This window comes from Hyla sarda, chromosome 5 (genome assembly GCF_029499605.1).
Source record: "Hyla sarda isolate aHylSar1 chromosome 5, aHylSar1.hap1, whole genome shotgun sequence".
Classification (NCBI taxonomy): domain Eukaryota; kingdom Metazoa; phylum Chordata; class Amphibia; order Anura; family Hylidae; genus Hyla; species Hyla sarda.
In genome coordinates, this window is record NC_079193.1 from 305,708,906 (window position 1) to 305,853,084 (window position 144,179).

Consider the following 144,179-nt stretch of genomic DNA (forward strand, 5'->3'; position numbering starts at 1 on the left):
ATAACCTGACCATGTAATTAAAAAAGGGCAGAGCACATAGGCTAATAAAGTATTTAAAAATTAAAAAATATACAACCTGAGTGAGTTGTGGGGCAGTCACAACTCCGTGCAGAGCCAATCAATCCCACTTTGGGGAGACCATGTAATCCATAAGGAATACCGTTGCACCGAGTCACAATCAACATACCCCACACTGTCCTTGTGAGGGGTTTAAAGACAAATAAATTGATAAAATGTTCACCAAGTTGTGTCTCAAGGCGCTCAATGAATCTTATATTCAAGTAGATGCAGTAAACTTGCTTTGTTTAGTCCAAAGTACAAATACGTTTTCGGAGTGAACCTCCTTCCTCAAGTCCTGAATTTGGCAGGTTAGGTGTTTTCACTTACTTTCTCAGAGCTGCCGGGACATTTTTACTTGCATTTTAGACACTACAATCAAATTTGATTGCGCTGTCTAAGGGGTTAAAGCCAGGCATCACTGTGATCAGTGATGTCTGGCATTAGAGATGGGTCCTGGTGGCAGATAGCCGCCAGGACCACCCAGCTATGACCCGCACTCAGCTCCTGAGCACGTGTCATAGAAGGGGAGTGGGACGTTGTCGTCCACAAGAGGTTAAATTGTGGAAGGTAGAAGTGATTTTCATGCCTACAGGTAGGTGGTGTAGCTTTGCACCTAAAAAAGTACCTTTTTTTTTTCTTTTTCTTCTCCTGCCTCTTTCCTTTTCTCGGTGCCAGTAGGTGGGGTGGGGGTGGGGAAAAAAAGTACCTTTGCGCACAAAAAGGGAACCTTTTGACAAAAGTCTCAAATGATAAATACGTTACCACTGCATGGTCAAAAAGAAAAAGTTCTACGGGTAGGCAAAAAGAGTGAAACTGTCTATATCAAAAGACGCATTAAAAGGCGCTAAAATTGCTGTTTGCGCCTGAACTGCACCAACACATAGACAAAAAATGCTCTAAAAACAATGATAAATCTCCCCCATAATGTTTTCATTCATCTCTACTTTCATTTCTACATGGTTACCTATGGATTTATTTAAAAGAGGTTTATTTAAAACAGGCACATAAAATGTTCTATATATTTGGCTGAGATTGTTGTAAAAATAATAAATCATACTCACCTCCCTAAGTCCCCAGCAGCTCCCGGTCTGTTGTCTTCCAGACTCTCAGCTTGTCGTAGCTACTTCCTGTTTCCAAGACGAGTCTTCTTACATCAACTGTCCATTCAGCCCATCACTGACTGAGGTGGGACACGGATGCAGACAGTTATTGGCTGAGTGGACAGTTTCCTTTTAGATGATTTGTCTTGGAAGCAGGAGGTAGCAGTGAAAAGAGGGACATCGAAAGACATCAGATCTGGAGCTGTAGGGGATTAGGGTAGGTGAGTATGACTATATTTTTACAATAACCCCAGCCATATAAAAAAATGTTATAGGCCCAGACAATTTGGATGTACACTTTTGCAACCAAGCAAAATCTATAAGCTTTTGTGAGCAGGATCCTCACTCCTCCATTTAAAATAAATGGCAAAGTATTTTCAATAGTCTTCCTTTAAAGCAATTTACGGTTTTGTGTACACAGCTCCTATGCAGACCATTGTATCTCCATTGTGATAGCGTAGAATCAAAATCAGGGGAATTAAGATGACGTGTTGATTCCATCCTTGTAATATAACCCATCCTTCTTGGTAACAGAGAAACAATAGAATTGGTGAAGGAAGTAAGAAATGCCTATATGAGACTAAAAGTCGACACTACTTTGGTCTGGCCTTTTCTTGTTCTGAACAAATGCCACAAAAAAAAAAAAAAAAAAAACTGCCCCCTCTTTTTTCCTCCTCCATAATGCAGTTTTTGTGTCCCCCCCCCAAAAAAAAAAAAAATAGTGTGTATTAGTATAAGAAGTTTGTATTTTATCCCTTGTGTTTTTCTCATTATATATCGTTATATAACTTTTGAAAAACTTCTACTGAGGCTAAAAATTCCACTAAAGGGTAAAAATATGTAAAAAAAAAACAAAACTGACATGTCAGTATGGCATTTCATAGTACACTATTGACTTACATACGGCAATACCATTTTTGACCCAAAAAACTCCACATATAGTATTTTTTTTTTTTAGAAAGACGTTGTATCTGTTCTTAGCCTAACTATACAAAGTATTTGTGGTTTGTAACCTTGGACACCGATCAGTCTACACCAGGGGTCAAGTCGTGGAAAAAAAGTGAAGGAACTCACCCATGACTTCCACTCAAGGGCTGGTCCTGCAGGACTCCTGCTAATGTGAATGGTGTTCCTGCTGTGGAAAAAGTGCAGGGACTCAGTTCCCACGCATTCCTGCAGGATTTGACCCTTGGTCTACACATGAGATGTTTACACCATCATTTGTTTTTTTTCTCTATTTAAGACTATGCTCACAGTTTCATTAGTTATTGACTTTATTGTTTATTTTCAATACACTGGGGGGAAAAAACATGGTTTTAATAGTGCAGAAAGCATGTAAATACCTATTCTGGTTTTATGTCATTACGGCTTCCTTTTACAGCTGATACCTGATCTGTTTGGAAAGACTTGAAGATCTGAAGAAAATATTCAGGGGTAATTGTGAATATTATGGCTGTTACTTGTTTTGATTGCGGTATAGAGGGAATTTGTATGCAGCCTTTCTGACCTTGTCATTGGGTCAGTTACTATCACTTTGCATTTTCACTAGACCATTGTGTGTTGGTGGGGAATCTTTCAAGCTAATAATGTCCAGAAAACTGCAACTAATAGGGTTGTTCTATCTACTTGGAGTTTTCTTGTTCATTGCCAGCAGAATTGTTACAGATTCTATGAAGGTTGAGGAATGCAAGCCAAAAATAAATTCAGAATCAACATGTGAATATGGACTTGCAAAGTATCCAACTTTAATTTTTAATGAACACTACAAGTAAATGACAAGGGAAAAACTTAGCACCCCATATAAAGATTGTTTTTAGCCCCTTTTCTTGGAGGGTTATCAGACTGCATGGGAGCTGAATACACAATTGTAGGAATTTTCCAAGAATATTTGTAATCACACATGCCAGTGTTTTTTTTTTTTTTTTTTAAAGGAGAATAATACATTCTTCCATTATATTTCCCATATGTTTTAAACACGTTTGTGGTTTTGGCTCAAAAACATCAGTGGCAAATAAATAAATAAATAAATAAAAAACACTTACTAAACTTATTTGAAGCTACAGGAAATGCTTGTTGTAGGTCAATGTTATTGAAGATAGACCACTTACATTTTTTCTCTGCCCCTTTGATGTTTACTGAATGGGCTCAGTAATGGACATTAACAATACTACTGCTTGTGTGTTATTAGTTCAGTTCGATTTTGTTAATCTTTAATTGGGAAATTGATAATTTGCATTATATTTTATTAGTAATTAATGCAGAAATCCAGGTAATTCCATAGGATTCACTTATTTTTTTCTTGCAACTGATGACATGTTTCCAATGACTACAAGTCAAAATCTCTCTGATTTGAAATGGTATACAAAATATTTTCGAAAGTTGTTAAACATTTCATGATGCAGTGATTAAGCCACATGCACCCCTGCTTCTATACATCTCATAATGCCTACAAAGCAATAAAAAACTCCATTATTCTATTGTCCAATGTCATTACTGCAGCCGTTTCTGTATTTGGTGGCGAAGTGAAACTTCTTCATGTGGTTAGAAAAATGAGAAGTGTTGAAAGTGGAAGGTAAACCAGATAAAACTGTGTTAAAGAAAACAGGGATTACACTAGGAAAAACAAGTAACTAGGTGCGGACAGCATTCTTTACAATTGTCAGTTTACAACAAATATAGAACTGCTGCTTATTGAAACAAAGAAATAAGGCTGATTATGCAACACCACAATGTTTCAATCCCCTTTTTCAATCGTTGATAGAGAGGGGATTAAAATATTGCAGTGTTCCTAATGTGTGGCATATGATGTAATAAACCACATAACTGGAGTGGAGTGCTGTAGTTCTTTTCTATATATATATATATATATATATATATATATATATATATATATATATATTACTGGCACTTGAATCTGGACATGGAGCTCTCTGCGCTCAATGGCATTATTTGAATTGCTGTAATGCTGATTTATATCAATTCTACCTCTCTATTTATTTATTTTGTTATTTATGTATTATCATCTCTCATTCAATGTACAAATAAACAAGGTGCAAGTACATTATTTGTTACCCAAATGAAATAATTGTTAAAAGTGTCACGGCAATGAAATTGCTGAAAGAGTTTGCATTGATTCAGCCGTGTCATTGTACTTTGCATGAAAGTGACAAGCAGCATCATGGTTTGTATATTTCAACTATTGCACAGATTAAGCTTTTTTAAAATCTTTAAAAACTAAAACAAACTGCACAAGGTAAATTATAGTTTGAGGTTCTTATTCTAAAATGTACATATTGTTATTATCCCACAGAGAAAGTGACTATTTTAGAAAAGTAAAAGAGTTGTTACTTTGTGTGTTTTACCTTGCACTTTTAAAGGGAACTAAGCATTAGATTAGATATATAATGCTTGGCAGAGTGTTATATATGGCAAAAATATTCATCCTTACTATTCTTGGGGGACATTTTTGCTCCTAGGGATGGTGAGCATATAAAGTTTGTAAGTCTCCTCAGCTGGTCCCGTAAGTTTTCCCATGGGCGGGGAGCTATACTTACCTAGTTATCCCGCTCTGACCGCAGTGACACCCCCTTGGCATGATTTACGGCCCGCGTCATCACATTGCTGCCTAAGCAGATGGAGCAGAGTGGTGGCGCGAGCTGCCAATTGCACATAGGGGGCGTCACTATAGTAGGAGCAACAGGAATAGATAAGTATAGCTCCCTGCCCAGGGAACTACTTATGGAGAAGCAGGGAAGACTTGCAAACTTCATATCCTCATCATCCCTGCAGGCAGAAACATCCCCTGGGTATGCTGAGGATGAACATTTTACTATATATTATGCGATATTCATCCCCTGCCCTGGTTAAAAGAGGAGAGCTCTATAGGGATCACCCCTCTTACGTTAGCGTCATTTATATAAACTTTTGACATTTCATCCAGATTGCACTGGGTTTCAGTCCTGAGACTAATTGCGACTGCAAGTTATAACCCATGAGGTGCAAGGCAGTGCTCATTAGTCCCTGGCTGTCAGTCAAAACTGACTCATTCACCATAGACCATAATAGAGTGAGTGAGTCAGACAGGCAGCAAAGCTACACACTTCACCGGGTTATAACTTGTAGTCTCTGAACTGAGACAGGTGCGATCTTAACGTTTGACATGCCTGGATGATGTCAAAAGTTAATATACATAATACTAATGATTTAAAGGAGACATATCATGAGGAAAAACTCATCTCCTTTCCGAAGGATAGGGGATAAGATTTAGATGAGGGGGGGCCGACCGCTGGATCCTCCACGATCTACCTTAGCTGGTGCCGGCTCTCCACAGGAGTGGCACATTACAACAAACACACGAAGTGGCAGCCGCCACACCCCCTCCATATATCTTTATGGGAGAGCCGAAAATAGCCAAACTGCTCTCCCATAGAGAAATAAGGAGGAGGCGTGTTGGCCAATGCTTTGAACAGGGGATACGCTTTTCACCATGATATATCTCCTTTAAAGGAGCATTCCAGGACTGGAAAACTTATCCCCTATCCTAAGGATAAAGGACAAGTTTTAGATCGCCAGGGGTCTGACCGATGGGACCCCCCGGGATCTCTTGTACAGGGCCCCGGCAGTCAGCGGGAAGGGGCATGTCGACCACCGCATGAAGCAGCAGCTGACACGCCCCCTCAATACAACTGTATGGGAGAGCCGAAGCGCTGCCTTCATCAATCTCCAGCTCTGCTATAGCGCTGTATTGAGGGGGCGTGTCGGCTTTGCACGGTGGTTGACACGCGCTATCTGGCCGGAGAGCTGGGGCCCCGGTTGGACCCCCCCCCCCCCCGCAATCTGAAATTTATCCCCCTTAGGATAGGGGATAAGTTTTCCAGTACTGGAATACTCCTTTAAGTTTTATCCTGATAAGAAGATATTGTCTTAAGTAGATGACCCCTTTAATGGACATGGGTTAATCCAAACTGTTTGCTCGTTTATAATCTACACTGAGACAAATGTTTTGCTTTGAAATATATGTAAATATTTATTTGCTTTTCTGGCCAGTTCAACCATAGGAAAATGTTAAGCAAATCGACAATACCACTAGGACTCTTGCTTTGAGGACTCATGGCTGATGTCTGGGATTGAAGTTCTAGCTATGTTTTTATTTTGACTTCTTTTGTATAAAAATACTGAAGGAAAATAAAATCGATTCAATGAGAAGTATCATTTCTAATACATAATCTGTAACATGTTGTCCGAAGCATATCATGCTATTTATAGAACTGCTAACCTCAAATATCAGGTCTTCGATGCGGCTACATTCTCCATAACTAGATTCACAAATTTCCATGACAACAGTCAAGAAAGATTTACATCGGCAATTAAAATGATACCGTGTGTGGCTTTTCTGGATTTTTTGTGTTCCAGCCCCCTCAAAATATTACTATTTTCATAGGCTATGTTTGGTAAAGCAGCTTAGCCTCTGAAACAATGTTCCCTATTTCTGCATTTTCAAGCTCTGTTATTGTTACTATCATATTGTAAAGTTTGATGTTGGCAATACCATTTTTAATAAATTTTCTCAAGAGGAATATGTAAATATATTGTAATCTTCATTGTTTCAACCTAATCACTGCATAAGACTGGCCATAGAAATGGTGAAAAATAGAGATGCGCAAACTTTTGAAGAATTTGATTTGGCCGGTCCGAATTTATTTGCGGCGAATCTGTGTTAAAAACGGCTATTTCTGGTCTACAAAGAGCCTTAAAGGGGTACTCTGGTGTTTAGACATCTTATCCCCTATGCAAAGAATAGGGGATAAGATGCCTGATCGCGGGAGTCCTGCCGCTGGGGACCCCTATGATCTTGATAGCTGTCACGCCCCCTCCCATAGGCTTGCATTGAGGGGCGGAGCGTGATGTCACACGCTGTCGGCCCTGTGGTTGCCGGTAATCAGACCCGGGGTGAACACGCTCCGGGGACTGATTATAAACAGGGTGCCGCGTGCAAGATCACGGGGGTCCACAGCGGAGGGACTCCCGTGATCAGGCATCTTATCCCCTATCATTTGGATAGGGGATAAGATGTCTAAGCACCGGAGTACCCCTTTAATAGGGGTGTAGAACAGTTTGCTTTGTTCTAACACGCATAGGGAGAGTGCTGTGTTAGTGAAATAATACTGTCATTCAGTAGGACATGCAGATTACAAGCATCGCTATTAGAATCAGAGCGTCTGAATGTGGCAGCAGGGAGACCATATGGCGTCAAAAGAGAGTAAATAGATTTTTAATGTCAACTTTATTTAACTTATTTTTAATGTATTTACATTTTTTGAGCACCCATTCTGGTGAGCATCGAGCTGGCGGTTCGAGCGTCAAGAGCTACCACCTGTTCCAGCCCGTGCCTCTCACCGCCCCTGGCCCCCCTCCCTCCAACTGTCTTACTTTTTTGTGGAACTGCAAATGTTTTATTTAATCAATAATGGATCATTGAGATTGCTCCAACCTGTTTCATTGGATTCTTGTGGTAATTCCACAGCTAGTATATATGACCTCAATGACCATAGGGCCTCAGTCTTGAAAAGATGACATTGATTTTTTGAAACTGAAATTTGAGATTTTGTAATTGAAATTTAGGATTTTGAAATTAAAATTTAAGATTTTATAACTGAAATTTAAGATTTTGAAATTGAAATTTAAGATTACACCAAGTTTTAATGTCCCCGGCCCCGGCGAGTCACATGTCACATGGTGGCGCAATGACAGAGCCTGGAGGTGGCATCAGTATGAGGAGTATGGCACAGCCTGGAGTTTGTGGCAGCATGAGGAGACCATATAGTATCTGAATGGCACAACCTGGAGGTGGCTGAAGTATGAGGAGACCATATAGTGGCTGAATGACTGCCTGGGGTTTGTGGCAGCATGAGGAGACCATATAGTGGCTGAATGGCATAGCCTGGAGGCAGCTGAAGCAAGAGGAGACAATATAATGGCTGAATTGCACAGCCTGGAGTTGGCTGAAGCATGGAGAGACCATATAGTGGCTGAATGGCACAGCCTGGAGTTGGCTGAAGCATGAGGTGACCATATAGTGGCTGTATGGCACAGCCTGGAGTTGGCGGCTGCATGCGTAGAACATACTATATCGTGGAGGAATGGCACAGCCTGGAGTTTGTGGCAGCATGAGGAGACCATATAGTGGCTGAATGGCACAGCCTGGAGATGGCAGAAGCACGAGGAGACCATATAGTGGCTGAATGGCCAAGCCTGAAGTTGATAGATGCATATGGAGAACATATAGTGGCTGAATGACACAGCCTGGAGGTGGTGGCAACATGATGAGACCATATAGTGGCTGAATGACACAGCTTGCAGCCATAGGGCCTCACAATCCCTAAGATTTAGAGATTAAATAGAATTTAAATTGAAGATTTATGGTAGCTGGTTCTAACATGAAACTTTGTAGGTAATGTCCCAGGCCCAGCAGCATCAGTACACCACATTGTGGATGAATGGCACATCCTGGAGTTGGTAGAAGGATGAGGAGTATATATAGGGGCTTAATGGAACAGCCTGGAGTTGGCAGAAGCATGAGGAGACCATATAGTGGCTGAATGGCACAGCCCGGAGGTGGCTGAAGCATGAGGAGATGCTATAGTGGCTGAATGAGACAGCCTGGAGGTGGCAGCAGCATCAGGAGTCCTGAAAGTGACCCGGTGACAGAGTGGTGCGGTGGGTGGTAATACCAGTACCTGGTGACGAAGGTGGGTGAAACAAGGTCTGATGGAGAGGAATGTTTGTAAATGGGGAGCAGCACCTTAAATCTGTTTGGCACTATCCATATTTGTGAAGTGTTGGTGTGGCACTGTGGTCAATCTGCATCAGGCATTGGTGGGTGGAAATCCTGGCTGATCCATGCCTGATTCATCTTCACAAAGTTCAGTCTCTCCACATTATTTTTTGTGCAGACGAGTTCTCCTTGGGGTGACTATGGCCCCCGCTGCTCTAAACACCCGCTTTGATGGCACACTACTTGTTGGGCAGGACAGCTTTTCCAGGGCAAACTCTGCTAGTTGTGGCCACAAATCAAGTTTGGCTGCCCAGAAGTCCAGCGGATCTTAAAGGTGTGTTGGCATGGGCATGTCAAGGTATGCCACGACCTGCTGGTTCAGGTCCTGCTCTAGGTGTACCTGCTGCTGATGAGTTGGTTCACTAAGTGGGTGAAGAAAGGTACTCATCAGCGACTGTAGACTCAGGCTGCTGCTGATGGAGCTGGTACTGCTCCTGCCCCCCCACCCCTCACCAGCAGCCATGGCAGTGGAAGGTGAGCGCAGAGGGCCCCCCGAGTCAGACCTGCGAGAGGATGGACAATGGTGCCGATAGGCATCGGCCAACTTACTACATGGTATGTCTCTGTAGTAGCTCAGTTTGTCCTCCCTCTCAGTGGGTGTAAAAAAGGCCCCCATTTTGTGGTTGTTAGGGTCCTAAAAGGTGGAGAGCCAGAAGACATCCCGCTGCCACGTAAGCAAGTGAGCATGCATCATGCCATTTGTGCAAGTTACTCGGAGGGACTCCCTGACTTCATCTCCACTGCATACTACCACGGTGTGTCTGGGTCCTCTGTCTCCCCTTCCTCATAACCCTCTAGCTCCACTGGCTGCTCCTGCTCCTCCACTTCTGTAAGATAACTAGAAAAACTGCCCATTTCACGAAACCTAAACTGCCCTCCACTGTGCTCCTCCCCCCGCTCCTCCTCCTCCAGTTCAGCCCTCACAGGGCTCATGTAGCCTTTAGATGTAGGTGCCACGTCTCCATTGCCCTGACCAGCCATTGTTTAAAACGCGTGTTGTAGGAAATGAAGCAGTGGAATGATCCCCTAATCCTGGCGACTGACTAATAATGTGGCTTCCTCAAAGAGCCTGAGCAAACGGCAGGTGTCACGTATGAGCTGCCACTGGTTGACTTTGAAATTACACAGGGGAGTCCCCCTATCCTCTTGGATCATCAAGAAATCGATAATGGCTATTCTCTTTTAGTATAGTCAGTCCAACATATGGAGGGTGGAATTCCAATGTGTGGCAAAGTCGCAAATCAGACTATGTTGAGGGATACCGTTCTGACACTGCAGCTCAAGGAGAATGTGCTTTGCCGTGTACTAGTGGCTGAAGTGCATACAAAGTTTCCTTCCCATTGTCAGTATGTCTTGCAAATGGGGGGAACACTTCAGGAACCGCTTGACAACTAGATTGAACACGTGTCCCATACGCAGAGGGCGTTTTGCTCAGCCTTCCTTGTCGCAGCACAGACAAGATGTTTTCCCTTTGCCAGTAACCATGGTTCCCATTTTCTTAGAGTAAGCCATGCCCCGATTTCTTGAGGAATTACTTTTAGCAGTTCCTCCCCTGTCTGACTCCGTTCGCCAAGGCAAACCATGTGAAGAACAGCGTGACACCACCGTGCCCTGCACACATGGTATGCTGAAGCAGCACCGAGACTTGTCTGTGCAGTGAAGGCTGAAGACACGGTGGAGGATGAGAAGGCGGAGTCGCACACTGTCACAGGACCATTGACCTGAGAGCGTGGAGGAGGAAGCTGCGTAACTTGTCCAAGTTGGTGTTGTGGCTGTGCAGGAACCACATTCACCCAGTGGGCTGTAAAGGACATGTATTATCCCTGACCATAGTTACAGCTCCAGACATCGGTGCTGCCGTTCACTTTGGCACTAGTGTTGAGCGACATAGGCCATATTCGAATTCGCGAATATTCGCGAATATATGGACGAATATTCGTCATATATTCGCGAATATTCGCATATTCGTTATATTCTCGTTTTATTTTCACATTTGCGAAAATTCGCGTATGCGAAAATTAACATATGTGAAAATTAGCATATACAAAATTAGCATACGCGAAAATTCGCATATGCGAAAATTCACATATGCGAATTTTCGTATATGCGAATTTTCGCACGCCAGTCTCACACAGTAGCATTACAGCCTTCTTTACACCACACAAGCTGGAAGCAGAGAGGGGTGATCACTGTGATGTGTACTGTGAAGAAAAAAAAAAAGAATATTCGTAATTACGAATATATAGCGCTATATTCGCGAAATTCGCGAATTCGCGAATATGCGATATTCGCGAATAATATTCGAATTGCGAATATTCGCGAGCAACACTATTTGGCACACACCGACAGACTCAAGGACTGGTCCACCTTCTCTTCCACAAAATTGTGCAGGGCTGGTACTGACTTCATCGCAAAGAAATGACGGCTTGGCACTCTCCACCTCGGCTCGGCACCAGCCATCAGTTTGATGAAAGGTGCAGAGTCCACCACTTGAAAAGGGAGGTAATGCAGCACCAGCAACTTGGACAGGAGCACATTCAGCTTCTGTGCCATTGGATGAGTGGGCGCATACTGTTGTCTCTTGGACATGGCTTTCGGATGGATTGTTAGTGGAATGACTGACTAAAAATAGGAGGAGCAGGAGCATCTGGAGAGACAGAAGGAGGGTATGACACACAGCTTCCTTCGCTGAGGTGGTGGAGCCTTGGCTGGCTGAAAGAGGGAGTGGCGGACCACTGGGTGATGCAGCAGGCTGGAGCACTACATCGGAGCCATGGTTCTCTCAGGCCGCTTTATGGTGGCACAGCATATGTTGACGCAGGGCCGTGGTGCCAACATTGGGACCCTGGCCACCCTTCACCTGCTGTTGACACATCTTGCATGTGGCTGTGTTAACCTTCTCTGGATGCTTGATGAAAAACTGCACACCATTGAGGAGCTGATTTTCCCAACAGTCCGCACTAATTGACTGCTATTGCCGCCGTCTCCAGGAACCCCTGTTCCACTACCTCCTGGGAAGGTAGTCTGGCGCAAAGCGGGTGGTCTTCCCAGGGCACTTCTGCCACCATGCTGACTACCAACCGTGCTACCACCTTGCTGGCTCAGCTGCTGCCTCACGGGCAACCTGCAACTCTCTTCTCCTCATGATTGTTACGCTGAGTGCTCTGGGCTCCCTGCAGGCCTCGGAGCACTCACAGCGTGTGTCCCCAGGCAGTGCTCCGGCGCCTTGGCATGTGCGTCCCCGCTCTCTAGGGCGCGCACGCCAGGACTCTTAGATTTAAAGGGCCAGTGCACCAGTGATTGGTGCCTGGCCCAAAGTGGTTATTAAGGGTTAAGGTTTGTGAGAGGCAGTGCTGTTTTGACTTAATTAGTCATTCACCTGTGAACTGCCTATAAATACCTTCTCCTCCCACTGCCTCATGCCGGATCTTTGTGCCTTGCGCCTAGTGAAAGCGTATCCCATTGTTCCAGTGTTTCCCTGCCTGTTGCCGACCCATTGCCTGTGACTACCGCCTTAGAACCTGTGCTGCCTGCCCTGACCATTGCTACATCTGACTACGCTTCTGCCTCTCCCTCCTGTACCGCGTATATCTCAGCAACCAGAGGAGTTGAGTCGCTACCGGGTGGAACGACCTGGGGATTACCGCCTCAGCAAGACCATCCCACTTTGCGGTGGGCTCTGGTGAAAACCAGTAATCCCTTAGACTCCGTTCCCCTGGTACTGCCCACGCCATCTCTCCTCTGGTCCAGTGGATCCACCTCCTGACTTCTGACCGGACCGTGACAATGATGATGAAGCCCCTTCTGCACCCCACTCCCAATTGCAATCGGCTTCATCATCGTCAACAAGTGTCTGCACGTCACTGATGTCCTCCTCAGGTTCCTCAACAGTGTCTTCTTCAGGACCCTGAACGCTGGCAACACCACCTCCCATGTCATTCTCTTCATTACTACTTGCCCGCCTAGCGGAGGAAGCGGCGGATGTTGCCTTCACTTAGCTGGGCAGTAGCTGCTGACTGTCCTCTTGTAAATCGTCCTCACTGAATAGTGGAGCTGAACCCACAGCATAAGATACTTCTTTAGGGGAGAGAACAGCATAGAACAGAGGCAATGGGAGGACAAGGACTGCTCCCAGGCTATGCCAACTAAGGGTTGTGTCTGAGGAACCCACCGACTGTTGGCTGGGGGTATCAGATGTCACTTGTGATTAAGTGGATGACCGTGTTAACCAATTGATGAAGGCATATGGGTTGCCGGTCGAGACACGACCGCTAGCTGATGCCGGGAGCTCAGGCCTCTCACTGCGACTCCTGCTGCCACTTGCCCCTAGTCTGCTGTGATGTCTGCCTGCACCTGATAAATTTAGGCCTCTGCCACACCTCTGTGCCCATCTTGGCACTTCTCGGCCTGATATACTTAGTGAGTATATGAGGGGAGTACAATACTCTTCACTATGCTTAAAACATTATTTGTCTAGAACAGCAGAAGGTGTGTACTTTGGCAGTCCTTTCACAGTATCTAGGCCCTTGACAGATTAATAGATACAAAATAGTACACCACTTAGATGTAGGTATGTGGTATGCACTTCTGAAGGCAGAAAAATGCGCTACAGTATGCTTAAAAAAGTATTTGAGTAAAACGCCAGACGGTGATTATTTTCCCTGGCCTTTTACAGTATTTAGGCCCTTGAGAGTTTAACAAGTACAAAATGGTACACTATTTAGATGTAAGTATGTGGTATGCACTTATGAGGGCAGAAAAATGCTCTACAGTACGCTTAAAAGTACTTATTTTGGCACAACACCAGCAGTACACAACAGTGCTGCAGCACACAGTCGCTGTATACTAACCCAATATTGCACTCTTTAGCAGACTATTAGGAATGGACTGCTAGGTATGTATTATACCGTCTACAGACTAGTATAAACAGCAGACCATTTGTTGTGGAACAAAGACGGCAGAAAAATGCGCTACAGTACGCTTAAAAAAACGTATTGAAGTAAAACACTAGCCATGGATTACTTTTGCCTGGATTTTCACAGTCTCTTGACCCTTGACAGATGAAGAGGTACAAAATAGTGCACTACTTAGATGTAGGTATGTGGTATGCACCTATGAGGGCAGAAAAATGCGCTACAGTACGCTTAAAAAAAGAATTTTAGTTAAACACCTGCCAGTGATTATTTTTCCCTGGCCTTTCACAGTATCTAGGCCCTTGAGGATTTAACAGGTACAAAATGTGGTATGTGGTATGCACTTATGAGGGCAGAAAAATGCTCTACAGTACTCTTAAAAAAAACGTATTTTTGCACAAAACCAGCAGTACACAACAGTGCTGCAGCACACAAAAGCTGTGTACTAAACCCAAAATAGCACTCTGTCAAGGGCCAGTATGCCCATAATTAAGTTTTACACCTGTGCCTCACTTATAAACTCCTGTTCCTCCCACACATCCCTGATGGAACTTTGTTGCCTTGTGCCATTGAGAAATCGTTACTGAGTCTTGCCTTGCCATGTTCCTGACCCCTTGTTCTGTGACCTGACTCTGCTCCTGTGCCGCCTGCCTACTGACCTCCTGTTTCGTTCCTGACTATACACCTATGCTGCCGGCCCTGACCTTCTGCTATCCTGACTACGAGTTGCCATATCCCTCCTGTGCCTCGAATCTTCTCAGCCGCCTGTGTGGTCGAGTCGTGCCAGGGGTAACGACCTGGGTGCCGCCTGCCGCAGCAAGACCATTCCGCTTTGTGGCGGGCTCTGGTGAAAGCCAGTGGCACCTTAGACTCCGCTCCTTGGTACGGCCCGCGTCATCTGCCACAGTGGTCCAGCGGATCCACTACCTCCAATGTTCCTGTCTTTCAATTGTGAGTGTTACAGTAAGATCCGGCATGGATCCCGCTGAGGTACCTCTGTCAGAAGTCGTGGATCTTCCCTCCGTTGTGGTACGTCAGTCACAGCAGTTGGCCTGACAGGCGCAGAAACTTACTCAATTGTCTGCTATGATGCAACAGTTACTAGCCATGCAGCAACAACTGCAACCTGCTCCACTTCCTCCACCTGTTCCTGCAGCGCCTTCTGAGTCCAAGCTACGGTTACCTCTACCCTCTAAGTTTGATGGTGATTCCAAGTTGTGTAGAGGTTTCGCTACACAGTGCTCCATGCATTTGGAGCTTATGTCTGACCAGTTCCCGACAGAACGAGCTGGCCTTCGTCATCAGTCTCTTGTCCGGAAAAGCCCTGGCCTGGGCTACACCTCTTTGAGACCACGGTGACCTGGTATCATCTAACTTGATGGCTTTTCTGGTTGAATTTTGCAGTGTCTTGGAGGAACCCGCTCGAGCTTCTTCTGCTGAGACGGCTCTACTGAATCTCTGCCAAGGGAATTCCTCCGTTGGTGACTACGCGGTTCTATTCCGCACTCTTGCCTCAGAACTGGCATGGAATGATGAGGCCTTGTGTGCAACTGTGTGGTGGCGGAATTGGGATAAAGCCTTGTGGGGGTGTAGGGTAGTTAGGGTGTTGCTGTTCAGGATATTTAAGGGCGCTGTTAACCCTTGTAACTCGTGACGCCAGGGTGAGGGTTAAATGCTGTATCCTTGATAGGCCTATTGCCACCCTTCCCAAGAGCAATAGGTGATGCAGAAATAAAGGATTGTCCACAACCACTGTTAACCGAAAACTTGCAGGAACTTTTACTGAAGAAATTATGTACATGCAGCAATAGTAACAGTCCAGTTAACAGAGTCTCTATGCATATAGCTTGAGCAGCGATTGACAGTTGGTTGGGATCAGATAAGCTCAATTTAGCTTCTTAAGGATTGTACAGCAGAGATCCACTGGATTTAGGGGTGAGTTTAGGTCCAGTGATCTTGCGATGAGTAGCGGGGAATTGCTTAGTCTATCCGCTATGTTAGAGGCCTAGACCGCGAGGCTTTGGCCTAGTAAATCGTCTTGTAAGCTGCGGGGTCCTACCGCTTCCAGAGTCGACAACCTAAGAGAGGGATCAAGATGGTGCAGGTCCCTTATATGGGCAGGGGCTGGCCATTTTGGATTGGTCCGTAACAACTGTCCCTCACCATTACAGTGCATTGTGGGTGAACACATCACGGGAACCTCCAAAGGTCCTGTAGCAAAACCATAGAGTTCTAACCTAATCACGTGACCCGCAGGTCCTGCTACGCTTGAATAGGTAGTCAATTAAATATATACTTTTTTATATACTTATATGAACTTCTATACAGTCACTGACTAACTGAGGGGTGACAAGGGGAAAACTACAACCTCTGCAAAGGTAACATATACAATACGGTACCGGACACCCCAACTGTCTAGCAGGATAAAAGACGCTCTCGCTGCCCGAGATCCGCTGTCTTCCTTGACTTCGCTTGGAGAGAGAACCTGCCCGAACATGCGATATCCTCGCCTGGCACCCTTGTTCCAACGTCCACCACAACAGTCTCCTGTGCCTCTTGCCGAAAAGATTGCATTCTATTAGCTACCTCACTGTTCTTCAGAGCTTCTTCTTGGTCTTCCTTGGCTCTGACGTCATTCCCCGCAACTTGATTGAAGAACTGGAGAAATTACTCGCTGGGGACTGTTCTTTCAAAATCTTTGTCAGTCCAGCCCTAAGTTTCTCATCTTCCTCCTTTGCCTGGTCTGCCTCTACCCTACCAACTCCTCTTCTCCTGCCGGAGCTGGTTTCTTCTTTGTGGTGTCAGGTTCTTAAGCGTCTTCGGAAGAATCATCTCTACGCCAAATTGGAGAAATGCCTATTTGAGATGTCTAGTCTCCCGTTTCTCGGTAACATTGTCTCTCATCACGGCCTGCAGATGAATCCAGATAAATTGTCTGCGGTATTGGATTGGCTTCGTCCTTCTAGCCTTCGGGTTATTCAATGCTTTCTGGGATTCGCTAACTATTATCGTCAATTCGTCTCACGTTTCTCTTCCTTGGTTTCTCCAATTGTGGCTCTCACTTAAAAAAGGCTTTAATCCCAAGACTTGGTCTCCTGAGGCCTAACAGGCCTTCTCTCGTTTAAAGTCTGCGTTTGCCTCTGCTCCCGTGCTTTCTGGACCTGATCCGGAGAAGCCTTTTGCCTTGGAGGTTGATGCCTCATCAGTTGGAGCCGGTGCCATTCTTACTCAGGAAAAACGCCAAGGGCCAGACTGTAACTTTCTTTTCCAAGACTTTCTCACCTACTGAGAGGAACTACTCCATTGGAGATTGAGAACTCCTCGCTATCAAGCTTGCCTTGGAGGAACGGCGACATTTATTGGAAGGGTCTTCTCATCCGTTCAGCATCTACTCAGACCATAAGAATCTTTTGTGTCTTCAGTCTGCTCAGCGATTGAATTCCCGCCAGGCAAGGTCGTCTTTGTTCTTTTCTAGATTAAATTTCTTCATTCACTTCCATCCAGCTAGAAAGAACATCAGAGCTGATGCTCTCTCCAGGTCCTCAGTAGTGTTGAGCGGCATAGGCCATATTCGAATTTGCGATATTTTGCGAATATATGGCCGAATATTCGTCATAGATTCACTAAATTTGCATATTCAGAATATTTGCGTTTTATTTTCGCATATGCAAAAATTAGCATATACGGAAATTTGCATATGCGAAAATTCGCCAGGTGGTCTCACACAGTAGTATTAGAGCCTTCTTTACACCACACAAGCTGGAAGCAGAGAAGGATGATCACCGTGATGTGTACTGTGGAAAAAAAAAAAAAAAATACCTGAATATTCGTAATTGCGAATATATAGTGCTATATTTGCGAATATTAGCGAATTCGCGAATATGTGATATTCGCCAATAAAATTTGCATTGCGAATATTCGTGAGCAACACTATTCTTCAGACATCATAGATTTTGACTCCATGCCAAGGCATATGATTTCTCGAGATTGCTTGATTTCTACCGCTGCTGCCAATATTCAGCAAGTTCCTCCTGGAAAATCCTTTGTGCCCACCAGATAGAGACGCCAGGTTCTGAAATTGGGTCATTCTTCTTTGTTGGCAGGTCATCCTGGAGTACGGATGACTTTACTTCTAATCTCTCGGCACTACTGATGGCCGCATCTAGAACGTGATGTTTCTGACTTTGTTCGTTCCTGTGACACTTGTGCCAGAGGTAAGACTGCTGGACTCTTACAGCCTTTACCCATTCCAGAGACTCCCTGGTCCCACATTGCTATGGATTTTATCAACGATCTGCCACCATCCCATAATAACTAATTTGCATCGTGGTTGATCAGTTTTCCAAAATGGCTCATTTCATCCCTCTACCTGGTCTCCCATCTGCTCCACAGCTGGCGAAGTACTTTTTGCTACATATCTTCCATCCACATGGTCTCCCACAGCATATTGTTTCGGACCGCGGAGTTCAGTTTGTTTCTAAGTTCTGGAGCACTCTTTGTACTCGTCTAGACATCAATCTGGACTTCTCCTCAGCCTACCACCCTCAGTCCAACGGTCAAGTGGAGAGGGTTAATCAAATTCTGGAGACTTATCTTCATCATTTTGTTTATGCTCACCAAGACGATTGGGTCGACCTTCTCCCTTGGGCAGAATTCTCATACAATCATAAGGATTTCGAGTCCACGAGGTCTTTTTTGTTGTTTACGGACTCCATCTCCGTCCTCCTCTTGCACTTCCAGTTTCTTCTGATGTTCCAGCTGTTGATGAGCTTGTACGTGACTTTTCTTCTATTTGGCAACAAACTGGACAGTCTTTATCTCAAGCTTCCTCACGCATTAAGGCACAGGCTGATAAGAGTAGAAGACCTCCTCCGTCCTTCTCTCCTGGTGACAAGGTTTATCTTTCCTCCAAATACATTCGGTTCAGTATTCCCTACTACAAGCTTGGTTCTCGCTTTCTAGATCCCTTCCAGGTGTTGCAAAAGATTAATCCAGTCTCCTACAAACTCCATTTATCTGCTACTTTACACCTCACTTCCCTTATCCCTGGGCACTTAGCCCAGTGTTGGGACCATCACCCTGTGGGGGTGCAGTTTAGCGCTGATCATTAAAGCAGGTGAAGACAGAAATGAGATTCAGCTCAGGGCTGCACTGTTCCCTACCTGAAGTAACAACACATTTTAATTCAGAGTAGGGCAATTTAATAAAATACATTTTTGTGTTCTTAAAGCCAGGTTATGAACATAGGACGTCTCTCTTTATTAAGTCATAGATCTCCGCGTCAAACCCTTATATAAATAAAGTTTATTACAATCAGATATAATATTCTAAAAAAGAGAAATGTGCGATTATTCCTCATTAATCAAAAAATGGGGATAAGACTTGGACTCTCTATACACATTTAGAGTAATATAGAAGTATCTAATGTAAGTGTACTTATACCTCCTCTGTGTCACTAGTGATTGAATGACTACAAGAGAACATTTATTTTACTTATGAAAACAGTTTAGGATCCCAGGGTCAGAGTTTTAAAATCACAGACTGTGGCTGTTGAGTAAATATGTCAAGACGAAAGTCCCTGAATTCTGACATTAAGACAACACTTCAAGTATTTGTCACTTAGGAACAAGGTGTACATGAAGTCAGGCCTGCCAATCACAACACCATCCATGGTTTCCTGGTGCTCCGAGGTAAAAATAACAAGCGCATGTAACACGGTTCTCATTACTCCACAGCAGCATTGGAGCTATCTGCTATAACAGGCCATTCCCATCTTTAATAGACTTCTCCAACAGCTTCCACAATTTAATCTAAAGTATTTTTATGGTCCACCCATATGATCCACAGGAATACTTTTACTTTTGGAAAGCCCCTTTATAGAAGCTTCAGATTGCTCCTTCTCTTTATCTCATTCCTTTCACATTGCAGAAGAACAGGTGCCGCTGTTTTTTCTGATGACATTTGGGACAGGGCTAAAGGGGTATTATGATTTCAGCAAACAGAGGTTATTTATTGTGAAATAAAAATTTATATGGATTTCCAATGTACTTTCTGGCTCATCTTCACATGGAAATCACTTGTAAGATCTCTGCTTGCTGTTATTCAATAGAACCTTCATCCTTTACTTTCATTCATTCAACATCAGTGCTGATCGTGTGATGATTATATAAGTGCATAAAGTTATAGTAAAGCATCTAAACCATGACCAGGACAGACTTTTATCCCTTGTGAGGAAGTAAATAAGGAAAATAATAGATGATATAAAGCTGATGATTTTAAAAATGATCTTGAAAAGTGAGAAGGCTCAACAAATATATTGGAACTGTCTAACATTTCATTATACATAGAAAAAGTTTTATAGACTGAAACAATAATGCAGTATTGAAACCTATTGTATCTATACAATGTCATCTATCTATCTATCTATCTATCTATCTATCTCATATCTATTTATCTATCCATCTACAGTCATTGCCGTAAATGTTGGTACCCCTGAAATTTTCCAAGAAAATTTAGTATTTCTCACAGAAGGATTGCAGTAACATGTTTTATTATACACATATTTATTTCCTTTGTGTGTATTGGAACTAAACCAAAATAAGGAGGAAAAAAGCAAATTGGAGATTATGTCCCACCAAACTCAAAAAATGGGCTGGACAAATTTATTGGCACCCTTTCAAAATTGCATAAAAATAAGATTGTTTCAAGCATGTGATGGTCCTTTAAACTCACCTGGGGCAAGTAACAGGTGTGAGCAATATAAAAATCTCACCTGAATGTAGATAAAAAGGAGAGAAGTTCACTTTGTCTTTGCATTGTTTGTCTGTGTTTGCCACACTAAGCATGGACAACAGAAAGAGAAGAGAACTGTCTGAGGACTTGAGAACCAAAATTGTGGAAAAATATCAACAATCTCAAGGTTACAAGTCCATCTCCGAAGATCTAGATTTGCCTTTGTCCACAGTGCGCAACATTATCAAGAAGTTTGAAACCCATGACACTGTAGCTAATCTCCCTGGGTGTGGACAGAAGAGAAAAATTGATGAAAGGTGTAAACACAGCATAGTCTGGATGGTGTACTGCAGGTTCAGGGAGCATCAGTGTCAGCGCAAACTTTCCATCGACATTTAAATGAAAGGAAACGCTATGGCAGGAGACCCAGGAAAGCTCCACTGCTGACACAGAGACATAAAAAAGCAAGACTACATTTTGCCAAAATGAACTTGTGTAAGCCAAAATCCTTCTGGGAAAATGTCTTGTGGACAGAAGAGACCAAGATAGAGCTTTTTGGTAAAGCACATCATTCTACTATTTACTGAAAACGGAATGAGGCCTACAAAGAAAAGAACACAGTACCTACAGTGAAATATGGTGGAGGTTCAATGATGTTTTGAGGTTGTTCTGCTGCCTCTGGCACTGGATGCCTTGAATGTGTGGATGACATCATGAAATCTGAGGATTACCAATGGATTTTGGGTCGCACTGTACAGCCCAGTGTCCGAAAACTGAGTTTGCATCTGAGTTCTTGGGTCTTCCAGCAGGACACTGATCCCAAACATATGTCAAATAGCACCCAGAAATGGATGGCAACAAAGCGCTGGAGAGTTCTTAAGTAGTGTTGCTCGCGAATATTCGCAATACAAATGTTATTCGCGAATATCGCATATTCGCGAATTCGCGAATATAGCGCTATATATTCATAATTACGAATATTCTTTTTTTTTTTTTTTCACAGTACACATCACAGTGATCACCCCTCTCTGCTTCCAGCTTGTGTGGTGTAAAGAAGGCTCTAATACTACTGTGTGAGACTGGTGTGCGAATTTTTGCATATGCGAAAATTAGCATATGTTAATTTTTCGCATATGCTAATTTTTGCTTATGCTAATTTTTGTATATGCAAATTTTTGCATGCGCGAATTTTCGCATATGCGAAAATAAAATGAGAATATTACAAATATGCGAATATTCGCGAATATATGACGAATATTCGCGAATTCGAATATGGCCTATGCCGCTAAACACTATTCTTAAGTGGCCAGAAATGAGTCCAGATCTAAATCCCATTGAACATCTGCGGAGAGATCTTAAAATTGCTGTTAGGAAAAGGCGCCCTTCCAATAAGAGGGACCTATAGCAGTTTGCAAAGGAAGAGTGGTCCAACATTCCGGCTGAGAGGTGTAAGAAGCTTATTGATGTTATAGGAAGCGACTGATTTCACAGATTTTTTCCAAAGGGTGTGCAACAAAATATTAAGTTATATTAAGTTATATTAAGTTATAAATTTTGTCCAGCCCATTTTTGGAGTTTGGTGTGACATTACATCCAATTAGCTTTTTTTCCTCTCTTTTTTAGTTCCAATGCACACAAAGGGAATAAACATGTGTAAAGCAAAACTTGTGTTACTGCAATCCTTTTCTGTGAGAAATACTTCATTTTCAGAGGTGCCAACATTTACGGCCAAGACTGTATCTCATATCTATCCAGGGACGTGCACACATAGGGGTAAAAGGGGGCTGGAGCCCCTGCCCTTTTCCTCACCTGCCCCTCTAGTGCCCTCACAAAAGGAGCTACAGACTCAGGGTGACAGGTGAAGTAAAAAGGATCCATTGCTGGGGAGATTTGTATGTGGTTTAATGGAGGGTGCTGTGCCCTCCCTGCAGGAAGGGGGGCACCACTCACCCTGTCATTATCTGCCATTTCTCTGCTTCTTTCCACACAGAGGAGACAGGAGCAGAGGAGACAGTGAGAAGCCCCGCCCACAGTCTGCCCGGCCACAAACTCCAACCTGTGCCGAGGGGGATGGAGCCCTTACTTACTGTAAGTAACTGAAAATATAAGTGAGTGACTGTATGTGTGTGTGTGTGTATCTTTATGTATGTGCCTGTGCAGAGAGGGATGGCTGGGGCCTTAGTGTAAGTGACTGTGTATATATGAGTGATTGTATGTCAGTGTGTCTGTATGATGTGTGCATATATATACACATCATACAGACACACTGACATACACATCATACAGACACACACACATAGATTCACTTGCTCACACACACACACACACACACACACACAAATATATATATATATATATATATATATATAATGTGAGCAAGTGAATGTATGTATGTATATATCTGTGAGTGATTGTATGTGTGTACCTGTATGTATGATGTGCCTGTTGGCTATATCTTTTAGTATATATTCCATGTTGTAAATATGTGTTAAAGTGTCTCTATGTATGTGTGTATATTTCTTATGTACTGTATATGTCTTTATGTTATGTGCTTGTATGTATTGTATGAAGCACATTATTAGGGAATTAATAGAGGAATGTAAGCACAGTATATAGGGAATTTATGGAAGCACAGACTATATTTTATTTATATTGGAACATTATATTTTTATGTATGCTTGCACTGTGTATAGATCCTTAACCTGTTAAGGACCCAGGGCGTAAACTTCCGCCCTGAGTCCCAGTCCTGAGATATAACGCAGGGTCACACGGTGACCCCGCATCATATCGCGGCGGGCCCAGCGTCATAGTGAAGCTGCACGGCTAAAAACGAAAGTAAAAGTGCCCGGCTAGCTCAGGGAGCTGTTCGGGATCGCCGCGGTATAATCGTGGCATCCCGAATAGCTGCAGCACAGGAGGAAGGTCTTCTAACCTTCTCCTGCGCTGTCCGATCGCCGAATGAATGCTTCAAGCCTGAGTTCCAGGCTTGAGCATTCAATCGCTGAAAACACTGAATGATGCATTCCTATGGAAATGAATCAATCAGTGTAAAAGATCAGTTATTGCAATGTTATAGCCCCCCTATAGGAGCTATAATATTGCATAAGAGAAGTGTAAAAAAAATCATTAACCCTTTCAATTATCCCTTCCCCTAATAAAAGTTGGAATCACCCGGCATTTCCAAGAATAAAAAAAACACATCGTAAATAAAAATAAACATATGTGGTATTGCCGCGTGCGGAAATGTCAGAATTATAAAAATATACCGCTTTTTAAACCGCACATTAAATGGCGTCCGGGCAAAAAAATTCCAAAGTCCAAAATAGCGCATTTTTGATCACTTTTTATACCACAAAAAAGTGAATAAAAAGTGATCAAAAAGTCTGATCAAAACAAAAATGGTATCGCTAAAAACTTCAGATCATGGTGCAAAAAATGAGCCCTCATAGCGCCCTGAACACAGAAAAATAAAAGTTATAGGGCTCAGAAAATGACAATTTTAAACGTCTAAATTTTCCTGCATGTATTCATGATTTTTTTCTGAAGTGATACAAAATCAAACCTATATAAGTAGGGTATCATTTTAATTGTATGGACCTACAGAATAAAGATAAGGTGTAATTTTTGCCGAAAAATGTACTGCGTAGAAACGGAAGCCCCCAAAACTAATAAAATAGGGTTTTTTCATAAATTTTGTCGCACATTGATTTTTTTTCCCGTTTCACCGTAGATTTTTGGGTAAAATGACTAATGTCATTGCAAATTAGAATTAGTGACGCAAAAAGTAAGCCATTAGATAGAATTTTAGGTGAAAATTTTAGAGTTATGATTTTTTCAAGTTGAGGAAAAATTTAAAATGAAAAAAAAAAAACGGAAAAAGCCCGGGTCCTTAAAGGGTTAATGGTGGCACAGTATAGTTAAATAATTGTGGCACAGTATATAGTTCATTAATGGTGGCACAGTATATAGGGAATTAATAGATGAATGGTGGCACAGTATATAGATCATTAAGGGGGGTACGGTATATAATTAAAGGGAAACTGACAGGCTGTTTACTCGCACTAAACCCAATACACTAGGTTATAGTGCAGGAGAACAGGAGAAAGATAATGTTATACTTACTAAATGTGGACCAGCTGTTTTATAGGTATTGCCCCACATTGCTAGTATGCAAAGTCAGTCTTGTGCGCAATGGAAGCGGAACTTCCCTGCCTCCCTCCTGTGTGCTGTGCTATGCCTGGCCGTCTTTGTATATTTATAATTCTTTTTTTGCCAACTTGTATATTGCAGCATGTAAGCATAAATTAGTGTGGTGTCCATCTCTTCAGTGTAAGAACCAGAGCTGTGTGGAGATTCCTGCATAAGGTGGGTGCTGGGTGATTGGGGATAGGTGCTGGGTGATTGGTGCTGGGTGATTGGAGATGGATGCTGGGTGATGGGTGCTGAGTGATTGGGGATGGATGCTGGGTGATTGGGGTGGGTGATTGGGGATGGGTGCTGGGTGATTGGGGATGGGTGCTGGGTGATTGGTGCTGGGTGAGGCCAGATACAGTGCACATTCTGTCATATAGAGGTCAGGCCAGGGCATATAGGGGGAGATTTATTAAAACCTTTGCAGAGGAAAAGCCTTCTGCAAAATGAAAGCAGCGATCTGATTGGTTGCTATGGGCAACTGCACCGCTCTTTCTCTGCACAGGTTTTGATGAATCTCCTCTATAATACAGTATATTATAGGGCAGCATTCACATGTTTCTGTAAATAAGACTGACAGCACACCCAAAGTGTATATGCACATGGCAGACCTTCATAGAAACTGTTCTTGACTTTATTTTACAAAAGCGCCAACTTTTATGGGAATGTCAAGGGGGCCTGGCCGAAGGTCCACTGTGTCCCTGGGCCGCAGCACATTAAGTCTGGCAGATGTTTTTTTAAATGATGAGAAGTGCCCTCTTTTTTTACTTGAGCCCCTGCCCTCTAAAATGTCTGTGCACGTCCCTGTATCTATCTATCTACAATCTATTTATTAACTAGCTGAGTACCCCACGTTCCTAATCCTTGTTGGGGAGGAAAATCAACAAAGGAGGAAGCTTTTGATTTAATATCCCATCTTCATATATTGTTGTCCTATCCCAACCCCATATCCCGTTCTCATATGTCAACCTCATATCCCGTCCTCATATCATGACCTCATATCCCGTCCTCATATCTTGACCTCCTATCCCAACCCTATATCCCGTCCTCATATGTCAACCTCCTATCTTGTCCTCCTTTCACGTCCTCATATACCGATCTCCTACCCCGACCTCCTATCCCGACCTCATATCCAGTCCTCATATCCCAACCTCATATCTCAACCTCCTATCCAGTCCTCATATCCTGACCTTATATCCCAACCTCATATCCCATCCTTATATCTCGTCCTAATATCCCGTCCTAATATCCTGACCTCATATACCGTCCTCACATCCTGTCCTCCTATCCCATCCTCCTATGCCATCCTTCTATTCCGACCTCATATCCAGTCCTCATATCCTGACCTCATATCCTGTCCTCATATGTTGTCCTCATATGTTGTCCTTATGTCCCATCCTCATATCCTGTCCTCAGGTGGGACTGATTAGTAATGAAGAAATTGTAAGCTGAAAATAGAAGGGGACGTGGCTTTGTGGGACTGGGTGTGATTTGCAAGCCAGACTGATGCACAAAATGGGTAGAGAAAAAATGGGATTGGGCTTAAACAGTGGGCGTGTGTTTGTGAGATGGGGTGTGGCTTGCAAGCAGGACTGACACATTCAAAAGGAGATGCAGAGCGGAGCTTGTGGAGTAAGGCACTGGAAGTCCCATATACTTGCATGGGACTTGAAACAAAAACAGATATTTTATATAAGGGTGTAGGTAAGAGTTAATGAATTTAGTTAATTAAGAGTTAATTATTTTGACATATAAGTAATATGTGCACCAGGTATTACTGAAATATCTCCAGCCGTTTGGAAGTTATGCAGGAACATATATTTCCCCTAGACTTGTATGGAACTTTAAACAAAAACACCGACCCTGGTAGATGGGGGTACGTAAGGGTTAGATTACCTATACTATGTTTGTTGTTAACATGTAACTAACATGTGTGCCAAATTTCATGTTAATATCTTTAGCCGTTTGGACATGATGCTGGAACATACACACATACACACACATACACACACACATTGAGTTTATATATATATATATATATATATATATATATATATATACACATATACACACACAGTGGGGATCAAAAGTTTGGGCACCCCAGGTAATTGAAGACTTGTAATTTGTAATTGAACACTTGATAAAATGTAACACTATTGAGCACTAGTTTATGCTTGAGAAAGACGGCGTGAGGCCATTGAAACATCGCATTCACTGCTGACCATGGGTCAATAAACACTGCATTTAATTTGATACTTGGAGTGCTGTTGGAATCTTTTTGTCTTAGATAAATAAATGGATAGATTGTAGATAGATAGATAAATCTATATACAGTGGGGATCAAAAGTTTGGGCACCCCAGGTAAAAATTTGTATTAATGTGCATAAAGAAGCCAAGGAAAGATGGAAAAATCTCAAAAAGGCATCAAATTACAGATTAGACATTCTTATAATATGTCAACAAAAGTTAGATTTTATTTCCATCATTTACACTTTCATAATAACAGAAAACAAAAAATGGCGTCTGCAAAAGTTTGGGCACCCTGCAGAATTTATAGCGTGCACTGCCCCCTTTGCAAAGCTGAGACCTGCCAGTGTCATGGATTGTTCTCAATCATCATCTGGGAAGACCAGGTGATGTCAATCTCAAAGGTTTTAAATGCCCAGACTCATCTGACCTTATTTCAACAATCTGCACCATGGGTTCTTTGAAGCAGTTGTCTAGAAATCTGAAACTGAAAATAGATGACGCTCACAAAGCTGGAGAAAGCTGTAAGAAGATAGCAAAACGTTTTCAGATGTCAATTTCCTCTGTTCAGAATGTAATTAAGAAATGGCAGTCATCAGGAACTGTGGAAGTTAAAGCAAGATCTGGAAGACAAAGAAAAATATCAGACAGAACAGCTTGCAGGATTGTGAGAAAAACAATTCAAAACCCACATTTGACTGCACAATCCCTCCAGAAAGATCTGGCAGACACTGGAGTTGTGGTACACTATTCCACTATAAAGAGATACTTGTACAAATATGGTCTTCATGGAAGTGTCATCAGAAGAAAACCTCTTCTACGTCCTCACCAAAAAAATCAGCGTTTGAACTTTGCAAATTAACATATAGACAAGCCGGATGCATTTTGGAAACAAGTTCTGAGGACCGATGAGGTTAAAAAATGTCAGCAAATTTTGGATGCCAACTTGATGCCATCTGTGAAAAAGCTGAAGTTAAAGAGAGGATGGCTTCTACAAATGGATAATGATCCTAAACACCCCTTGAAGTCCACGGGGATTACATCAAGAGGCGTAAACTCAAGGTTTTGCCATGGCCTTAACAATCTCCTGACCGCAACATAATTGAAAATCTTTGGATAGACCTTAAAAGAGCAGTACGTGACAGACAGCCCAGAAATCTCAAACAACTGGAAAACTTTTGTAAGGTAGAATGGGCAAAGATACCTCAAACAAGAATTGAAAGACTCTTGGCTGGCTACAAAAAGCATTTACAAGCTGTGATACTTGCCAAAGGGGCAGTACAAGATATTAACTCTGCAGGGTGCCCAAACTTTTGCAGACGCAATTTTTTTGTTTTCTGTTATTTTGAAAGTGTAAATGATGGAAATAAAATCTAACTTTTGTTGACATATTATAAGAACTTCTGATCTGTAATTTGATGCCTTTTGGAGATTTTTCCATCTTTCCTTGGCTTCTTTATGCACATTAATACAAATTTTTACCTGGGGTGCCCAAACTTTTGATCCCCACTGTATATAGATTTATCTATCTATCTACAATCTATCTATTTATTTATCTAAGACAAAAAGATTCCAACAGCACTCCAAGTATCAAATTAAATGCAGTGTTTATTGACCCATGGTCAGCAGTGAATGCGATGTTTCAATGGCCTCACGCCGTCTTTCTCAAGCATAAACTAGTGCTCAATAGTGTTACATTTTATCAAGTGTTCAATTACAAATTCCAATAAAACAATTACATAAAAATATCTGTATAAACACATAAATACATCATAAAAAAGTGAAAATACAGTAGCCATTAGTGTATCAATATACTGTGCTAGGCAATCAAGTGCCATATATTCTAATCCAATATTAATATTGTGCATATATTAAGTGCATTAATAAAGTGCTCCAGGTGTGCACATTCAAAACTATTTAGGAGCTGTAATGAGGAGGAGTGGAAAGACATACCTTCCCAGCCTGTTTGCACATGTAGTGGCGTTGTCAGACGCCATTACGTCCTCTATAGTTATCTGTATATCGGCATTAGATCACATGATCGACCACATGCCTAGACTCCGTCACATGATCGATCACATGCCTAGACTCAGTAAAGTGTGTACACACAACTGCGCATGCGCGGTCGCGGTCGCATCGGTGTTATCCGATGCCAACACGCATAGACACGCCCATGCGCAAGTCAACGCTACCTACGTCCGCAAAGTTCATGTGAATATAAGAAAGTATATCAATGAATTTATATATCCTTTATCGTAGTCTAAGCCGCGTTGTTGTAAGTTTTTTTTTTTTTTAAATTCGTTTTATTGAACAGGAAATAAAGATAACAAAACAGTAAAACCAAAACATATGGCTCCGCACAAGCCATGCTTACACACGACAAAATTCCCACGCAGGGGAGACATTGATATATCGGGATAAAAGCATAGTACAGCGGTCAGGTGCAGTGTAAATAAGACGTAGGAGTGCTCCGTGACATAGTAAAACCAATGTATCGTATATATCAGAAGGAAATCACTATGGGCACTATCCGCAAGCCACTGCCACTGTCAAAACAAAAAGAAATGGGGGGGGGGTGGACGGGAGGAGTAAGGAAAACGAAAGAATCAGTTAGCGCAGGATTAAACAAAACAAAAAAAAAAAAAAAAAGGGGAAAGGGGGAAACAGGGAGGGCCAAAGGGAGGAAGGGGAAAGCACTAAAAAGGAAAAATAGAACGAAGAGGGGAAGGAATAGAGGGGGGAATCAAAGGAAGGGTCCCCAGGTAAACAACAATCAACAATTGTCTCAGGGTGGAGTGCGAGGCAGCAATGCGTCCCTAGATGTATAGTAGTCGTGGGCTGTAAACAAAGTATCAGTTGAAGCGCACCACACACCCCACACCTTATCAAACTTTGCTTCGCATTTCCTATGTTTATATACCAAGCGTTCAAATGGTAATACATTGTTTATCAATCTCTTCCACATAGACACATTAGGAGGTCTAGGATCCATCCACCTTAAAGCTATGGCCTTACGGGCCATGAACAGTGATTCTCTTAGCAATACTCTAGTGAAATAAGGCCAACTGTCTTCATCAATAATACAAAACAGACAAAACAGAGGTATACGAGGGACAGTTCTACCTAATAATGAGGAGAGAAAGGATGTGACCTCCTTCCAAAAATAGTACACATATGGGCAAGACCAAATAAGGTGCCAAAAATCTGCCCTGGGAGAGCTTCACCTGTGGCACTGGTCACTCTGTGTCCTATCCATTCGATGCAGTCTAATCGGTGTGAGATAGCAACTATGAATAATGTAGAGTTGGGTAATCTTATTATTCGCAGCTGGGGACACCAGTGTGTGAGACGATTGAACCTCCCTCCACTGTTCCTCAGTCAAACCAGGGATATGGGATCTCCAGTATGCTTCCGCAGGGAGAGGTGCCCGAGCATGCTTAATTTCAATAATATGAGCGTAAAGAACAGAAACTAACCCCCCAGGACCTTGAGACCTGATAACTCCTATCAGTGGGTAATCAGAGATTTTAGTGGTGGACGGGGGGAATTGAGTCAATAAGGCATGGCGCAACTGCAGGTATTTATAAAAAGCCGTTCTAGGTAGGTCGAATTTCCCTTGTAGCTGGGTGAAGGAAGAAAGTATATTATCCGAGTACAGGTGAGACAATTCTCTAATGCCATGGGATTTCCAAAAGGTCGGGTCTAAGTCAGCTGTCAAGTGCGTCAGATATGGGGCATCCCAAAGCGGAAGGTCAGTCGCTACGTCCGTAAAGTCATGAAGCCTCTTGACCGTCGTCCACACCTGGGAGGCCAGGCGATGTAAAGGTAAGAGTCTACCGCTCCCAGAGGAAGGCCTGTCCAACCAGGCCCTTAAATGGGTCTGATGAGCATAATGGGCAAGGTGGTGTTCCGAGTTGGGAAGTGGCTCCGCCCTGACCCATGAGCGAAGTAGCCTCAATTGTCCAGCCAAGTAGTACGCCTGGAAGTCCGGGAGGGCATAACCCGCCCGGGCCTTCATGCGCTGCAAAGTTACCAACTTCAATTTAGACCTGGAATTGCCCCAGATAAAAGAAGGTAAAAGCGAGTGGAGGGACTTAAAGAAGGACATGGGTACGGGAGTAGCAGCATGCTCTAGAATGTAGAGACATTTAGGCAAAATGATCATTTTGATCAAGTTTATCCGGCCCGGGACGGACAGAGGCAAAGTACCCCAGATCTTAAATTTGTCTTTAATCAAGGAGAGGAGTGGGAGGGCGTTTAATGCAAAGTCATTAGACATATCTCTATGGACCAGAATACCCAGATACTTAAACTGTTCGACCACCTGGAGGCCCGCAAAAACAGTGGGCCACCCAGAAGGCCGAAGAGGAAGTAAAAAGGACTTGGACCAGTTAATAACAAGACCAGAGTACATACCAAATCTATCTATCGTGGATATGACTAGAGGGAGTGAGGACCGCGGGTTGCTCAAGAACAAGACCATGTCATCAGCATATAAACCAATTCGGTCCTCCCTACCACCATACACTATACCGGAAACATCCCGGTCCTGTCTAATTTGGATAGCCAAGGGCTCTGCCGCAATAGCATACAACAGAGGCGAGAGCGGGCACCCTTGTCTGGTACCCCTCCCAAGACTAAAAAGGGTAGAGCAAATCCCATTAACACATACTTGCGCCCTGGGATTCGTATAAAGAATACGTATCCAGCGAATGAACTTAGCTCCAAAGCCAAACTTCTGTAGTACTGCCAGGAGATAAGGCCATTCAACTGAATCAAAGGCCTTGGCCTCGTCAAGCGAGGCCAAAGCCCAGTCCTGTTCCAATGCGGACCCCAATTGCACCGCCTTCTGGACCCTCCTTATATTATCAGTAGTGGATCTGCCCGGTATAAAGCCGGACTGGTCTTCATGAATAATGGTCCGAATACATTTATTCAGGCGCAATGCTAATATCTTTGTGAGTATTTTGTAGTCAATATTCAGCAACGATATTGGTCTGTACGATCCACAATCCAAGGGGTCCTTATCGGGCTTAAGGAGAACCACTATGGTAGCCTCACATAGAGAAGCCGGCAAGGATCCAGACACAAATGCGTTGCTATACATAGACTGCAAACTGCTGGCCACCTGAGGAAGATACTTAATATAGACCTCCAAAGGAAGCCCATCAGGACCAGCGGCTTTGCCCCCAGTCATCCCAGTCACAGCCTCCTCGATGTCGTCAGTTGTAATGTCCCTGCCCAAGTCCTCCATATCCACGACCGAAAGTCTGGGAAATGTAATCCTCGCCAGGTAGTCCAACAGGTCAGAAGTCGAGTACGTCACTCTAGATCTGTATAGGTCAATGTAAAAGTCAGCAAATCTATCAGCAATACTGGTAGAGTCCAGTAGAACCGTCCCAGTAGAGGATGAAATGCGGAGAATAGGGGGAGCGGCCTTATCCTGTCTCACCAGTTGGGCTAAGAGCTTGCTGGACTGGTTGCCATGCTCGAAGAAGAATTGTTTAGAGAAAAACAACTTACGGTTCATTTTCTCATTTAGATGTTGGAAATATGTCCTACCCATGGCAAGCCAAGCTTCCCTATGAGCGTCTGTAGGATCCTCCGTGTACCTGGCCTCCAATCCAGCACATCGCTCCGCCAGTTCCTCCTCTCTGACTGAGGTTTCCCTCTTCAGATAAGAGATGGATGATCTAAGACAACCTCTCAAGTATGCTTTCAGAGTTTCCCACAGTATACCAGGGTCCGTCTCACAGTCCTGTGTCCCTAGAAATACCTGCAGTTGGTCAGGGATCCTGTCCACCGGATCTAAAAGCTGCAGCCAAAAGGGATGCACCTTCCATCTTCTATGAACAGAAACAGAAGGGACATTAATTGAAAGTAACAGGGGTGAATGGTCAGAAATAGCTCTGGTATAGTAATAAATCTCGGACACCACCCCCGCCAAAGCGGAGGATCCATAAGCGTGATCTATACGGGATAGAGAGTTATGCCCTAAGTTATAACAGGAATATACTCTTGCACTTGGGTGTCTGACCCTAAATAAATCAATCCAACCCACCTCGAGCATGAGAGCCGCGAAGGGACTGGGGCCCCCGGAAGGGTTACCCAGTCCCCCCACTTGTCGGTCTATAGACATATTTGGAATCATATTGAAGTCCCCCATACACAGACATTTAACACCCGGGTACGCTGCTGCAAAGGATATTGCTATGTGGAACACCTCTAACGTAGCTGGCGGGGGATTATAAATACCAATCAGGATTAAGGGGTCATTATTCACATAGGCGTGAACCAATATAAAACGACCTAAGGGGTCGACCTTGACAGTAACGGGCTCCCATCTAAGGGATCTATGTATCAACAAGGAGACACCCCGTGAGAAGGACGTGTGGCAGGAGTGAGCTCGCCACTGCACCCACGGCCTCCCCAGGAGGTGACACCTGGATGGGACGAGATGCGTCTCTTGTAGACACACTATCTGTGGTTGAAATTTCCGTATATGAGAAAAGACTAGTACCCTCTTTTTAGGGGACCCCAATCCCCTAACATTCCAGGACATCACTCTATAAGCAGCCATCATTAAAGAAAACAAAAAAGAGCATTAAACAGAAAGTCAAAAACCCCCCCACCTCCCCTCCCTCCCGGAGGCCACCCCCCACCCCCCCCCCCCCCCCCGAAGCAACACATACCATACAGTCCCCAGCAAAGAATCATAAGTGCGGGCCAAAACCATTAACCAATTGAAAACCCAAAAATTGAGATACCGTAGCATCCCACAAAAACACAAAGTCAAAAATCGAAGTCCAGTACTCAACCAGCTATAACAAGCTCACCATAGTCCGTAGATGTAATATAGGTGACTTCTATATACGGGGGTGAACCCGGGATGTTATTAATAAAGCGGAGTCCCCCTCCCACCACCGGGAATGGCTTCAACTACCACCCAACAGGGCCAGGGTACTGTGCGACGGGGAGCAAACATGAAAAAAGGGATCAGGACTAGCAGGATCACTCATGCCACCATGCGGGGGGAAGCTCCTCTCCTTCTGCGCAGCCATTCCAACACCTCCGCTGGATCAGTGAAGAAAACTGCTCGATCTCCATCTTGTACCCGCAGGCGGGCAGGATATGCCATTGAGTAAGAAATTTGCAATTCTCGAAGACGCGCTTTCACAGTAGCAAAGGTCGCCCTCTTTTTCTGTAAATCAGCAGAAAAGTCTGGGAAAAAGGATACTTTCACATTATCATAGGTGATGTCCCCTAATTGTCGAGCCTGACGCAGTAATAAATCACGGTCGTTACAGTTCAGGATACGGGCCAAGAACGGCCTAGGAGGGGCCCCAGGTGGTGGAGCCCGGGCCGGGACCCTATGGGCCCCCTCAACTGTAAACGCCACGGAGAATGGGGCATTGGGGAACAACTCACGGAACCACCGCTCAGCAAACATGGCCGGCGCCTGACCTTCAGCCCGCTCAGGTAGTCCAATGATGCGAACATTATTCCTTCGCAATCTGTTCTCCAGATCATCCTGCTTCTGTTTACACATGGACAGCTGCGATTCCAACGAGGAGATAGTATTCGGCATCGGAGATACCGTATCCTCCAGAGTAGAGACACGGTCCTCGACCTGCACCAACCGGCCTCGTACATTCTGCAGGTCCTGACGCAGCAGGCCCACGTCCACCTTCACCTCCTCCAGCTTCCCTGTGAGCGTCGTCTGGCAGGACGAGATCGCTTGGAGTAGCTGTTCTGTCACCTGCTTCAAGGTGAGATCCGAGCCGGAGTCTTCGGGGCTTCCGGACTCAGGAGAATCGTCCTCCATATCCTCCGGCTCCGGGGCCGTGCAGGCCGCGCTGCCGGCGCCATCTTGGACAGGGCCCCGTGCAAACTCCTGCAGCTTTTCCACTGCAGATTTATCTTTGTTCCGGTTCTGGTCGGCCTTATTAGTGCGCCCCATGGTTCCGGTGCGTCCCGGTGGTGTCTCGGGAGTCAGGATACTAAACAGGAGAAAGATATCCCAGGTTCGGTGCGGGAGCTACCGCTACATGCGACCGCTCAGACCGCTGCGCAAGCCACGCCCCCCCGTTGTTGTAAGTTTATATGAATGTTTAAGCACTAGTGTATGTCTGTATAGTAGATAGCAGTATATCAACTAGAATCGCACATTAGTGTATATGTGAATGTGAATAAGTACCTAATGTGATATGTGTGACTTATGTGTGTGAATAGAGCCCTAAATAGAGAAAAAGAAAAAAAGAGGGAGAGAGAGGGGAAATGAGGGGGAGGCACAAAGAAGGCGAGAAAATAAGAAAAAGAAAAATGGTAGAAGAAGGAAAACCGGGGAAGGAAGAAGGAAAAAAAAGGAAGGAAAAAAGGGAAAAAAAGAAAGTGAAAGTGAGTTATGAACGAAGTAGTGTGAAAAAAATGTGTAATGTGTAAATGTGAGGTGTGACAAAAATATAAAGTGTAATAATGTGTAAAGAATAAATAAAGATACATGCATAAAAAATTACACATATCACATTAGGTACTTATTCCCATTCACATATACACTAATGTGCGATTCTAGTTGATATACTGCTATCTACTATACAGACATACACTGGTGCTTAAACATTCATATAGACATACAACAACGTGGCTTAGACTACGATTAAGGATAAACATAAACTCATTGATATACTTTTCTTTTATTCACATGAACTTTGCGGACATAGGTAGCTTTGACTTGCGCATGCGTGTATCTATGCGTGTTGGCATCGGAAAACACTGATGCGACTGTGACCGCTCATGCGCAGTTGCGTGTACACACGTCACGGAGTCTAGGCATGTGATCGATCATGTGACGGAGTCTAGGCATGTGGTCAATCATGTGATCTAATGCCGATATACAGATAACTATAGAGGACGTAATGGCGTCTGACAATGCCACTACATGTGCGAACAGGCTGGGAAGGTATGTTTTTCCACTCCCCCTCATTACAGCTCTTAAATTGTTTTTAATGTGCACACCTGGAGCACAATATTAATATTGGATTAGAATATACGGCACTTGATTGCCTAGCACAGTATATTGATACACTAATGGCTACTGTATTTTCACTTTCTTATTATGTTTTTATGTGTTTATACTGATATTCTTATATAATTGTTTTATTGGAATTGGTAATTGAACACTTGATAAAATGTAACACTGTTGAGCACTAGTTTATGCTTGAGAAAGACGACGTGAGGCCGTTGAAACGTCAAATTCACTGCTGACCATGGGTCAATAAATACTGCATTTAATTTGATACTTGGAGTGCTGTTGGAATCTTTTTTGTTTTCGATATCTATACATGGTCTGCGACTGGGACCAGGTTACCTCCACGGGCACCCGCCACTTGCATTTGATTGAAAAGGTGTGCTGCTTCTACCAACAGTTCCTATTTATTTATCTATCTATCTATCTCATATATTTCTCATATCTCTCTATTTATCTATCTATCTCATATCTATCCATCTATCTACTATCTATCTGTAATAATATGTTATTCAGTACCTAATCCTGACCATGTACATGTAATGTTTATGCCTCTATCACCTAAATTTATTATAAAAATACCTCTTTTCATTAGCTCAAAGTGTTAGAAATCCTCTCAGGGAAAGGGGATGTGTCCTCCCTTGTGGTGTTGGGAGGTGATTGCTGTGTCTGCTCATGCAGCCTTGAGTCATCTTTTGTCCATAACTCGTGGACAAGCCTGATGCTGCAGGACTGGTTAGTGTCCCAGTAGTTATGGAGACCCCTAGTGGTGGGATTTTCAGGAGCCGTTTTCTTTATTAAATATTCAAAAAAATTTAAACAACCATATTACAAAAGGTCTTTAATTTTCATCAGTAACAACATATAAAAAAATGTTGGATCTGACAGTGTCCGTTTAAGACAATGGTAAACCAAGAAAGAGAAAAGCTAGCCACTATATCAAGAGGCACACCTCAATTGTACTGTAAAAAGTATATAAATATTTAGTGATTCACACAACAAAAGCACAGACATTTAAAACCACTTAAAAACATCAAAAACATGGTGGAGGATTGTAACCCAAATAACCCCCTACCCTCCCCTGGTATACACAATAAGTAAATGGTAAGGGTCCCTGGAATGAGAACCAGAGTGAGAGGACCCACCTGCATCAAACAAGCTGGAAGCAAATAACAAGTATTGCCATGACCCAAGCAAAGATCACAAAATGGCTGTCCCAACCAGCTAGTGCTAAGCTATAACTGACTATTGAATAATGTGCATATGTGCCAGGGGCTACCTCGCCACCCAAGGGGGGGAACACAGCAGCCCCATTTAAGACAATTGGGCATTAAATGTTTTGGCATGAATTTCTCTGAATTGGTTAAAGTCTGTAATCACACCATTGTTTTACCATTCTTTTGGGGTTCCTTTTTGCGTTAAAGATAACATGGCACTAAGAAAAATGGAAACCTTGAAATTAGTGGGAACACAGCCCATCTCACTAAAGCCTAGCATGTTGCAGAAATCTTACATAATAAATTGTTGTTTCCAATCTGTAACTTTTTGTTTGCTTTGCATGGCTTAACCAGATGTACTCTGTATGGCTAAAATTTTCACATGTAATTTATTAATGGGGGTAAGCATGAAGGTGGAACTGAAAGAGAATTGGAAATGTACTGTCAAGTTGCCTTGCAGATTATAGCTGATCATAGGTGTCCCAGCATCAGGATATCTTACGATTAGTTTATCATTGCAGAACACTTGTCGTAAAAGGGGTTTCTCCATGTCCATTTATGCAAAGGATAGGGGATCAGACATCTTATCCCCTATCATTTGGATAAGGGATAAGATTTCTAGGTGCGGAGTTCCCCCTTAACCCTTTAAAGCCCCATAGGTGCTATGCTTCTTTTTCCTCTGACGCCAGCCCTGTTTTCTAAGACAAAACCCTCACACAATAGATCATTTTTCTCCTGGTGCAGCTTCTATTTTAGTTGTAAGGTTTATTGTCATTTTTCACTTTCTCTCCATAAACACATGCAGTACATTGATGAAATGCCTGAATACAAAGAGAGTTCTAATCCCGGTATTTAAATCAACCTTCTATGTAGGAGAAATCCTTCCTTTAATCATAGGATTTGCCACCCTGTAGTTGAAACACATGAAGCATAATAAACCATGAATTTTCAGCCCATGCTCTTTCACATTACAAATTGCCTGGTTCACTTAATTATGGCTATGACCTCAGCGCCCTGCTATTTACCACAAAAGAAAATGCTTTTTTACATAAATCTCCACTGAATTGGGAAATTTGGGAATGCTGTTCTTATTCATTATACAGAAATGCTGATTTGCTCTCATTGGATTATATGTGGATATTTATTTTTCAGTCTGTCCAGAGATTTTACACAAAATAGACTTATGATTATTCCTATTCATAGATATAACCTTAGGCTAAGTTCACATTACACAAAATTTCTTGATGTATTTTATTTTATGCACATCTTTTCGTTTATAATCAACATAAAAACAATCTTTTTTTTTTTTTTTACACAGTGTGAACTTAGACTTACAACGGATGCTAAATAAATATCTAATAAATAGCTTACAGCTAAGAGACAGCAATTGAGTGGGTCTCTCTGGATTATGTCTGAGGCCAGTAGGGCCATGCCAAGCAAAAGAGTCGGTAGTAATGAGGCAAAGTTCACTTCTTGTCATTATATTTTATTCGTTCAGCTTTGTGTTAGTAAGATGTTTTTATGGACACCAGTCTTTTCGAAAGATTTTCACAAACCTGAATGATATTGTTAGATGAACCATTGGAGAGTAGCAAAAAATAAGATTTTAGTGCTCTTACTGCTGTTACTGAGCCCCTTCATGGTGCACATCTATTTCTCGATACCAGGGCAAGGACCAGAGTTGGGTTGTTTTCCAGCAGTACTCACACAGCCCTTTTCTCATACTTCCATACTCAGAGCATATAGTGTGGTTAGTACAGATGGTGACTGAGGATTCTAATATACAGTAGACTGTATATACAGTGTGAGTGTAGGCTGTATATACCCTGTGTGTAAGTGTAGGCTGTGTGTTCCCTAAATGTGAGTTTGGTCTGTATATATCCTGAGTGTGAGTATAAACTATAAACCCTGTTTGTGAGAGTAGGCTGTACAGTATGGGATCTATGTGTGAGTGTATAATGTATGCGCCCTGAGTGCACGTACAGACTATGTGGGAGATTTATCAAAACCTGTCCAGAGGAAAAATTGCTGAGTTGCCCATAGCAACCAATCAGATCGCTTCATCCATTTTTATCAAGGCCTCTGAAAAATGAAAGAAGTGATCTGATTGGTTGCTATGGACAACTAGGCAACTTTTCCTCTGGACAGGTTTTGATAAATCTCCCCCTATATGTGCCCTAAGTGTGACTGTTTATGGGGGTAGGGTGGCGGTATTGTTCAGGGGAGTTGATACAGCACTTTGCCAGGGGCACAATGTACGTCTGTGTCTGGAAAACAAACTTGTTTCTGATTCACTCATCCCCTCTCTAGCAGCTTCCATCATTGTGGTCTCTTACGGCTCAGGGAGGCCTAATACGCACGTGCAGCATTTGCTGCAAGCACTTTAGGCACATGCTATAAGAAAGTATTGTATAATGCTTTCCCATGGGCTTTGTTAGATACTGGGTGTCCTGGAGCTTATAGCACAAAATAAATAATATTTTACACTTTATGTACGAATGTGTTGAAAACTGCCTCTGGATATATCGGGGGAGATTTATCAATACCTGTCCAGAGGAAAAGTTGCCCAGTTGCCCATAGCAACCAATCAGATCGCTTCTTTAATTTTGCAGAGGCTTTGTTAAAAATGAAAGAAATTAGCTGATTGGTTGCTATGGGCAACTGGGCAGCTTTTCCTCTGGATTTTGATAACTCTTTCCCATTGTCAGCAGAAGATTTGTTCAGTAAGAGTTTCATGGTTGGGCAGCCATACACAAACCTTATATACCATTTGCAATTCTTAATGTAAGCTGCTTTGTGCAGTGCAAACGTATTAATAAATCAAACTTTGCCTTATGGAACTATACAGAACCACATGGAAATATGATGCACACATTTTAGTTTTGATCTAGGCATCTTAAATCCTCTGTAGATAAAACTTACAATAGCATACGTCAACATAATAAAGCATTGTATGCTTTCTCCTTTATGGCCACATTTGTGGGAAAACCTTTCCTTGTTTTGGCATTACAGTAATGCAGGATTATTATTCCCATGTAATACTCTAATTTTTCTCAGTGGCTCATGCTGTAGGATAGTTTAGGTGCATACTTTGCAATATTGCACACAAAAATGTTATTACATTTCTGGTGAACAATTTCATACTTCAGCCATGTTACCTTTGCTGCTAAGTGTCACGATTCGGCTGGCTGGAGGTGGATCCTCTGTGCCAGAGAGGGATTGGCGTGGACCGTGTGGGTGGACCGGTTCTCAGTTGCTACTGGTATTCACCAGAGCCCGCCGCAAAGCGGGATGGTCTTGCAGCGGCGATAGCAACCAGGTCGTATCCACCGACAACGGCTCAACCTCTCTGACTGCTGAGATAAGCGCGGTACAAGGGAGTAGACAAGAGCAAGGTCGGACGTAGCAGAAGGTCAGGGCAGGCAGCAAGGATCGTAGTCAGGGGCAACGGCAGGAGGTCTGGAACACAGGCTAGGAACACACAAGGAAACGCTTTCACTGGCACAATGGCAACAAGATCCGGCAAGGGAGTGCAGGGGAAGTGAGGTATAAGTAGGGAAGTGCACAGGTGAAGGTACTGATTAAAACCTCATGCGCCAATCAGTGGCGCACCGGCCCTTTAAATCGCAAAGACCCGGCGTGCGCGCGCCCTAAGGAGCGGGGCCACGTGCGCCGGGACAGCACAGACGGGGAACGGGTCTGGTAAGCGAGTCGGGATGCGCATCGCGAGCGGGCGCGTCCCGCATCGCGAATCGCGTCTCGGCTGGGAACATTATCGCAGCGCATCCGGTCGGCAGGTCTGACTGGGGCGCTGCGAATAGGAGAACGCTGTGAGCGCTCCGGGGAGGAGCGGGGACCCGGAGCACTCGGCGTAACACTAAGCCATGCCTTTTGTAGATGTAGGAAACAGGAAAAGGCAAGCTACTGTAGACGCAAGGGTTATTCTGTTTGATGCATTTTCTTCTTATAGATTTCTAAAATGTAATGCAACAATTTGCATCATTAATGGGCCAAACTTTGAAATATTTTATGATAATGTCCAAGACAAACACACTAGTAAACTGTATATGTACAAATGTAGCAGAGCTAACAGTCAGACTTGGTGGGTTAGCACATCTAGTTACATACTAAATCTACACATAGATAGGTCCATAAATGTTTTTTGAAAGTGGTGTGGAAAATATGACTGGCCTTGACCTCAAGCCCATCAAATTATTTTGGGATGAATTTGTTGACTGCAAGCCAAGGCTCTTAGTCCAACATCAGATCAGGACCGTATGAATGCTCTTGTGATTGAATAGAATTTAGACATTTTCCAAAAACTAGCAGAAAGCCTTCCCAGAAGAGTAGAGGGAACAGCTCTATATTTTAAGAGAGAAAGAAAGGCATGAAACAGCGAGATGGTACATCACAAATTAGCTCAATGGAAGAACACTTTATTTGGGGTTAAACTTACATTGTGTATCTCCTTTTTATGGCATATTATGCACAATATATTATTCCAGAACAATTTATACTGTAGTGTTTTATATCATTATAGAGGAAGACACATATTATATAATTTATAAGTATGTGCTTCTTACAGATTGTGTTAGAGATAAGGAAGTACCATAGGTTATGTGCCGGAACATGTTGTTGTAGTGTTATTATACATATGGCTTGAGGCTCCATGTGCGTGGGCTGAATAAAATGTTATGAATAATCTAACATGTACATGCAGTATCCCAGTACAGATACTGCTACATGGAACAAGTTGGTTGCTGGATAGCTGCAGTGTCGTGGCTAGGTTTTACTGCTATTGCATTGTGTTGTGTCCTCCTATGTGTTAGGGTGGGTTCACACCACGTTTTTGCAATAAAGTTCGTTTTTTTTTAATCAAAAACCTGATAACAGATTCCTCCAAACCTGACTAAACTGTATCAAAATGTGTGTACAAAGTTTTATCTGTATACGGTTGAAAACCATATACGGTTTGAAAAATGATGTCCGGTTGCATCCATTTTTTAAGAAAAAAAATGTATAAGTTTTGAAGTTTTCACTCCATTATGAATAAAGTTTCATTTGTTTGATTGAAATTCCAAGAAAAAAAAAACTGTGCTAAGTCAAAAGCCGTATGGTGAAAACAGGATGGAACTATACGCACATCCGGTTCTGTACGGTTCCCATTGATTCCCATACGTATACGGGTCAATAAGGTTTTTCACCCGGACCGGACAGTGGTAGGCCACGTTTTTCTGTCCAGAAAAAAAAAAAGTTAAAACCGTGTGGTTTGAAAAACGGAGACAACCGTATACAATATGGTGCATACAGTTTTGAATGGGAAGTCTATGGCCACGGTTTTCTGTACAGTTGCATACGATTTTTTTTTTTAAACGTATCCAAAAACTGTATACAAAAATTGTGGTGTGAACCCACCCTTACTCCTATGCACTTTTAATTTGATGTCTGGATGGAGCCTCCCTAACCTAGATCACTTCCCTTACAGGGAGAAAGTGATCCAGTTCAGAACAGTTTCATGTGGAAGGAGGAGGTGAGAGGAGTGTCAGGTCTCTCCTCCTTCCATTATCTTGGCCTTAGGACCTGGGACTGCTTGAGTAGTTACTAAGACTCCTGCAAAGGCCTAACAAATAAGATCCATAACCAGTCCTATTTGAGGAAAGACAGGAGGAGTTAAAAACATCCTTTTTATCAGGGGACATTTATGTAAATCTCTTACAACATGTCTAGAACCTGAAATGTTTCGGGCCAGGCATACCAACATCTCAAGACTATCACATCATTTCAAGACCTGCATTCCATAGTGGATTTTCCCAATTATTGTGAGTACTTTAGTAATACGTGTATACCCACTTGGAACCAATCAGTGAAGATTACCTCAGTAAAGATATTCAGGACTAGCACCTATACGGACCTACACAACGCCCCACGTACCTATACGGACCAACCACAGACAGCAGCTGTAAGAATGAAGAGCAGGGCAGCCTGGGAACTAGTGTTGAGGCTATGTATTTTATATTAGCCTATTGTATTATCCCTCACTCTAGGGAACACTTTATCTTAACCCTGGAATATACAGTGAGTAGGCATCATGTTTTACAAGCACATGAATGTACTACATGATGGGGTAAGATTATATATTTATGAGTTCTCTCAGAATTCTTCAGTGAAAATATTGCTTGGTAAGCCCAGGGTATGTACCCATAGCTTCCTGCTGCATACTGGTCACCGTGGCTTCCTGATAACATCTCTCCCAGGATTGTTGAGCTGGTCATTTGTATATATGAAACCAATACACAGTGGGTGTTTATTATGAGTTGTAGCTCTATTAGATTGTGTTAGATTGCGTTCAATGTTTTCACTCCTATGTCCCCTGAGGATGTCCCTGTGCATGGAATATTAGCACTAGGACAGAAACGCGTAGGAATTATGTGTGTTAGTATTTTGATCTCTATATGGTCTAAGGTTTTCTAAATCTACTTTTAACTTGCAATAGTTATCTTCTTTGTATGTTATACATTGGTTTTGAGTATTGGTGGTTATCATCATCTGCTCAATAGAGCAGGAAATGGCTAATTAATTTTCTTGTTCAAATGATTTCCACTTTTGGGGAATACAAACTTTTCTTCTGGTGGCTTTTATTGCATATGTATAATAAACATTAAATGTGGCTGATGACTCGGACCGTTTCGGGGAGTGGAGTCTAAGGTGCCGCTGGTCTTCACCAGTGCCCACCACAAAGCAGGATGGATTTGCTGTGGCAGGCGACACCCAGGTTGCTACTCCCAACACGGCTCGGCAACACAGGTAATTGGGCAAGATGGGGTACCGGAGGATGAGGCAGAGGCGTAGTCTGGAAACACGGGTAAGCAAAACAGGCTATGAAAACCCTTTCTCTTGGCAATGAGCACTGAAGATCCGGCAGGGAAGTGTGGGAGGTGCAGGGACTTATACAGTAGTGTCAGGTGTTACACATAATTATGGGCGTACTGGCCCTTTAAATTTCAAAGCTCCAGTGTGCTGCCCTCGGAGATGGGTACACGCATGCTGGAGCTGAGACACAGTGGAGGAGGTGGCAGAGGAGCGAGGTAAGTGACGGGCCGGGATTCGCATGCGGGCGTGATGCGAATCCCAGCCCCGCCAGAAGCAGGGACAATGCGCTCGCGGCCGACATGTGCGGCCGGAGCGCAGGCTGTAACAGCAAATTTTCCATGCAAATTTTAGCATGAAAAAAAAGTGAACAAACATAGCAAATATGCAAATTTTGGGAACATTGGATAATGAATCGTCAAAATATTTGCAAAATATCGCAAATTTGAATATGGCCCCTGCTGATCATCATTAGTCACCATGGTTCCCATTTCCAGTTTTCGTGGAGTAAGCCATGATTTGATTTCTTTATGAATGACTTTTAGCTGTTCCTTCCCTGTGTGACTCCGTTCACCAAGGCAAACCATGTGAAGAACAAGTGTGACACCGTTGAGGGGCTCTGAGACTTGTCCGTGCAGTGGAGGCTGAGGAGATGGTGAAGGAGGAGGAGGCGGAGTGGCACAATGTCACAGGACCAACGGCCTGAGATCGTGAAGGCCGAAGCAGCGTGACCTGTCCAAGTTGCTGTTGTGGATGAACCACATTCATCCAGTGGGCCATAAAGGACCAGAGTTACAGTTCCACATGTCGGCGCTGCCGTGCAATTTGGTACACACCAACAGGCTCAAGGACTGGCCCACCTTCTGTTCAACAAAATTATACAGGGCTGATACTGCACCAGCAACATTGACAGGAGCACATTCAGCTTCTGCGCCGTTGGATGAATGGGCACATACTGTTGTCTCTTGGACATGGCTTCGCCGATGGATTGCTGGCAGAATGACTGACTCAAAGTTGGAGGAGCAGGAGCATCTGGAGCGACAGAAGGAGGCTATGACACAGCTCCCTTCGGCTGAGGCGGTGGAGCCTTGGCTGTCTGAAACAGGGAGCGGCGTGCCACTGGGTTATGCAGCAGACTGGACCACCACATCGGAGACTTGCTTCTCCCAAGCCGCCTTATGGTGACGCTGCATATATTGATGCAGGGCCGTTGTGCCAACATTGGGACCTTGGCCATGCTTCACCTTCTGTCACACATCTTGCATGTTAACATCCTCAGGATGCTTGATGAAAAACTGCCACACCGCCGAGTAGCTGATTTTCCCACCAACAGTGTGCACTGATTGACTTCTACTGCCGCCGACTCCAGGAGCCCCTGTTCCACTACCTCCCAGGAAGGTAGGCTACCGTGAAGCAGATGCTCTACCCCGGGCACATTTGACTCCAGACTTTCCACTTCTGCCACCATACTGACTGCATCATGGACAACCTGCAACCCCTCTTCTCCTGATGATGATGAAGCCCCATCTGCAGCCGGCCCCCAAGTGCGATCAGCTTCATCACCATCAAGTTGTGTCTGTACGTCACTGATGTCATCCTCAGGTTCTTCAAAAGTGTAGGCTTCAGGAGCCTGAACGCTCGCAACACCACCTCATACGCCACTCTCCTAATCACTACTTGCCCGCCTAGCAGAGGAAACACCGGATGTCTCCTCCACTTCTTGGCTGGGCAGTAGCTGCTGACTGTCCTCTAGTAGATCGATCTCACTAATTAGTGGAGCTGAACCCACAGCATAAGTTACTTCTGTGGGGGAAGAAACCGCATAGGACAGAGACAATGGGAAGACAAGGACTGCTTCCGGGCCATGCCAACTGAGGGTTGTGTCTGAGGAACCCACCGACTGTTGACTGGGGGTGTTGGATGTCACTTGTGAAGAAGTGGATGACCGTGTTAACCAATCGATGACGGCAGATGAGCCACGATGAGACACAACCGCTAGCTGATACTGGGAGCTCAGGTCTCTCGCTGTGACTCCTGCTGCAATTCGCCCCTAGTCTGCTACCTCTGTTTGATGAATTTAGGCCTCTGCCACTCCTCTGTGCACCTCCTGGCACTTCTCTGCCTCACATACTTAGTGCATATATGAGGGGAGTACATTACGCTCCAGTATGCTTAACAAAGTAGTTGTGTACAACACCAGCCAGTTTGTACTTTTGACTGGCCTTTCACAGTATCTAGGCCCTTGAGACTTTAACAGGAAGAAAATAGTACACCACTGAGATATACGTATGTGGTATGCACTGATGAGGGGAGGACAATGCCCTCCAGTATGCTGAAAAAGTATTTGTGTACAACACCAGCAGTATACACCAGTGCTGCAGCACACAGTTGCTGTGTACTTCACCCAAAATTGCACTTTCTCTCTCAATCTCACTCCCATCCCTATCAGTGCTTCTAGGCAAGATTTGGGCTTGAGCTGAATCGCTGCAGTTCTGTGCAACACTCTGTGCAACACACTGCTCTCTATCCCTCTGTGGAACTTAACGCTGATGTGGCTAAGAAGTGAATCGCTGCTGGAAAAAAGCTTTTCTGGCCAACACACAGAGCTGCCTGTCCATATCTATATCTCTGCAATGAAAGGCTGAAGTGACTGGCCACAATATGGCTGACAATTATATAGGGCTGTGACATCACAGGGGTGACTGGCTGCTGATAGGCTGCATCCTGCATGTGATTCAGGGACATCCCGCCTACCCTTTTTCACGCCTTCCCAGGATTCCTTGCCCCAAGTCCTCACATGTGGATCCGCCATTTTAGATGCCCTGGAGTCTGGAGTTAAATTGAGTTTAATGAAGCGATTCACGTGATTGAATCGCAGGGATATTTTCATTAGTTGCAAATCGAATTTTTCCTGAAATTCGTAATTAATTCGGATTCGTCAGATTCGATTCGCTCATCCCTAGTCATAGTCTAGTGTCATAGTGTCCTGGTGTCATAGTCTGGTGTCGTAGAGTTCTGGTTTCATAGTCCAGTGTCATAGAGTCCTGGTGTCATAGTCTAGTGTCATAGAGTCCTGGTGTCATAGTTTAGTGTTATAGAGTCCTGGTGTCATAGTCTAGTGTCATAGAGTCCTAGTTCATAGTCTGGTGTCATAGAGTCCTGGTGTCATAGACTAGTGTCATAGAGTCCTGGTGTCATAGTCTAGTGTCATAGAGTCCTGGTGTCATAGTCTAGTGTCATAGAGTTCTGGTGTCATAGTCTAGTGTCATAGAGTTCTAATTATTCTATAGAATAATAATGTATTTTAAACAACCTTGGACTGAAGTAGAAAATGTGAGCAATCAAACTAAATGGTTTCACATAATCACATGTTAAAGGAGGACCCCAGGGAAGCCTAATATACTTCATAATTCCTAGAACAGGGCTTTAGCCATCAGCCCCTAAGAAGAACAAAGATAAAAGCTATTATTTGCCCCCTCGGGCCATACACTAAGTATGACACAGACCATGTAACCTGTCAGTTTTGCCATGGGTGTTCTTTTAATGACTTTGACAATGTGTAGCAGGAGACCAGTCTCAAATGATAATAATATTCTTAATAAGAATTTAGGATAATTTAGGAGGAGAGTCTCTCTTTAATACATGTCTTATACACTCACAAATTTACTTTACTTCATCACATTTTAGAATACATTTCAGTCTACGTCTTATTTTCTGTACGAATTCACAGTCTACAGTGTGTATAGTGTGTATCAGTATTTATAATTCTTCATTGTCATCAACAACAGGCAACTTTTTCATTTTTCATTAGACCTTTCTCCTGTCCTTGGTGCTGAAACAAAAAACTCAATTTTATTTCCATGCATATTTCAATTGGGAATCAAAATCAATTTTTAATGTGAAACCATAGTGTATGGTCTCTTTAATGGCTGCTTTTAAGGATTTCCTAACTAGCAATAACTAAATGTAATATAAATGGTAGAGTAAACAGCAGACAGTAGAGGATGAATAAAATATATTCAAACAAGATTTGGATTTAGAATCTGTGCTGTTCAATATAGTTTGAATGACAATGACTTGAATTAAAAATTTCTCTCCACACTGAAAAATGTGCACACAGATTTCCAAAAACAAATTACAGATTTTTCAACGCAGAAAAAAAGTGACATCTTCTGTAGGTTTCTGCACTAATTCTCCCATGGAAATCAATGCGTGCTTTAAAATTGTCATCAAAATCCACATGGAATTTTGCATCAAAAATCTACACAAGCTTCAGTTGAGAATTCTACATGGATTTAAGGCAGAACTTTCCGTTGCTCCTTTTTCTCTCTTATGAATATGTTCTTAAAGGGGTACTCCACTGCCCCAGCGTCTGAGCGTCCTGAACATTTAGTTCCAAACGCTGGGGGTGGGCTGCGAGGGGTCGTGACAGCATGGCCATGCCCCTCGTGACATCACACCACGCCCCCTCAATTCAAGTGGGAGGGGGTGTGACGGCCTCCCATAGACTTGCATTGAGGGGGCATGGTGTGACACCATGAGGGGGTGTGGCCGTGACATCACGACCCCCCCCATAGCCCACACTTTGGACGCTGAGCTAGTGGAGTACCCCTTTAATCAGATTTAAACAAATTTCTGATTCTTTAGTTTGCCATATGAACACTTTACATTTATTTTTATCAACATGATAATCCATTGTGTTGTATAAAAAGTGGATATATGCTTAAAGGGTTATAAAAATGTATCCCCTATCCGCAGAGCTCCAACTGATGGGAACCCTCTTTGATCGCAAAAACTGGGACACAGCTTTCTCCATTGAATGGTTTGGTGGGTCGGCACTTGCAACTAGCCATTCCATTAATTTTCTATAGAGCCACCGGAGATAGCAGTGTACTTGCATTGATGTGCATGACAAGAATATTATTTTGCCTCTCTACAAATTACTAGCCAGATCACACATGGGATATTTATGAATAGTCACCTGAGTATAAGACGTAGCTAAGGCCTTGTTCAGGAAGCTCCATTCGCTAAATTTGTTGTTATAATGGAACATGAAAAGAGAAATAAATACTGCAGATCAGTTTTTTTCTCCACTTAAACAGAAACTATACAGACTCATTTAAAGTCAATGGGACCCATTGGTGTCCATTGTGCAACACACTGTTCAGTTCAATTTTTCTGGAATGAACGGTACGATCGGGAGAATAGTAAAGGTGCCCAAATAACTGTATTAAATATATATCAAAAGACAGTACAGACATCTCATGATATCTGATGTCTGTTTATATATGAATGATGTCCCAAGAAAACAAGGTTTACCACCATCAGAGAACCCTATCCCCAAAATAATCTTTCTGGGTTAACTTAATAAAAAAAATCTAAAAGGAGCCTGTCACCTTTCTTAAAATAAAGTTATAAGTTGTATGACTATGTGTTGGAGATTGTAGTTGTTCAGTCTAACACAATCCCTATACAGGACAGTATGTTGTCACAAATCTGAACTGTGGGGGTGCATTAGCTCCCCACTGTTTTGCTCTTTGTTGTGACTCCTTGCATACAGTCAGCTCTTAGTGGATTTATTTGTTTAATCTTTAAACCATTTACAGTTCAAGACAAAGTTTATTTTCTTCAAAAGTAAAGCCAAATTGCCTCTACAGCCACGGATGCCAAAGACATTTGTGCCGCTTTGATTTATCTGGTGCAGTTGCTGTCGGCGTTTCATGCAAACATGTATAGTTCATTTTCTGGATAATTTGTTCAAAAGATCAAGTTTACTTCTGCCCATGTGAAGCAAACTGCAATCTAATGGTAAGACAAATGTGCCCTGCTAGTACTTAGTAGCCCCTACAGTCACTGTCTAGACAGCCAGTACGTAACCCCTCTGTGTACATAGAGATGGTCGTGTTTTAAAAAACAATTGTGAATCAATTTCTGGGAATTTCCACATAAACAATGCTTATACTTCCATATAGAGATGAGCTAACTTACAGTAAATTTGATTCCTCACGAACTTCTCAGCTCGGCGGTTGCTGACTTTTCCTGCATAAATTAGTTCAGCTTTCCGGTGGGCTGGAAAAGTTGGATACAGTCCTAGGAAAGAGTCTCCTAGGACTGTATCCACCTTTTCCAGCCCACGGGAGCACCTGAAAGCTGAACTAATTTATGCAGGAAAAGTCAGCAACTGCTGAGCCGAGAAGATTGTGATGAATCGAATTTACTGTAAGTTCGCTCATCTCTACTTCCATATATCATCTACTGTAACTTACTGTACATTCATTTTAAGGGCTTCAGCAACAGAAGCTAAATAGTGTTTGTTACATGACATGAAATTATATAAGGTGCATTAGTCAGATAAGAGGAGAATGAGGCATTTTAAAGACATTTTACACATTCTTTTACATTTACTTGTTAATTCACACCATTTGTTTAATATGTAATGCCTATTAAAATGGCCATTTGTATTACAGAAACTAATATTTATAAAAATATATATATATATATATTGTAAATAGATTCACATAGCAAAGCTTACAAGCTTGAAATGGACTAAATAGTTAACCCAAATGTGTTTTTCACTAAATCGGTTCAGTTATATTGTGCTTTATAAATCTATATAGGATCACATGTGACTGATATTATTTATCCTCAGTTTTTAATACAGGGTGTAATAAGATATTTACTTGTCAGATAAAAGAATATGGTATATTAGAATTCAAGCATTTGCTGGACACATCAGATTCTCGGCCCACGTTTGCAGTCATCGCTTAAAGTAAGAATTTACTTTTGTGCAAATTGGAATTTCTACTTGCTTTCTCTGCTGCCAACTCCTGAGTTGTTGGAAAGATGATAGGGGACAGATTATCCTTTAACAAGTTTTGTTCTGTCTTGAATTTTCTACAGGGAACCAAAGAAGCAGATGTAACTATTAGTTCACAAGGGGAAAATATAACTGGCGAGTATGCTATGTCATTGCCATTAAACTTGAAAGCTAAAAATAGAACTGGGTGACTATGAAAATAATTTCTCTCTCATTGGTTGTCACTAATAGCATTATAACCGAGAGATATTTGTAGATGTGAGAAGGCTTTTATAATAATGATTAAAACTGGGCCTCCCTCTGCCATACATTTACCCATTTGGTATCTGGTCTTTGTTTGCCTCCATTTCTTCTTAGGATATTTGGGTTGATAGCCTACAACCTTAATGACTAATGTTGTAAATGGAATAATGGGATGCCCCCACAGGTCCTTACCACCCATTCAGGGATGGGCCATTTCTTTGAGGGTCCACATAACATCTAAGTTATATACACTATTGCTTTAAACCAGTGTTTCTCAAGCCCAGTCCTCAAGTACCCCCAACAGGTCATGTTTTCAGGATTTCCTTAGTCTTTCACAGGTGATATAATTGTAGTGATGCCTGATGCACTGACCATAATCATATCACCTGTGAAAGACTAAGGAAATCCTGAAACATGACCTGTTGGGGTACTTGAGGACTGTGCTTAAGAAACACTTTTTTAAAGAGTAACTATCACTTAGAGACATGTCAATAGTTCCATCAGTAGGGATCCAGATCAGTAGAATGAATGGAGAGAAATGCTTTGCGGTGTACATGGCAAGACAGAGACAGCAGGGAAAAATATCACCTAAATGAGTGCTTCTCCCCATTTGTTCTAATGATTAGTGGGGGTCTCAGCACCTGGACTCCACCAATGAAAACTTTTCACACCCTTACAACATGTCAAATGTTTTCTGAAGTGATAGTTATCACTTATAGTCAAAAGATATGTAAAAAAAAGAATGTTAATTACTATTACCAGAACACCCACATGTGTTTCTTACTGAATAGCCATCTTCCCTATCCACAGGTGACCTCAGTTGTAAAGCTGGCTGCTCATTGGGGACAGAGGAGAGCACTGTGTGCATAAGCTGAATCAGTCCACATAGCCCATCATATGTTCTCTGTCTCACATGACTGCGTGATGTTAGCAAGGGGCCTCAAGTCTTCACAATGGTCCATGTCTAGGAAGGAAAGGGGAATGGCTGGGGTAGGAGGGGAGTGAACCACACACAGTGCATTTCACTCGACCTCTGGGGCATCATAGCTCACATCACAAAAACAATATGGGAAAGCTTATAACATCATATGGAGGTAACAGATATAGTGCCAATATGTTTTCAAGCATACCTAATTTTATTTATTCGATAAACACCTTTAATCTCATACATAGGATATCTCTATTATTTGGTTTCAAAATAGTTGGGGTGGGGGAGCTTGTCAATTGTGTCTATTCTATTCTCTGTATTATTCTAGTGGCTGGTACAAAAAAAATATGTCCACATGTCCAATTAGGCAGAAGAAACAGGGGGTGCAAGCGGAGAAAGCCCAGGTCAGGAGCCCTTATTAGATCCAGACAGCAAACAAGAGCCGCAGCACGCATGGGCGTCTGAAGCGTTGCTCCGTTAGTTGGAATAAACAACCACTTCACGTGATTCTGGTGTGCTGCGTCTCTTGTTTGCTGTCTGGCACATGTCCAATTAGATACACCAGAAACCTGCCAGATATAGGCCAGAAATCAGTCTGATATACAATGGAAATGTATCCCATTGTATAAACTGCTTAGACTATTTACAAAATAGTTAAAGGAGTAGTCCAGTATTGGATAACTTATCCCCTATGACATGTATTGGAAAACATATCCCCCATGACATGTATTGAGCAGGCATGTCAGTCGCTGCTTCGTGTGGTGGTCGACACGTGCTATGTGGCCGGAGAGCTGGGGCCCCGTATGGGAGATCGGACCCCCCACGATCTGAAACTTAGTCCCTATCCTTAGGATAGGGGGAAAGTTTTCCAATATTGGACTACTCCTTTAACTATTTTGTAAATAGTCTAAACAGTTCATACAATGGGATACACTTGGATAGGGGATAAGTTTTCCAGCCTTGGAGTACTCCTTTAAGATAGACTTGAGTTTATTGTGGATGATCAATGGGGGGGAATTCATAATTTCTTGTCTATGCTCCATGCAGGTTTAGATCACAAATGTTGCTGTGCTGTCTTTGATGTACGTGGGACAAAGTCACTGCAAAAACTCTTCTAAGGCAATCCACGATGTAGTTATGATTCTAAAATTCTCTAAATGAAAAATTGCAGAAAAGTCGCACGGAGGCAGGCTGTGACAATTTATGCGACAAATTTAGACTAAAAAAAACTGGGTAAATTGTTTGATGAATTCCACCGGATGTGTCCTAAAGTAAGACTCCCACACGCCCCCCTTTATAGACAAGCTGTGTAGAGTGCAGCAAGAAGGCATTCTTTTTAGCATAACATTTTGATAAATTTGTGTCAAGTAAAATTCTCTAGTTTTTGTTCTAAGCAGATTGATACATTTCTGCCCCCTCCAATGCACATAAACATATAACGGGAGCTTTATCATTAGGTGTCTATTGTAGACACAGATCTACCCCTTTACACTGCTTGTCTAATTTACACTCTTGCTCAAGATTTACTAAAGTTGTGCACTATAAATTTTGTGCAAATATAGAAAGCCCCCCCCCCTTGCTCTATCATGCACTCCTTCTCTACCCCACACTTCACAGAGCTATGGCATTTTCTGCGGTACACTGCTCACATAGCTGTGCTGGAGCAGCAATGTGTCCGGACAAAACTCTGCACAATAGTAAAATCATAAATCTTTATAAAGTACACAGAGGGGGAGATTCTCAAAGAATTTTGTGGCAAAAAAAACAAATTTGGCGCAAAAAGTATTGACCACATTTTCCAAGAGCTTTGTGCCGCGGTTTACACTGTTCAGGTCAGTTTTGTAAAAGTTGGCGTGTCCACGTATATTGTCTGCTTTCCATGATATTTTCAAAGGGGTGAGAGTCCAGTTTACATCAAAATTTTCACACCAGCTTTTTGAAAGTGTAGAAATCACAGAAATGGTTGTAGCTTTAATATTTTTGTATTCATTTTAGTTACGTAAATATGGAGGACTATGTCAGATTCGGCAGACTGCGATGATGAACAGCGTTTTTAAATGTCAATAAAAGGGTTAACGAGGGCTGTGGGGGAGTGTTTTTTTTATAAAACCTTTTTTTCAATGTGTTATGTTTTTTATCATTGAATTTTCAGGCTTAGTAGTGGAAGCCGTCTTGTAGACAGAATTCATTACTAAGCCAGGGCTTAGCGTTAGCCCCAAAATCAGTTAGCAGTAACCCCCAATTATTACCCCAGTACCCACCGCCACAGGGGTGCTGGGAAGAGCCGGTACCAACAGGCCCGGAGCATCAAAAATGGCGCTCCTGGCCTAGGCGGTAACATGCTAGGGTTATTTAGGCTGGGAATGGACAGTAACAATGGTCCACCCTGGCAACGTCAGGCTGTTGCTGCTTGGTTGGTATCTGGCTGATAATGAAAAAATGGGGGAACCACACATTTTTTTTAAATTTATTTCTTTAAAATAATTTAAAAAAAACGCATAGGGTTCCCCCTATTTTCAGTATCAGCCAGATACCAACCAGGCAGCAACAGCCTGATGTTACCAGGATGGCCGAGGACCATTGTCACTGGCCCTCCCCAGCCTAAATAACACCAGCCTGTTACTGCCTAGGCCCAGGAGCGCCATTTTTGACGCTCTTCCCGGCACCCCTGTAGGTACCGGGATAATAATTTGAGGTTAGCTTTAGCTGATTTTGGGGCTAACCCTAAGCCCTGGCATAGTAATGGATTCTGTTTATAAGACGGATTCTGTTACTAAGCCTGAAAATTCAATTATAAAAAACACAACACATAAAAAAACATTCCCCCACAGCCCTCATTAACCATTTTATTGAAATTCAAAAAATGTTGGTCATCGTCGCAGTCCACCAAATCTGACGTAGTCCTCTGTAATCAGGTATCTGAAATGAGAAGAAAAGAAAAACAAGAAATATGGTTCAGTACACTTTTTGCACTCTCCCCTGGGAAGAGCGCACATAATGCAGCAAGTTCATAAACAGGGAGAATCCAATTGTTGCTAAACTGCAACTCCCATCATGGGGGCTGTAGTTAAAGGAAAACTGTCAGCTTTCTCCCCCCGCACTAACCAGTGCTACTCGCTGGTAGCATGGGGGATGCTGATCAGTTTGATCCTTACCGTGCCCGGATCCGCCGTGTTGTTCGTCTGAAATCTTCTATTTTCATAATATGCAAATGAAGTGCTAACTGGCACCGGCCGGACTAACTGGCACTCTGACATCAGTGCCCCTGGCCACAGTGCCGCCAAGCTCATCAATATTGCTCCCCTCTCTCTTCATTACAGAGCGGGGAGAAGAGGGAGACGCGGAGGGAGGGGAGGAATATTGATGAGCTGTGCGGTGCTGCGACAGGCGGCACTGACGTCAGAGTGCTAGTTAGCTCGGCCGGTGCCAGTTAGCACCTCATTTGCATATTCCAAAAATAGCACATTGCAGCCGAACGGTGCGGTGGATCCGGGCACGGTAAGGATCAAACTGGTCAGCATCCCCCGCACTACCAGCCAGTACTGCAGGTTAGTGCGGGGGGGGGAGAAAGCTGACAGTTTTCCTTTAAGCAACAGCTGGAGTCTCCATGTTTGGGACCACACTGCCTGAAAGGCTCTGTTTCCATTATGCAAAATGCATAATGAGAACAGAGTCAGGCCTGGACTGTGTAGCTCGATCTGTCCCTCTGCCCTTGGGCTACTACTCCCATCATGGGACAGAGTCTGTCCCATGATGGGAGTAGTTGTAATACCGCAGCACTGAGGGATGGCACTTGCACATACCCCAGCTGCGGCTCCTGTATATACCGCTCATAATTCATAATCGCCGCCGCCGGGAGACCGGAGCTCTGATTGATGAATAGCTTTTCACCAATCCGAGCTTCGGTCTCCAGGCGGCGATTATGAATTATAAGAGATGTATACAGGAGCCTGGAGCCGGCGTGCAGTGCAGTGTAGCCACATGTGCCGCCGACTTGTTAACTTAATAAATGCAGATCACAGCGGGTCTCTGCAGAATGACTTGCTGTGATCTGCCCCTCAGCTCCTGGACTACAACTCCCATTATGTACGGAGTCTGTCCATGATGGGAGTAGTGGTCCTTACAAGTCCCACAGCCGGGTGATGTGCATGTGCCATCCCTCAGTGCTGCGGTACTACAACTACTCCCATCATGGGACAGACTCTGCCCATGATGGGAGTTATAGTCCAGGGGCTGAGGTGCATATCGCACTTGGTCATTCTCCAGAGACCCGCTGCGATGTGCATTTACTAACTATAAAAACCGGAGGCACATGCGGCTACACTGCGCTGCCCACCGACTCCTGTATACACCGCTCATAATTCATAATCACCGCCGCCGCTATTCACCAATCAGAGCTCCCGTCTCCCGGGCAGGGATTATGAAATGTGACAGTGTATGCAGGAGCCGGCGGGCAGCGGTGTAGCCGCATGTGCCGCCGGCTTTTACAGTTAATAAAAATGCGGATCACAGCAGGTCTCTGAAGAATGACCAGTGCGATCTGCACCTCAGCCCCCTGACTATAACTCCCATCATGGGCAGAGTCTGTGTATGATTCCTAACTGTCCCAAAATAGTTAATATATTATGTTTCCAAAATACAAAGGGTAACACAAGTTTAACATTCTCAGATGCTTTCGAACACTTTGGTACGTGTCCTCCGAGATGGTGTATATTTGCGCAAGAAAAGGGCATTTTACTTAACCGTAGACATGGCTATGAAGAATTCTATCAGATTTTGAGCAAAAAAAAAAACGCAAAAAAACTCTTGCGCAAATTTTTGCATAAAAAATAGACAAAAAAAAAGCCCTATATACAATGATTAGTTCCCCCCATAGACCCTGATGTTGGGCATCTTGATCTGCCTGCTATAGAAGGAGTTAACCATTATAATTTTGTAGCTGCCCGGGTAAATAATTTGCCTTTACCTTTTGCATTTTCATAATATTCTGAAGAGGCCGACACTAAGCAATGAGAACCAGATGTCCTGAGACATCTACATGGGGCCTGTGTTCAGTTAGCATGCAAATTGTCATCTCAGAACTCCCTTACTGAACCGTAGGAGGAAAATAAGTGCCCCGTGCTGTGAAAACAGATAATGTGCTTGATTAAAGTTGGAGGTTTCAATCCTGTATTTAACTGCTTTGCTTTTTTATCTGAACTCCATTATTGGGAACGATTTTTATGACATCAATCTACCGAATAGTTGAGCGCAAGTACTTGACGGAGAGCAGCACTTGACAAGGGGTCTTTGTTTGATCAGCGTGATCAAAGGAACAGTCAAAACACAAATAAACAGATTTGACACTAAGCAAATGAGATGATTTATGTGCGATTTGTGCAAACATTTTATATGGACTGGGCAGAGATTCTGCATATATTCTCCTGATAACGTATTTATTTTTTCTGAAAGCTGAAGTGTAATGGCTCTTCCACCTTTATAATGGCTTGTTTTTCTTATAATCCTGGCAGAATTGTTTCCATGTAAAAGTAACAAAGTATTAAGAATACATTTGTATTTTCACTGACTTCAGAAGGAAATATGCATTGTATTCAACTCCACGTCCTAGTGTGGAGTACCATATCACGTGATCGCAGCGCTCTGTCTGAAGAGCCCATGCGCCACTATATTTTCCCCAGCTCTCACGTTATCAGGACGTAAAAGCTAGGGAAAATATAGCGGTGCATTCGCTCTTCAGACTGAGCGCTGCGATTACGTGATGTGGGACTCCACTTCACTAGGACGTAGAGTTGAAGCCAATGCATATGCATAGTGGAGGGGCGGGCTTAGGAGCCTTACTACGGGAGCGAGAGGTGGCCAGCCGGCGGGGGAGATGCCTTCAGTGCGCTTATTCTCACTAGAAATACCGGAACTTCAGAACAAAATATCTCAGCGGCCAGTTGAAAATAAGTAAGTAACCCTTCGTTTGAATCCTGTTCACCCACACTATAACCCAGTCTATTGGGTTTAGTGTGGGTGAAAAGGCTGACAGTTTTCCTTTAAGTTTTTTGATTATGTTCCCCATTGATCTTAAACTGATCTGAGAAAACATTATAATGACTTCCCTTCCATATTAAAAGATTTTCTCAGACATAGGACTTGTGTGTACAACAATAATAAAGACGCCTTTTCGGTTTCACGTCACATTTCTTAGAGCTAACCAGAGTTGCCTTAAAAATATCTGAGGTTTCAGGTCGCAACATTTTTTTTCTATTTCGCATAAAATGTTAAATTTTTGCGCCAATTTAAAATTCCAGAAAATGTCCCCTAGTGTCTGTAAAATATCTAAGAAAGAATATTGTAATAAAGCATTGATATTAACAGAGGAAACATTCTCTTGTAACATTCCCATCTGAGACTCTTCTATAGAGAACGCTTCCATCAGACACCCTTTCAGTAGGACTGTATATGAAGTAGTCAGGCTATTCACAGACGCTGTGTCATGTGTTTCTGAAATCTTTTGTAAGACACCCACATGTTTTAGTCATTGAGTGAATTGTAATGTGTACAGAGACAAACAATTGGCGGCTGACCTGCAGAGCCAGTCCTAGGCAGGCTGCTGCTTGTTCCCCTCCTTCACATACCTCTACAGCATCTATTTTGAGACTTGTTGATTTTCATTCAGTACACCATCTCTATCACCTGTTTGCTGATGCTGGGTATTATTTAAGTTCTCAGCATAAGTTAACCGACAAGTCTGGGTGATTTCTATTCCTTATTATGTGTTTACAATGCCAAAACTGAAAGTGCAAATTCAGATTAGCCCACTTTTCCACTTTACTATGTTATTATATCACACAGTTTATTACTAAACTAGCTAAGTACCTTTCGCTGCCTGGTTTTTCCTACCTTATCCTTGTGGGGGAGGAAAAGCAACAAAGGAGGAAGCTTTTGTCCTCATATCCTGACCTCAAATCCTGACCCCATATCCCCTCCTCATATTCTGACTTCGTAACCTGTCCTCATATTTTGTCCTCATATCTCGACCTCATATCCCATCCCCATATCCCGACCCCATATCCTGACCTCATATCCCGACCTCATATCCCGACCCCATATCCCATCCCCATATCCCGTTCTTATATCCCATCCTCATATCCCGTTGTCAAATCCCATCCTCATATCCCGTCCCCATATCTAATCCTCCATTCTAATTCTCATATCCCCTCCTCATATCCCAACCCCAAATCCTCTCCTCATATACTGACCTCATATCTTGTCCTCATATTTCGACCTCATATCCCGTCCTCATATCCCATTTTCATATCCTGTCCTCAGATCTAATCCTTTTTTCTAATCCTCATATCCCATCCTCAGGTGGGGCTGCGGTTGTGGTAAAGATATTGTAGCTGAAAATAAAATGGGTGTTGCTTAAAGGGTGGGCGTGTCTTTGCAAGATGGGACATGGAATGCTGGGAGGGTGTGATCGGACTGACACATTAACCAGGAGATGCAGAGCGGAGCTTGTGGAGTAAGGCACCAGAAGTCCTATATACTTGCATGGGACTTGAAACAAAAACCCCAATCTTCACATATGGGGGAAGGTTAGGGGTTAATTTAACTAGTATATATTTTTATTTGACACATAAATAACATGTGACCAAATATTATCAAATTATCTCCAGACATAGAGAAGTTATGCTGGAACATACATTTCCCATAGATTTGCATTGGACTTTAAACAAAAACCCTGACCCTCACAAATGGGGGTAGTTAAGGGTTAAATTAACTATACTATATATTATCGAGTATTATCGAAATATCTCCAGCTGTTTATATATTTCCCATAGACTTGTATGGGACTTTAAATAAAAACCCTGTCCCTGGCAAATGGGGGTGGGTAAGGTTTAAATTGTCTATCCTATGTTTGTCGTTGACATAGAAGTAACATGTGTACCAAGTTTCATGTTAATATCTTTAGCCGTTTGGAAGTGATGCTGGAACATACATACACACACTCACAATCACACATTGGCCCTGATTTACTACGGACTTTTCTTCTCGGTTAACTCGCTTAATTCAGCACCCAAATTTTACACCGCACAACCTACACTTTTAAAAACACTCGGAGTGTTTTTTTATTACAAGAAAACGGGCTTGGTTAACCAAAAAATGTTACTCAGAGTACTTCCAAAATCACTCCTGAAAAAGTGTGAGTTTGGCTCACAGAATAACCGACAGGCAATAGGATGTGTAAGAACTACTAAAAGCGTATTCTATACCCACATTTTTTTGTTTTTTTCTTTTAACTCGGATTATGTGCAACACATTTTCCCGTGCGACACAAAAAAAAATGCAACAGAAAATGAACCGACACGTGCAACACATTTGTAAATCGGCTCCCAGAAAAAGAGGAGTGAAATCTAAAACACTCCAGAAAGAACACTCAGATTTTAGTAAATCAGGGCCATTGAGTTATATATATATATATATAGATAGATAGTAAAGTTTAGAGTAAGTAGTATTTTATAAAATGATGAGTTTTGCATTGATATAATTAGTGACACAAATGGAAGAGAGGGGAAGCCCACAAATATGGGTCCCCCATAATGATGCTGAGGTTTGCATCTCTTCTGAATGTTATAGTCCTGCACAGATTTTGGCTACCCGGTAGTAAATGAGATGGAATTAATCAGGAATAGGTGCCCTATGGCCAAGGGTCACATTATAGTTGCATGGTGTTTCCTTCAGTATAAAGGTTGTTGCAACTTTTATTTGCAAAATCTTCCTGACTAAAGATCTATGGCTTTATTGGCTGCATGATGTTGTTTATATTAGGTGGTAACTAATTTCTTAAATACATTTTCCAAAATTGAATGGTATAAATTAATTTATAAAAAAAAATACATTGTATCATATTCCAAAAGAATGGCTCTTTTTCACTGGTTTCTTAATTCCAACCCTCATAAACTCACAAAAGTTGTTTTGATCCCTCAGCATACTGGGTGCTGCTTACAGGCTGCTCATGAAACTATATAGAAAAGGGAAGAAAGATGTTAGCTGCAGAGCTTACATTACTCAGTACTGCTCTATAATAGAGATGAGCGAGCCGAATCCAGCTAACCTGGATTAGACCCGAACTTTAGTTTTTTTCCGGCTCGGCAAACACTTTTACTTGTTCGGCTTGTGCGAGCCCAAAAACTGTGAAAGCATGTTTCTTGGCGATTGGAGGAAGCAGGGCAAGCAGGGGGTGGTGAGATGATGTAGGGAAAGCAGCAGATAACATGATAACCCTGGTCTATCATGTGATTGGCTGCTTTCATATGTCAATCAGCACAAAAGCCAAAAGGATGCAGCAAGAGACACAGATAAAATGACAGTGAAGTCACCAACAGCATTCAGAGCGACTGAGCTGCTGAAGAGAGCAAGAGAGACCGTAATAGGGAAAGCTAGTGTTTAGAAAGAGAGAAGAAATACAGACAGTAATTAGAAAGATAATGAAAGATACAGATTAGAAATAGAGACCTTGTGCGTGTGTGTGAATCCTATAGGGCTCACATACACCAAAAGAGCTTAATCACAGCCTCTGAAGGGCATATACCTGAACTGAATAGTGTTCCTGAGCCAACTACAGTAGCCAGTGAGGTTCACTGATCTGTGCAACCCACAAAGCGTATTCAAGTGGCACTGATATATGCCTATAGGGCCTGTCACCACAGTAGTGAATATAATAGCTTTCCGCAAACACTTTCAGTATTCATTGTGCTGTCTCCTCTGCCACTCAAAAACGTGTTTAACCCCTTAATGTCAATGGACATAAATGGACGTCATGGAGTAGTGGTACCATGACGTACATTTACGCCCCTCATGACCGTGAGTAGAGATGAGCAAATTTTAGAAAAATTCAAGTTGACCAATTTGCCGAATTTTCCCCCTAAAATTTTTTTGGTCCAAATTTATTTGCGGAGAATCGATATTAAAAACAGCTATTTCTGGCCTATAGAGTGCCTCAACAGGGGTGTAGAACACTTTGCCTTGCTGTAACACACATAGGGTGTGTGCTGAGTTAGTGAAATAATACTGTTATTCAGTATGATATGCAGATCAGAGGCATCACTATTAGAATCACTGTCACAGAGCGGCACAAGGACAGAGCCTGGAGGTGGCATCAGTATGAGGAGACCATATAGTGGCTGAATGACACAGCCTGTAGGTGGCGGCAGCATGAATAGACCATATGGAAGCTGAATAACACAGATTGAAGTTGGCGGTAGCATGAAGAGACCATATAGTGGCTGAATGACCCAGCATGGAGGTGGCGGCAGCATGAGGAGAACATATAGTGGCTGAATGACACAGCATGGAGGTGGCGGCAGCATGAGGAGACCATGTAGTGGCTGAATGAAACAGCTCGGAGTTGGTTGCAGCATGAGAAGACCGTATAGTGGCTGAATGACCCAGCATGGAGGTGGCGGCAGCATGAGGAGACCCTATAGTTCCTGAATGACACAGCATGGAGGTGGCGGCAGCATGAGTAGACCGTATAGTGGCTGAATGACACAGCCTGGAGTTGGCTGCAGCATGAGGAGACCATATAGTAGCTGAATGACCCAGCGTGGATGTGGCGGCAGCATGAGCAGACCATATAGTGGCTGAAGGACCCAGCATGGAGGTGGCGACAGCATGAAGAGACCATATAGGGGCTGAGTTATACAGCCTGGAGTTGGCGGCAGCATGAGGAGACCATATAGTGGCTGAATGACCCAGCGTGGAGGTGGCAGCAGCATGAGGAGACCATATAGTGGCTTAATGACCCAGCATGGAGGTAACGGCGGCATGAGGAGACCATATAGTGCCTGAATGACAAAGCGTGGAGGTGGCAGCAGCATCAGAAGACCATAGAGTGGCTGAATGACAGAGCGTGGAGGTGGCGACAGCATGAGGAGTCCATATAGTGCCTTAATAGTAGAGCGTGGAGGTGGCAGCAGCATGAGGAGACCACATAGTGGCTGAATGATATAGCCTGGAGTGGGCAGCAGCATGAGGAGACCATATATTGGATGAATGACCCAGCATGTAGGTGGTGGCAGCATGAGGAGACCATATAGTGGCTGAATAACACAGCCTGGAGTTGGCAGCAGCACAAAGAGACCATATCGTGGTTGAATGATACAGTCTGGAGTTGGCAGCAGCATGAGGAGACCACATAGTGGCTGAATGAAACAGCCTGGAGTTGGCGGCAGCATATAGTGGCTGAATGACACAGCCTGGAGGTGGCGCAAACATGAGGAGACTATATAGTGTAATTTAGCCACTATATGGACTCCTCATGTTTGTGCAGTGGCTTAATGACACAGCCTGGAGTTGGCGGCAGCATGAGAACTTAAAGTGGCTGAATGACACACCCTGGAGATGGCGGTAGCATGCGGAGACCATATAATAGCTTAATGACACAGCAAGGAGGTTGCATCAGCACGAGGAGAACATATGGTGGCAGAATGAGACAGCTTTGATGTGGCAGCAGCAGCATCACGAGTTCTGAAGGTGGCCTGGTGACAAAGTGGTGCGGTGGGTTGCAATACCAGTACCCGGTGACGAAGGTGGGTGGAAAAAGGAGAACTTGAAATCAGATGTGTGGCATCAGGCAGGTGGCAGGATCAGAATAGTAGCTGAGGTAGGTAGGCAGAAGAAAACGGTCCCATATAGTGCCTGAAGGACACAGTGTGGAGGTGGCGGTAGCATGAGGAGAACATATAGTGGCTGAATGACACAGTGTGGAGGTGGCGGCAGCATGAGGAGAACATATAGTGGTTGAATGACACAGCGTGGAGGTCTTAGAGGTCTTTAAATCACATCAATACATGGTGTTTTTTGCAAATCTTTTCTTTTGTTTAATTTCAAAAGAATTTGGGGTCCATATATATATTGAAGTGTTGGTGTGGCACCATGGTTAATCTACTCTGATGCATCAGGCATTGGTGGCTGGAAATCCTGGCTGATCCATGCCTGATTCATCTTCACAAAGGTCAGTCTCTCCACATTTTTCGTGGACAGACAAAATCTCCTTGGTGTTACTATGGCCCCCACCGCACTAAACACCCGCTCTGCTGGCACAATACTTGCCGGGCAGGACAGCTTTTTCAGGGAAAACTTCTAGTTGCGGCCACAAATCAAGTTTGACTTCCCAGAGGTCCAGCGGATCTTCAAGATGTGTTGGCATGGTCATGTCAATGTCAAGGTATGCCACCACCTGCTGGTTCATGTCCTGCTCCAGGTCTACCTGCTGCTGATGAGTTGCTTCCCTATGCGGGTGAAGAAAGGTATTCATCAGCGACTGAAGACTCAGGATGCTGCTGATGGAGCTGGTACCGCTCCTGCCCCTCCCCAGCAGCCATGGCAGTGGAAGGTGAGCGTAGAGGCCCCGAGTCAGAAATGCGAGAGGATGGACGATGGTGCAGATAGGCATCGGCCAACAGATTATGTAGGATGTCTCTTTAGTAGCTCAGTTTTGTCCTCCCACTCAGTGGGTGTAAAAAAGATGCCCATTTTGTGCCAGTATCAAGGGTCCAATAAGGGGAAGAGCCAGAAGTCATCCCGCTGCCGAATGGTGACAATTCAGCGGTCACTATGCAAGCAAGTGAGCATGCTTCGTGCCATTTATGCAAGTGACTTGGAGGAACTCCCTGCCTCCAACTCACTGCATACTGCCACGGTGTGTCTGGGTCCTCTGTCCCGCCTTCCTCATAACCCTCTAGCTCCTCTAGCTGCTTCTGCTCCTCCACTCCTGTCAGATGACTAGAAAAACCACCCATCTAGCGAAAACTAAACTGTGCTCTACTGTGCCCCTCCCCTCCTCCTCCTCCAGTTCAGCTCCCAAAGGCTCATGTGGCCATGAGATGTAGGCGCCACGTCTCCAGTGCCCTGACCAGCAATTGTTTCCAACACATGTTGTAGTAGATGAAGCAGTGGAATGATGTTGTTCATCCCGTAATCCTGGCCACTGACTAATAATGTGGCTTCCTCAAACAGCCTGAGCAAACAGCAGGTTTCACATATGAGCTGCCAATGGTTGACATTGAAGTTACACAGGGGAGTCCCCCTAACCGCTTGGATCATCAAGAAATCGGTAATAACTTTTCTCTGTTCGTATAGGTCCAACATATGGAGGGTGGAATTCCAATGTGTGGACACTTCAGGAACTGCTTAACAACCAGATTGAACATGTGTGCCATGCAGGTCGCATGGCTCAGGCTTCCTTGTCGCAGTGCGGACAAGATGTTCTTCCCGTTGTCGGTCACCATGGTTCTCATTTCCAGTTTTTGTGGAGTAAGCCATGATGGGATTTCTTGATGAATTACTTTTAGCAGTTTCTCATCTGTGTGAGTCCGTTCGCCAAGGCAAATCATGTGAAGAACAGCGTGACACCGCCGTGCCCTGCACACATGATATGCTGGAGGGGTGCTGAGACTTGTCCGTGCAGTGGATGCTGAGGACCCGGGGGAGGATAAGGAGGCAGAGGCGCACATTGTCACAGGATCAACGGCCTGAGAGCATGGAGGCGGAAGCGGCGTGACCTGTCCAAGTTGCTGTTGTGGCTGTGCAGGAACCACATTCACAAAGTGGGCAGTAAAGGGCATGTATTGTCCCTGACCACAGCTACAGCTTCACACATCGGCACTGCCATGCACTTCGGTACACATTGATAGGCTCAAGGACTGTCTTACCTTGGGTTCCACAAAATTGTGCAGGGCTGGTACTGCCTTTTCCGCAAAGAAATGACGGTTTGGGACTCTCCACCTCGGCTCGGCACAAGCCATCAGTTCTCTGAAAGGTGCAGAGTCCACCACTTGAAAAGGGAAGGACTGCAGCACCAGCAACTTGGACAGGAGCACATTCATACAGGGCCCTGGTGCCAACATTGGGACCCTGGCCAACACATCTTGCATGTGGCCAGGTTAACATCCTGCGAATGCTTGATGAAAAACTGCTACCCACCGAGTAGCTGATTTTCCAACCAACAGTCCGCACTGATTGACTGCTACTTCCACTGACTCAAAGAACCCCTTTTCCACTATGACTCAGGAAGGTAGGCTGCCCGCAAAGCAGGTGGTCTACCCCAGCACTTTGGCTCAAGATGTTCCACTTCTGCCACCATGCTGACTGCCAACCATGCTACCATCTTTCTGGCTCAGCTTCTGCCTCAAGGGTAACCCTTTTCTCCTCATGATGATGAAGCCCCTTCTATACCCGGCTCCCAAGGGCGATCGGCTTCATTATCAACGAGCTGTGTCTGCACCTCACTGATGTCCTCCTCAGGTTCCTCAACGGTGTCTGCTTCAGGAGCTTGAACGCTCACAACATCACCTCCCATGCCACTCTCCTCATCACTACTTGCCCGTTTAGCAGAGGAAGCAGCAGATGTCTCCTCAACTTCTTGGCTGGGCAGTAGCTGCTGACTGTCCTCTAGTAGATCGTCCTCACTAAATTGTGCTCAGCGGAGCTAAACCCACAGCATAAGATACTTCTGTGGGGGAGGGAACAGCATAGGACAGAGACAATGGGAGGACATGGACCGATCCCGGGCCATGCCAACTGAGGGTTGTGTTGGAGGAACCCTTCGACTGTTGACTGGGGGTTTCAGATGTCACTTTTGATGAAGTGGATGACCGTGTTAACCAATCAACACGACCGCTAGCTGATACCGGAAGCTCAGGCCTCTCACTTCGACTCCTGCTGCCACTAGCCTCTCGTCTGCTGCGACCTCAGCCTGATAAATTTAAGCCTATGCCACACTGTGCACATCCTGTAACTTCTCTGCCTGACATACTTAGTGCATATATGAGGGGAGTACAAGACGCTCCACTATGCTTAAAACAGTATTTGTCTACAACACCAGCAGGTGTGTACTCTTGCCTGGCCTTTCACAGTCTCTGGACCCTTACGACTTTAACAGGAAAAAAAATGGTACACCGCTTAGATGAACGTATCTGGTATGCACGTATGAGGGGAGGACAATGCGGTCCACTATGCTTAAAAAAGTATTTGTCCACAACACCAGCAGGTGTGTACTTTTGGCTGGCCTTTCACAGTATCTAGGCCCTTAAGACTTTATCAGGAACAAAATGGTACACCACTTAGATGTAAGCACAGGTTACACTTAACCCATTTATGATCAAGTACGTATATTTATGTCCTTGGCCAGCTCCCGCTATATAATGCGGGGTCACACGGTGACCCCGCGTCATATCGGGTCGGCTCCGGCATGTATCTGATGCCGGGACCCGGGGCTAATAGCGCGTGGCAGCGATTGCGGTGCCGTGCGCTATTAACCCTTTAGACGCGGCGTTCAAAGTTGAACGCCGCGTCTAAAATGAAAGTAAAACCTTTCCGGCTGCTCAGCGGGGCTGATCGGGACTACCGCAGTGAAAATGTGGTGCCCCAATCAGCTGGGAAACGAGCGGAGGTCCTCTTACCTGCCTCCAGCGTATCCCCTCGGTGATTGATTGCTCCAAGCCCGAGATGCAGGCTTGAGCAATCGACCGCTGATAACGCTGATCATTGCAAAGCTATGGCTTTGCAGTGAACAGTGCTGGCAATCAGTGTGTGCAGTGTTATAGGTCCCTATGGGAGCTATAACACTGCAAAAAAAAAAAGTGTAAAAAAAAGTTAATAAATGTGATTTAACCGTTTCCTTAATAAAAGTTCAAATCACCCCCCTTTTCCCATAAAAAAAAACACCATGTAAATAAAAATAAATATAAACATATGTGATATCGCCGCGTGCGTAAATGTCCAAGCTATAAAAATATATCATTAATTAAACTGCACGGTCAATGGCGTACGCGCAAAAAAATTCCAAAGTCCAAAATAACGTACTTTTGGTCGCTTTTTATATCATGACAAAATGAATAAAAAGCGATAAAAAAGTTCGATCAATACATAAATGGTACCGCAAAAAACGTCAGATGGCGGCACAAAAAATGAGCCCCATGCCGCCCCATACGCAGAAAAATAAAAAAGTTATAGCGGTCAGAAGATGACAATTTTAAACGTATAAATTTCCGTGCAAAAATTGAAAAACCTGTGGTCCTTAAGGGGTTAATAGAGGAAAATATGTTTTTAGTGCTTTGCTCACCCTAACTGGCTGGCTACTATTAGCTTTTCAGTTGCTGCAAACACCAGTGCTGCAGCTCACAGTCACTGTGTACTACGCCCAAAATTGCACTTTCTCTCTCAATCTCACTCCCTTCCCTATTAGTGCTTCTATGCTGCATTTGTACTTGAGGTGAATCACTGCTGTAAAAAAGCTTGCTGTGGGGATCCGATCATCTGTAATGGTGGACGGAGATCCCCTCACCTGCCTCCGTCCATCTCCAGGAGTCTTTTGCTCTGGTCTGAGACAGAGCAGACCGGAGCAGAAGATAGCCGATAACAATGATCAGTGCTGTGCTCTATGCATAGCACTGAACAGTATTAGCAATCAAATGACTGCTATAAATAGTTCCCTATGGGGACTATTAAGGTGTAAAAAAAAGTTACAAAAATGTAAAAAAAAAAGTTACAAAATTAGAAAAATCCCCTCCCCCAATAAAAATGTAATTCATCAGTTTTTCCCATTTTATCCCAAAAAAGTGTAAAAAAAACTTAATTATTAAGCATATTTGGTATCACTGCATGTGTAAAAGTCTGAACTATCAAAATACATTGTTAATTATCCTGTATGGTGAACGCTGTAAACATAAAAAAATTAAAAAGTCCAAAATTGCTGCTTTTTTGTCACATTTTATTCCAAAAATAAATTGTAAAAAATTATTTAAATGCAAAACCTAAGCAAAAGTGGTACCGATAAAAACTACTGATCAAAAAAACTCTTAAAGCTGCTGAAGAAAAGTCCTATGGAGGACTTGAAACGCCACATATATCCAGCCTGGAATACAGCTATTGCGCTCAAACGGCATCTGCTAAGCCCCAGGTACTTATGCGCATTGCCACGACCACGAGGGTGCCACATACCCTCTGACCGCATCGAGGATTACCTGTACAGCCTCAAAAAAAAACTGGATCTTTCATTATTGCTGTAACTTCTGAGACGGCTGAGTCTCTATCAGCATATGCTGCACATAGTAGGACCGTGAATTTGAACATTCTCTCCGCGCATTCTACGCGATTTGGAGAAATTCACGGCTCATTGAAGCGCTGCAGTCCCCATCATTGAAGCCCACTATCACAGCTATCCATATGAGACGGCCGAGTCTCTAAGCGGTGATCTATCCTTCAGCTCTTCAGTACTGCAAGTATACTTAACATTGCTACTTTTTGCTCATAAACACTGCTAGTATACCAGACATTGCTACAATTTTACCATGTAATAATTGTTACATTGTTGCCAACGGATACCACTCATTCTACAAACAGGACATTGAACAGTACAATTTTGTACTTTACATATTCGTTTCTATTCAAAAGACGCGTGCGCCACTGTTTTACTCTTACAGGCTGGAATATCCACAGACGTGTGGTTTTTATATTGATTATATTTTATTACATATTTTTATATTTTTATATCATAATGTATTCTATGCTATCTATGTAATTTTATCATTTATAAAATTGTATTTTGTGTCCCCGTTGACCCACAAGGGCCCTGTGCGTCATGGAACACATTACATATTTGAAACAATTAATTAATAAATGTCTATCCAGTATTCGAGATCCTGAGCCTCAATTTTCCTTTTAATCACATTCCTAACAGTGTTAGACAGAGGTTTAGAGGTGTTAGGCAGTGTTATAAATGTGTTTAGGGGCTTATTTCATTGCCAGTTCGAGTTGAACCGAGCCTAACCGAACTCATGATTTTGGAAAAGTTGAATTTTTCAAAAGTTTGCTCAACTTTGTGCTATAGAAAAAAAAAAAAACATGTCATAGCAGCTAATCACCTCCTACTAGCTCAGGGACTGAAGAATGAAAAACTGGTGAAAAAAAGCACATACACCTGTTGTACAATGCTCAAAAATACTCCACATGAACACGGAAAATATCTTTTAAATGTCATGTGAAAGTACATAACCATCAGACATATCAGGACCAAAGTCAGTAGACACAGGGTTAACCAGAGAAAAGCCAAAGTCAAAACAACCAGTTAAGCAAACCAAGAATATACAACAAAGAGACAAACACACAAGCAAGCTTAGTCAGGCCCCTTTCACACTACAGGTATCATCCTGTAAAAACCTCTGACATTACTCCCGTCAAATAGTCCTGAAAACGGCCATCAAAAAATCCCATTCATGTGAATGGGATTTTTTGACCATCCTTTTGCATCAGGTATGTCAGTTTTCACTAATCTCTGTTATTTTGCCGGCATAAAAGACTGTGCATGCACTAATTTTTGTTCCAGCAAAAATAAAGGTGAAATAACGTCTGTTAAAATTTAACATTGAAGTCTATGGGAAACTGATGTTCACAAAAAACATCCATTATTATCCGTTATTGTCCATTTTTTACGATCCGTTTTTTGTACTGAGCATGCTCAGTACAGCATTACAACCAGGAAGTCACATGGAAATAAAATAAGGGACATAAAATAACGGACTATAACGGGTGATAACAGATGACACATCCGTTATTTTTACATAATGTCAGTGAAAATCATCTGTTGTATTCAGTCATTTTATCCATTTTTTCATGACCCGTTATTGCTGAATAACGGATGTCAGAATGCAGGAACATAACTGTAGTGTGAAAGGGGCCTCAGATAGGCTGAGATCAAAAACAGGAATAGCACCAAGCACAAAATTATAAAGACAAAGGGATAGTCAGGCACAAACAATGGTCAGGAGAACAGAATAAACAGGCAGAGAATAAACACTAATATAGGGTATGAGTCGCCATCATGAGCAAACAAAAAAAAAACAGAGCAGAGTTTAAATGATCCACTTAGAAGGCAGTCACACTGACTGGCCCAGCACTCCTGCAGCTGATAGGACAGGAGGGGCTGTTAGTCAAGTTTGTACTGCTCTGTTAAGTGCAGATGAATGATACCATTGGCTCTGAACCCGAAGAGAGCAGGCTGTACTGAAGCTCTGGACTGAATCTTGACATACAGATAAACATAAAACCATAGGAGGAAATAATAAATTCCATTAGTGAAGATATCTTGAACCTTAAACACTGAATAATAGCACATTACACATGCAATTTCTATTGAGTAATGTTCATTATTCTTTAAATTCATTATGCAGGATTTTTTTTGATCAGTAAGTCTCAGAATCTGTACTCAGACTGATATGCCATCCAACAAGAGATTCTTAAAAACATTTTAGTTATTTTTTAATATTAGATGGAAATTACATTTCCTAATGCTGTCCTTCCTTCTGTCTTACTGACAGTTTATTGTAGATTTCATGTCACAACTCGTATACTGGCTGGAAGAAGCGCTTAGATGGTGTGAAACAGTCTGTCCCGGTTACGTTCCCCACCTCCACCACCACATCAGCTTGGCATGTCTGACATTCCTCAATAAAGTATCGTTTGGATGTTGAGTGCAGTCTTATTCTCTTTTTTTGAATGGTGTACAACTATTAATGTCATATCAGATTTTGTTTAAAAGCAACAAAAAACAAAACAGTTTATGAAGAGCCTTTCTAAAAACCTGACAAAACCAAAAGTATTTATTCAGCGTATCTTCCCTACAGGGGATATCAGACAGCTGAAGGGAGGTCCAGAACCTTTTGTAATAATGGAGCAGTGGTCACATGTGCACACTGTCACTCCCTTAACTGTCTATAGGACCACCAGAGTTAGGCAAGCACTGTACTTGGCTACGCTTGGCTGTTCATTGGCAGTGATCATTTTGTTCCGAATGCTGGGTGCAGGCTGAGGGGGTCCTGACGTTACGGTCACGCCCCTTGTGATGCCACACCACGCTCCTCAATGCAAGTCTATGGGAGGGGGCATGACAGCTGCCACGCCCTCTCCTATAGACTTGCATTGAGGGAGCGTGGTGTTACGTCAGAGTGGTGTGGCCCTGACATCACGACCCCTGCAGCCTACACCCAGTGTTCGGAACAAAATGTTCTGGACACTGGGATAGTGGAGTACCCTTTTAATGTATATGCTGTTTCTATCATAATACATAACAACTATACAAAGCACCTGTTGGGTCTTCCGTTTACAGATATGTTCTCTCTGGCCAATAGCTGGTCATCCCAAATGTAGGACTCCCATCTATTGAATGCTGTAACTGGGAAATCCAAAATGGAATTTCTAAACCAGACAACCTATTAAACCAAGTAATTTATTATCTCTAAAATCATCAACCAGTAGACTTGTAGAGGCAGGTGTATAGGTAAGAGATGGATTATCAATCCCTACGATCCTCAGAATGAAAAAAATAGTTGTACTAGTTAAAGGGGTATTCCAGCCTTAGGCCGCATTCAGACTATACATTCATCCGTTTTAAAGATCCGTTATAATGTTCCGTTATGAAAACCCTGAAAATTGGCCATTAAATGGGCGTTACAAAATCCTGCTATAGTCTAGGGATTTTTTACATTATCCGTTTTAACCCGTTATAGCCTGTTATTAATAATGGACGTTATTTTCTGATGGGAGAAAGTAACGGGAGAAATAATGCATGCACAATAACATCCGTTATTAATAACGGGCTATGACGGGTTAAAACAGATAATGTAAAAATCCCCTAGACTATAATGGGACTTTGTAACGGCCATTTCATAGCTGATTTTCAGCGTTTTCATAACTGAACATATAACGGATCTTTAAAAACGGATGAATGTATAGTGTGAAAGGGGCCTTATCCATATTAGGCATAGACATGAATGGAGGGGGCCTGGCATGATGTCACGAGGCGGCGTAGCCGTGTAGTCACGTCTTGGAGGCAGCGCTCAGCACAGAATGCCGGGGGCTGCACCGAGATCGTGGGGGTCCAGTGGCAGGACCCCTGTAATCAGACATTGTATTCCCTATACTTTGGATAGGGGATAAGATGTAGAAGGCCGGAATACCCCTATAAGCATTGTCCTTATATATTCTTGGAACTGGAAGGGATGATCACTGACCGTATTGTTAATGTATATTCTAGTGACATGTAATAATATTAAAAAATATTATTATACGTTGAAATTAGTTGTATGAGATTAGGAAAAAAAGAGACTGCTTTTGTCAGGAACATAACCATTGGTGGGACAATCTCTGCTGGTGCCCAAGTCAGTTGTTTTATTATGATCCAAGAGAAGAGAACGATATCCAGCACCAGGTTTAGAATAAAACCATTAATGTTTATGGCAAAATTATTGTTTACCTTCGTCACAATGATCACCATTCATAGGTTTTCTTTATGTACATTTTCATAGCAACAGACTTGTTTAAACTCCCAAAAAATCTTTCATTAGTTGTAAAAGATCATATTATAATTTCCATGGTAAACCCATTGTTAGTTGTCTGCTGATATCATTTTCACATCCCTGGAAGCCACTGAGACCATGATAGCAATAATAAATCCTTTACATCCTGAAATGAAGGTTTAATAGGAGATTAGCTGTCAACCTGTCATGAAAACAGACAACTTCACCTGAGGCTGCCGGTTCATGGAGTCGCCCAGTGCAGGTCATTCTCACACTCTACAGTTTCATACTGGAGCATGTAATCTGTATTTTGAAGCAGGCTACTCTTCCAGTCCTCCAGAAATGCTACAGGGAAGAATGTGACATAATAAAGAATCAAAACAATTTTTCCCAAGCTTTGCTTTTTGTCTCATTGCCAATATCTACGTGTGTAGTTCTGACAACCATTAACACTCATATATTTTCACAGGCTTCAAAAGAACAGCAAAACAAAAGACATGTGACTGGAGGGGAGTTAATCCGGCCGAGAGTCTATTAGTAAACTCATCTTCTTGATGTTAGGGGCATTAGTGTAAAGATTTTACAAGAGAAAAGGATGTTTTCAAAGGTAATAGCCATCTTAGTGGTTTTAGGGGCTAAACACTGTAGCCTGCAGGTATCTTTTTGTTCTTAAGACACCTTCAATGTGCATATTTGTATATGCAGATGCACTTTGTCTTGGTGTGTTACCTGGCACAACTCTACATGATGCCTTTCCCATTGCTGATGTAGCGCCAACATATTCCACAGTGCTGTGTGGACATAGTTATCGTATATACTGGACCTTATGCTAGGTGAGGCACACCATCTAAGGCACTTTTCATTGGAAACCAATTGACCTAAAAGTATCTTTTTGTAGTCTTGTGAACGTACTATATATACATGACTCAGAGAATTATAATTGAGCATTAGCTATAAAGACACAAATAGTTCAAGAAGAAATCCATCCTTTCAGCATATAAAACATGTGAAAATGAAAAGGGAGGTTTAAACTTTTAAACGGCTATGAATATTTCTTAATTTTAATTTGTCACTAATTCACATTGGAAGTTCACAGTTGTTTAATCCTGTTATTAAATTCTTTGGTGATCCAAAAAGTGGTACTGCTGAGTGAATGCCAGAGCAAACCAAATAAAGGCCCACATGAGAAAAAAAATCAGACAAACTCACCGTTTTTGGCGGGGTTTGCCGACTGTCTACAATGTATGAAGGTCTTCTGATTCTCCTTCAATAGAGCATGTTGGGCAAGAGAATAGGAAACAGTGGTGATTTTGCTAAATAAAGTTGTTTTACAAGCTTTCTGGGGTCTATGTTTTTCTATGTTATTTAATGCCAACTCTGTGTTCTAATGTCTTTATTAGCTAAACTTCCTGTCTGGTATATATTCTGTATTGGATTTCCTATTCCTGTTTACATTCTAACTGGTAATTCTAATTGACTGTAAAGTCAGTTGTACAATTGTACTGTGTCTGTCTCTACGTTTTAATCCATCTTCCCTTCCCTGTGGATGTCATCTTCCACTACCAACTTCAAGTCTGTCTGCCACATACAGTGGTTTTGTTGGGAGGGTTGGTAGGGAGGCTACTTCTGATGAGAAAAATCAATGGAATCCGAGTGGATACCATCAGCAAGTTTTACATGAACTGTTGTCTTTCGTCTGATGTTAAGTAGGGGTATAAAAAACAATCATACCTAGAGCTATGAGTACAGTAGGTTATTGTTGGAATTTTGTAGTACATATAATCCTGATCTATTATGTGTTGCCAATAAGTTCGAATTTTTATTTGTGAGACCAAAACATGACTACAAGAACTCTAGACCTTTTCTCTTATCATTCATGTAATGATTTTAATTAGAGATGAGCGAATCGAAGCAGACAAACCCGAATTTGTTACAAATTTCAGGAAATATTCGATTCACAACGAATGCAAATATCGCTGTGATTCTATTGCGCGAATCGCTTCATTAAACTCCATTTTACAGTGTTCCAGGCTCCAGGACACCTAAAATGGGGGATCCACATGTCAGTACATGGGGCAGGGGATGCTGGGAAGGAGGGAAGGCAAGGCGGGAAAGGAGGTGGCGGGAAGTCCCTGAATCACATGCAGGATGCAGCCTATCAGCATCCAGTCACCCCTGTGATGTTACAGCCCTATATAATTGGCAGCCATTTTGCGGCTACTCATTTCATGCCATACACTGCAGAGTGATAGGACGGACTGTGTGTCTCTGTGTGTTACACAGACACACTGAATTGATCATAGCGCAGCGTTCCACTGCCAACTGCTTGTCAAATCAGCGTTGTGGACAGAGAGCAGTGCTTGTTCTCACTGAGAAGGATTTTTATGCCAGCAATTAACCTCCCAGTCACTTTATTCAGCATTTTATCAGAGAGGGGCAGATAACTTTTTGTTGCCTCATACATATCAACAAGCTGCCTCAACTTCATCAACTTTAGCAGAGGAGGCATGAATGATTGTTCAGCACAATTCTGTGTATTTTTTCCCACAAGAAATCACTGCTTATACTAGTCTGTAGATGGTATAATGACCAGCAGTTCACTCCATTTTTAATACTCTCTGACAGAGTGCAATTTTGGGTTTAATACACATTTTTTTTTTTTTTTTTTTGGGTGCTGCACTGTTGTGTACTGCTGTTATGCAAAAATATGTTTTTTCAGCAGACTGTAGGGCATTTTTCTGCCCTCATACGTGCATACCACATACCTACATCAAAGCAGTGTACTATTTTGTACTCCCCTCATATACGCAATGAGTATGTAAGGAAGACTATTTCCAGGACGGGCACAGAGGAGTGGCAGAGGTCACAGCAGAGTAGGGGTGTGTGGCAGCCAGAGTCGCAGCGAGAGGCCTGAGCTGCTGGTGTCAGCTAGCAGTCGTGTCGCGACCAGCAACCAAGCAGCCGTGATTGATCGGTTCACTCGGCCATCCACTTCATCTCAAGTGACATCCGAAACCCCAAGTCAACAGTCGGTGGGTTCCTCACACTCAACCCTCAGTTGGCATGGCCCTCATGCTGCTTCTGCCACCTCCATGCTCTGTCATTGTGCTGCTCTATGGTCTCCTCATGCTATTGCTACCACCTCCTGGCTCTGTCATTGTGCCGCAATATGGTCTCCTTATGCTGATGCTGCCACCTCCAGGCTCTCTCATTCTGCTGCTCTATGGTCTCCTCATGCTAATGCTACCACCTCCACGCTCTGTCATTGTGCCATCATATGGTCTCCTCATGCTGATGCTACCACCTCCAGGCTCTGTCATTGTGCTGCCATATGGTCTCCTCATACTGATGCTGCCACCTCCAGGCTCTCTAATTGTGCTGCTCTTTGGTCTCCTCATGCTGATGCTGTCACCTCCAGGCTCTCTCATTGTGCTGCTCTATGGTCTCCTCATACTGATGCTACCACCTCCAGGTACTGTCATTGTGCCGCCATATGGTCTCATCATGCTGATGCTGCCACCTCAAGGCTCTATAATTGTGCTGCTCTATGGTCTCTTCATGCTGCTGCTACCACCTCCAGGCTCTCTTGTTGTGCTGCCATGGATACTGCAAAACATAATTAAAATGCTGGTCCCCAGTTTCAGAAATTCCTTGCATTACGGTCACTTTCAGGACTCCTGATGCCACCTCCTGGCTGAGCCATTCAGCCACTATATGGTATCCTCATGCTTCAGCCACCTCCAGGCTGTTCCATTCAGACACTATATGGGCTCCTTATGCTTTCCTCACCTCCAGGCTGTGTCATTTAGCCAATATTTTGTTTTCTGATGCTGCTGGAACTGTGGGATTGGATATTACCTACAATTTTTTTTATGGTAGCACTAGCAAACATACATGCTCAATAAAGATTTCAACATTGATCTTTTAATGTTTTGGGTTGTGAAGCCCTCTTATGTATGCATCCTGCTGCCTGATCCAGGCCGTGTGTTTCAGGAATTACTTGGCTTTCTGATGCTGCTGGGCCTGTGCCTAAATGTTTTTGATATTAGCACTAGCTAACACAAATCTTCTATACAGATTTCAATATTCACCTTTTAATGTTAGGGGTTATTAAGCCCTCTTGTGTACTTCTGCTGCTGCCTGATCTAGGCTGTGTGTTTCAGCAACTATATAGTTTAGTGATGCTGCTGAGCCTGTGCCTCACATTTTTTGATGTTAGCACTAGCTAACATATATCTTCTATACAAATTTCAACATTAACATGTTAATGTTAGGGGTTGTGTGTGAAGCCCTCTTGTAAACTCATGCTGATGCCTGCTCCAGGCTGTGTGTTTCAGGAACTACTTGGCTTAGTGATGCTGCTGGGCTTGGGCCTTAAAATTTTGGATGTTAGCACTAGCTTACATACATGTTTAATTGATATTTCAACATGGATCTTTCAATCTTAGGGGTTAGGAAACCCTCTTGTGCACTCCTGCAGCTGACTGTTCCTGTCTGTGTCATTCAGTAACTACATGGTTTAGTGATGCTGCTGGGCTTGAGCCTTCAATTTTTTGATGGTAGCACTAGCTAACATGCATCTTCAATAGAGATTTCAACATTCACCTTTTAATGTTAGGGGTTGTAAACCCCTCTTGTGTACTCATGCTGCTGCCTGCTCCTGTCTGTGTCATTCAGCAACTACATGGTTTAGTGATGCTGCTGGGCCTAGGACATTACCTATATATTTTTATGGTAGCACTAGGTACCATACATCTTCAATGGAATTTTCTAAATTCATCTTTTATTCTTAGAGATTGTGAGGCCCTATTGTGTCCACATCTGCCGCCAACTCCAGGCTGTGCCATTCAGATGCTATATGGTCTCCTAATGCTTCAGCCAACTCCAGGCTGTGCCATTCAGCCACTATATGGTCTCCTCCTACTGATGTCACCTCCAGGCTCTGTCATTATGCTGCCCTGTGACATGCGACTCCTTTTTAGATTTGGTCCTTTGTACCAACACGCCGGGGCCTGGGCCCGGGACTTTGGAGTAAAAAGATCAATTTCTAAATTTTTTATTTAAATTTCAAAATCTTAAATTTAAATTTCAAAATCATACATTTCAATGGTCTCCTCATGCTTCTGCCAACTCCAGGCTGTGTCATTCAGGCAATATATGGTTTACTGATACTGCTGGGCCTGGGAATAAAAATGTTGTTATGGTAGCATTAGCTACCCAATATCTTCGGTTTAAATTTCTGAATTCATCTTTTAATTTTAGGGATTGTGAAGGCCTAGTGTCTACTCATGCTGCTGCCAACTCCTGGCTGTGCCATTCAGCCACTATATGGTCTCCTTATGCTTCAACCACCTTCAGGCTGTACCATTCAGAAACTATATGGGCTCCTTATGCTTTCCCCACCTCCAGGCTGTGTCATGCAGCCAATATATCGTTTTCTGATGCTGCTGGGACTTTGATACTAACTCCAAATATGTTACGGTAGCACTAGCTAACATAAATGCTTAATTGAGATTCCAAGCTTGATCTTTCAATGTAAGGGGTTATGAAACCCTCTTGGGTACTGCTGATGCCTGCTCCTGACTGCTCCTGTGTCTTTCAGGAATTACTTGGCTTACTGATGCTTCGGGGCTTGGGCCTTACATTTTTGGATGTTAGCACTAGCTTACATACATGCTTAATAGAGATTTCTACATTGATCTGTCAATCTTAGGGGTTATGAAACCCTCTTGGGTACTGCTGATGCTTGCTCCTGACTGTGTGTTTCAGGAACTTCTTGGCTTAATGATGCTACTGGGCTTGGACCTTAAATTCTTGGATGTTTAGCACCAGCTAAATACATCCGCAATAGAAATTTCCACATTGATCGTTCAATCTTAGGGGTTATGAAACCCTCTGGTGTACTGCTGATGCCTGCTCCTGACTGTGTGTTTCAGGAACTACTTGGCTTAATGATGCTGCTTGGCTTGGGCCTTAAATTTGTGGATGTTTAGCACTAGCTAAATACATGCTTAATAGCAATTTCCACATTGATCTTTCAATCTTATGAAACCCTCTGGTGTACTGCTGATGCCTCCTCCTGACTGTGTGTTTCAGGAACTTCTTGGCTTAACGATGCTTCTGGGCTTGGGCCTTAAATTCTTGGATGTTTAGCACTATCTAAATACATCTGGAATAGAAATTTCCACATTGATCATTCAATCTTATGGGTTATGAAGCCCTCTGGTGTATAGCTGATGGCTGCTCCTGACTGTGTGTTTCAAGAACTACTTGGCTTAATGATGCTTCTGGGCTTGGGCCTTATATTTTTGGATGTTTACACAAGCTAAATACATGCTTAATAGAAATTTCAACATTGATCTTTCAATCTATGGGGTCATGAAACCCTCTGGTGTACTGCTGATGCCTTTACCTGACTGTGTCTTTCAGGAACTACTTGGCTTATGTATGCTGCTGGGCTTTCCTTAAATTTTTGCATGGTAGCACTAGCTAACATATATCTTCAATAGAGATTTCAACATTCATCTTTTAATCTTAGTGGTTCAAATTTTTTTAAGACTGAGGCCCTTTGGCTGTTGACATCATATTACATCTGGAATTATCACAAGAATCCAATAAAACATGTTGGAGCAATAGCAATGAACCATAACTGATTAAATGAAACATTCATACTTTCATAATCAGGAGGGCACTGAGAGGCAGGGGTTGGAACAGTTGGTATCTCGCCTTGCGGAAGACCGCCAGCTCGATGCTCACCAGAATGGGTAATGAAAAAATTTAATTTTCACATCAAATTACATTAAATATGCACACTAAATCCTGTTTAATTTTGACACCTTATGGTCTCCCTGCTGCCACATTGATGACATGCAGCAGTGATTCTAATGGCAATGCCTGTAATGTGCATGTCATAATGAATAACAGTATGATTTCACTAACACAGCAAACTCCCTATGCGTGTAACAACTAGGAAAAGTGTTCTACACCCCTATTGGGGCTCTCTGAAGGCCAGAAATAGCCATTTTTATACAGTTTCACCACAAATTTATTCAACCCAAAACTAACTTTTTGAAAAAATTCGGCGAATCGGCCGAATTTAATTTTTGAAAAGTTTGCTCATCTCTAATTTTAATGGTTTACATCAATTTAATGGCAATAAATCTGGATTTGCCTTCATGTCATTTAAGAACTGAAAGTAGAAGCTTCAATGGACACAAAGGACCTAATTTACTAAGCCGAGTTTTGTGGACTAAATTTAGGCGCAGTGTTTGCGACATGTTTGGACAAAAAAAAAAACTACATTCTCAAAAATCAGTCTGAGAGTTTGAGAAAACCGTAGAAAAGGGTGCGGCTTATCCAAAAATGGGCATAACCCGACATTTTTCAAAAATCATTCCAAAACCTGAAAAAAGCAGAGAAGAGGGAATTCTGCAAACCTGACCACCAGAGGCTGGTGCAAAAACAGGTAAAATGGTCGGTTTTTCACTGTCCGTGAACTTGTTGCATTAAATGAAGGCTTTTCAGATGAATTTTCATCCTGGTCCACCAGAACAGGAGACAGTTACAGGGCATATAGACAGGGTTTGTCCTTTAGAAACACCCCTATAATTTCTGCATGCTGAGAGTTGTGGCTTGCCATAGTCGGACAGTCACAGGTTGGAGACACTTACCTAAAGCATAATGACAGAATCCCAGCTGCAGTGAAAACTAACACTATATTTGCATTTTAAGGTGGTGGTTTATGGATGTGCAGCAGATAAGGGTTCAGTGACCATTAGTTTAGTACTCTATATATAACACCACAACCACTTCTTTACATATACATATTGTTGTTTTTATTAATCCCACACAAACCAAAAGAACAGCTACAAACTTCTCTCTTAATTGTTTAAAGACAATATTTGAACTATCACTGTAATACGATAGGGAAAGATGAAGGATCATTCTAAATGATTAAACTATTCTGTATCAATAGATCCCCCTTTGAAACTACAGCAATCAAAATTTTGGAGGTTTGTATGGTACAACTGAATGTGGGAACGAAGACTTATGGTCCTTTTAGGCTGGGTTCACTTGACATATATCAGGTGTCCGGCATAGTTTCCGTCATGAATGGGATCCGTTCTAGCATCAGTTTCCCTCTGGTGCATGCCGGAGGGAAACTGATGCTAAAACTAATCCCATTCATATGAATGGGAAAATTCACTATCATCCAGTGTCTCAATTTTGACGCCGGATGGTTGGATAGGCTGGACGGCACCGGACAGATCTCTTGCTTGAAATGACAGAAGACCAAACTCATGAAGTGTTTCTAAGCGCTGAGCTTGATTGACAACTGTTCTGAGCCTCACTGAAAGCACAGACTAAGCTGCACAGACTAAAAGCTGCACAGAGCCTCACTGAAAGAAACACAGACTGAAAGCTGTTGCACAGAGCTTGAGGTCTTCGATTCATCACAGCACTGCAACGATGTGAGAGCAGAAGTGTTCCCCCAGCAGGCTTCAGTGATGTCATGCCTGCTGGGAAACGCCAACTTTCTTCTGCTGGGAGATTTCACTGAGTGAGCAAGAAGAAAGGTATGATACACAGCTTTTAAAAGCTCTGAATTTTTTTTTCAAAGGTCGGGAGGGGTGTTAGGAGTAGTTAGGGAATTGTAGCCTTAATTAGTTTAGAAAAGTTTATTCAGTGACAGGTACTCTTAAAATTTTTGTTGTGACAGTAAAATACTGCAGAAATAATAAACACTGGATGACAGTAACTATTGTAGCTCTGTTTGAACATATGCTATTAGTTATATCTATATTAAGCCCCAGAGTAGAGGTGTAGCTTGGTCACATATATATTAAAATTTAATTTTATCACATATTATCCAAAACAGAGAGCCCCCATATAGATTAGAGACTCCCAGCTGTTTTGGGGGCACCATTTGTATGTGATTAATAGAGAGGAGCAAATTATGTCTGCACACATTGGATTTCGATTGAATTTCGCGAAACATTTGTGTTACGCCGAGCGCTCCGGGTCCCCGCTCCTCCCCGGAGCGCTCGCTACACTCTCCCCACTGCAGCGCTCCGGTCAGTTCCACTGACCCGGGGCGCTGCGATTCCGCTTCCAGCCGGGGTGCGATTCGCGATGCGGGTAGCGCCCGCTCGCGATGCGCACCCCGGCTCCCGTACCTGACTCGCTCTCCCTCGGTCCTGTCCCGGCGCGCGCGGCCCCGCTCCCTAGGGCGCGCGCGCGCCGGGTCTTTGCGATTTAAAGGGCCACTGCGCCGCTGATTGGCGCAGTGATTCCAATTAGTGTGTTCACCTGTGCACTTCCCTATATCACCTCACTTCCCCTGCACTCCCTTGCCGGATCTTGTTGCCATTGTGCCAGTGAAAGCGTTTCCTTGTGTGTTCCTAGCCTGTGTTCCTGACCTCCTGCCGTTGCCCCTGACTACGATCCTTGCTGCCTGCCCCGACCTTCTGCTACGTCCGACCTTGCTTCTGTCTACTCCCTTGTACCGCGCCTATCTTCAGCAGCCAGAGAGGTGAGCCGTTGCTAGTGGATACGACCTGGTCACTACCGCCGCAGCAAGACCATCCCGCTTTGCGGCGGGCTCTGGTGAAAACCAGTAGTGACTTAGAACCGATCCACTAGCACGGTCCACGCCAATCCCTCTCCGGCACAGAGGATCCACTACCTGCCAGCCGGCATCGTGACAGTAGATCCGGCCATGGATCCCGCTGAAGTTCCTCTGCCAGTTGTCGCTGACCTCACCACGGTGGTCGCCCAGCAGTCACAACAGATAGCGCAACAAGGCCAACAGCTGTCTCAACTGACCGTTATGCTACAGCAGTTACTACCACAGCTTCAGCAGTCATCTCCTCCGCCAGCTCCTGCACCTCCTCCGCAGCGAGTGGCCGCTCCTGGCCTACGCCTATCCTTGCCGGATAAATTTGATGGGGACTCTAAGTTTTGCCGTGGCTTTCTTTCCCAATGTTCCCTGCATCTGGAGATGATGTCGGACCAGTTTCCCACTGAAAGGTCTAAGGTGGCTTTCGTAGTCAGCCTTCTGTCTGGAAAAGCCCTGTCTTGGGCCACACCGCTCTGGGACCGCAATGACCCCGTCACTGCCTCTGTACACTCCTTCTTCTCGGAAATCCGAAGTGTCTTTGAGGAACCTGCCCGAGCCTCTTCTGCTGAGACTGCCCTGTTGAACCTGGTCCAGGGTAATTCTTCCGTTGGCGAGTATGCCGTACAATTCCGTACTCTTGCTTCAGAATTATCCTGGAATAATGAGGCCCTCTGCGCGACCTTTAAAAAAGGCCTATCCAGCAACATTAAAGATGTTCTGGCCGCACGAGAAATCCCTGCTAATCTACATGAACTCATTCACCTTGCTACTCGCATTGACATGCGTTTTTCCGAAAGGCGTCAGGAGCTCCGCCAGGATATGGACTCTGTTCGCACGAGGCGTTTCTTCTCCTCGGCTCCTCTCTCCTCTGGTCCTCTGCAATCCGTTTCTGTGCCTCCCGCCGTGGAGGCTATGCAGGTCGACCGGTCTCGCCTGACACCTCAAGAGAGGACACAACGCCGCATGGAGAACCTCTGCCTGTACTGTGCTAGTACCGAACACTTCCTGAGGGATTGTCCTATCCGTCCTCCCCGCCTGGAAAGACGTACGCTGACTCCGCACAAAGGTGAGACAGTCCTTGATGTCTACTCTGCTTCTCCACGTCTTACTGTGCCTGTGCGGATGTCTGCCTCTGCCTTCTCCTTCTCTACTATGGCCTTCTTGGACTCTGGATCTGCAGGAAATTTTATTTTGGCCTCTCTCGTCAACAAGTTCAACATCCCAGTGACCAGTCTCGCCAGACCCCTTTACATCAATTGTGTAAACAATGAAAGATTGGACTGTACCATACGTTTCCGCACGGAGCCCCTTCTAATGAGCATCGGATCTCATCACGAGAGGATTGAACTTTTGGTCCTCCCCAATTGCACTTCTGAAATTCTCCTTGGACTTCCCTGGCTTCAACTTCATTCCCCAACCCTGGATTGGTCCACTGGGGAGATCAAGAGTTGGGGGCCCTCTTGTTCCAAGGACTGTTTAAAACCGGTTCCCAGTAACCCTTGCCGTGACTCTGTGGTTCCTCCAGTAACCGGTCTCCCTAAGGCCTATATGGACTTTGCGGATGTTTTCTGCAAAAAACAAGCTGAGACTCTACCTCCTCACAGGCCTTATGATTGTCCTATCGACCTCCTCCCGGGCACTACTCCACCCCGGGGCAGAATTTATCCTCTCTCTGCCCCAGAGACTCTTGCCATGTCTGAATACGTCCAGGAAAATTTAAAAAAGGGCTTTATCCGTAAATCCTCCTCTCCTGCCGGAGCCGGATTTTTCTTTGTGTCCAAAAAAGATGGCTCCCTACGTCCTTGCATTGACTACCGCGGTCTTAATAAAATCACGGTTAAGAACCGCTACCCCCTACCCCTCATCTCTGAACTCTTTGATCGCCTCCAAGGTGCCCACATCTTTACTAAACTGGACTTAAGAGGTGCCTATAACCTCATCCGCATCAGAGAGGGGGATGAGTGGAAAACGGCATTTAACACCAGAGATGGACACTTTGAGTATCTGGTCATGCCCTTTGGCCTGTGCAACGCCCCTGCTGTCTTCCAAGACTTTGTTAATGAAATTTTTCGTGATCTTTTATACTCCTGTGTTGTTGTATATCTGGACGATATCCTAATTTTTTCTGCCAATCTAGAAGAACACCGCCAGCATGTCCGTATGGTTCTTCAGAGACTTCGTGACAATCAACTCTATGCCAAAATTGAGAAATGTCTGTTTGAATGCCAATCTCTTCCTTTTCTAGGATACTTGGTTTCTGGCCAGGGACTACAAATGGATCCAGACAAACTCTCTGCCGTCTTAGATTGGCCACGCCCCTCCGGACTCCGTGCTATCCAACGCTTTTTGGGGTTCGCCAATTATTACAGGCAATTTATTCCACATTTTTCTACCGTTGTGGCTCCTATCGTGGCTTTAACAAAAAAAAATGCCGATCCCAAGTCTTGGCCTCCTCAAGCGGAAGACGCCTTTAAACGACTCAAGTCTGCCTTTTCTTCGGCTCCCGTGCTCTCCAGACCTGACCCTTCCAAACCCTTCCTATTGGAGGTTGATGCCTCCTCAGTGGGAGCTGGAGCTGTTCTTCTACAAAAAAATTCTTCCGGGCATGCTGTCACTTGTGGTTTTTTTTCTAGGACCTTCTCTCCGGCGGAGAGGAACTACTCCATCGGGGATCGAGAGCTTCTAGCCATCAAATTAGCACTTGAGGAATGGAGGCATCTGCTGGAGGGATCAAGATTTCCAGTTATTATTTACACCGATCACAAGAACCTCTCCTACCTCCAGTCTGCCCAACGGCTGAATCCTCGCCAGGCCCGGTGGTCTCTGTTCTTTGCCCGATTTAATTTTGAAATTCACTTTCGGCCTGCCGATAAGAACATTAGGGCCGATGCTCTCTCTCGTTCCTCGGATGCCTCAGAAGTTGAACTCTCTCCGCAACACATCATTCCTCCTGACTGCCTGATCTCCACTTCTCCAGCCTCCATCAGGCAAACTCCTCCAGGAAAGACCTTTGTTTCTCCACGCCAACGCCTCGGAATCCTCAAATGGGGTCACTCCTCCCATCTCGCAGGTCATGTGGGCATCAAGAAATCTGTGCAACTCATCTCCCGCTTCTATTGGTGGCCGACTCTGGAGACGGATGTTGTGGACTTTGTGCGAGCCTGCACTATCTGTGCCCGGGATAAGACTCCTCGCCAGAAGCCCGCTGGTTTTCTTCATCCCCTGCCTGTCCCCGAACAGCCTTGGTCTCTGATTGGTATGGATTTTATTACTGATTTACCCCCTTCCCGTGGCAACACTGTTATTTGGGTGGTCGTTGATCGATTCTCCAAAATGGCACATTTCATCCCTCTTCCTGGTCTTCCTTCAGCGCCTCAGTTGGCTAAACAATTTTTTGTACACATTTTTCGTCTTCACGGGTTGCCTACGCAGATCGTCTCGGATAGAGGCGTCCAATTCGTGTCTAAATTCTGGAGGGCTCTTTGTAAACAACTCAAGATTAAATTAAATTTTTCTTCTGCATATCATCCCCAATCCAATGGACAAGTAGAAAGAATTAACCAGGTCTTGGGTGATTATTTACGACATTTTGTTTCCTCCCGCCAGGATGACTGGGCAGATCTCCTGCCATGGGCCGAATTCTCGTATAACTTCAGAGTCTCTGAATCTTCCTCCAAATCCCCATTTTTCGTGGTGTACGGCCGTCACCCTCTTCCCCCCCTCCCTACCCCCTTGCCCTCTGGTCTGCCCGCTGTGGATGAAATTTCTCGTGACCTTTCCATCATATGGAGAGAGACCCAAAATTCTCTCTTACAGGCTTCATCACGCATGAAGAAGTTCGCGGATAAGAAAAGAAGAGCTCCTCCCATTTTTTCCCCTGGAGACAAGGTATGGCTCTCCGCTAAATATGTCCGCTTCCGTGTCCCTAGCTACAAGTTGGGACCACGCTATCTTGGTCCTTTCAAAATTTTGTGTCAGATTAATCCTGTCTCTTACAAACTTCTTCTTCCTCCTTCTCTTCGTATCCCTAATGCCTTTCACGTTTCTCTTCTTAAACCACTCATCATTAACCGTTTCTCTCCCAAATCTGTTCCTCCCACTCCTGTTTCCGGCTCCTCGGACATCTTCTCCGTCAAAGAGATCCTAGCTTCTAAAAAGGTCAGAGGGAAAACCTTTTTTTTAGTGGATTGGGAGGGTTGTGGTCCAGAAGAGAGATCCTGGGAACCTGAGGACAACATCCTAGACAAAAGTCTGCTCCTCAGGTTCTCAGGCTCTAAGAAGAGGGGGAGACCCAAGGGGGGGGGTACTGTTACGCCGAGCGCTCCGGGTCCCCGCTCCTCCCCGGAGCGCTCACTACACTCTCCCCACTGCAGCGCTCCGGTCAGTTCCACTGACCCGGGGCGCTGCGATTCCGCTTCCAGCCGGGGTGCGATTCGCGATGCGGGTAGCGCCCGCTCGCGATGCGCACCCCGGCTCCCGTACCTGACTCGCTCTCCCTCGGTCCTGTCCCGGCGCGCGCGGCCCCGCTCCCTAGGGCGCGCGCGCGCCGGGTCTTTGCGATTTAAAGGGCCACTGCGCCGCTGATTGGCGCAGTGATTCCAATTAGTGTGTTCACCTGTGCACTTCCCTATATCACCTCACTTCCCCTGCACTCCCTTGCCGGATCTTGTTGCCATTGTGCCAGTGAAAGCGTTTCCTTGTGTGTTCCTAGCCTGTGTTCCTGACCTCCTGCCGTTGCCCCTGACTACGATCCTTGCTGCCTGCCCCGACCTTCTGCTACGTCCGACCTTGCTTCTGTCTACTCCCTTGTACCGCGCCTATCTTCAGCAGCCAGAGAGGTGAGCCGTTGCTAGTGGATACGACCTGGTCACTACCGCCGCAGCAAGACCATCCCGCTTTGCGGCGGGCTCTGGTGAAAACCAGTAGTGACTTAGAACCGATCCACTAGCACGGTCCACGCCAATCCCTCTCCGGCACAGAGGATCCACTACCTGCCAGCCGGCATCGTGACAATTGGTTAGTTAGAAACTTTTCAGAATAATTTCTGATTTGTCTCATCAACACTGAGTGCCCCAGAAGTGAGCGATAATGCTGAATGCATCACAGCTTCCACTCACTACATTCTCTGGGCTTTACAGGAGCAAAGTTTGACAGAGGTTCCTGCTACGGTACATACTTTTAAGTGGACCGTCTCAGTTAATCAGGGCACTTATGAATTAGGATTCAGTTCCAAAATAAATCTGACAAATCAAACCCAAATCAAACCTTGGGAGATTTATTCATTTATAGTGCTTATATAATTTTTTTATTTTTAGAAATAGTGACAACTTGTTTCCATGGGTTTAGGCTCAAAGGACAGTGAGGGGCTTTGCAATATGGAGGAAATTGTCTGAAAATAACATCATAATGACCAATTATAATGCAATTACTGGGAATATTGTAGATTGTAACCAATTACAGGAGTACCTAGCCTCACTGCTGGTCCTGTAACCCTCCTCCCACGAAATGAAATAAAATCCCCTATCTGCCACTTATCAGTCGCAAAGATCAGACACAGATGGTGACAGAACACTACTCCTGCACCCATACTCCACCTGTAACGTCAGAGGCTAGTCTTTGGTCTTATTCCCCTAACTGTAAGGCTAGGTTCAGACTACGGAATTTTCGACAGAAATTCAGTCGTAAAATTTCTGTCAGAAATTCCGCTTGCTAAAATGTCTAGTGTAGTGAATGGTTTTCCGTTCACAAATTCACACTTCGGAATTTGTGAAGCGGAAAATCCGCTTAGTAAATCCGCTTAGAAATTTCCGCCTGAAGAAAGGCGGTGCTCTTTCTTCAGGCGGAATTCCTCGCGGAACACATTGCAGTCTATGGGAGACTGCAGTGTCCGCGCGGTCCTAGCGCCGACTTATTCAGTTGGTGCAGGTGGAACTCAGATTCCGTAGTCTGAACCTAGCCTAAAACTCCTGCATACCTTGCAAATTGCTGCCTCCTGTGATAAAGAAGGTATACTGCCCAAGCTAAGGTATCTGCTTCATGGACTTTGAATATCTTTTTCTTATAGGTACTGCTTCATATTGACTAGATGAAGAAAATGACAGCAACACCAAATGGAGTTTTGCCCTTTGGAGAAAATTGAAATATGCTATTTTTAGCACAGGCTCATGGCTTATGCACATGGTCATATATTGGCTCCATATATTTAGGGCAAAGGTCAGGATTCGTTCCCATCCTGAGAAATCAGATATGTCTTTCTTAATACCTCTCTTTGGGAAAGGCTTTCTTGTTATCCATGACAGGATCTGAAACTTTCAGCACCAAGTTAAAGGGGTACTCTGGTGGAAAACATTTTTTTCAACTGGTTCCAGAAAGTTAAACAGATTTGTAAATTACTTGTATTAAAAAAATCTTCATCCTTCCAGTACTTATTAGCGGCTGTATATTACAGAGAAAGTTCTTTCTGCTCTCTGCTGACACCTCTGTCTGTATCAGGAACTGTTCAGAGCAACATAGGTTTGCTATGGGGATTTGCTCCTGTTCTGGACAGTTCCTGATACAGAGATTTCAGAGAGCACCGTGGACAGGAAAAAAAAGAAATCCAAAAAGGAAAGAACTTTCTCTATAGTATAAAGCAGCTAAAAAGTACTGGAATGCTAAAGAATTTTTAATAGAAGTAATTTACAAATCTGTTTAACTTTCTGGCATCAGTTAATTAAAAAAATGTTTTCCATCAGAGTACCCCTTTAAAGGCTCATGCACTGAGCCCTCATAAAGTCATATGCATGAATGGTTATCTAAATATAATCTGCCACATATAGATTTAGGGTTAGGTTTGTAGCAAATGGAAAAAGCAAAATATGTCATAATATTTCCTCAGCTCAACAAATTTAAACAGTTTTCCTTGTACTTCACATTTTCCAGGTAACACCTCAATTCAGTATCCAAATAATATTGGCAAACAATGCTAAAATAATATGTCCATAGAGTTTCCAAATAATACTGCCCTATATATTGATCAGGCATACATTAAAACCACCTGGCTAACATTGTGTAGGTCCCTCTTATTCTGTAAGACAGTGTTTCTAAACCAGTTTGCCCTGGTTTAGAAAGTTATGGTTTTTGCAGAAGCTGAAGGCACACTGGAGTAGAAACATTGATGTATGGTCTTTAGATATTGGTAGTGTTGTAAGGACACGCACACATTGTGCACAAAGGGGGCCTTAAAGGACAACTGTAGTGCTAGACATTTATACATTACTGTGCCCGGGCCTCAAAAATAAACAAAATAAACTTTAACATACCTTCCTATGAGCCCCCGTTGGTCCGGTACCGGCCTTATGGTCCGGCGGTGTGAACCTCATTCAACTTCCTGGGGACGGGGACGCCGCAGAGCCGTCTGCGTATCACCGGCCGCAGCGATGTCCCACCCCGGCCGGTGATAAGCTGAGCCCACTGTCATGTAAGGAGCTCTGGCCGGCTTCTTACATGACAGTGGGCTCAGCCTATCAGTATCCAAGCCTATACCATCACAGTCCCCTGTGTCCGCTCCAATGCAACCTACTCTGCCGGTCACCACAGCCTTATATCTACAGAGTGTTAGACAGGACATGGAGAAAATGACCAAGGCTGTTAAGGAGCTTGCCACCCGGCCTTCTCCACCTGACCCTGAACCACCCTTGCCAAGGAAACCTTCCCCTGCTCCCTGCAATCCAAACTACCGTAAACCTCCACCCAATAGCTATTTGGGGACTAAGAGACCTTTCTGCACCTATTATAACAAACCCGGCCATTGGAAAATGCAGTGCTGGGATTTAAACGGATTCACCCTGAGGTCGAGGACCGGCCCTCAGGAAAACAGTCACCAGGAATCACCTAAATCAGGACTCTCACTTTATGTTACCTCCTGCCCCTTTGTAAAAGTCATTGTAGAAGGTGTACCTTTAGAGGCGTGGATAGATACAGGGTCACAAGTGTCTACCATATATAAACGTGTTTTCTATCAACATTGGAATGCTAGTTTATTATGTGAGCCTGATGATGTTAATGTCAGGTTAGTTGCAGGTAATGGGCAACCAGTCCCCAGATATGGATACTGGGAGCCAACTATTCAGTTGGGAAAGCATGTACTTACCGGACAGGGAGTGATTGTAACTAATGTGACAGATAAGGGGTCTGCTGTGTTTATATTGGGGATGAACATTATGAAAAATAGTTTCACTGAGATATTACATGCTTTGTATGCCTCTCTTCCCCATATGTCCCCTTCAGATCAGCGGGCTGTGCAGCACCACTTGAAAGTTCTACAGGCAGAACAGAAGTTTGCTAACAAGCAAGGTGAAATCTACAGAGTACGAGTTCAAGACATCAGGTCGGTGACCATACAACCCAACATGGAGACCATCATCTGGTGTCGTGCATTTCCCTGAGTCAAGAATAGGGACTACCAAGCCCTGATGGAACCTATGCAATTAGAAGATCATCCTCTTGTCCGAGCTGTGAGAAGTCTCGTCACTGTCACCAATCGGAAGGTCCCGGTGCCGCTTCTAAACCTGTCTGATTCTGCTACTTTCCTACCCAAATACACTCCAGTGGCTCACTTGTACCTCCTAGAGCCGAAAGGACATTGTGACAGAATGTCTGGTGGCCTGACAGCATACAGCTCAAGTTTCAGTGTTAAGCCCCCTGGTGGGCACAGCTCCAGGTTGTGGACAACAATAATCCAAGAGACCAGGTCAATGGAGTCATCAATGTCGCTAAAAGATATCATGAAGCTTTCAGCAAACACCCCACAGACTTTGGAAATATCCCTGTACCCTTGCTGTCCTGTCAGGCAGACTCCATTTGGTGACCCCTGAGCCCCCTGCACCTGTGACTTGTATATGAATCCTATCTTCCTATGTTATCAAGTGTATTGTACATAAAATGTGTTATACCTTTAAGTGTTGTTGTCCTGTGATTGTAACCAGGGAAGATACTAGTGATCATGTGACCTACAGGGTGACCTATGGGACCCCTCCAGAGTCTCCCCCATATAAGCCCTGGGTGGAGCAAGTTCAGTCTCTTATGCTCTTCTCTACTGATTGCAGCAAGGCCAAGTCTGGAGAGAGTGTCTGGTGTCCTAAAGAGGCCTAAAGTCTACCATGCAACCACGGATCCACGAGTCCACAATCCCCCAGGTCCAAGTCAAAGCCTGGTAAGCTACAAACGGGGTGAAGTCTGTCATAGTCAGTCTCAGTCAAGTTAGTAGAGTATATCTATCAAGTTAGCATGGTCCTGTTTCAAATTGTCCAAGTCCACTATAAGTCCCAGCAAGCCCTGTGGTCTCTGAAGTCACTGGTCACCTCCTTGGGCCCAGCCAAGCTGTATAGACTGTTACACCTGTCTGACTCAGTAAAGCTGCCGCTGTTCCGTAACTTGGCGTCGGACTCATTATTTGCCCCCGTGCATAGCCCAGGATCCAGCAGTCTACGTTCAGGTGGTGAAGCGCTTAAACCACGCCCTGGCATCACTAACACAAGGGGTTAATTCCATCTGACCCTAGGGTAATTGCATCTGCCCTCATCACACCCTTACCACCGCTGTATGAGGGGCCTAAGTACAATAAAGGTCTGTATGAGGGGCCTAACTATTTTATGGGGCTGTGTGTACTTATTTTTTATGTGTCTTCATAAAGAGCAAAGTAAGAAATACTTTAGATAAGACTTCACTTATCAGTCATTGACATCATTGACATCATTGGGGGAGATTTATCAAAATCTGTGTAAAGGAAAAGCTGACTAATTGCCCATAGCAACCAATGAGATAACTTATTTCATGTTTCAGAGGCCTTTTTCAAAATGAAAGAAGCAATCTGATTGGTTGCTATGGGCAACTGGTCAACTTTTTCTCTGCACAGGTTTTGATAAATATCCCCCATTGTGTAGTAAACCTGACTGTGTCAAATCAGAGCTGTAGTCACTTTTACGTTCTGCAGCTATGATGAGGAAAGTAACAACTCCCAGCATACCCTTGTACCCTTGCCACTGCTTACATCATACTTGGAGGTAGTTTCACAAGGTAAAACTTCTTTACTACTTTTACCTTTATGTGGCACTTAGTATATTATTATAGTCAAATAATTAATTATGAGAAATGACCTTTTTTCACTTGAGCCCTGACCCCCCCCCAAAAAAAAAAACTAAAAAAATAATTATGTGTATGTCCCTGTGGCATTGCACTATAACCCAGATTACCACCTCCAAAAACTAGCGCTGTATACAATTTTATAAAAAAGTTGAATACTGCGTTAAACATCATTTCCCAATTTTCCTTTAAACAGCATTAACCATGGATCATAGATATTTCATTTTCATAGTGTCTCATCTAATAATCCTAATATTTATTCCTATATACATAGGGATAAAACAGCCTAGACAATTCATTTGCAGATGTCATCCCTGTTATCACAGCTTTGCCATGACATCAAGCCTGGAAATTAGCAGAAAACCTGATTATTTTAGATGTTTTTTAAAGGTTTCCTTCCCAGCTGCTATAACCAAGTAAACCAGATGGTCATATTTAATTGAAAATATGGTGCAGAAGCTTGAGGACAAAGCACCTGGTCTGTTGTGCAACGTGTTTCCCAGCAGCAAATATCGTAGTGCTTATCCCATTTTCTCAATTATATAGTATGGGATTAATACTTAGTCCTCAGATTTTCTTAAGTAAAAGATCAAGGACAATACATTGCTTGGGTTCCTCATACCACCCACTTTCTTATAGGAAGAAAGCACTGTACAAATAAACAGGAATAGAATGAAACAAGGGGTTAACTCCCTATATTTTTGTTTGCTTGTCAGTTTAATTAGTTAATTAATCACTAAAGTTTATAGAAATAATAAACACTTAAAAGCTTCAAAACAATGGAAATAATTTATTCCACTCCTTTTCTTTTGATATAGATATGCAAGCATTGTTTGGATTCCATTGAAATTGTTAGATGAGGGAAATAAAAGCCCTATGAGGTATACTAGGGAGTGAACCGATTTCCTACACAATGCTATGGATTATGTCAGGGATACAGCCAGGGGTGCTGCCAGGGGAGGGGGGTTTATGTATTTTTTATTATCCCCTTGGCGACACATGATGGAACTGTTCCATCATGCTGTCACTCAGGGTGTATGTAGCAAACTCCTGACTCTTGCCTGCTCCATACCTGACTCTTGCCCGCTCTTGCCCGCTCCATACATGCGGCGATTGACGCTGCCGGCTATAAACCCTTTAGATCGCCGCTGACAGCGGCGTCTAAAGGGACATTTAGTCTGTCCCTGGTGGGCTAGTGGAGTATATAACCTACAATTTTGCCCAACAAATAAAAAAAAAATTGTTTCACTGTAAATTTAGTAGTAAATGAGTGATGTCTTACATAGTATAATTTGTGGTGCAAAAAACAAGCCTTCATATGAATCTGTAGGTGGGTATTAGAAAGCAAGGAGGAAAAAACTAAAGTGCAAAAAATCTCTTTTGACGTCACGTTTTGTTTGCCGCAGCCAAGGAGTGGAGTGCCACCTACAGCAGCGTACACAGGTAACCCACACCACAACCTCACACCACACCTCCCTACCAACTATTCATCACCATTTTTTCTTATTCTGCAGCACTGTGGCTGTTGCAGAACTACAACTCTCGAAGGCTGTCTGGGCATGCTGGGAGTTGTCATTTTTCAACATCTGGAGGCACACTGGTTGTGAAACACTGCCTTGGTGAGGCAGTGTTCCACAACCAGTGTTCCTCCAGATTGTGCAAAACCAGGGCCGGACTGGGTGTGAAAACCAGCCCTGGAAAAAATTACATACCAGCCCCATAGTGTTGTGTCATTATACCAGCATGTCATCATTTTCTTGTTCATAAAAGTTAAAATATAGTTCCCCACATTAGGTGCAGTATAGTCCCTCACATTAGGTGCAGTATAGTTCCCCACATTAGGTGCAGTATAGTTTCCCCACATTTTGTCCAGTATAGTTCCCCACATTAGGTGCAGTATAGTCCCCAACATTAGGTTCAGTATAGTTCCCCACATTAGGTGCAGTATAGTTCCCCACATTAGGTGCCGTATGGTTCCCCCACATTAGGTTGGCAGTATAGTTACCCCACATTAGAAGCAGTATAGTTCCTCCACAATAGGTGCTGCATAGTCCCCCCCCCAATTAGGTGCAGTATAGTTCCCCACATTAGGTTGGCAGTATAGTTCCCCCACATTAGGTGCAGTATAGTCCTCCATATTAGGTGCAGTATAGTTCCCCCACATTAGGTGCAGTATAGTTCCCCCACATTAGGTGCAGTATAGTTCCCCCACATTAGGTGCAGTATAGTTTCCCCACATTAGGTGCAGTATAGTTTCCCCACATTAGGTGCAGTATAGTTTCCCCACATTAGGTGCAGTATAGTTTCCCCACATTAGGTGCAGAATAGTTCCCCCCACATTAGGTTCAGTATAGTCCCCCACATTATGTGCAGTATAGTTTCCCCACATTAGTTGCAGTATAGTCCCCCACATTAGGTGCAGTATAGTTCCCCCACGTAAGTTGCAGTGTAGTCCCCCACATTAGGTGCAGTATAGTTCCCCCACATTATGTGCAGGATAGTCCCCCACATTAGGTGCAGTACAGTTCCCCCACAGACACACAGCCTTCAGCCATATACAGTGTATGGCTGGAGGCTGTATGCCTGTTTACTGCCCCACTTCAGTATTCCGACCACCGCTCCGGGGTCACGATCTACTGCTATAGCCTACGGTCCGCAGAGAGGCAACCGGGGCATCCTTGTGTCCCAAAAAGATTTTTAGGATGTCCCTAATGTGACAGGGCCCCTTGCAGGCTCAGGGCCCAGAGCTGGTGCTCCATGAGTGCCAATGATGATCCGGCCCTGGCAGCCGCTGGAGGGGAAAAAAATGCACGCAGCCACATCTCAAAGCGACCCCATGGCCGGCAGCCCACTGGGAAATTTCCCGGTATCGCCAGTCCAGGCCTGTGCAAAACTACAACTCCCAACATGCCAAAGGTTGTCTGGGCATGCTGAGAGTTGTAGTTTTGCAACAGCTTAAGGTACATTGGTTAGGGAACACTGCCTTAGCTGGGAGCTGCTCCCCCTCTATAGTAAAGATGGAGGTGAAGAGGTACACCCTGTTGTGTTAAATCTTAGATGAAAAAGGAAGACCTGTACCTCCTCACTGCCGTTTTTACTATAGTGGGGGAGCAGCTCCCAGTCATTGCTGTGCGCCTTTATCTTCTACAAGGGTGTGCCACAACCAGTGTGCCTCCAGATGTGGCAAAACTACAACTTCTAGTGTGGTACCCGGGTGGTGTAGTGCAGGTAGTAGTAGGGTCCGGTGGTAATAGCCCTGAGGGAGATGGTAGTATAATCCTTTGTAGTGTTCGTGATGCCAGGATGTGGTTGTGGTGTAGGGCACCGCTGACAACCAACCCAGAAACACCATATATTAAGTGAGAGTCCAAAGCAGGTTTTGATGGAACTTTACTGAAGAAGGCAGTATAATATTTCTTACAGATTCCACAGAGGTGACCGGGACACAGGGAACCTCTCAGACTTGCTTGGACTCGTAGTGGTAATAATGATGATACAGGCCACTGTGCTGCTGTTATGACTTTGGTAGGGTCAATAGAGACTTGACTTGTAGACATAGATGAGACTTACAGATTAGATGTGGCTTCAGACTTGTAGGCATTGGCCTAGCTGTACTGGATTGAACTTGTACAGGATTGTTGCTGGAACAAAGAGAGCAGGAACTCAAGAGAGACCAGGAACTAAAGAGACCTAGTGTGGAGACTACGGCCCTTTATATATCAGGGGTCTGGACTAAAGCCCATTGGTAGCTGGTTGCCTGCGGTTACCTGTGCCTCTTGAACACTGGGTATCAGGTGATCACATGTCACATGACCCTATCACATTACCATAGGAAGGTCCTATACAGTTTAAACATTCTAATAGCCTTTGCACATAGCTTATATTCGCTGTACTATACCTGAAATAAACACACAGAATTAATGTACAGGGTGTGCCCTTTATATGGATACACCTTAATAAAATGGGAATGGTTAGTGATATTAACTTCCTGTTTGTGGCACATTAGTATATGTGAGGGGGGAAACTTTTCAAGATGGGTGGTGACCATGGCGGCCATTTTGAAGTTGGCCATTTTGAATACAACTTTTGTTTTTTCAATAGGAAGAGGATCATGTGACACATCAAACTTATTGGGAATTCCACAAGAAAAACAATGATGTGCTTGGTTTTAACGTAACTTTATTCTTTCATGAGTTATTTACAAGTTTCTGACCACTTATAAAATGTGTTCAATGTGCTGCCCATTGTGTGATTGTCAATGCAACCCTCTTCTCCCACTCTTCACACACTGATAGCAACACCGCAGGAGAAATGCTAGCACAGGCTTCCAGTATCCGTATACACTGCTATATACTGCTATATACACCGCAGGAGAAATGCTAGCACAGGCTTCCAGTATTTGTAGTTTCAGGTGCTGCCAAATGGGCAAAACAAAAATTGGAATAGGACCTTCAGTTTATGCAGAAGATTTTGTTCAGTGATGAGGCAAACTTTTATGTGAATGGTGAAGTTAACAAACAAAACCACCGCTATTGGTCTGACACTAACCCACATTGGATAGATCCCTCCTAGACTGTTGGAACACAAAAATTGATGGTATGGTGTGGTATATGGGGTACAAAGATAGTGGGGCCATTCTTCATCAATGGAAACCTCAAGGCCACTGGATATGTGAAATTGCTATATGGTGATGTGTTTCCCTGAAGCTGGCATGTTCCCTGAGTTTTTCCAGCAAGATGGTGCACCACCACATTGTGGGTGTCAGGTCCGAGCATTCCTAGATGAACAGTTTCCTGGAAAGTGGATTGGTCATCGTGGGCCAGTTGAATGGCCCCAAAGGTCTCCCAATCTTACCCCCTTAGACTTTTATCTTTGAGGTCATCTGAAGGCAATTGTCTATGCTATGAAGATATGAGATGTGCAGCACCTGAAACTACGAATACTGGAAGCCTAGGCTAGCATTTCTCCTGCGGTATTGCTATCAGTGGGAGAAGAGGGTTGCATTGACAATCCAACACAATGGGCAGCACATTGAACACATTTTATAAGTGGTCAGAAACTTGTAAATAACTGATGAAATAATAAAGTTATGTTAAAACCAAGCACACCATTGTTTTTCTTGTGAAATTCCCAATAAATTTGATGTGTCACATGACCCTCTTCCTATTGAAAAAAACAAAAGTTGGATTCAAAATGGCTGACTTCAAAATGGCCACAATGGTCATCACGCATCTTGAAAAGTTTCCCCCCTCACATATACTAATGTGCCACAAATAGGCAGTTAATATCACCAACCATTCCCATTTTATTAAGGTGTATCCATAAAAATGGCCCACCCTGTACAATAGAAACCATAATAATGACCTGCAGGAGAGCCCTGTGGATTTGAGGGACTCTACCTGAGGGGACTTTAGGAACTGCACAGAACCATGTTCTGTACCAGGACACGACACCAGCATGCCCAGAGAGTGATGCTGAGAGTTGTAGTTCTACAACAACTTGAAGTACATTGGTTGGGGAACACTGCCTTAGACAGGCAGCTGCTCCCTCTCTGTAAAAAAGCCATCTAGGTCTTAAAGCTCCAGAGTAGTGATGAGCGAATCAAAGTTGAAGAATGCTAATTCATTAAGAATTTCATGAAAAATTTGATTCGCAAGGAATGTGAATATCGTTGCGATTCTATTGCGCAAATCGCTTCATTAACCCCTTCACGACGAGCGACATACATGTACGGCGCCGTGAAGTGTCACTTGGCGCGCGGTGACGTACATGTACGTCGCAGGGTTCCGGGAGCGCCGCGTCACCGGTAGCGGTGATCGGGCCGGGATGACTGCTGTTATCTAACAGCAGGCATCCCTGCACATCGCCGAGGGGGGTCCTGAGACCTCCCCATGACCGCGATGCGCGCAAATCGCAGGTCAATTCAGACCTGCGATCTGCGCGATTCCGGGTCATACGGGTCACTGGTGACCCGGTAACCTGGAAAATAAGAGGGATCGTAGGTGTCCGAGACACCCTCGATCCCCCTAAAGGGATAGGAGTTTGGTGGCAGGGGTGCCACCCCTCCTATCCCTGCTATTGGTCGGCCGAGCGACCGACCGATAGCAGACCGGGGGAGGGGGGGTTAAAGTTCGGTTCCCCCGCTTTGCCCACCTATCGGTGTCTGGGCAAAACGGGGGAACCGTCCAGGGAAGGTCGGCGCCGAAGGTCCCTACCTGGATCCCGGATCCCGGAGCGCAATCCTCCATGCGGGGATCCCCCACGTGCGGTGGCGGCTTCCGGGTCCTGCTAGGTGAGTTGTTGCCTAGCAACATCCGGAGGGCCACAGTTTACAGTGGTCTCTAAACCGTGGCCCTCCAGATGTTGCAAAACTACAACTCCCAGCATGCCCAGACAGCTGTTTGCTGTGTGGGCATGCTGAGACTTGTAGTTTTGCAATATTTAGAGGGGTTCAGGTTGTAGATTACTAAGTGGTCTCAAATTGTAGCCCTCCAGATGTTGCAAAACTACAACTTTCAGCATGCCCAGACAGCAGTTTGCTGTCTGGGCATGCTGAGAGTTGTAGTTTTGCAACATCTGGAGGGCCACAGTTTTGAGACCACTGGACAGTGATTTACAACTTGAACCCCTCTAAATCTTGCAAAACTACAACTCCCAGCATTCAGGAACAGCATAAGGCTGTCTTGGCATGCTGGGAGTTGTACTTGCGTGCCTCCAGCCATTGCATAACTACATCTTCCAGCATGCCCTTCCGCAATCAGTACATGCTGGGAGTTGCAGTTTTGCAACAGCTGGAGGCACGCTGGTTGGAAAATACTGAGTTAGGTCATAGAACCTAACTCAAGGTTTTCCAGCCAGTGTGCCTCCAGCTGTTGCAAAACTACAACTCCCAGCATGCATGGTCTGTCAGTGCATGCTGGGAGTTGTAGTTTTGACCCCCCTCCCATGTGAATGTACAGGCTACATTCACACTGGCGGCAGATTACCGTGAGTTCCCCGCTACAAATTTGAGCTGCGGCAAATTTTCCGCGCATCTCAAACTCCTAGCGGGAGACTCAGTGTAATCTGCCGCCAGTGTGAATGTAACCTAAAAACACTACACTACACTAACATAAAATAAAGAGTAAAACACTACATATACACATGTACACTGCCCCCCCCCACCACCCCCACCCCCAATAAAAATGAAAAACGTATTGTATGGCAGTGTTTCTAAGATGGAGCCTCCAGCTGTTGCAAAACAAAAACTCCCAGCATTTCTGGACAGCAATTGACTGTCCAAGCATGCTGGGAGTTTAGCAACAGCTGGAGGCACCCTGTTTGGGAATCACTGGCATAGAATACCCCTATGTCCACCCCTATGCAAGTCCCTAATTCAGGCCTCAAATGCGCATGGCGCTCTCACTTTGGAGCCCTGTCGTATTTCAAGGCAACAGAATAGGATCACATATGGGGTATCGCCGTACTCGGGAGAAATTGCCTAAAAAATTTTGGGGGGCTTTTTCTCCTTTTACCCCTTATGAAAAGGAACAGTTGGGGTCTACACCAACATGTTAGTGTAAAAGAATAAAAAAATTTACACTAACATGCTGGTGTTGCCCTATACTTTTCATTTTCACAAGAGGTAAAAGGGAAAAACGCCCCCCAAAATTTGTAACGCAATTTCTCCCGAGTACGGAGATACCCCATATGTGGGCGCAAAGTGGTCTGGGGGCGCACAACAAGGCCCAGAAGGGAGAGTGCGCCATGTACATTTGAGGTGATTTGCACAGAGGTGGCTGATTGTTACAGCAGTTCTGACAAACGCAAAAAAAAAAAAACACACCCACATGTGACCCCATTTTGAAAACTACACCCCTCACGGAATGTAATAAGGGGTGCAGTGAGAATTTACACCCCACAGGTGTCTGACGGATCTTTGGAACAGTGGTCCGTGAAAATGAAAAATTTTGCACAGCCCACTGTTCCAAAGATCTGTCAGACACCAGTGGGGGGTAAATGCTCACTGTACCCCTCATTACATTCTGTGAGGGGTCTAGTTTCCAAAATGGTATGCTATGTGGGGGTTATTTTGCTGTTCTGGCACCATAGGGGCTTCCTAAATGCGACATGCCCCCCGAGCAAAATTTGCTCTCAAAAAGCCAAATATGACGCCTTCCCTTCTGAGCATTGTAGTTCGCCCGCAGTGCACTTCAGGTCCACTTATGGGGTACCTCCATACTCAGAAGAGATGGGGTTACAAATTTTGGGGGGCCTTTTCTGCTATTAACCCTTGCAAAAATTTGAAATTTGGGGGGAAACCCACATTTTAGTGAAATTTTTTATTTTTTTTTACATATGCAAAAGTCGTGAAACACCTGTGGGGTATTAAGGCTCACTTTATTCCTTGTTATGTTCCTCAAGGGGTCTAGTTTCCAAAATGGTATGCCATGTGTTTTTTTTTTGCTGTTCTGGCACCATAGGGGCTTCCTAAATGCGACATGCCCCCAAAAACCATTTCAGAAAAACGTACTCTCTAAAATCCCCTTGTCGCTCCTTCGCTTCTGAGCCCTCTACTGCGCCCGCCGAACACTTTACATAGACATATGAGGTATGTGCTTACTCGAGAGAAATTGGGCTACAAATATAAGCATACATTTTCTCCTTTTATCCCTTGTAAAAATTCAAAAATTGGGTCTACAAGAACATGCGAGTGAAAAAATTAAGATTTTGAATTTTCTCCTTCAATTTGCTGCTTTTCCTGTGAAACACCTACAGGGTTAAAACATTTACTGAATGTCATTTTGAATACTTTGAGGGGTGCAGTTTTTATGATGGGGTCATTTATGGGGTATTTCTAATATGAAGACCCTTCAAATCCACTTCAAACCTAAACTGGTCCCTGAAAAATTGCGAGTTTGAAAATTTTGTGAAAAATTGGAAAATTGCTGCTGAACTTTGAAGCCCTCTGGTGTCTTCCAAAAGTAAAAACTCGTCAATTTTATGATGCAATCATAAAGTAGACATATTGTATATGTGAATACAAAAAAAATATTTGGAATATCCATTTTCCTTACAAGCAGAGAGCTTCAAAGTTAGAAAAATGCAAAATTTTAAATTTTTTCATAAAATTTTGGGATTTTTCACCAAGAAAGGATGCAAGTTACCACAAAAATTTACCACTATGTTAAAGTAGGATATGTCACGAAAAAGCTATCTCAGAATCAGAATGATAACTAAAAGCATTCCAGAGTTATTAATGTTTAAAGTGACAGTGGTCAGATTTGCAAAAAATGGCTTCGTCCTAGAGGTGAAATAGAGGTGAAAATGGGCTCCGTCCTTAAGGGGTTAAACTCCATTTAGTGAGGTCCAGGCTCAAGGGCATCTAAAATGGCAGATCCACATGTGAGGACATGGGGCAAAGGAACTCTAAGAAGGTGGGAAGGCAAGGCGTGAAGGCGGGTAGGTGGGATGACACTGAATCACATGCAGGATGCAGACTATCAGCAGCCAGTAACCCCTGTGATGTCACAGCCCTATATACCGTATTTATCGGCGTATAACACGCACTTTTTAGGCTAAAATTTTTAGCCTGAAGTCTGTGTGCGTGTTATACGCCGATACACCCCCAGGAAAGGCAGGGGGAGAGAGGCCGTCGCTGCCCGCTTCTCTCCCCCTGCCTTTCCTGGGGTCTAGAGCCCTGCTGTCGGCTCTTTTCACCCCCCTTTTCACCCCCGGTGGCATAATTACCTGAGTCCGGTCCGCGCTGCTCCAGGCCTCCGTCGTGCGTACCCGGCGTCATTGCTATGCGCTGAACGGCGCGGCGCATGACGTCAGAGCGCCGCGCCGTGCATAGCAACGACGCTGGGGACGCACGACGGAGGCCTGGAGCAGCGCGGACCGGACTCAGGTAATTATGCCACCGGGGATGGGGGGAGGCAACGGCCGGCACCGATAGTCAGGGGGACAGAACGGGCAGCGGCGCCGATAACCAGGGGGTGAAAAGGGCCGACAGCAGCGCTCTAGACCCCAGGAAAGGCAGGGGGAGAGAAGCGGGCAGCGACGGCCTCTCTCCCCCTGTCTTTCCTGGGGGTATATCGGGGTATACACGCGCACACACGCACCCTCATTTTTTCATGGATATTTGGGTAAAAAACTTTTTTTACCCAAATATCCTTGGTAAAATGAGGGTGCATGTTATAGGCCGGTGCGTGGTATACCCCGATAAATACGGTAATCGGCAGTCATATTGCAGCCAATTCACCCCTGTGATGTCACAGCCCTATATAATCGGCAGCCATATTGCGGCCAGCCACTTCATTCATTATCATTACACTGCAGAGAGATAGGACGGGCAGACTATGTGTGTGTGTGTGTGTGTGTGTGTTACACAGAAAAGCTTATTACAGCATTTCACCTCCTACTCACATCAGCGTTCTGGTGGACAGAGAACAGTGTTTTTTCCCACTGAAAAGGATTTTTACTGCAGCCATTAACCTCCCGGTCACTATTGTTGCTCGCAAATATTCGCAATTCAAATTTTATTCGTGAATATCGCATATTCGCTTTTTTTTTATCACAGTACACATGACAGTGATCATCCCTCTCTGCTTCCAGCTTGTGTGGTCTTAAGAAGACTCTAATACTACTGTGTGAGACCGCCGGGTGAATATTCGCATATGCAAATATTCTCATATGCGAATATTCGCGAAGATTGATCCCTCCCTTCTGCTGCTTCTATCAAGTAACACTGGTATACTTGCTATAAAGTTCATACATTTTCACACATGCAAATTTATGCACATGTGAATTTTCGCATATGCGGAAAAAAACGTGAATATTACGAATATGCGAATTTGGCGAATATATGACAAATATTCATCCATATATTCACGAAATTATGTGAATTTGAATATGGCCTATGCCGCGCAACACTACCGGTCACTTTCTACAGTGTTGTATTACAGAGAGCGGCAGAGAGCTGTGTGTTGCCTCATACATTTCAACAAGCTGCCTCAACTTCATAAACCTTAGCAGAGGAGGAGGGAATATTTTTCAGCGCTATTCCACAACAAATCATCTGCTGGTTATACTAGTCTGTAGACGGTATAATACCCAGCAATAGTGTACTTTTTTGTAACTGTTAATCTGTGAAGGGCCTGGATATTGTGAAAGTCCAGGCAAAAGTAATCACCGGCTGGTGTTTCACTCCAATATGTTTTTTTAAGCGCACTGTATCGCATTTTTCTGCCCTCATAAGTGCATACCACATACCTACATAAAAGTAGTGTACTTTTTTGTACCTGTTAATCTCTCAAGGGCCTACATACTGTGAAAGGCCAGGGAAAAGTACTCAGAGGCTGGTGTTGTACTCAGATACTTTTTTAAGTGTGCTGTAGCACATATTTCTGCCCTCATGAGTAGTGTTGCTCGCGAATATTCGCAATGTGAATTTTATTCGCGAATATAGCACTATACCACTATATATTCGCGCTTATGCAAATTTTCGCATAAGCTAATTTTCGCACATGCGAATTTTCGTTTATGCAAACTTTCGCATATGCGAAAATATAGCGCGAATATTACGAATATGCAAATTTTGCGAGTATATGACGAATATTCGTCCATATATTCGTGAACTTTCGCAAATTCGAATATGGCCTATGCTGCTAAACACTACTCATGAGTGCATACCACATACGTACATCTAAGTAGTGCACTATTTTGTACCTGTTAATCTGTCAAGGGCCTAGATAGTGTGAAAGTACAGCCAGAAGTAATCACTGGCTCCGGAAAGTTAAACAGATTTGTAAATGACTTCTATTAAAAAATCTTAATCCTTCCAATAGTTATTGGCTTCTGAAGTTTTCTTTCTAACTGTTCAGTGATGATGTCACGTCCCAGGAGCTGTGCATGATGGGAGAATATCCCCATAGGAACTGCACAGCTCCCGGGACGTGAGTCATCAGAGAGCAGTTAGACAGAAAACAACAACTTAACTTCAGAAGCTAATAACTATTGGAAGGATTAAGATTTTTTAATAGAAGTAATTTACAAATCTGTACTCAAGTAGAAAACAGACATGGTGCGTATCTACAATCTTGCACAATGATCCAATTGCTTCTCAGCATAATTTCAAAAACTAACAGGTTGCTAGTATATACATTTTGATCAAAAAGTACAAAGCCCACTCGCCACGTCAAGGCCACTTATTTAGAGTGGGTCCCTAACGTCCCTAGCATAAAATGGTGTAGCACTGGGCGGCGACCACCACCGCCGCGACACCAGTGCCCACAGGGGGAACGACCCACTGGCAGAGCGGCCCCAACACCACTCAAACCAGTTCATGGGTTACACCCACCCGCAGACACGGCGCTACGGCAGCAACGGACGCCGCACAGCACCACACCAGTGTGAACAGGATGTTATAGCACACTTACCATGCACTCCCAGTCAAACTGGGAGGTTGCCAGGAAAGAAAAGGCCCATGTGTAGCTAACTACTACTTATATAGGGTTGGGCTGAGGGGGTGGGGAAGAGTGCAGACAACATGTTCAAACAAAAACAAAAAAAAAGAGAGGATAGAAAACACAATGTGTACTCAAGTAGAAAACAGACATGGTGCGCATCTACAATCTTGCACAATGATCCAATTGCTTCTCAGCATAATTTCAAAAACTAACAGGTTGCTAGTATATACGTTTTGATCAAAAAGTACAAAGCCCACTCGCCACGTCAAGGCCACCTATTTAGAGTGGGTCCCTAACGTCCCTAGCATAAAATGGCGTAGCACTGGGCGGCGACCACCACCACCGTGACACCAGTGCCCACAGGGGGAACGACCCACTGGCAAATCTGTTTAACTTTCCGGAGCCAGTTGATATATAAAAAAAGTTTTGGCCTGGAATACCCCTTTAATCTAAGTAGTGTACTATTTTGTACCTGTTAATCTATCAAGTGCCTAGAAACTGTGACAGTCCAGTCAAAAGTACTCACTGCCTGGTGTTGCACTCAAATACCTTTTTAAGCATATTGTAGCACATTTTTCTGCTTTCATAAATGCATACCACATATGTACATCTAAGTAATGTACTATTTTGTACCTGTTAATCTGTCAAGGGCCTACATACTGTGAAAGTCCTGTCAAAAGTAATTACTGTCTGGTGTTTTATTCCAATATGTTTTTTAAGTGTACTGTAGCACATTTTTCTGCCCTCATAAGTGCATACCACATACCTACATCTAAGAAATTTACTATTTTGTACCTGTTAATCTGTCAAGGGCCTAGATACTGAGAAAGGCCATACAAAAGTACTCACCGGCTGGTGTACTCAAATACGTTTTTTTAGAGTACTGTAGCGCATTTTTCTGCCCTCATAAGTGCATACAAAATGCGTACATCTAAGTAGTGTATTATTTTACAGTTAATCTGTCAAGGGCCTAGATACTGTAAAAGTCCAGCCAAAAGTAATTACCGGCTGGTGTTTTACTGCAATACGTTTTTGTAAGCGTACTGTAGCACATTTTTCTGCCTTCATAAGTGCATACGACATACATACATTTAAGTAGTGTACTATTTTGTACCTGTTAATCTGTCAAGGGCCTACATACTGTGAAAGTCCTGTCAAAAGTAATTACTGTCTGGTGTTTTATTCCAATATGTTTTTTAAGTGTACTGTAGCACATTTTTCTGCCCTCATAAGTGCATACCACATACCTACATCTAATAAATTTACTATTTTGTACCTGTTAATCTGTCAAGGGCCTAGATACTGAGAAAGGCCATGCAAAAGTACTCACCGGCTGGTGTACTCAAATACGTTTTTTTAGAGTACTGTAGCGCATTTTTCTGCCCTCATAAGTGCATACAAAATGCGTACATCTAAGTAGTGTATTATTTTACAGTTAATCTGTCAAGGGCCTAGATACTGTGAAAGTCCAGCCAAAAGTAATTACCGGCTGGTGTTTTACTGCAATACGCTTTTGTAAGCGTACTGTAGCACATTTTTCTGCCTTCATAAGTGCAAACGACATACATACATTTAAGTAGTGTACTATTTTGTACCTGTTAATCTGTCAAGGGCCTATATACTGTGACAGTCTAGTCAAAAGTAATCACCGGCTCGTGTTTTACTGCAATATGTTTTTGTAAGTGTACTCTTGCGCATTTTTCTGCCCTCATAAGTGTATTCCACATACCTACATCTAAGAAGTGTACTATTTTGTACCTGTTAATCTGTCAAGGGCCTAGATACTGTGAAAGTCCAGGCAAAAGTAATTACTGGTTGGTGTTTCATTCCAATACATTTTTTTAAGCATACTGTAGCATATTTTTCTGCCCTCATAAGTGCATACCACATACATACAGCTAAGTAGTTTTCTATTTTGTACCTGTTAATCTGTCAAGGACCTAGATACTGTGAAAGTCCAGGCAAAAGTACTCACTTGCTGTTGTTCTAGACAAATACTGTTTTAAGTGTAATGAAGCGTATTGTACTCAACTCATATACGCACTAAGTATGTCAGGCAGAGAAGTGCCAGTACGTGCACGGAGGAGTGACAGAGGCCTAAATTCAGGCGCAGGCAGAGGTCACAGCATACTAGGGGCAAGTGGCAGTAGGAGTCGCAGCGAGAGGCCTGAGTTCCCGGTGTCAGCTAGCAGTCGTGTCTCGACCAGCAACCCATCTGCCGTCATCGATTGGTTAACACGGTCATCCACTTCATCACAAGTGACATCTGATACCCCCAGTCAATAGTCGATGGGTTCTTCAGAGACAACCCTCAGTTGGCATGGCCCGGGAGCCATCCCTGTCCTCCCATTGCCTCTGTCCTATGCTGTTCCCTCCCCTAAAGAAGTATCTTATGCTGTGGGTTCAGCTCCACTATTCACTCAGGACGATCTAATAGAGGACAGTTAGCAGCTACTGCCAAGCAAAAGAAGTGGAGGAGACATCCGCCGCTTCCTCTGCTAGGCAGGAAAGTAGTGATAAGGAGAGTGACGTTGGAGTTGATGTTGAGCGTTCAGGGTCCTGAAGCAGACACTGATGAAGAACCTGAGGAGGACATCAGTGTCGTGCAGACACTTGTTTATGATGATGAAGCCGATCGCAAATTTTTCAAAAGTTCGCTCATCTCTAATATTCATCCTTGTATACTGGTATTATTGTAATATTGGTCTTAGTATACAGGATTTGGTCAATAACACTATGATGATAATATGTATGGTGATAATATTCCTCCTTGTATACTGATATTATTGGTCTTAGCTCCTTAACGACGAAGGACTTATATTTACGTCCTCCGCCGGCTCCCTCGATATGCTGCGGGGACACAGAAAAAGCTACACGTCTTTCTATTATAGTTTTTCTTTGTTGCAGTTCCACTCCCAGTTTTGGCTATAAATACTGACTAAAATATTAACCAAAATACTGTGAGTGAACCCAGACTTAAAAGGGTACTCCGCTGCTATACATCTTATCCCTTATCCAAAGGATGGGGGATAAGATGCCTGATCGCAGGGGGTCCTGCTGCTGGGGCACCCCTGGATCTCTTGCAGCACCTGGCATTCAAAATAAATGCAGTGACATCACGCCCATGCACACTCATGACGTCTCGCCACACCCCCTTCATTCATTTCTATGGGAGTGGCCGTGTCGGCCGACACTCCCGCTCCCATAGACATGAATGGAGGGGGTGTGGCATGATGTCATGAGGGGGAGTGGCTGTGATATCACGATCACACCCTCTTGTTCCGAGCACTGGAGTACCCCTTTAAGGAATTCCAGTTATTATGCAGTGTGCTCCCGTTTGCGGTTGTAATAGCTTCCAGTCTTCAGTGCAGAGTTTCCTACAAGATTTTTGGTGCTGTCTATGGGTCATTTTGGGCATTCGTCTTAAAAAGCATTTGCGAGGTCAGACACTGATGTTGGATGAAAGGGTCTAGGTCCTAATCTCTGTTCTAGTTCATCCCAAAGGATTGTGATACTACTCAAGTTCTTCCACACCAAACTCTCCCTCCCAACCATGCCGTTAAGGGCCAAACTCCTGCCGGAACAGAAAAGGGCTGATCACAAACTGCTTACATAAAGTTGGACACATACAACTGTCCAAAAATATCTGTGTGCTGAAGGTAACATTCTCCTGGCATTCACCTGACTTAAACTTCATCACTCTACAAAACACATTTCCACTCTTCCAGAGTCCAGTGGTGGCTTGCTGTACACCGCTCCATGTCACACATGCCACTGTGCTTGGCTGAAATCAGAGGCATAAGCAGGTATAGTAGGTTACTAGTGTTGAGTGGCATAGGCCATATTCGAATTCGCAATATTTCACGAATATATGGACAAATATTCGTCATATATTCGCTAAATTCGCAAATCCGTAATATTCACGTTTTATTTTCGCATATGCGAAAATTAGCATATACAAACATTTGCATATGTTAAAATTTGCATATGCGCAAATTTGCACCCCAGTCTCACACAGTAGTATTAGAGCCTTCTTTACACCACACAAGCTGGAAGCAGGGAGGGATGATCACTGTGATGTGTACTGTTGAAAAAAAAATATTCGTAATTGCGAATATAGTGTGCTATATTTGCGAATATTCGAGAATTCGCGAATATGCGATATTCGCGGATAAAAGTTGCATTGTGAATATTCGCCAGCAACACTATAGGTTACCTCAGCAGTCTACTATAACTTTCAACCTGAACTGTGAAGCTTTAGACTGCCGGAGCCCACACTGGAAACGAACTCTGATCCATTAGATCTAGGCTCATTTACACAGCGTTTACATGGCTCGAGCATTGGGTGGGGAGGGGGCTACACGAATAATTGTTGTAGTCATTCTGCTGTGTTAAAGAACTAAGGTAACATTCTAAATGGGAAAGCATACAGTTGCTCCATGATTGCTTACATGATGTTCAAAAAAATTAAATGTGTGCAGGATCAAACTAAGCTACCAAAGGGTTGGGGTGAATAAAAGTTTAGTAAGCTCTTTCATTGTTAACAAATATAAAATATTTTGGTTTTCTTATTTACTGAAATATTTTTGTACAAATCCCAGAATCAACCTCCTGTTACCCCATACACTTTTTGTTTCTTCTCTTATTTTCCACCCACTACTGATTTATTGGCAAATGTTTGAAATATTCTAGAACGTGTTAGGCAGCTCGGCTAATGTCAAAACCATCTGTGGAGATAAGTTTCTAATTGAAAATAATTTTTTTTTTGACCTGATGGCAGAGAATTACATTAAGTCGTCACAGCCTTCCTAGAAAATAGTAATGAAAAGAAAACATACCACACTGCTCTAATACCTAGCAAAGGAAAAAAATATGATTCAATGCTCATGTTCTGTAATGAATGGGAATCTGATATCGTTCATCAAACAATGACACCATTTTTTGACATAATTTCAATTTTCTTAGAGCACAATGGGCATCATGTATCAAAAGTGTCAAAAAAGACGGCTATCAAGATTCCATCAGTTTAGAACTTGGGCTATATTTGAGATTTGTCACCGCCATGGACAACATGATCATTTTATTTTTAAAAAAATGTCTCACATGAGGCAGAATGTTTAACCCTTGCCCACATTATCATGAACATGTACATGGAGAGAAGCAGTCTATTACCGCATCCCTAATTACATGCACCGGTTTGTAGGATCACTAGTGTTGAGCGGCATAGGCCATATTCGAATTTGCAATATTTCGCAAATATATGGATGAATATTCGTCATATAATCGCTAGATTCGCATATTCGTAATATTTGCGTTTTATTTCCGCATATGCAAAAATTAGCATCCACAAAAATTAGCATAAGCGAAAATTTGCATATGCGAAAATTTGCACGCCAGTCTCACACAGTAGTATTAGAGCCTTCTTTACACCACACAAGCTGGAAGCAGAGAGGGGTGATCACTGTGATGTGTACTGTGAAAAAATTTTAATAAAAATATTCGGAATTACGAATATATAGTGCTATATTCGCGAATATTCACGAATTCGCGAATATGCGATATTCACGAATAAAATTTGCAATGCGAATATTCGCAAGCAACACTAAGGATCACAGTATGCACTTGCAGGCTGCCGGCTATTGTATAGCTATATTGTACTGTATAGCTGAAGCAGTTTTTAGTGTTTGTGTGGTATTTCTGCTCATAGGTGTCCATATAGGATTTCAAAAATGGCAGAAAAAAAACATAGGTACAAAATATCAAAAAGCAAAATATGTCAGTAAAATTGTTTGTAAATAAAAAAATGCCATTAACCCCTTAAGGACGAACCATTTTTACCTTAATGACCAGGCTCTTTTTTTTATTTGACATGTGTTTCTTTAAATGGTAATAACTTTGGAAAGCTTTTTCTGAGTGGAGCAATTCTCAGATTTTTTTGTGACATACTGTTTCTGTTCTGTTCACACATGCAGCATTTTTTAGTGATTTTTTATGGTGTACACAGTGCGGTAAAAGTGATGTTATATTTATTCTGTGGGTCAGTATGATTATGTAGATATCCATTTTATATAGCTTTCTATTATCTTTTTCCATTTCTGAGCAAAATTCTTTTTCTGCCATTCATTTTCCAACAGCCGTAACTTTTTAATTTTTTGGCTGACGCCGTTTAATGAAGGCTTATTTTTTGCGGGAATGAGTTGTACTTTTTATTGGTATCATTGTTGCGATATGTGCTACTGTTAAGCCCCCTCGATCCTTTGCCCCGGGATCCCGGCGTCTCCCGGTCAGTCACACTGACCGGGAGCCCGGGTTCCCTTGTGTCTGGGATGCGGCTGCCGTGACGGCTGGCCACCGTTCACGCGCCGCGTCCCAGCTCCACTCACCTGGCTCCCCGCTCCTTGCACCGTCCTTCTCTGCCTCTCGGCGCGCGCGGCCCCGCTCTCTAGGGCGCGCGTGCGCCGCCTTCAGTAAATTTAAAGGGCCAGTGCACCAGTAATTGGTGTGCTGGTTCCTCACTTCCCCTACCTTCCCTAATAAAAGTCTCCTGCCCTTTCCTGCCCTTGCCGGATCTTTGTGCCCTAGTGCCTCTGAGAAAGCATTCCTATAGTGTGTATTGCCTTGCCTGTTTGCCGAACACGTTGCTACCGCCTACTCGCCTGTGAACCCTTGCTGCCTGCCCTGGCCTCTGCTACTTCCGACTACGCTCCTGCCTGCTCCCTGTGTACCACGCCATATCAGCTGCCTGAGAGGTTGAGTTGCTACTGGAGGATACGACCTGGTGGTTACCGCCGCAGCAAGACCATCCCGCCTTGCGACGGGCTCTGGTGAAAACCAGTAACCACTTAGAACCGGTCCTCTGGTTCAACCCGCGTCATCACCTCTCAGGCCCGGAGGATCCACTACCAGTCCTGCCGGTACGTGACAGTAAGATCCGGCCATGGATCCCGCTGATGTTCCTTTGCCAAGCCTAGCGGACCTCACCTCCATTGTGGCCCAGCAAGGTCAGCAGCTGGCCCAGCTAACCGCCATGATGCAGCAGCTCCTGCCGTCTCAGCAACAACCAGCTCCTCCTGCACCTGCTGTATCTCCACCGCCTGCAGTTATCTCTGGTTCCCGAGTCTGTCTATCCCTGCCGGACAAGTATGACGGAGATCCCAAGCAGTGCCGAGGGTTCCTCTCACAGTGCTCTCTCCACCTCGAGCTACTGTCTGACCAGTTTCCTTCCTAGCGAGCCAAAGTAGCCTTTATCCTCAGTCTGCTCTCCGGGAAGGCCCTGGCCTGGGCTACACCGCTGTGGGCCCGTGCTGATCCAGCCACCACCTCCGTCCAGAGCTTCTGCCAAGAGTTCAGGAATGTTTTCGAAGTACTGGCCCGGGTTACCTCCGCAGAGACTGCCTTACTAAACCTGTCCCAGGGAAACTCTATCGTGGGCGACTATGCCATTCAGTTTCGCACCCTAGCTTCAGAACTGAATTGGAACAATGGTGCCCTTTGTGCCACCTTCAAAAAGGGACTTAATAGTGAAGTAAAGGACCTTCTGGCTGCACGTGAACTACCTTCCACCCTTAGTGACCTCATCTTGCTGGCCACTAGAATAGACAAGTGTTTTGCCGAGAGACGGGAGGAACTTCTTCTAGAAAAAGGAATAGCTCAACCTAGACGCTACCCTCGTCTGGCTCCCGTTTTCCAGCGTCCACCTCAACCCCTTTCCGGGCCTCCCGCTGTGGAAGCCATGCAGGTGGATCGGTCACGCCTGACCCCACAGGAACGAAGCCGTCGCAGAGACGAGAACCTATGTCTGTACTGCGCCAGTACTGAGCACTTCCTACGAGACTGTCCTCTTCGTCCACCACGTTCGGGAAACGCTCGCACCTAGTAAACGTGGGAGAGGCGTTGCTAGGTGTAGATTCCTCCTCTCCACGACTCATCATATCCACGCAGTTGTTCATCTCTTCCAAGTCCTCTTTCTCCACTTCCGCCTTCTTGGATTCCGGTTCAGCTGGCAATTTCATTCATGCTTCCCTGGTTGACAAGTACCATATTCCTGTAACCCGTCTTCCTAAGCCGTTCCTCATTTCTACAGTTAACGGTGAGAGACTCTCTACAACGGTGCAGTTCCGTACCCAGCCTCTGCAGATGGACATTAGAATATTCCATACCGAAACCTTAGAGTTCTTCATCCTCCCATTCTGCTCCTCCAAACTCCTCCTGGGTCTGCCGTGGCTGCAACAACATTGTCCCGTCCTGAATTGGACCTCCGGTGAAATCCTGCATTGGGGCTCCTCTTGTTCTGGCTGTTGTCTCAAGCCTTCCCCTGTCAAACAGGTCTCGCAAGTCGCTCCGCCTCCTGGTCTGCCCAAGCCGTACCATTCTTTTGCAGATGTCTTTTGCAAGAAGCAAGCTGAGGTTCTTCCTCCTCACAGACCTTATGACTGTCCTATTGACCTGGTGCCCAGTTCGACCCCACCTCGGGGCAGGATCTATCCTCTCTCTCCTCCTGAGACTCTTGCCATGTCTGACTATATTCGTGAGAATCTAGAGAGAGAATTTATTAGAAAGTCTTCCTCCCCTGCTGGAGCCGGGTTTTTCTTTGTGACTAAGAAGGACGGTTCTCTCCGTCCCTGCATTGACTACAGAGGACTTAATAAGATCACCGTCAAGAACCATTATCCTCTGCCCCTGATCTCGGAACTGTTTGATCGCCTCCGAGGGGCAAAGATTTTCACCAAATTGGACCTATAGGCCCAAATTGGACCTATAATTTGATCCGCATCCGAGAGGGGGACGAGTGGAAGACCGCCTTCAACACAAGGGACGGGCACTTTGAGTACCTGGTGATGCCCTTCGGCCTTTGTAATGCACCTGCCGTCTTCCAAGAATTTGTCAACGACATCTTCGGAGACCTACTCTATACCTGCGTGGTCGTATACTTGGATGACATCCTAATCTTCTCCCCCAATTTGATTCAACATCGGGTCCATGTGCCTCAAGTTCTCACCCTCCTTAGGAGCAATTGCCTGTACGCCAAAATTGAGAAATGCCTTTTTGAACGGTCCTCCCTACCTTTCCTGGGATACATTATCTCAGCCCAAGGACTTCAAATGGATCCAGACAAGCTCTCTGCGGTACTGGATTGACCACACCCCTCTGGACTCCGATCCATACAAAGATTTCTGAGCTTTGCTAATTACTACAGACAGTTTATTCCGCAGTATTCCACTCTCGTGGCTCCTATCGGGACTTTAACTAAGAAGGAGCCAACCCCAAATCCTGGCCTTCTCAAGCCGAAGAAGCCTTCCAGTCACTGAAAGCTGCCTTTGCCTCTGCACCGGTTCTCTCTAGGCCAGATTCCACCAAGCCTTTCTCTCTCGAAGTGGATGCCTCCTCGGTGGGCGCTGGAGCTGTTCTTACCCAGAAGTCTCCCGGGGGCAAAACAGTAACTAGTGGCTTCTTTTCTAAAACATTCTCCCCCGCAGAGAGAAACTATTCTATTGGAGATAGAGAACTGCTGGCCATTAAATTGGCACTGGAGGAATGGAGGCATTTACTTGAGGGCACCCCACACCCTGTGAACATCTTCACTGATCACAAGAACTTGGCTTATCTCCAGTCCGCCCCGCGACTAAATCCCCGCCAAGCTCGATGGCCCTTGTTCTTCGCCCGCTTTAATTTCGAAATCCATTTCCATCCTGCATGCAAGAACATTAGAGAATATGCTCTGTCTCGCTCTTCTGATGTAGTAGGCGATGAACTAACTCCTCAACATATTATCCCACCTGAATGGCTGATTGCTGTAGCTCCCGTGGACCTGAGTCTTCTTATGTACCTCCACGTCAGCGGTTGCAGGTGCTCAAGTGGGGCCACGCTTCTCTTTTTGCTGGGCATCCAGGGATGCAAAAATCCCTTCAGCTGATCTCCCAAAGATACTGGTGGCCATCTCTGGAGAAGGATGTCTCGGACTTTGTCCACGACTGTGTGATTTGCGCCCGGGATAAATCGCCCCTCCAGAAACCAGCGGGCCTTCTCTTGCCTCTGCCCGTTCCCACAAGGCCCTGGTCTCACATTGCCATGGGCATTGTTACCGACCTTCCCTCCTCCCATGGCATGACTGTGATCTGGGTTGTGGTTGATCGCTTCTCCAAAATGGCTCACTTCGTACCTCTCTCCAGTCTACCTTCTGCATGTTAGCCAAACTATTCTTCCAACACATCTTCCGTCTCCATGGCCTCCCTGAACATATCGTCTCGGATCGTGGGGTACAATTTGTCTCCAAGTTCTGGAGGGCCCTTTGTGGGCAATTTGGGATCAAATTGGACTTCTCTTCTTCCTACCACCCTCAGTCCAACGGTCAAGTAGAACGGGTGAATCAAATTTTGGGCGACTATCTGCGCCACTTTGTATCCTCCCGTCATGACAATTGGGTGGATCTCCTTCCCTGGGCGTAATTTTCTTACAGTTACAAACAATCCTCTGCTACTAACAAATCTCCTTTTTTTGTAGTTTTTGGCCAACATCCTCTTCCACCTCTGCCGCAGTCTTCCTCTCCTTCTTCTTTACCTGCTGTTGACAATCTAGTGCAGGACTTTTCCACCATCTGGCATGATACCCAAATGGCTCTCCTCAGGGCATCTGCTCATATGAAGGTCCAAGCCGACAAGAGACGCAGAGCCCCTCCGAAATTCCGCCCAGGTGACAAGGTTTGGCTCTCCTCGAAATATATCCGATTCAAGGTTCCTAGCTACAAGTTGGGTCCTCGCTACTTGGGACCCTACAAAATCAAGAGTCGGATTAATCAGGTCCCCTACCAGCTCCATGTTCCTCCCTCCCTCCGAACCCAGAACTCTTTCCATGTCTCCCTTCTTAAACCTGCTGTCTTCAACCGTTTCTGTCCCAAGCTTTTTTCTCCCACCCCTGTTGCCGGTACCTCCGATATTTTTTCTGTTAAGGAGATCTTGGCGACCAAGATCTCTCGGGGGAAAAGATTTTTTCTGGAGGATTGGGAGGGTTGCGGCCCTGAGGAGAGGTCTTGGGAGCCTGAAGAGAATATCTTGGACCTCAGTCTCATTCTCTCTTTTCTGGGCACCAAGAAGAGGGGGAGACCTAAGGGGGGGGGTACTGTTAAGGTGTGCACTCCGGTTCCCGTCCCCAGACCGGAGCACCCGCCCCTCGATCCTTTGCCCAGGGATCCCGGCGTCTCCCGGTCAGTCACACTGACCGGGAGCCCGGGTTCCCTTGTGTCTGGGACGCGGTTGCCGTGACGGCTGGCCCCCGTTCACGCGCCGCGTCCCAGCTCCACTCACCTGGCTCCCCGTTCCTTGCTCCGTCCTTCTCTGCCTCTATAGGAATGCTTTCTCAGAGGCACTAGGGCACAAAGATCCGGCAAGGGCAGGAAGGGGCAGGAGACTTTCATTAGGGAAGGCAGGGGAATTGAGGAACCAGCGCATCAATTACCGGTGCACTGGCCCCTTAAATTTACTGAAGGTGGCACGCGCGCGCCCCTGAGAGCGGGGCCGCGCACTTGCCGCCTTCAGTAAATTTAAAGGGCCAGCGCATCAGTACCGCCTACTCGCCTGTGAACCCTTGCCGCCTGCCCTGACCTCTGCTACATCCGACTACGCTCCTGCCTGCTCCCTGTGTACCACGCCATATCAGCTGCCTGAGAGGTTGAGTTGCTACTGGAGGATACGACCTGGTGGTTACCGCCGCAGCAAGACCATGCGGCCTTGCGGCGGGCTCTGGTGAAAGCCAGTAACCACTTAGAACCGGTCCTCTGGTTCAACCCGCGTCATCGCCTCTCAGGCCCAGAGGATCCACTACCAGTCCTGCCGGTACGTGACAGCTACCTTTTGATCTTTTCTATTCCGCCATTTGTACCAAAATTGGTGATTTTTTTTTTTACGATGTTAACCACGGGGGATAATTTAAATTATAGTTTTATAGTACACATCATTACGGACGTGGCGATGCCTATTATGTATATGATTTGTGTTTTTGATCTTTTTTGGTGTTAATGCAGGGCTTTTATTGGGAAAGGGACATATTTTTATTTCTTTTTTACGCTTCATACTTTTATTGAAGAACATTTTATTAAATTTTTTTACACTTTTTACAGGTTATACTATGCTGCAATACATTTGTACACACAGTGCGCTCCCCCTGTCAACACCATGGATGCGTGATCAGGATTGATCACGGCATCTATGGGGTTAATGCTGCCGGGACCGACACGATCGTGGCCCCAGCAGCTGCGGCGGGACTCTGGCTGTGATTGACAGTTTGGTCCCCATGCTGATCTCCTGTGCTGTCCGCGTGTAGGGTGCTGGGACGTATGTATACTTCCTATAGCGGGAAGGGGTTAAAAATACTTTTTTTTTTTTTTTTTTTTAAACAAGTATCACATCTCTGACTCCAGAGTGGTATGGGTTAGTGGTGTATAACACAATCTAAACTAACAAACTATTGTCTCTGTTTATGAGTATGTTCACACTGAGGAATAAGAGAGGAATTTACTTGAGTAATTCTGCTTGCTTATTCCACTCCAGTTTATCCTTAAAGGGTTACTATGCCATAGACATCTTATCCCCTATCCAAAAGATAGGGGATAAGATGTCTGATCATGGGGGTCCTGCTGCTGGAGACTCCCGCAATCTCTCCTACAGCCCCCGAGTCATCACTGCACGGAGCTAAGTTTACTCCGGTTCCTGTATCGTGAGTCATCACGCACGGAGCAAATATAACTCCGTGCATAGATGACTCGGGGGGCTGCAGGAGAGATTGGGCGGGGGGGGGGGGGCGGGGCAGCAGTGCGACCCCCATGATCAGACATCTTATCCACTATCCAAAGTATAGGGGATAAGATATTTAGGGCGGAGTACCCTTTTAAATGAAAGTTCCATTGACTTCAATGGACTTTCCACTGCTCTGTTGACACTGAGGAATTCCGACACTGAATTCTATTTCGCTTGGGGATTAAACATGTTTAGTCTTCAGGCAGAATCTGCAGCTAAAAGCCCATTGTCAAGTTAATGGGATTTGTTTTATCAATGACCAAATGAGTTTGGTGTGGAATTCATGTGAAATTCACATGAAAATTCTGTGCAGAAATTCCATGCAAATTTATTGTGACTTTTTTATACTTGAATTTTATTTTATTTTCCTAGTACTCTTGTCTAACATATGATTGGGTGTACCTGATTAAGCCACAAGGGCCCTATGTCTGACCTGATACACTTTTAATAAATAATTTGTAGTATTATATGCAGTCATGGCCGTAAATGTTGGCACTAGAGATGAGCGAACTTACAGTAAATTTGATTCGTCACGCACTTCTCGGCTCGACAGTTGATGACTTTTCCTGCATTAGTTCAGCTTTCAGGTGCTCCCGTGGGCTGGAAAAGGTTTATATAATCCTAAGAGACTCTTTCCTATGACTGTATCCACCTTTTCCAGCCCACCGGAGCACCGGAAAGCTGAACTAAATTATGCAGGAAAAGTCAGCAACCGCCAAGCCAAGAAGTTCATGACAAATCGAATTTACTGTAAGCTCGCTCATCTCTAGTTACAGTGATTTGTCACAAACTTCTCGGCTCGGCAGTTGCTGACTTTAGCCTGCATAAATTAGTTCAGCTTTCAGGTGCTCCGGTTGGCTGGAAAAGATTGATACAGTCCTAGGAGAGTCTCCTTGGACTTTATCCACATTTTCCAGCCCACCGGAGCACCTGAAAGCTGAACTAATTTATGCAGGCTAGAGTCAGCAACTGCCGAGCCGAGAAGTTTGTGACGAATCGAATTACTGTAAGTTCGCTCATCTCTAGTTGGCAACCCTGCCATTTTTCAAGAAAATTAAGTATTTCTCACAGAAAAGGATTGCAGTAACACATGTTTTGCTATACACATGTTTATTCCCTTTGTGTGTATTGGAACTAAATCAAAAAAGGGAGGAAAAAAAGCAAATTGCACATAATGTCACACCAAACTCCAAAAATGGGCTGGACAAAATTATTGGCACCCTTTCAAACTTGTGGAAAAATAAGATCATGCATGTGTTGCTCCTTTAAACTTACCTTGGGCAGGTAACAGGTTTGGGCAATATGAAATTCAAACCTGAAAGCAGATAAAAAGGAGAGAAGTTCCCTTAGTCTTTGCATTGTGTGTCTGTGTATGCCACATTAAGCATGGACAACAGAAAGAGGAGAAGAGAACTGTCTGAGTGTTACACACTGTGGTCCGGCCGCAAGCTCCAGCAGTGAGCGCAGTGTCCCTGGGTCCCTGTCTGCCGGCGGGGCTGGAATTCGCATTGCGGGATGCGCCCGCATGTGAATACCAGCCCGTAACTCACCACGCTCTCCTAGGGCACGTGTGCACCGGAGCTCTGAAATTTAAAAGGCCAGTGTGCCCCTAAATTAGTGTTTGCACCTGACACCACATTATAAATCCCTGCACCTCCCACACTTCCTTGCCAGATCTTCAGCGCCCCAAGCCTGAGATTAAGCAATCCCTATTGCCTGTTTGTCTTTCCCATGTATCCAGACCATCCACTATGTTACTAGATTCTGCACCTTTGCTGCCTGCCTTGACCTTCTGCTATGTTTGACAACGCTACTGCCTTATCCTTCGGTACCTCGCCTTGCTCAGCTTCCTGTGTGGTCGAGCCGTGTCGGGGGTAGTGACCTGGCTGTCGCCTGCCGCAGCAAGCCCATTCTGCCTTGCGGTGGGCTCTGGTGAAGACCAGCGGAACCTTAGACTCTGCTCCCTGATACGATCCGAGTCATCAGTCACACAGGTTAGAGGATCCAGCTCCGTTACACTGAGGACTTGAGAACCAAAACTGTGTAAAAATATCAACAATCTCAAGGTTACAAGTCCATCTCCAGAGATCTAAATTTGCCTTTGTCCGCAGTCCGCAACATTATCAAGAAGTTTACAACCCATGGCACTGTAGCTAATCTCCCTGGGCGTGGATGGAAGAGAAAAACGGATGAAAGGTGTCAACAAAGGATAGTCCGAATGGTGGATAAGCAGCTCCAAACATGTTCCAAAGATATTCAAGCTGTCCTGCAGGCTCAGGGAGCATCAGTGTCAGGGCAAACTATCTGTCGACATTTAAATGAAATGAAATGCTATGGCAGGAGACCCAGGAGGACCCCACTGCTGACACAGAGACATAAAAAAGCAAGACTAAATTTTGCCAAAATTAACTTGAGTAAGCCAAAATCCTTCTGGGAAATGTCTTGTGGACAGATGACACCAAGATAGATCTTTTTGGTGAAGCACATCATTCTACTGTTTACCGAAAACTGAATGAGGCCTACAAAGAAAAGAACACTCAATACCTATGTTGAGTACATGCCCCCTGATGAAGCGAAGGGCGAAAACGTATCTTCGGGGCTTGAGATGAAGTTTCTCCCTACAGGATGCATAGTCTATCTCCTTATATACTTTTACTTGTACATGAATCAGCCTGCTATGTTTTATATTTAATGTGTGCATTATGCTATAGTACTTTTATGAGCCTTAAATAGGTCTGCATCTGTGATCCCTGACTAATTAGTAGTATCCACTTGGAGTATACCCGCAGTGACCCCACGTCATATCGGTTCTGTCCCATCGGCTATCAATGGCTGGGACCCGCGGCTAATACCAGACATCAACAATCGCGGTGATGCCCGGTATTAACCTTTCAGACGCGGCGATCAAAGTTGACCGCCGCGTCTGAAGTGAAACCAAAAGCATCCCGGCAGCTTAGTCGGGCTGTTCGGGACCACCACGGTGAAATTGCGGCATCCCGAACAGCTTGCAGGACACAGGAGGATCCCTACCTGCCTCCTGCATGTCTGATCGCAGAATGACTGCTCCGTGCCTGAGATCCAGGCAGGAGCAGTCGAGCGGCGATAACACTGATCAAAGCCATGTTAATGCATGGCAGTGAACAGTGTAAGAGATCAGTGTGTGCAATGTTATAGTCCCCTATGGGAGCTATAACTTTGCAAAAAAAAGTGAAAAAAAAAGTGTTAATAAATGTGATTTATCCCCTTCCATAATAAAAGTCAAAATCACCATTTCCCCATGAAAAAAACTATGTAAGTAAAAAAAAATAGCAACATATGTGGTATCGCCGCATGCGTAAATGTCCAAACTATAAAAATATATCGTATGTAATTAAACCGCACGGTCAATGCTGTACACGTAAAAAAATTCCAAAGTACTAAATATTGTATTTTTGGTCACTTTTTATACCATTAAAAAATTTATAAAAAGTGATCAAAAAGTCCAATCAAACCAATAATCGTACTGATAAAAACCTCAGATCATGGCGCAAACTTATACATTTTCCTGCATGTAGTTATAATTTTTTTCAGAAGTACAACAAAATCAAACCTACATAAGTAATGTATCATTTTAATCATATGGATCAACAGAATAATGATAAGGTGTCATTTTTACTGAAAAATGCACTACGTAAAAACGGAAGCCCCCAAAATTACAAAATGGCGTTTTTTCTTCCCATTTCGCTATGAATTTTTGGGTAAAATGACTAAAGTCACTGCAAAGTAGAATTGGTGGCCCAAAAACAAGCCATAATATGGATTTTTAGGTGGAAAATTGAAAGGGTTATGATTTTTAAAAGGTAAGAAGGAAAAAACTAAAATGTACAGTAAAAACTGAAAAATGCTGAGTCCTTAAAGGGGTTAATCTTTTTGATACATTATGATATCGTGTTACCTTATCTTTTGGTGATAATCTTATCCCTTTTCCAAAGGATAGGGGACAAGATGTCTGATCGAGGGGGTCCTGCCGCTGGGACCCTCTGCAATCTCCATGCAGCACCCGGCATTCTGCGCTGGGTACTGCTCCTGAGACGGAGAAGTGACTTCATGCCATGCCCCCCTCGTGACATCACGCCACATCACGCCCCCTCCATTCATGTCTATTGGATGGGGTGTGACAGTCGTCAAGCCCCCTCCCATAGACATGAATGGAGGGGGCATGACATCACGTCTCCGTCTCAGGAGTAGCGCCTGCCACAGAATGCCGGGTGCTGCACAGTGATCGTGAGAGTTCCCAGTGGCAGGACCCCCCCAATCAAACATCCTATCCCCTATCTTTTGGATAGAGGATAAGATATCTAGGGCTTGAATTCCCCTTTAATATATCATAATGTGATTACAATTTTTGTATTGCACATCAGGGCCGGGAAAGAGTGCAGCCCTGAACTCACCCAAAGCCCCTGTAAAGCCTTCTTATGTACCCGCCCTAGTCAGCGAGTCCGCAACCACCGTGCCGTAACCCTTCCTATATGAATGATGGCGTAACAGTCAACACAATAAACTAAAATAATAGGTCAGGGTAAAGTAAGAAGCAGACAGACTAACAGAAGCAAAACTAACACACACACACACACAATAAGTCAATGTCCACTATCCTTGTCAAAACCAGGAGTTGTCAAAGAACAAAAAGCTGATACCAGAGAAAAGTCCGAGAGCTGAGCAAAGGTCAAAATGCCAGATATCACAGATACAGAATAAAGATAGCTAGGAGTAAACTGAGCTCTTTAGCAAGCAAGGATTGGGAGTAGACTGCTAACATCAAGGTCAGCTGACCAGTCTCAGCAGACAAGCGTAACCAAAGCAACAAGACCAAACAAAAGCTCTCAATGCAAATTAACCCTTCGGTTCCTTATATGTACACTTATAATAAATACCCATCATGCTTAAAATAGAATCACAGTTTTTCCTCTGGGGCACCCCTAATGAACATGTAAATCTTTTTATATAAAGGGTGATATAGCAGCAAAACTTGAGTTGTAAGATGCACAACCTGGTCCTACTATTTGTTCTACTCCTCTTCTTGGGCACAATAATTGGGACATACTGTAGCTGCAATGTAGTATGACTATGTAAGTACCATGTGGCCCCTATGTAGGGATAGTTTATAATTCATTATTCTTTATTGTTTAGAATAATACTTACGCATTGTGTGTGTCACTAGCTCAGAAGTTACACAAAATCCCATAAAAAACATTATTTGTCATTCATAAGCAGGAGACTATGTTTTCATTTGTCCCATGGAAATATCCAGACTACAAAAATTATAGATTGTGCAAATGAAAATCCAAGCATAACTTAGCTTGTACGGTATTACATTTGCATCTGTGTATTTATTGCTCTGCTTACGCCAACCTGTACCACAGAAATTTGGTTTCTAAAACGTTTAAATCATGCAAAGAAATGTTTTGTTTTATCTAAAATGATTTTAATGAGTTATCTGTAAAAACAGTTTGTGCACCAGCTGCTTTGTGTGCTCTGGGCTTCAGGCTTGATTTATGAGTTGATGTTAAAGTTTGCATAGCTATAATAATGCATTTGCTTATGGAAATAAAGAAACATGGAGACAACAAAATCCTGAAGCATGATGTGTGATTGTTTTCACTCCATCTTGTGCCCATTCACTTGGCATTAATAAAGTACGAATAACTAAGGTTATGAGTTACTTTGTGCATGCATATAAATTCATTGTTTCTGGGAGAAAGAAAACAGCTTAACCCCTTAAGGACCCAGCCCATTTTCACCTTAAGGACCAGGGCATTTTTTGCACATCTGACCACTGTCACTTTAAGCATTAACTCTGGGATGCTTTTACTTTTCATACTGATTCCGAGATTGTTTTTTCGTGACATATTCTACTTTATGTCAGTGGTAAATTTTTGTTGATACTTGCATAATTTCTCGGTAAAAAATTCAAAAATGTTATGAAAAATTTGAAAATATTTTTTTACTTTGAAACTCTCTGCTTATAAGGAAAATAGACATAACAAATACATTATATATTGATTCACATATACATTTTTATTTTATATTTTCATCATAAAGTTGACATGTTTTTACTTTTGAAAGACATCAGAGGGCTTCAAAGTTCAGCAGCAATTTTCCAATTTTTCACAACATTTTCAAAATCTGAATTTTTCAGGGACCAGTTCGGTTTTGAAGTGGATTTGAAGTGCCTTCATATTAGAAATACCCCATAAATGACCCCATTATTTAAAAAAATGCACCCGTCAAAGACATTCAGAAAGTTTGTTAATCCTTTAGGTTTTTACCAGGAATAGCAGCAAAGAGAAAATTTAAAATCTTAAATTTTACACTCTCATATTCTTGTAGACCCAGTTTTTGAAATTTAACAAAGGATAAAATGAGAAATAGCCCACTAAAATTTGTAACCCAATTTCTCTTGAGTAAGAAAATACCTCATAAGTGTATGTATAGTGTTCCGCGGGTGCAGTAGAGGGCTCAGAAGGGAAGGAGCGACAATGAGATTTTGGAGAGTGACTTTTTGAACTGGTTTGAAATGGTTTTAGGGGGCATGTCCCATTTAGGAAGCCCCTATGTGCAAAGAAAAACAACATGGCATACTATTTTGGAAACGACATCCCTCAAGGAAGGTAACAAGGGGTACAGTGAGCCTTAACACCCCACAGGTGTTTGACGACTTTTCTTTAAATTTGGATGTGTAAATGACTTTTTTTTCACTACAATTATAGTTTCCCCCCAAATTTTATAGTTTTACAAAGGGTAATAGGAGAAAATGCCCCCCAATATTTGTAACCCCATCTCTTCTGAGTACCCCATGTGGGGATGTCAAAAGCACTATGGGAGCACTACAATGCTCCGAAGAGAAGGAGTCACATTTGGCTTTTGGAAAGCAAATTTAGCTGAAATGGTTTTGGGGGGCATGTCGCATTTAGGAAGCCCCTATGGTGCCAGAACAGCAAAAAACTAAAAAAAACTCAAGGAAGGTAACAAAGGGTACAGTGAGTCTTAACACCTCACAGGTGTTTGACAAATTTCCGCTAAAGTTGGATGTGAAAATGAAAAATTTGATTTTTTTCACTAAAATGCTGGTGTTACCCCAAATTTTTCATTTTCACAAGGGTTAATAGGAGAAAAAGTCTCCCAAAATTTGTAACCCCATTTCTTCTGAGTATGGAAATACCCCATATGTGGATGTAAAGTGCTCTGCAGGCAAACTACAATGCTCAGAAGAGGAGCACCAGCATTATAGTGAAAAAGATTTTTCAATTTGCAAACACCTGTGGGGTTTTAAGGCTCACTATACCCCTTCTTACATTCTGTGATGGGTGTAGTTTCCAAAATAGGGTCACATGTGGGTATTTATTGTTTTGCTTTTATGTCAGATCCACTGTAAAGTCAGTCACCCCTGTGCAAATCACCAATTTAGACCTCAAATGTACATGGTGCACTCTCACTCCTGAGCCATTTTGTGCGACTGCAGATCACTTTACACCCACATATGGGGTATTTCTGTTCTCAGGAGGAATTTCATTATAAATTTTGTGGGTCTTTTTTTCCCTTTTACAGCTTGTGAAATTTTAAAGCATGGGGCAACACCAGCAAGTTAGTGTAAAAGGAGTAAAAGCTCCTCAAAATGTGTAACACAATTTCTACCGAGTACAGAAATACCCCATATGTGGCACTAAACTATTGCCTTGAAAAAGCGCATATGCATTTGAGGCCCCCTGTGTAGGGGTATATGTATATGTAGTGTTTTACTTTTTATTTTGTGTAGTGTAGTGTAGTGTTTTTAGGGTACATTCACACGGGCAGGGGTTTACAGTGAGTTTCTCGTTGGGAAAATTTGCTGTATCTCAAACTTGCCTCAGAAAACTCGCTGTAAACCCCCGCCCGTGTGAATGTACCCTGTACATTCACATATGGGGTGGGGGGCAAACCTCCAGCTGTTGCAAAACTACAACTCCCTGCATGCACTGACAGACCATACATGCTAGGAGTTGTGGTTGTGCAACAGCTGGAGGCACATTGGTTTGTTACTTAACTCAGTGTTTCGCAACCAGTGTGCCTCCAGCTGTTGCAAAACTAGAACTCCCAGGATGTACAGTCTCTCAGTGCATACTGGGAGTTGTAGTTTTGCAATAGCTGGAGGCACACTGGTTACGAGTTAGGACACAAACTCTGTTTCACAACCAATGTGTCTCCAGCTGTTGCAAAACTGCAACACTCAGCATGCATTGACAGCCGCAGGGCATGCTGGGAGCTAATCGTCGACATGGGGGGGGGTGTATCAGGACCCCCTTAGGGATTTGCAAGGGGTGCCTGCTGATAGACATCCGGCCGAAATTCCCACGGGCTTACAGATATTTAAGTACCAGGGCGTTAGGGCGTACCTGTACGCCCTTGGTCCCTAAGTGGATAAAGGGGTATTCCAGTGAATTTTTTTTTTTAAATCAACTGGTGCCAGAAAGTAAAACAGATTTGTAAATTACTTCTATTAAACAATCTTAATCCTTCCGGTACTTATCAGCTGAAGTATGCTCCACAGGAAGTTCTTTTCTTTTTAAATTTATTTTCTATCTGACCACAGTGCAGTCTGCAGACACCTCTGTCTGTCTCAGGAACTGTCAAGAGCAGAATAGGTTTTGCTATGGGGATTTGCTCCTGCTCATGACAGTTCCTGAGACAGACAGATGCATCAGCAGTAAGCATTGTTGCCAGACAGAGAAGAAATGTAAAAAGAAAATAACTTCCTGTGGAACAAACAGCAGCTGATAAGTAAGCGCTGTATTATGCTAGTGTTGAGCGTCAAAGGCCATATTCGAATTTGCAATATTTCGCTAATATATAGACAAATATTCATTATATATTCGCTAAATTCACATATTCATAATATTAGCGTTTTATTTTCGCATATGCGTAAATTCGCATATGTGAAAATTTGCATATGCGAAAATTTGCATGCCAGTCTCACACAGTGGTATTAGAGCCTTCTTTACACCACACTGGAAGCAGAGAGGGATGATCACTGTGATGTGTACTGTGAAAAAAAAAACGGAAAAAAACGAATATTCGTAATATTCGTAGTGCTATATTCGCAAATAAAAAAATACAATACACAGCGATCACGGAAGTCTCGACTTCCTTCGTCCATCCAGGCGAAGGAAGCCGAGACTTCCGAAACGTACGTCGATAGCCTTGTGGAGTGTTGAGGATACCATAGTAACGTCACTCACAACACACTCAGTCGGAACCTTAACCTGATCGTAGCGTGCATGCAAGTTGGTAGAGGCCCCACCGGCCAGAGTGCGCTCCCACTGCAATCCACGCTCCTTCCTAGAGACCGGACCCTTCATGAAGGAGCAAACAAAGAAGGACGGTCCAGCCCAAGGTAGCAGGTAAAAGCAGTGTTTTCTTTATTGGGTAGTATTCGGACAGAACATCAGCCGACGTGTTTCGGACCTACACCCGGTCCTTAGTCATGGCATGTACAAACATTAAAACATATTCCTTTTATATAAAACCTAAATGGTCATGTGATCTTACATCAGCCTGGATGAAAAGAGACTTGGAAAACATGGTAGGGATGAATGATTTCTATAAAACATGGTTTGGATTCATTGGTTACAAGCTGCTAGTACAAAAAATCCAGAACATCTCAAATTAACAGGTAGGGAACTAAACCAGAGAAGTATAAGGATATATGACCTGCATAACATATTTAATATTTAGATATGCATCAAAACAGATTATAATAATTAGAGGTTGACTGCAAGCAAGAGGTATATATATACAAAAAGTAACGGATGAATGTACTTATGTTTTAAGGTGATCTTAGCAGGACAAAATCAAATCCTGTCTAAGATTCATCCCCAAAGGCTGACATGTATCTAGCTGGAACATCAAGAACGACTCCCGGTTCAGGAGTGCCCTCCGATGGTCTCCACCTCTCGTATGTCTGAAAACCTTTTCTATACCTATAATTTGCAAAGAGCTAACATTACCACCGTGAATGTCCCTGAAGTGCTTTGGCAAGGAGGACACATTAAATCCTATACCTTTCGCGTCCGAAATGTGTCTCCTAATCCGGCACTTCAGGGCATTCACGGTGCACCCCACATATTGAATGCGGCACTGTTCACACGTCGCTAGATATACGACGTGTGAGGTGTTGCAATTAATGTATGTTCTAATATTATACATTCTATTGGTACTGCATGATGAAAAGGTGTTAGCGACCCGCATATATTTGCATGTGATACATTGTTTATGGCCACACTTCCAATTACCCGGGAAGTTCAACCATGTTGGTTTGCTTTTATTTTTATTGGGGTCCACAAACAGACTCGGAGATAAGCGAGAGCCCAAGGAGGGTCCCCGCTTAGCTACGGCCTGGAAGGAACATGTCTCGAACTTCCTTAACCCCTTAAGGACCAGGCCATTTTATACCTTAAGGACCGGAGCGTTTTTTGCAATTCTGACCACTGTCACTTTAAACATTAATAACTCTGGAATGCTTTTAGTTATCATTCTGATTCTGAGATTGTTTTTTCGTGACATATTCTACTTTAACCTAGTGGTAAAATTTTATGGTAACTTGCATCATTTCTTGGTGAAAAATCCCAAAATTTGACGAAAAAATTTAAAATTTTGCATTTTTCTAACTTTGAAGCTCTCTGCTTGTAAGGAAAATGGATATTCAAAATAAATTTATTTTTTATTCACATAAACAATATGTCTACTTTATGATTGCATCATAAAATTGACGAGTTTTTACTTTTGGAAGACACCAGAGGGCTTCAAAGTTCAGCAGCAATTTTCCAAATTTTCACAAAATTTTCAAACTCAATATTTTTCAGGGACCAGTTCAGGTTTGAAGTGGATTTGAAGGGTCTTCATATTAGAAATACACCATAAATGACCCCATTATAAAAACTACACCCCCCAAAGTATTCAAAATGACATTCAGTAAGTGTGTTAACCCTTTAGGTGTTTCACAGGAATAGCAGCAAAGTGAAGGAGAAAATTCAAAATCTTCATTTTTTACACTCGCATGTTCTTGTAGACCCAATTTTTTTATGTTTGCAAGGGGTAAAAGGAGAAATTTTTTAATTGTGTTTGTAGCCCAATTCCTCTCGAGTAAGCACATACCTCATATGTCTATGTTAATTGTTCGGCGGGCGCAGTAGAAGGCTCAGAAGCGAAGGAGCGACAAGGGGATTTTGGAGAGTATATTTTTCTGAAATGGTTTTTGGGGGGCATGTTGCATTTAGGAAGCCCCTATGGTGCCAGAACAGCTAAAACCGCCCACATGCCATACCATTTTGGAAACTAGACCCCTTGAGGAACGTAACAAGGAATTAAGTGAGCCTTAATACCCCACAGGGGTTTCACAACTTTTGCAAATGTAAAAAAAAAAAAATATCTAAAATGCTTGGTTTCCCAAAAATTTGACATTTTTACAAAGGGTTAAATCCGAAAATACCCCCCAAAATTTGAAGCTCAATTTCTCCCGATTCAGAAAACACCCCATATGGGGGTGAAAAGTGTTCTGTTGGCGCACTACAGGTCCCAGAAGAGAAGAAGTCACATTTGGCTTTTTTGAAGCAAATTTTCCTCTGGGGGCATGCCTCATTTAGGAAGCCCCTATGGTGCCAGGACAGCAAAAAAAAAAAACACATGGCATACCATTTTGGAAACTAGACCCCTTGGGGAACGTAGCAAGGGGTAAAGTGAACCTTAATACCCCACAGGGGTTTCACGACTTTGGCATATGCAAAAAAAAAAGAATAAATTTTACCAAAAATGCTTGGTTTCCCAAAAATTTTACATTTTTACAAAGGGTTAAAGCAGAAAATACCCCCCAAAATTTGAAGCCCAATTTCTCCCGATTCAGAAAACACCCCATATGGGGGTGAAAAGTGCTCTGTTGGCGCACTACAGGTCCCAGAAGAGAAGGAGTCACATTTGGCTTTTTTGAAGCAAATTTTGCTCTGGGGGCATGCCTCTTTTAGGAAGCCCCTATGGTGCCAGGACAGCAAAAAAAAAAACACATGGCATACCATTTTGGAAACTAGACCCCTTGGGGAACGTAACAAGGGGTAAAGTGAACCTTAATACCCCACAGGGGTTTCACGACTTTGGCATATGCAAAAAAAAAAGAATACATTTTACCAAAAAAGCTTGGTTTCCCAAAAATTTTACATTTTTACAAAGGGTTAAAGCAGAAAATACCCCCCAAAATTTGAAGCCCAATTTCTTCTGATTCAGAAAACGCCCCATATGGGGGTGAAAAGTGCTCTGCTGGCGCACTACAGGTCTCAGAAGAGGAGTTACAAATTTTGCTCTGGGGACATGCCGCATTTCGGAAGCCCCTATGGTGCCAGGACAGTAAAAAAAAAAAAAAAACATGGCATACATTTTGGAAACTAGACCCCTTGGGGAACGTAACAGTGTTACAGTGAGTACTTACACCTCACAGGTTTTTTGAAAAGTGGGCCATAAATTGAAAAATTAGATTTTTTTACAGTAAAATGCTGGGGTTACCCAATTATTAACATTTTCACAAGGGGTAATATGAGGAATTGGGTTACACATTTTGGAGGGCTTTTCCCCCTGACTATAAAAATACATCCACATATGGGGTAACGTGCTGGACGGGCGCACAACAAGGCTCAGAAGTCATAGAGGTCACTTTGTATTTGTGACCTTTGGCATATCAGTAGCTGACGGTTACATACATTCCGAGGAAAATACAAAAATGAAACACCCACATGTGGCACCCTTACAGAAAGTACCCACCCTGAGGATTGGGTATAGGGGTAAAGAGGACATTTTTAATGCACAGGTGTTTCCTAAATTTATTTTCCAGGAATGGATGAAGGGTAGCTTTTGAATATTGCAATTTTCAACCTATACTCTGCTTCATTTTTCTGGGAACAACTAACATGTGACTCCGAATTGTCGCCTGGAAATACGACAGAGCTCAGCGAGAACTCTTCGCATTTGAGGCGGATGTTTGTTACGGACCTAACAGTTACATACATTCAGAGGAAAATACAAGAAAGGAACACCCACATGTGAGCCTATTACAAACAGTACACCCCCTAAGGAAGGTGTATAGGGTGAAGTGGAGATTTGGAACAGACGGGTGTTCCCTTCATTTATTTTCCAGGAATGGATGAAGTGTACTATGGGGGGGAAAAAAATTGCAATTTTAGAACTGATATGCCAATTATTTTCCCAGAATGATGACCCAGAGTACAGCCAAAAGTAAAAATGATGCCCGCCCCAAACCCTATACTCTGAATCATCATTCTGGGAAGGGGATATGTGGGGCCGTCCCTATTCTGTTACCTCAAATGCGCAACCCGCTCAGGTGGAGAGAGAGAGCGTTGCGCATTTGAGGCAACTGCAAACCTCCAATGCTGTTGACTCTGTGTCCCATGACCCATTTTTGGGGGACAAAGATATTATGAGGGGCATTGGGAAAGAGGTTTTGGGTTTGATTTTTTGGGGGTAGGGTATTTTGGTATAAAATTTGGAAGATAATGTACCCTGGACTGGTACATTGGAGCCGAATTCTGGGGAATGAAATTTAGGGCAAAGGATGGAAAATTTAGTACTCCATGGAAGTGTGATACTCCCTGAAGCAGCCTATGCAGAGGCCCGGATGATCGGGGCAAGTGTCACACTGAGTGGTGGTGTCCCTCCGTCTCCCCTTCCTGTGACACACTCTGCATCTTTTCTGGGTTCGTCCCGACCTTCCAGTGTTGGGGATCACACCTGGAAAGTGTTGGCCGGGGACGATCCGGGGACCTAAAGTTCCAGAGGTGCTCTGACCCGCTCTTTGGCGATCACCATAGATGAGGGCCTTTAGAACTACCTCTTGGTACTCCAGGTATGTCCCTGTGTTGCCAGCGTTCTGGTACAGTATAAAAGAGTTGTACATGGCAACCTGTACCATGTAGACCGCAACCTTTTTATACCATACGCGTGTTTTCCGCATGGCATTATATGGCTTGAGGACTTGATCAGAAAGATCAACTCCCCCCATATACCGATTGTAGTCCAGAATACAATCGGGCTTGAGGACCGGTCCCGCGGTACCTCGCACAGGGACAGGGGTGCTGCCATTCCCATGAATTGTGGTGAGTATAAGGACATCCCTCTTGTCCTTATACCGGACCAACAACAGGTTCTCATGGGAAAAGGCACGGGACTCACCCCGGGGGATAGGAGCATGTAGGGAATGATGGGGCGGAAGGCCTCTTTGATTCTTCCGGACTGTCCCACAAGCGACCGTGGATCTGGCGGCGAGGGATGAAAAGAGAGGGATACTAGTATAAAAGTTATCCACGTAAAGGTGGTAACCTTTATCTAGCAATGGGTGCAAAAGGCCCCAAACGATTTTCCCGCTAACACCCAGAGTGGGGGAACAATCTGGGGGTTCAATGCGGGAATCTCGTCCCTCATACACCATAAACTTGCAAGTGTACCCGGAGGTACTCTCGCAAAGTTTATACATCTTCACGCTATACCGCGCTCGCTTGGTCGGGATGTATTGCCGGAAGCTGAGTCTCCCCTTGAAGCTGATGAGCGACTCATCAATAGAGACCTCCCGCCCCGGGACATAGGCCTCCCAAAATCTGGCCCCGAAGTGATTGATGACCGGCCTGATTTTATACAGGCGGTCATACGCGGGATCAGTTCGGGGGGGACATGCCGCATTATCAGCATAATGCAAACATCTCCGAATGGCCTCGAACCGGGAACGTGTCATGGCCATACTGTAGAGGGGTGTCTGGTAAAAGACGTCCCCACTCCAATATTGCCTGACACAGGGTTTTTTAACTATACCCATATGCAGCGCAAGGCCCCAAAAGGTCCTCATTTCGGCTGCATCGACTGGAGTCCAGCCGCCGGGTCTAGCTAAAAGTGAGCCCGGGTTAGCGGCGACGAACTGTTGGGCGTACAGATTCGTCTGTGTAACCATCAAATTAACAAAGTCATCACTGAAAAAATTACCGAAAAAGTCCTTTTCAGTGAACCCGGCGATGTTAATTTTGATTCCTGAGTCGCCAACAAACTCAGGAATCACGGGCTCGTGGTCCGCTGGCTCAGCCCAGTCAAGTTCTCCGGTACGAGGTACCAGTGACCTTGGCAGGGGGGCTTCACTAGTATGAGCGCCAGGGGGACTCATACTAGCACGGGGCACAGGCGAGTTCGCCGCCTTGGTGGCTCATCATCTGAACTAGATGATGAGGAGGACGATGAAATAAGGAAGGTGGGGTCTTCATCGTCCTCTGAGATGCTTTCAGAGTCGGAGGCAATTAGGTCATATGCCTCCTCCGCCGAAAACACTCTGCGGGCCATTTCCCTACTCTAATGGGGATACGGGTATGTGTGTGTGTGGGGGGGAAAACTTTATTGGTGTGTGTGCTGCGTGTGGTGTGGTGCGATACTACCTCCCTAACCCGCCCTAACCCGCCCTAGCCTAACCTAACTAAACTAACCCGCCCTAACAGAATAAAAATATAAAATAAAAAGGGGACTTTTAAAAAAAAGGGGGACTTCTAGCGCAAAAAAAAACCCTGCACCAAAAAAATAAGCGTTTATCTAATCAGTGGTGTGCGCACTGATTAGCGCTTGTGGCGGCAGGGGGCGCAGAAGTCAGTGGGGGGTCCAGCCACTCAGCCCAGGACAGTGGCTGGTGGCTTGTTCACAGACCCCCACACAAAAAACCCGAAAAAATAAATAAAAAAACGCTTTACCCCGAAAAAAATGCACCCGCCTGAACCAAAAAAAAAAACGCTGATCAGTGATAAATCACCGACAGCGGTGGGACAGGCTGCACACACAGGTACGGTCCGTCCACACAGTACACGCCTGCTACTGGTGGCACGGATCGCCTATGGGTGCAAAAAAAAATCCGCGTTAACCGAAAAAGGTGCCTTTACCACAAAAAAAAAGCTGATCAGTGATAAATCACTGACAGCGGTGAGGCACGCCGCACACACAGGTACGGTCCGGCCACACAGTACACGCCTGCTACTGGTGGCACGGACCGCCTATGGGGGCAAAAACACGCTAGAAAACCCGAAAAAAAGCGCCGGCACCACAAAAAAAAACGCTCATCAGTACTACGGGACTGATCAGCGGCGGGTGGGCTTTAACAAACGGTGGCGGACCGCTCTTTTATAACTAAGAGGGTCCGCACACACGCTTAGTGAAAAAAAAAAAAAAAAAAAGATCTGCGCCAAAAAAAAAGGCTGACGGCAGACCGCAGCGACCCAGCAGGGCCGGGGTCACGCAGCTAAAGGTGCTACGGACCCACGGACACCCACTGAGGTACGCCGAAAAAAAAAAAAATTAAAAACTATTTTTTTTTTTAACCCTAACCTGTCCCTACCTAATCTAAAGCTATCCCTGGGATTTCTGTGCCAAGGGGCCACAGAAAGGGGGCAAGGGGCACTTTTTTTTTACTGAGGGGATGGTGGGCAGCACGGGGCTCCGTCCTGCACACCAGATCTCTGTGGAATGGTGGGCAGAACGGAGCAACGTGCTCCTAGCCCACCAGATCCCCTCCCATTACTATGTGATTGGTGTGGCCACTTTGGCCACCCAATCACAACTGTACTGAGGGGGTGGCCACAATGCCAGCCCCCAGTACAGCATGGATGGTGATTGGTGGTGTATACTACACCACCAGTCACCATCTATATCCAGGTCACAGGGTCACACGTGACCCTGATGACCTGGAACCGCTGCAGAACGCCGGTTAGTAGTTACCGGCGTCCTGCAGCGATCGCCGGTAAAGGAGGTCCTCCGGACCTCCTCCGGCACACTGCCGGGATGTCTGCTGATAGAAATCAGCAGACATCCGGCTCCGATCCCCGCCCGGCGAGCGGCGGGGAACGGAATCGCAGCGCATCGCTCGTCTGAATTGACGAGCGATGCGCCGCGATCGCCGACATGGGGGGTCATCATGACCCCCCTGGGCGATATGCCCCGATGCCTGCTGATCGATTTCAGCAGGCATCGGGCGCCGGCTCCGCTCCAGATGGTTGCGGGGGGCCGGCAAAACACATGACGTTCTCATACGTCATGTGTCCTTAAGGACTCGGACATGGAGACGTATGAGAACGTCATGTGTCCTTAAGGGGTTAAAACTGAATCTTGTTCCAGGATAGGTAGGTATTTTTTCATGATGTTTTTAATCGCATAAAACTGCTTGCTATAAGATGTAATAAACCTAAGTAATGGTTCTCTGGTTTCCCTCTGATTGCTTACAGGATATCTATTTTGCTTAGGTTTGATTAACTCTTCTCTGTTTAACAACTTGGCTTTTTGTCGGGCCTCTCGCAGGACTGAGTCCTTATATCCCCTTTCTAATAGTCTAACATGTAGTTTATCTGATTCCTCCTCAAAGGTGTTTAGATTGGTGCAATTTCGTCGCAAACGTACCCACTCACCATATGGTATGTTATGTACCACATGGTGAGGGTGGCACGAAGTTGCCTGCAATATAGGGTTGCCAGCGACTTCTTTGCGAAATGGAAGAATTTCCACTTTGTTTCCACTGCCTCTTAACACCACATCAAGAAAGGGGATATCATCCCTTGAAATAGATGCCGTAAATTTAAGGTTTAAATCGTTCATGATAATAACAATTTTTTTTTTTTGTTTGACGAACAGTTTTACCTTCAGATCCGTGGAGCCCCAATGGGAGCCAAGTTCTCCCCTTCGTATGCTAACATTTACATGATACATTGGGAGGAGGTGTATGTTTTTTTCTCCTAGCAACCCCTTTCATAGTGACATCAAGTGGATAGGTCGATACATCGACGATTTGGTGTTAATATGGAGGGAAGATGCCGACAGGTTCAATAGTTTTGTTCATTATATTAACATGAACGATTTAAACCTTAAATTTACGGCATCTATTTCAAGGGATGATATCCCCTTTCTTGATGTGGTGTTAAGAGGCAGTGGAAACAAAGTGGAAATTCTTCCATTTCGCAAAGAAGTCGCTGGCAACCCTATATTGCAGGCAACTTCGTGCCACCCTCACCATGTGGTACATAACATACCATATGGTGAGTGGGTACGTTTGCGACGAAATTGCACCAATCTAAACACCTTTGAGGAGGAATCAGATAAACTACATGTTAGACTATTAGAAAGGGGATATAATGACTCAGTCCTGCGAGAGGCCCAACAAAAAGCCAAGTTGTTAAACAGAGAAGAGTTAATTAAACCTAAGCAAAATAGATATCCTGTAAGCAATCAGAGGGAAACCAGAGAACCATTACCTAGGTTTATTACATCTTATAGCAAGCAGTTTTATGCGATTAAAAACATCATGAAAAAATACCTACCTATACTGGAACAAGATTCAGTTTTAAGGAAGTTCGAGACATGTTCCTTCCAGGCCGTAGCTAAGCGGGACCCTCCTTGGGCTCTCGCTTATCTCCGAGTCTGTTTGTGGACCCCAATAAAAATAAAAGCAAACCAACATGGTTGAACTTCCCGGGTAATTGGAAGTGTGGCCATAAACAATGTATCACATGCAAATATATGCGGGTCGCTAACACCTTTTCATCATGCAGTACCAATAGAATGTATAATATTAGAACATACATTAATTGCAACACCTCACACGTTGTATATCTAGCGATGTGTGAACAGTGCCGCATTCAATATGTGGGGTGCACCGTGAATGCCCTGAAGTGCCGGATTAGGAGACACATTTCGGACGGGAAAGGTATAGGATTTAATGTGTCCTCCTTGTCAAAAAGCACTTCAGGGACATTCACGGTGGTAATGTTAGCTCTTTGCAAATTATAGGTATAGAAAAGGTTTTCAGACATACGAGAGGTGGAGACCATCGGAGGGCACTCCTGAACCGGGAGTCCTTCTGGATGTTCCAGCTAGATACACGTCATCCTTTGGGGATGAATCTTAGACAGGATTTGATTTTGTCCTGCTAAGATCACCTTAAAACATAAGTACATTCATCTGTTACTTTTTGTATATATACATATATACCTCTTGCTTGCAGCCAACCTCTAATTATTATAATCTGTTTTGATGCATATCTTAATATTGAATATGTTATGCAGGTCATATATCCTTATACTTCTCTGGTTTAGTTCCCTACCTGTTAATTTGAGATGTTCTGAATTTTTTGTACTAGCAGCTTGTAACCAATGAATCCAAACCATGTTTTATAGAAATCATTCATCCCTACCATGTTTTCCAAGTCTCTTTTCATCCAGGCTGATGTAAGATCACATGACCATTTAGGTTTTATATAAAAGGAATATGTTTTAATGTTTATACATGCCATGACTAAGGACCGGGTGTAGGTCCGAAACGCGTCGGATGATGTTCTGTCTGAATACTACCCAATAAAGAAAACACTGCTTTTACCTGCTACCTTGGGCTGGACCGTCCTTCTTTGTTTGCTGCTTACACGTGGTCAGGGACGCTGCTGACCAGGCCCGTGCACAGGTGCAGGTGGCGGAGGTGAGCTGTCGGTTAGTCTACTCTGGGATCCTTCATGAAGTAACCTTCTGGGGAGCAACATTAAAAGAAGTAACCCGCTACATCCGGGAGTCAATTCAGTAAGAACCACTTGCAACCTCTGGAACACCACTTCAGGGAGCCCACATATCTGCAGAGCGGTACCTCCTTCACTGCAATACACAGCGATCGCGCTGTAACAGCATTGCTGAGGGATCATTACACTTACACGGCAACCCCAGATTTTTATCAGCAACTGTACTATATACAGGTCAGTTTGTAACTTGTGTGTATAATACAGCGCTTACTATTCAATTATTTTTCAGTATATTACTTTCTACACAGTGTGCATCCATAGGGGAGCACATTTATAGTCAAGCAGCAGTACAATCACACATCAAACCAGACCCATCCAGCGCTAGTGATCTTTTTTATTCTCTAATTTACAAATCTGTTTAATGTTCTGGCACCAGTTGATTTAAAAAAATAGTTTTCCACCGGAGTACTCCTTTAAGGGTCTATTCACATGGCAAAAATTCTGCTTGCAGAATTCTGCCTCAAATTAAAGCCCATAGACTTCTATGAGATTATGCACTCCCATTCATACTTCCGAGTTTCTGCAAGCGGAAATTCAGAAGTGTGAGTGGGAGTGAGGAATCTCATAGAAGTCTATGGGCTTTAATTTGAGGCAGAATTCTGCAAGCGGAAATTCTGCCATGTGATTAGACCCTAAGGCTAGGTTCACACTTTGGAATTTTGGGGCAGAATTTCTGCCGAAGATCAAGCTGGCGGCACTAGGACCGCGCAGACTACATTGCTATCCCCATAGATGGCAATGCATTAATGAGCTGATCTCCCAAAACATCCACCGAGGAAATGCATTGCAGTCTATTGGGGCAGCAATGCAGTCTGCTTGGTTCTAGCACCGCTGGCTCAATCTCCGGCAGAAATTCTGCCCAGAAATTCTGCAGTGTGAACCCAGCCTTAGGGTCCATTCACATGTACAGTACCCTACACATATTTCTAGTGCAGGATTTGAAGCTGGAAACGTTATGCTGCAGATTTCAATGTAAACTAAATGACTGAACACAGATTCAAATCTATAGTATCAAATATGCGCAGGATACTGTACATATTAATAGATCCTAAAGGAGCATCTAGTTTTCTATTTTAACGTTGTGTGTAACACTGGCAGTATGCTTTTGACAAAGTGGGACACCACAAAAATGCATCAAGCTTGAGCTCTGCTTCATTGTACATGCTTGCTATTGCATTTTTAAAGAAGAAAATAAAGCTTTGTAATTTTACTCCACCTGTCCAGCGCTGGATTACTACTGTGTAGTGTTACTATTCGCACAAAGATTAGAGATGAGTTAATCAGTTCATTCCAACCCAGTTTCAATCTGAATTTCCCCAAAAATATGGATTTGTCCAAATTTGAATTTTGGCATTCATTTTTAGTGAATCACAATGTACATTCGTCTCTGTAGACAGGAGTACACCGAATGCCTCACTGCTCAGTAAACTTTGCTGGGCTGATTGGAGAGTGCCTGGCCTAGCGGATGTGTGCCAACCAGAGATGAATGGAAATGCTGAATGCATCATGTGCTTACATTCAAAATATTTACTTGACTAAATGCTTCACAAGGGCTTACATATCATAATGGCAGACCATGCAGTTGCTCTGGGGCAAAACTCCTCTTGGAGGGAACTAATAACCAATGCATCATGTAAACACGGGGGAGATTTATCAAAACCTGGGCAGAGAAAAAATTGCCCAATTTCCCATAGCAACCAATCAGATCACTTCTTTCATTTCTAAAAAGGCCTCTGCAAAATGAAAGAAGTGATTTGATTGGTTGCTATGGGCAACTGGGCAAATTTTCCTCTGTACAGGTTTTGATAAATTTCCCCCCAAGACCTTTCTGTCCAAGGGGGCAAAATCAGATGCTATTAGGCTAAGTTTCTACTTGTTTTTTTGAAAAAATGCAAGAAAAAAACGCCTGAAAATACACCAGTGCAATTTCCTGCATCTGGCGTTTTTTCTGGCGTTTTTTCATTTGTGTGGAAATTGCATTTTTGGCCCCTTTTTTTTTTGTTTGTTTTTTTCTTTTGGTACTCAAAATTTGTTGGGTAACAAAAAAAAAAAAAAAAAAGGATGCAACAGTGATGTAAAAAAATTTATTTAACTAAATTTATATTTTTTTATAATGAAATTTTATAAAATTTTTAATAAAGTGTGTGTATTTCACTTTTTTCCTCTCTTTTTTTGTAATTTTTTAGGTAGTACTACTACTCCCAGCATAGAAGACACTGTTCCATGATGGGAGTAGTAGTACCTGTACTATCTATTGCAGAGATTGCGGAGCGGCTCTATACAGCGCTCGCATCTCTGCTCTGTACTCCGGCCAGTGATGTGAATAGAACAGGGGTCGGCAACCCGCAGCTCCGGAGCCACATGCGGCTCTTTTACTCCTTTGCCGCGGCTCCGCGAGTCTGTCCCAGGTCCCGGTCACCCTCATTCCGGGACAGTGCAGTGTCCCGGAATGATTTGAGCCCGTGAGCCGCCGTTGCGGCGTCGCCGGTTTACTTACCTGCCCTGGTGCCATCGGAGCGGAGTCTCTTCTTCCGGGGCCGCGCGGATCCTCACTGTCATGTGACAATGTAACGTCACATGACAGTGACGTCGCCGGCCTGTGCCTCAGTCGAGGAGCGCCGCCGGGAGAGGAAGACGCCACGCGAGGAGCTGGTCAGTATGTAAAGTACATTACTCACTTGACAGCGGGGCGTTAACCCCTCACCCCACGGCAGCGTTAATGCTGCCACGGGGTGCGGGGTTAATGCTACTGCTGCCATGGGGTGAGGGGTAACAACCCCCCACCCCATGGCAGCGGCAGCGTTATCGTTGCCGCGGGGTGAGAGGTTAACGCTACCGCTGCCATGGGGTGAGGGGTAACTTAACCCCTCACCCCATGGCAGCGGTAGCGTTAACCCCTCACCCCAAAAATGCCCACCCCAGGCCTGGGACCAAAAAAAGCCCACCCCAGGCCTGGGCCCATAAAAAGCCCACTCCAGACCTGGGCCCAAAAAAAGCCCACCCCAGGCGTGGGCCCAAAAAAAGCCCACCCCAGGCCTGGGCCCAAAAAAAGCCCACCCCAGGCCTGGGCCCAAAAAAAGCCCACCCCAGGCCTGGGCCCAAAAAAAGCCCACCCCAGCAAAAATATATTTTACATTGTTAAAAAAAGCCCACCCCAGGCCTGGGCCCAAAAAAAGCCCACCCCAGGCCTGGGCCCAAAAAAAGCCCACCCCAGCAAAAATATATTTTACATTGTTAAGTGAAAGTCCTTTTTCTCTTCAGATTGACAGCTGACTGCACGATCCTGTATATATAGCATTAAGGTAAGAAACAATATATGCAGTGTTATATTTGTTTTAAATGTCGCAATGGTTTTGCGGCTACCAGTTTGTTTTTTTCTTCGGAAACGGGTCCAAGTGGCTCTTTTTGTCTTAAAGGTTGCAGACTTCTGGAATAGAACATCACTCATTCATATTTTCTGCCCAGAGTGGGGATTGGCCGGATGGTTGCAGCCAATCACCGTTCTCTGAGGGAAATATGAATGAGTGATGTTCTATTCACATCACTGGCCGGAGTATAGTACAGAGATGTGAGTGCTGTATAGAGCGGCTCCGCATCTCTGCAATAGATAGGATGATCACAGCGGATATCAGAAGTGACACCGGCTGTGATCTTTCCTTAACTGCAGGTACTACTACTCCCGTCATGAAGCACACTCTGTCTCATGTTGGGAGCTGTAGTTCCTGCAGTTAAGGAGAGATCACAGTGGATGTCACTCCTGACACTCACTGTGATCCTCCTGTATAATGTATAGATGCACACGGCCACTCTTCTATGGTCCCCTGCACTGACGTATATATACACATATTCATATTTCCCACAGAGAGTTGTGATTGGCTGGAACCATCTGGCCAATCACAGCTCTCTGTGGGATATATGAATAGGTGTATATATACGGCAATGCAGGGGACCATAGAAGAGCAGCCGCCCGCATCTATACATTATACAGGAGGATCACAACGGAACCCGGGGCGATTTGTCAATTAATACAGGTACTACTACTCCCATCTTGAAACAGTGTGTGTACCATGCTAAGAGTAGTAGTACCACCTAAAAAATAAAGAATAAAAAGTGAAAAACACACACACACTACATTTTTATTATTGTAGGCTACATTTTTAGTGCCCTGCCCGCCCACATAAATTGATCCCTGTTTAAAAATTAATATAAATTTTGGTATTAAAAGATGTGTTTCGTTAAATACAATTTTCTCCATAACTACTGTATCTTTTTTATTTATTTTTTTAATGGTACCCTACAAAATTTCATAAAAAAAGGCATCTCCATCACTTTTTTTTGATCGCTAATGTCCAAAAGAGAATAAAAAACGCCTGAAAAAGTGCTAAAGTTAAAACCCACATGGTGTTTTCAGGGAAAAAACAACAGTGGCTCAACATGCTGCAATTTAGCAAAACCGCCAAGGAGCTGAAAAACTCCAAAAAGAGTGAACAAACGCCAAATGGATAAAAAAAAAAAAACGCCAAACTGAAAACGGCAAGTGGAAAAAGAATTTTGCAATTTCTCATTGATTTACAGCTAACATCTGGCCACTGCATTTTTTTGGCTGAAAAAACACCATGCGGCAGAATTGGCATTTTTCTTGGCGTTTAAAAAAAAAAAAGTAGAAACTCAGCCTAATAGAAAGTCCATATTGATATTTGATACAAGGCCCCTTTTCTTCTATGTACACTAGAGATGAGCGAACTTACAGTAAATTCGATTCGTCACGAACTTCTCGGCTCGGCAGTTGATGACTTTTCCTGCATAAATTAGTTCAGCTTTCAGGTGCTCCGGTGGGCTGGAAAAGGTAGATACAGACCTAGGAGACTCTTTCCTAGGACTGTATCCACCTTTTCCAGCCCACCGGAGCACCTGAAAGCTGAACTAATTTATGCAGGATAAGCCATCAACTGCCGAGCCGAGAAGTTTGTGACGAATCGAATTTACTGTAAGTTCGCTCATCTCTAATGTACACCATTGGTTCTCTCCATGAGGAGTATGCCTCTCTGTTCAGTGTGTAGAAGCAGGGACTCCCATCATTCGATAGGATGAATGAATCTGAACCTGTTGTGGAATCCAAATCAAAGTTGATGGCAGATTCCAGCAAATTCCCCAGAAATAATTTTTTTCTGAGACTTCCTCATCTTTAATACAGATATCACTTGGGCAGAAAAAAGAAACATCAAAATAACTTGCAATGGAATAAAAAAGAGACAGGAATTTTTTTATTCTATTTTGTCACTTTAGCAACAGCAATTCAATGTTGTGCCTATGTCATGTGCAGCCAACATTATACATATATATATATATATATATATATATATATATATATATATACACACTTTATATTCCTTTTTGTTTCTAAATCTTTTTTTATTACATCATTTGAACATGCTGATTTAGCACTGTATCAACTTTCATGATATTCACATGATAAATTAATTAGAGAGGAAATGTTTTTTATGCAGATTTACCTAAATATTTTTAAAAATTAGAAATCTATAGCTATTTGGAAATACAAAAAAAGTGATGTTTTTATTATTTTTTGTAACATTTGTGTAGTAAATGGGACATGGCGTTTCATATAGAGAGGCACCAATTGTGATGTAGAAATAAAGGCCGATCCTGTGTCTACATTTGCCCCGACGTTAACTCTGTAAATATTTATTCAAGCCGTGCAATTTTGTGGATAATGGATAAGAATATGTATATAGTGAACCTGTACATTACATCTATGGTTTATTTTATAGTTTATTACAGTTTAGTCAAACCTATGGGCTAACCCAGACAATAAAAAGCAGTGGCAGGACTCTGAATGGGTAATTTCCCATCTGCAGATCAGCTTTGAAATCATTAAAGGGGTACTCCGGTGAAAACCTTTTTTCTTTTAAATCAACTGGTGGCAGAAAGTTAAACATATTTGAAAATTACTTCTATTAAAAAGCCTTAATCCCTCCTTTACTTATTAGCTGCTGAATACTACAGAGGGAATTCTTTTCTTT

The 144,179-nt window shown here is 43.8% G+C and overlaps 2 long non-coding RNA genes across 3 annotated transcripts; one reads left to right on the forward strand and one right to left on the reverse strand.

The window, feature by feature from the left end:
* Window positions 1-35,977: 35,977 nt before the first annotated feature.
* On the forward strand, window positions 35,978-51,261 carry LOC130274154 (uncharacterized). 2 transcript variants are annotated; one of them, XR_008844265.1, is made up of 3 exons: window positions 35,978-36,036; window positions 50,836-50,955; window positions 51,087-51,261. It is a non-coding gene; the product is annotated as an uncharacterized LOC130274154 (long non-coding RNA). The 2 variants fall into 2 exon arrangements; XR_008844266.1 differs by lacking the exon at window positions 35,978-36,036 and adding an exon at window positions 49,800-49,994.
* On the reverse strand, window positions 47,816-96,960 carry LOC130274155 (uncharacterized). Its single transcript, XR_008844267.1, has 4 exons — window positions 96,830-96,960; window positions 73,746-73,863; window positions 50,867-51,080; window positions 47,816-48,018 (listed from the first exon to the last, which is right to left on the reverse strand). It is a non-coding gene; the product is annotated as an uncharacterized LOC130274155 (long non-coding RNA).
* Window positions 96,961-144,179: the final 47,219 nt, after the last annotated feature.